At 39.0% G+C, this 132,842-nt stretch overlaps 2 protein-coding genes and 1 long non-coding RNA gene across 4 annotated transcripts; 2 read left to right on the top strand and 1 right to left on the bottom strand.

Annotated features, from left to right (window-relative positions):
- Window positions 1-1,965: 1,965 nt before the first annotated feature.
- Window positions 1,966-39,221, top strand: GYG1 (glycogenin 1). The gene is made up of 7 exons (XM_036850854.1): window positions 1,966-2,119; window positions 4,612-4,747; window positions 6,597-6,771; window positions 7,070-7,232; window positions 22,522-22,648; window positions 35,878-36,097; window positions 38,353-39,221. The coding sequence occupies exons 1-7, from the start codon at window positions 2,113-2,115 to the stop codon at window positions 38,524-38,526; spliced, it is 1,002 nt and encodes a 333-aa protein (XP_036706749.1). The 5' UTR covers window positions 1,966-2,112; the 3' UTR covers window positions 38,527-39,221.
- A 730-nt stretch (window positions 39,222-39,951) lies between these two features.
- Window positions 39,952-43,465, top strand: LOC118893918. Its single transcript, XR_005019635.1, has 2 exons — window positions 39,952-42,144; window positions 43,248-43,465. It is a non-coding gene; the product is annotated as an uncharacterized LOC118893918 (long non-coding RNA).
- A 2,647-nt stretch (window positions 43,466-46,112) lies between these two features.
- On the bottom strand, window positions 46,113-115,298 carry HLTF (helicase like transcription factor). 2 transcript variants are annotated; one of them, XM_036850311.1, is made up of 25 exons: window positions 115,033-115,298; window positions 113,616-113,823; window positions 100,462-100,628; window positions 99,112-99,245; window positions 98,463-98,560; window positions 96,443-96,517; window positions 96,094-96,285; window positions 92,590-92,685; window positions 89,223-89,298; window positions 87,819-87,909; window positions 86,156-86,235; window positions 86,026-86,070; window positions 84,883-84,969; window positions 71,181-71,278; window positions 67,087-67,230; window positions 65,539-65,677; window positions 64,423-64,558; window positions 62,007-62,186; window positions 57,309-57,433; window positions 56,646-56,824; window positions 55,211-55,336; window positions 54,782-54,894; window positions 54,266-54,446; window positions 50,815-50,895; window positions 46,113-48,447 (listed from the first exon to the last, which is right to left on the bottom strand). In XM_036850311.1, exons 1-25 carry the CDS (start codon window positions 115,050-115,052, stop codon window positions 48,295-48,297), a joined length of 3,024 nt encoding a protein of 1,007 aa, XP_036706206.1. In that variant the 5' UTR covers window positions 115,053-115,298; the 3' UTR covers window positions 46,113-48,294. The 2 variants fall into 2 exon arrangements, with proteins under 2 accessions (XP_036706206.1, XP_036706205.1); XM_036850310.1 differs by having other exon boundaries at window positions 84,883-84,972; window positions 115,033-115,297.
- Between the last annotated feature and the right edge of the window lie 17,544 nt (window positions 115,299-132,842).

Raw genomic sequence — 132,842 nt, forward strand, 5'->3', positions numbered from 1 at the left:
AATAAAATCCCCAGGCAATCCGTGGTCACACTATATTTTGAGAGGCCTTGATCTCATACCTTATGAAGCTCAACGTGCAACAGCCTCAGGAAAACCGGTCAGTACGTCACCAATAGTAATATCAATTAAGACAACATGCAAGAGTAGACTGTAGCAACCTTGAAATGTCCCTGTTTGACTCAATGTGGTAAAAGCTGTAAACTTTCCATTTCTGTAAATATACATGAAACACAGGAAAGGAGGCTGTGGTGACCGCTTTTACTGAAACACACTGTGGGGTGGAGCAGAGAGGAGCTCGTTCCCAAGGGAAGCTTGCCAGTTCTAGTTGTCCCCAGCTCTTCCTCCAGGCTTTGCCCTTTTGGCCCCAGCACCACACCCTGCAGAAGCCAGCCTGGATACTTAGACTTCAAGAAGCAGGTGGTTAAGGGCCACTGATGGCTGGAGGGTTCCTGGGTGAAAGATGGAAACCTCACTCCTTCAGTTCCACTTATCAGTATGGAAAAAGCAGTTCAGACCTGGAAGCATCACTCTTGTTTTCCCTCTCCCCAGACAGGTGCGATTCAACTATAGCCTTTATATTCCTTAAAGAGCTCCAACTCTTCTAAGCCTACAGGCCTTGAATAAGTGGAAACCCATCCACTGCAACTTTGCCCCACATTTCCACTTCCTGCAAAGGAAGTTTATAATGCCAAGTAACCAGGCAGTCTTCCCAAGTGAATCAGTGGTCTCCATTGCCATAATCAGGAAGGGGGAAAGGATTCAAGAGAGTCTCCCAGAGGGTGACATTTAAAATGCTGATTCTTGGGTTCTACCATTAAGAATCTGATTCAGGGGTCTGGGCTTAGGACCAAAAATTTTCAGTTTTGACAAGTGCCCCAAGTGATTCTAATGTAGGAGGTCCAGGCTTACACTCGAAGAAACAGTGATATAAATGGTTTGAGAATAGCAATTCCACCTTTACAAATAAATCACTTATTCTAAAGCATCTATTTCATTATTTCAACTGATGCTGTCAACTTCCTGTTTGGCTTCCATTCAGCATTTACTGAGCAACTACTGTTTGCAGAGAATTGTACTAGCTGCTTCTTTCCTGGTGTGTTTGGGCTGGATAGAAGAGATGGGGAGAGAAGGGTGTGATCACATCAGAGAGCTATTTCTCAACTTCCTAGAAAAATGACAAATTCACCTTTTCATGATTTGTGAAACACATTAACCTAAACAACTGTATTACCCAACCACAGTTACCAGAATTTACTAACCTTTTAGGGCACCAGTGTACCAGAGGTATCATGGCCTTGCACGAAGAAAGTCAATTCTGTAAGGAAACTGCCATGGTTCAAATCCTACCTTCTCCACTTACATGATATGACCATTGACAAGTAACTTAACTTTTCTGTGCCTCAGTTTCCCCATCTGTAAAATGAGGATTATAGAACCTACTTCATTGAGTTAACGTGAGAAATAAATGAAAACACTTAAATATCTAATTGATGCAGAGGACTTCGAGAATCTAACATAATGAAGATTTATTCTTTTTTTTGGTTAAGGCCACAAAACCGTTGTGAGAACACTAAGAAATTCTTCCAGAGGCTGATTTGGAATTCGAGGTGAAGAAAGTGGAATTAAACTTTATGTTTAATTCAAGCAGTTCAGATGAGTTATTCTAACTAGAGTGATCTGGGGTTTTTTGGAAGGTTCCCTAACCCTTGGCTTCTTCGGGAGTTTGTCCCAGTGATGCCACACTCTGCCCCAAAGTCCCCCTCCAAACCCCCGGTTCGGGGGTACACGGAGGCCCGCGGTCCAGGCAGGTGCCCCGCGGGAGCAGGAGCAGGACCAGAGGGTCTGGGGAGATGGACCCAGAGCCCAGCCCCAGGGCTGGGAGGGCTGAGTGAGGACCCGGGTCCCGCAGTCCCGGGGCCGCCTCCCGGGGAGGATGCCGGGGGCGCGGGGAGCGTGCGCGGCCACGTGACAGCCGCTATAAGAGCGCTCCGGACGGACGCTCGGCTCCCGCCGCGCCTCCTCCCCGGCCGCGCTTACTCCCCGCGCCCGGCTTCTCCGAGCCACCAACCTGAGGCTGCGGCTGCGGCGGCCGCCCGCGCCCCCGGCAGCACCATGACAGGTATGCGCCGCGCCGCCCGCCGCCGCCGCCGCCGCCGCCGTCCCGGGACGCCGGACTCCTCGCCCCGCGCGGCCCCTCGCAGCCCCGCCGCCTCCCTTCTCCCCCCACGCCCGCCCCTCCGCCCCGGGGGAGCTCCCAGCAGGACGAGGACCGCCGCAAAGTTGCAGGCTGGCCGCAGCCGGGCGTGTCGCTTCCTGCGTCAGCCGCTGCCCCGCCGGCCCGGGGGCCCGAGCGGCCGTCTAGAGCCCGGGGACGCAGCCGAGGGGGCCCGCCAGGCAGCGCCTGGGCCCTCCTCCGAAGCCCCCGTTCCTGCTTCCGTCTCCTTGCCCTTCCTCCTGCGCGCACCGTGAAGGGCGGGCGGGCGAGCGGGCGGAGCAGCTGCGGCCGGCTGCGTGGGGGTGGGGAGCCGGCTCCCCCGGGGCGCCGGTCCCGAGCCCCGGAGCGCGGCGGGGTCGCGAGGCGCCGCCCCCCACCGCCCGCGGGCAGCAACTCCTGGAAGGGGCAGGCGCGAGGCGGGGACGCCGGTGGTCCCGGCCCGGCTCCTCGGCCGCCCTCTCCGGCGCTGGCCGCCACGCCGAGCCTATTTTTAGGCCTTTGGGGCTGGGTTGCGGGAAGCCGGAGCCCGGCGAGCGCCCCCGGGGAGCGGGCCCGGCGTGGTGGGAGGGCGCCGGCCCACTTGTTGCAAGGTGTCCGGCCGCACGGCGAATCTGCCCCCCGAAGACCGGAGGCCCCGAGGTAACTGGTCCTTGCTGTGCTGTTGAGGCGAACAGTGGGGTTATTACAGCCATTGAACTGCGGGAAGGTTGCAGATGTAACCCGGGGTTGGCCGTCTCTGGGAAGGTTGAACCTCCTACCCAGTTGTCCTTGGTCTTTCCTGTTCCTTTGCTAGGTCTGGCGTTCTAGCCTCTGTTCCTAAGCATTTGTCCTGCTTCCCGCTTCATCTGGGAAATCATCCATATCCTAGCTTCCTGAAAGCCTTGAACCCTACTTATTAAACTTGTCTCCTTGCTCCCCTGGAATCAGGACCGTTTTTGTGTTAAAACATCCTTCATTATGCCCCAGATTAAGTGCCCTTGGGACAGGCTGAGTGAAATGTTGCCATCTTATGATGGGTTGAAGGAACAAGTACAAGTTGATGGGTATGTCAAGGGACAGGGGGCCCTGTTCTGAGCTTTCGTAGCGTGACTGGCTGGGAAGCCAGTGACCCCGGGGGAGGGCACACCAGACTTTCTACAACTTAAAGGAGAGTTCAACACTACGTGTGAAGATGGCCCTCAGATCTGCAGCTGGGGAGTGTGCTGGCCCACTTGACAACCCACAGCTTCCTCTCACTTCTCAATGGAATGAATGTCCACTGCCCCCAGCCTCCACTTAGGAAAATGGGCAAAGAGAGAATGAGGAAACCTAAGATGGAAACAGAGTGACTTCATGACAGAATGGCTCAACTCCCTGCTTGGGCAGCAGTGCCCCAAGTGAGCCCTGGCGGAGCTTGATCCTAAGTATCCGTATGTTTGGATGCCCACCAACCTGCTAATGTTAAAATCCCTTTGGAGAGGCAGTGTGCTCCAGAATCATCCCGGGGAAGGGCTGGAGAAATCCTAAAGGCTGGGCTGGTGGCCTTGCGAGGGTGGGGCTTATTCAGGAGGAAGGAGAATTCATGCATTTGCCCCTGGTCCTGGCAACTAAATGATTATTGGAGATTGATTTTTGAATGTGTGTGTGAGAGAGAGAGAGTGTGTTGAGGTGCCCCAGGGTACAGGGTAGGGGTACTGCTTGCTTCTCCAAGGAAAAGGAGGCAGGTTTGCTAGAGCTTGTGAGGTGGTCCCTAAATCCATTTAACAGCGGTGGGCCACAATTTAGATAGAAGCATCAAGGAGGGAAGGCTTCTTGGGGGAGGTGATGTTTCAGAGAGACTCAGAGTGACTCTTGAGTGGTGATTGGATGGCCATGGAGTCTTTGCTCCAGGTTGAGGAAACAGTAGAAAAAGCCTGAGACGTGGAACATGTGAGCGCCAGAATGAAGAATATGGCCTCTGCTTTCAGATGCTCTCAGTTGAGGTTGTTGGCTGGATTTGTGCTTGGCTGAAAATACTGTCTATGGTACCTTGTAGGAGAAACAGAAAATGCACTTCTTGATCTCTTCTTCACTACCTGTTAACTGCCTGAGGTTCCCCCTCTGGGTGTTAAGCTGCTGTTTAGTCTGAGAATTTAGCATGTCTGGACTCTAAATTGGATTGAATTTTTACAGCTTTGTCAGCCTCTTGAAGGTTGCCAAAGATTGCCTGCTAAAGAATGGTCTTGAGCCATTCTTATAGTGGACACTGGGTTCTCCCTCTCACCCTAACCCCCCACAAGAGGCTGCTCTTTTATTAATACAGCCAGTTGATCACAGAGGAGCTGATTTTGCCAAATTATAGATTGAAAAGGGTCCTGGGGTAGTGTTTTCTAGGTAGGATAGTGTAATGAATGTGTGTTCGTTTTCCTTGTATTAAGATCAGGCCTTTGTGACACTGACCACAAACGATGCCTACGCCAAAGGAGCCCTGGTCCTGGGCTCGTCTCTGAAACAGCACAGGACCACCAGGAGGCTGGCCGTGCTCGTCACCCCGCAGGTCTCGGACTCCATGAGGTGAGGACCTCGCTGCCCCGCTGTTGGTGGGGCTCGGACATCCCTCTCCCCTGTTTCTGGCATCGGTGGGCATTGAGGCCATACCCTTTCCAGGGGTTGCGTGCTGGTGGAGAAACATGAGAGTTGCTGAGTGAAGGATTCCTGGGTCTAAAACCTCTTCCTGGCTCCTGGGAGATGTTCCAACCAAGCTCCCTCTGGGAGGTGGTGTTCTGGCCCTTGCCCTTACTGATTCCAACCAGGAGTAGGGCTCTCCCTTAGGCAGGTCCTCTCGGGGTAATCCGAGTGAGTGACTCAGTCCAGCCATGCCCTTCATGTCCTCACGCTTCACTTGCATGCCTTTCCCCAGATGCAGCAGGGACTACTTTGTTCCTGTTTCTAATGGGGGAAACCTCCTGTGACTTTGAAAGAAAGTAGCAGTTTTCTCCACCCCAATTGACATTAGTAACCTAAAGATCTTTATTTACAATTTAATAGACTAGAATATTTGCCAGAGGGCTCTCAGAATTAGGGGTCCTGCTAGGAGAGCACCCTGAGGGGCACAAGCTGTTCTTTGCCTGGGTTAGTTCATGTTAATTGGTTGGAATTAAATTTTGAAGTATCTGAATGAACTACCTTGATCCTAATACTAACTTACTTAAGAATATCTGGGCACACTAGCAGCTCTGTATTGTGTTTATTTTTGCATTCTCCTATCCCTTTTAGAAGTTGAAAATGCTCTTTTTGAGACTTTTTTCAAAAAATGTAAGCCCATGCCAAGGACCTCTGAAAAAGAGGCATTATACATACATACATATATCTCTCACGCTAAGAACCTTATTCCTAAAGGGTAATTTAGGAAAATGCCCCCCCAAAACTGTCTCTTATGTGTATGTCCTAATCTATAGTCTATTCAGTGAGAATCGTGTAAGGAGGTGGATACAGTCTTAGAAAGCAAGCCCCCTTTACTGTGGTAAATGGTGCCACCATTTCTTTCAGAGATCAAGTTTACTGTGTGAACTAGAACATATGTTTATACAGCTTTGGAGACAGATAATACATTACCAGTTTTGTTCTGCATGCTTGATATTTTTATAAACTTTCAGTGATGGCCTGTCTTTATCATATGTTTTTCCTTGTGCTGAGTTTAGTGTCTTACCTAAGTACACCCCACTTAACCTCACCTCAGGCTTGCTTTCTAAAATATATCTTTAGTTAATTTGGGGCAGAGAGAAATGTTGTACCTCACAAACTAAAGTGAGTCTCTCATGCCAGGAGTGCAAAGCACATAATAAATGCTGGTTGTATGCGATGCTAAAAAATGGAAACCGAATAACTGAGTCATTTAATAACTTCTTTTAGGACACAGCTTCAGGCAGTTCTCTGTCAACTGCTTTGGCAAAAATTATTAGTTATAGGCTTCAGTGCAGATATTATATGCCCTTAACTCAGCATCATTTGTAAAAGTATTCAGTGGTCAGCAAGAACCCGTTGTAATAAAATATTATTGTTAAAGCATAGGCTGTTGAAAAGATGTATTACCAAACATCAGTCACATTTTTACAAGCTATTTCACAATTTGCCTGGTATTCAGAGGTACAGTAAAACATAGAAAACTTCTGTGATAATGTTTTAAGACAAGAGGTTCATCCTCACAGTAAGCAGTTCTTATTGTTTTAGTGAAGTTAACTGCACATGCAAATTAACACAGTTTGTCCTGAAGTAAATTACGACATATTTAAGAGATGGCAATATACCAAAGTAACAGATTCTTTCGTAATTGATAAGCTAAATAGAACGCCGTCTTATGTTAAATGGGTCACTTGTTCTGAAGAGATGATGAGAGCTGTTTTCTGGATTTTGTTTTTGACAGGAAAACTTTAGAGACTATCTTTGATGAAGTCATCATGGTAGATGTCTTGGACAGTGGTGATTCTGCTCATCTAACCTTAATGAAGAGGCCTGAGTTGGGCGTCACGTTAACTAAACTCCACTGCTGGTCACTTACACAGTATTCAAAATGTGTATTCATGGATGCAGATACTCTGGTGAGTATGGCTTTGATGGCTGGAAAGATGGATATAGTAACTGAGACCAGTTAGGCATTTGAAGAATGCTGTCAAGACTTGACAGTAAAGTTCAGATAAAACCACTGTTGTAAAAAGTGTCAGGTGTTGAAGGAGAGTAGGACCCGGCTGCCTCACAGCTGTCATCTGAATAGTTAAGACCAGCAACAGACTGCCTCTTTTGTGTTGGATAACTTACGGAGAACTTAAGAAGGGTATGCTGCAGCAGAACAGTTCTGAAATGCTTTCCCTTCTCCCTGCCCCCTTGCCCTTGAATCAGGTCCTAGCAAATATCGATGATCTTTTTGAGAGAGAAGAATTGTCGGCGGCACCAGACCCAGGGTGGCCTGACTGCTTCAATTCTGGAGTCTTTGTTTATCAGCCTTCAGTTGAAACATACAATCAGCTGTTGCACCTTGCTTCCGAGCAAGGTAGTTTTGATGGTATGTATCTGTTTTCTTTATATCTGACAAGCTGTGAGTATCTTCCAGGGGCTGCTCTTCTCTGGGAGTTGCTATGGTTCCTTGTGTCTGTAAGATAGCGATACATGAGATGTGGCAAGCATTTGAAGTTGTGTTGTTCTGGGAAATAGTGTTGTGTGTTGTGTGTGTGTATCTTTTTCCTATAGGTACATGGTACATAGGCTGTTTCAAAGACTTGCCTTTCATTGGCCTTCCTGTGTCTAAATTAGAGTATGATAAATGAACCATAATTATTCAAGAATTCAAAAGACTATTACACAATTCAAAAAGTTCAACAACTATCTTTAAACCTGAGTAAACTTAAGTACAAGAGCTAACAGGAGGACCCAGTATTGTCTCCATGGAAATTTGAGGAATAAACCTAGGCTCTCATTCTTTCGGGAGGCATTGAAAAAGAAGATAGAAAGACTCTGTGAATAATCTTTGTCTCCGAATTGTCACTCTCTATAAGGCAGTGCATCACATAGAGTGGTGTCTGCAAGGCTAAGGAGTAGAACATTGGCAAAGTCACCATCCATTTTCCTTAACGCCTAAGTGTATCTATAGCTATATGTTTATATAGAAAGGTTCTGACTATTTGTGATTTAGGGCCTCCCATCCTTTGGAGAATTTTGGGTAAATTGATTAGTAGGTATGCCTCTGTTTTATGCCAGTCTCTAAAATAATAAATAATAAGCCACTTTTTCTTTTTTGAATTTTTTTTTTAACATTTTTTTTTTAACTTTTTTTTTTTTTAATTTATTTATTTTTGGCTGTGTTGGGTCTTCGTTTCTGTGTGAGGGCTTTCTCTAGTTGCGGCAAGCGGGGGCCACTCTTCATCACGGTGCGCAGGCCTCTCACTATCGCGGCCTCTCTTGTTGCAGAGCACAGGCTCCAGACGCGCAGGCTCAGTAGTTGTGGCTCACGGGCCTAGTTGCTCCGCGGCATGTGGGATCTTCCCAGACCAAGGCTCGAACCCGTGTCCCCTGCATTGGCAGGCAGATTCTCAACCACTGCGCCACCAGGGAAGCCCTCTTTTTTGAATTTTTGAATTTTATTTCATTTATTTTTTATACAGCAGGTTCTTATTAGTTATCTGTTTTATACATATTAGTGTATATATGTCAGTCCCAATCTCCCAATTCATCCCACCACCACCACCACCAACCCCGCCACTTTCCCACCTTGGTGTCCATGTTTGTTCTCTACATCTGTATCTCTCTTTCTGTCCTGCAAACTGGTTCATCTGTACCATTTTTCTATGTTCCACATAGATGTGTTAATATACAATATTTGTTTTTCTCTTTCTGACTTACTTCACTCTGTATGACAGTCTAGATCCATCCACATCTCTACAAATGACCCAATTTCATTCCTTTTCATGGCTGAGTAATATTCCATTGTATATATGTATGTACCATATCTTCTTTATCCATTCATCTGTCGATGGGCATTTAGGTTGCTTCCGTGACCTGGCTATTGTAAATAGTGCTGCAGTGAACATTGGGGTGCATGTGTCTTTTTGAATTATGGTTTTCTCTGGGTATATGCCCAGTAGTGAGATTGAGGGGTCAAATGGTAATTCTATTTTTAGTTTTTTAAGGAACCTCCATACTGTTCTCCATAGTGGCTGTATCAATTTACATTCCCACCAACAGTGCAAGAAGGTTCCCTTTTTCCCACACCCTCTCCAGTATTTGTTGTTTGTAGATTTTCTGATGATGCCCATTCTAACTGGTGTGAGGTGATACCTCAATGTAGTTTTGATTTGCGTTTCTCTAATAATTAGTGATGTTGCGCAGGTTTTCCTGTGCTTCTTGGCCATCTGTATGTCTTCTTTGTAGAAATGTATATTTAGGTCTTCTGCCCATTTTTGGATTGGGTTGTTTGTTTTTTTAATATTGAGCTGCATGAGCTGTTTATATATTTTGGAGATTAATCCTTTGTCTGTTGATTCATTTGCAAATATTTTCTCCCATTCTGAGAGTTGTCTTTTTGTCTTGATTGTAGTTTCCTTTGCTTTGCAAAAGCTTTCAAGTTTCATTAGGTCCCATTTGTTTATTTTTGTTTTTATTTCCATTTCTCTAGGAGGTGGATCCAAAAAGATCTTGCTGTGATTTGAGTCAAAGAATGTTCTTCCTATGTTTTCCTCTAAGAGTTTTATGGTGTCTGGTCTTACATTTAGGTCTCAAATGCATTTTGAGTTTATTTTTGTGTATGGTGTTAGGGAGTGTTCTAATTTCATTCTTTTCCATGTAGCTGTCCAGTTTTCCCAGCACCCCGTATTGAAGAGACTGTCTTTTCTCCACTGTATATCCTTGCCTCCTTTGTCATAGATTAGTTGACCATAGGTGCGTTGGTTTATCTCTGGGCTTTCTATCCTGTTCCATTGATCTATATTTCTGTTTTTGTGCCAGTACCATATTGTCTTGATTACTGTAGCTTTGTAGTATAGTCTGAAGTCAGGGAGTCTGATTCCTCCAGCTCGGTTTTTTTCCCTCAAGACTGCTGTGGCTATTCGGGGTCTTTTGTGTCTCCATACAAACTTTAAGATTTTTTGTTCTAGTTCTGTAAAAACTGCCACTGGTAATTTGATAGGGATTGCATTGAATCTGTAGATTGCTCTGAGTAGTATAGTCATTTTCACAATATTGATTCTTCTAATCCAAGAACATGGCATATCTCTCCATCTGTTTGTGTCATCTTTAATTTCTTTCATCAGTGTCTTATATAGTTTTCTGAGTACAAGTCTTTTACCTCCTTAGGTAGGTTTATTCCTAGGTATTTTATTCTTTTTTGTTGCAGTGGTGAATGGGATTGTTTCCTTAATTTCTCCTTCTGATCTTTCATTGTTAGTGTATAGGAATGCAAGAGATTTCTGTGCATTAATTTTGTATCCTGCAGCTTTACCGAATTCATTGATTACCTCTAGTAGTTTCCTGGTGGCATCTTTAGGATTCTCTATGTATAGTATCATGTCGTCTGCAAACAGTGACAGTTTTACTTCTTCTTTTCTGATTTGTATTCCTTTTATTTCTTTTTCTTCTCTGATTGCCATGGCTAGGAGTTCCAAAACTATATTGAATAATAGTGGTGAGAGTGGACATCCTTGTCTTGTTCCTGATCTTAGAGGAAATGCCTTCAGTTTTTCGCCATTGATAATGATATTTGCTGTGGGTTTGTCATATATGGCCTTTATTATGTTGAGGTAGGTTCCCTCTGTACCCACTTTCTGTAGAGTTTTTATCATGAATGGGTGTTGAATTTTGTCAAAAGCTTTTTCTGCATCTATTGAGATGATCATATGGTTTTTATCCTTCAGTTTGTTAATATGGTGTCACATTGATTGATTTGCATATATTGAAGAATCCTTGCATCCCTGGGATAAATCCCACTTGTTCATGGTGTATGATCCTTTTAATGTGTTGTTGGATTCTGTTTGCTAGTATTTTGTTGAGGATTTTTGCATCTATATTCATCAGTGATATTGGTCTGTAATTATCTTTTTTTGTAGTATCTTTGTCTGGTTTTGGTATCAGGGTGATGGTGGCCCATAGAATGAGTTTGGGAGTGTTCCTTTCTCTGCAATTTTTTGGAAGAGTTTGAGAAGGATGGGTTTTAGCTCTTCTCTAAATGTTTGATAGAATTCACCTGTGAAGCCATCTGGTCCTGGACTTTTGTTTATTGGAAGATTTTTAATCACAGTTTCAATTTCATTACTTGTGATTGGTCTGTTCATATTTTCTATTCCTTCCTGGTTCAGTCTTGGAAACTTATACCTTATTTAGCAATACGTTACTAAATAACCAAGAGATCACTGAAGAAATCAAAGAGGAAATCAAAAAATACCTAGAGACAAATTGCAACGAAAACATGATGATCCAAAACCTATTGGATGCAGCAAAAGCAGTTCTAAGAGGGAAGTTTATAGCAATACAAGCCTACCTCAAGAAAAAAGTAAAATCTCAAATAAACAATCTAACCTTACACCTAAAGAAACTAGAGCAAGAAGAACAAACAAAACCCAGAGTTAGTAGAAGGAAAAAAAATCATAAAGATCAGAGCAGAAATAAATAAAATAGAAACAAAGAAAACAATAACACAGATCAATAAAACTAAAAGCTGGTTCTTTGAGAAGATAAACAAAATTGATAAACCTTTAGCCAGACTCATCAAGAAAAAGAGAGGACTGAAATCAATAGAATTAGAAATAAAAAAGGAGAAGTTACAATGGACACTGCAGAAATACAAAGCATCATAAGAGACTACTACAAGCAACTCTGTGCCAATCAAATGGACAACCTGGAAGAACTGGACAAATTCTTAGAAAGGTATAATCTTCCAAGACTGAACCAGGAAGAAATAGAAAATATGAACAGACCAATCACAAGCAATGAAATTGAAACTGTGAATAAGACACTTTTTTTTAACAACAACAATAAATCACACACAACGAGACAATACTGGTGGTTAGTATGCAAAATAAGCTCTTTTAAAAATTAATGTTGATGAATTTTTTGAGTCAAGAAAAGACCCAGTTGTATCTAGGAAGAAGGATTTGCACTAAGGAGATGCCCTCTCAGCAGTGACTCACTATTAGATACTTGACATTGTGACAGAAGCCCAGGTGAGGAGCATGGGGGTGGGCCAGAGCCCTGAGCAGATGCCAGGTACCGGGGGCTTCTTTCCTTTCCCTTCCCTCTCCAAGAGCAGATATGAGATTTGAAGTGAGTAGATCTTTCAAAACTAGCAGGAACAGCCATCCTCAGTTGACCCAAGGTTCAGCCCTGGGTACAGATATGAAGATTCATTTCCATTAACTAGTTGTAAAGTTAAAAATCAAAATTTCAAATGTACACTTTTTGAATTAAAAGAGTACATCTAAAAGTTTGTCAGATTGCTGAAATTAAGAGATTGGAGGTTAAAACATTTTTAGTTATACATGAAATTGTGTTGTTGCTGTTCACAGAAATTGAAATCTGTTTAGTGTTTTGACGATTTGGGATATGCAGCTATTTGAAATGTCATTGAAAAGAACAAGGAAATTTAAGTCTCAGTCTTGCTTCACTGTTCCGTTAGTTTGTACTCTACAGCAGTAGTGCTAAACCTGGGGTCATTTGGTCCCCCAGGGGACTTTTGGCAATGTCTGGAGACTTTTTTGGTGGTCACAAGCGAGTGGGGAGGGCTGTACTGGCATCTAGCGAGTGGAGGCCAGGGATACTGCTGAACATCCTACAGTGCACGGACAGCCCCTGCACCAAAGACTTATCTGGCTCAAGATGTCAGTAGTGAGAACATCTGCTCCCTGTCAAGTCCTTCCATGCCCTAAAGCGGTGAGCAGGACTGTCTGAACCGTAATGAATGGTAGCATCCGGCAAGAAATGCATGCTTACTTTAAGCAACCTTAAGAAGTAATGTGTTGAGTGTTTGCTGTGGTTACGGCCAAATGTAACTTCTTCACTTTCCTGACTCTTTTTTAGCTCCTATTTTCCTTTCGTATAAGGAGTGAAAGCTATATTGGTATTTGAGCTCAAAACATGTATTCCTTATTTCTGCTGCTCGCATGAAAATAGTTACCTTTGCATAGAAGGGAGGTAGGAGTATTTTTAGCGAAAGTCCACTAACCTTCCCATCAGAGTGTGGCTTTCTTCACCTCCTCTCGTTAAATTTAAAGGAAGTAGTATAATCCTGCCAGAAATTCCGTGTAAATTCTCAGCTCCAATAAGTGAGTCACATTCTAAAGTAGATCCAGCTGCCTAAAATCCACACGATTGTAATTGCCTAAGGAGAATTCGATTTTATTGTTGCAAGATAAGAGTTTGGATACCAAACAGGAGTGTGCCGTGATCAAGTACCCAGGTTACAATTTCAGAATATAGAACTGATTAATTAGCTGGTAGAGACCAACCTGGATCATGTACCTTGTTCTAGAACCAAGAGGTACTAGAGGAGTTGATGAATTCGTTGTTAAGAAGCAAGAACACGTGAAAAGTGCTTAACTAGAAAGCACTTCCTGCTATTTCAGCCAGAATCTGAAACCACTGGGAGAGTCTGTGCCTGCTAGCACATTCATTATTCAGCAGCCGGGTTTCCAGGAGCTGGCCCTTCTGTAAGGTATTCCATTTACTGGCTCGTTGGTGGCTAAGGATTGGAATTTTTTCTGTTAGTAGAAATGCTTAGTTGAAGGAGTTGAAAATTCAACTATGCAGATAGGAACTTTTGGTTATTCTCAATATAGCGTTTAAATTCAACTGAAAAATAAAGCAGCAGCTCTTAAATGAAAGGTTTTTTTTCACTTGATGTGTTCCGGAGAAGCTTTACCTACTCATCAGAGAAAGCGCGCTGCGTACCATGGGAGCTTGCTGCTCTTTGAAGGGATTTACTATCCTATTGAATCCATATCTGTGTGACATAAAGACTTGTTGGACTTATACTTAATAAAATATTTCTTTGTAAGCGACATCCTTTTCTGGTGCTTTGCTTGCTTTGCTTCAAACTGTCAATGCAGTGCCCTATCTTGTTTACATGTCATGCCATAGGCACAGAGACGAGCACTTTCAGGTGTTTCCTTTCCCCTTACCGTACATTTTCTCATATGCACAGTATCTCCCCACCATCTCCCACCCCCAGTTTTACTGAACAGGGGTCTTAAGTCCCAGCATTTTTAGACTGATACTAAAGAAAACCTGTTCGCAGATGACTGTATCTCAGTCTGAATGTCTTGCAAGTCCTGCTTAATCTCCTGCATACATGCAACAAGAACTGATGGGACCTGGTGTCCGCTGACAAGCCACCGGGCTTCCGATGGCTGAGTATTTGCAGCTGCTTCTGCAGCCCTTCTAATGTGAAAGAATGTGGCTTGTCAGGCTTCTAATCACCAGCCCTCTAATCACACCCCACCCTCGCCTCTGGCCAAGAGAATAATCCTAATGTGGCAGATCATGCTAGGTACCTTGACATCTCTTTTTTCTTCCTCAATATCTAGAGTGTCAGAATTTCAAACTAGTGACTTCATACCTAATTTATGGCTGGCATTTAATTTCCCACAATGAAGTGTCTAAGTTCCTATACTGTTAATATTTGCAAACTATCTTGGCACTTACTTCATAACCGAAGTTACATGTTTCCTGAAAAGTTGTACAATAGCTATTGGGAAATATATACACTAACGTTTTATGGACTGACAAGATAAGGTCAACTTCAGGATTTAGCAGTGAGAAGGCAAGAGGTCAAGATTTCGTAGGTACTAGTCAGCAGTCTTGTCTCCACATACTCATGTGCAACAAAACTGATCCACTTGATTCTTCATTTGAAGAAATCAATCTGAATGCAAGTTGAGATTTATTTCCTTTTGCCCCGTGACTCCAGGGTATCCTAAATTAAAGGTGCCTGTACAGTTGAAGAGTTTAGTGCTTGAAAATTGCTGTCTATTAAATTTCATTTGCATATGTTGGTTTTAAAAACCTAAGTAAAAAAGGAATTCATATTTTCCAACTTGAAGTAACCATTTTTTAAAAATCTTGGAATTCATTAGTGTAACCTAAATACTCGAAACTTTTTTTTTCTGGAGTAATGAAATTTTGGTCTATAGTTGAGTTTTCAAAAAAAATAGGACAGAGTAAATTGGTGATAGAATATTAGGTATCGTTTTCTGCAGAATATTAGGTATGGTTTTCTTTCAGCAGAATCTAAGATCCGCTGTGAGGTCATTAAAACTGTGTGTTACGTATTCTAATTCTAAGTGGTCACTGAGACCCTTAAACTGAACATTTTTTTCCTGTGCTTGGAAATGTAATAAACCAGGAGAGTACAATAAAGTTTTAAAATAATTTTTAACAGAAAGTATTTGGTGGTGCTATCTATTAAAGTGTAAAATTGACCCCAGTGCTACCTCCTCTAATCTTTGCAATTAGTTTGGATTCAAGCTGGACCTGCCCAAAAAAGGAATGAAGGAGAGAGGTATTCCCAGATAGTACTTGTCTTGTTCAAACCAAATGAGCTTAGACATTTAGGTGTGTCTCACCTGGTTCCCTGACTTGATAGGTTCCACTCTGACAGGTGCTCATGGTAGGCTTTCCCAGCTGCCCACACACTAGACTGCTTGTGGCCCTTAAACTATTTTATCAATTGCTTTGAAAATTACTCTCTTCTCTTGGGTTTCTATCATTTAATTGATAGTTTGGGTAGTATCTTGAATAAGTAAAGATGAAAAGCAAAAATCATAACATGTAGTAGCAAAATAAATGAGTACACACAAGGTTTAAGAGCTATTTTTATCTCGTACCCTTGAGTATTTTTTTTTTTTTTTTTTTAGCCATCTGTTTATTTCTAGCCTTGTAACCAGCAGAGATCATGAACCTTGTGAGAAACAGAGATCGTGAGAAGGACTAAAGTGTTATAGGCTCTTAGGCTGGTCATTTTACTTCTTCATTTATTCCTCAACAGTTCTGTGAAGTAGTCATTCATTTACTTATTAATATATTAATTCAACATATTTATTGAAGGCCTGCTGTATAGCTACTACTGGGCACCCAGTGTCGAAACAGTTAGGACAGCCGCTTGCCCAGTATCCCTGAGCTGGTGGCAGAGCCAGGTCTAGACCAGACAGTCTTTCTTGATGCTGTGGCTGGGTTATGTGAGTGTCGTTTTGTCCCTTCTCTCGCAGTTACTCCACACTGCAACAGTCACGAAAATGTATCAGAGAATGATACGGGATACAGGAAAATCTCTATTACACTGGGTTTATTACAGATTAATTACTTAAAATTCATTCCCCTGAATAAGTAGAGACAGCAGCTGATAAATTCCTCATTTTAGAGATGAAGACACGGAAGCTTATGTCTTCTATCTCTACAGCTGCTGTTCCTCCCTGCTAAACTGTAATGTCTAGAAATATTTTGTCTTTTTTTAATTGTTAGACTATTGGATGCATTTTATTTTATTAATGAGATATAGTTGATTTACAATATTATGTAAGTATCAGGTGTACAACATAGTGATTCACAATTTTTAAAGGTTATACTCCACTTATAGTTATCATAAAATATTGGCTATATTCCCTGTGCTGTACAGTATATCCTTGTAGCTTATTTATTTAATACATAGTAGTTTGTACCTCTTAATCCCCTACCCCTATCTTGCCCCCCTCCCTTTCCCTCTCCCCACTGGCAGCCATTAGTTTGTTCTCTCTGTCTCTTGAGTTACTTTGTCTTTTTAAATCAGCAGCACAGTTGATAGTCTCATATTGTTTTGTGGGTCTGGAAGTATTCTTAGAAATGATTACTCGTGTCTTTATTTCTATAATCCATTCCTGTAGTATTTAAAAAAATCATTTGAGCTCCTACTCTGGTGAAGATACTAAGTTTAAGGGCCAGGAATAGACTGGTAAGTAATACAGATTGTATCCCTGCCTCTATAAAGCTTGTATATATTTTATGAGACCGTACAATTAATTATGTAATCATGATTCTGAAAAATTCAGAGTGCTAAGAGACTCTAGACTAGGAGGACCTGCCTTAAACTGAGAAAGTGAAATTTAAACCACAAACAAGTGTTCCCTTGCATCTATATTATTATTTAATAGCTTGATTATTAAAAATATATTTTTAAAGGTGAGAAACAAAAGCTGTAACATGAAATGGTAAACTAAATCAGTTGTTCTTGGCTTAAATGGATTGAGGCCAGTGAGATGCAGTGATGCTGAGACCAGAGCTCCAAGTACCTGGATTTCCATGAGGCACCTGGGCTTAATCCGATGATCCTTAGTAAACCTCATGGAAATATCCCCAAGCACTGGGCCATTCACGAACTGTAACTTAGTATACTTGGCATGCTGTCTAGAGGCCGGAGTGATGATACTTGCCAACCATATTATAGGAAGTCAGTGTTAAGGTGTGAGTCACATTTTCATTTCAGCACTTGTCTATACCTCTCTTATAGTATTAAGCACATTTTGCTTTAAATTACTTTTGCTTGGTTTATGCTCCTCTACCCCCGATTAGATTGAGAACCATTTGAGAGCTGGAACCTGTCTTAGTCATCATCCTATAATGCCTACACCTAATTTATATATCCTCAGACATTTTCTGTATAAATGGCATTTCTGAGAGTTATATTCTCTGATATAATGAAATAAAAAAGGAGTCATTCTCTAAAAGACTCTAGACCAGTGCTTGTCAGAGTTTAATATGCAAACAAATCACCTGGGAATTCAAATGTGGATTCTGATTCTGTAGGTCTGGGGTGGGGCTTACCATTCTGCATTTCTGTCAGGCTCCCAGGTGATTCCCCTGCTCCTGGATCGTAAACTTTGCTTTGAGGGGACCATTTCCTTGGGGCTGAGAAACTAGGGTTCATGTTTAAACCAAAGTTGACCCACCCTCCCTGCTATCCACAGTAGGCAAGCCAGCTGCCAACAAACTGTGGAAAAGCACACAAACTACATAAGCATTGAACAAGTGCACAAATTTAAAAAACAGCACTCAACTCCATTTCTGTCTCATAAAATAATGGCCACAGTTTCTGATAAATACTGTGATATGTCCATGTTTACCAGGTTCATGACTCTGGTCAAAAGACCTGGAAAATACCAGGTGGTTGTAAGGTTATTACTAGCACTTGGCCAGCCTGAGGGAAGGAAGATACGGAATCTGATATTTGCTTTTGGTTGCAAAACAGGTGCCATGTGTCTCTTGTTCCATTTCCTTTCTGTCTCTCACCTGTGTTGCCACACCCTCGCCTGCGGGATCACAGCGGTTGTCATGTCTGCTATCCTGCTTGTTGGTTCTGAGCTGATTGAGATTAAAAGTGTCTTAACCTGTCAAGATAAATAAAGTTGCCTCTGGAAGCCTGACTAGAATGTACTAGACAAAAGTCCTGGGGTTTTTGTAGTGAAAACGCAGCGGCCTTCATGACATCCTTGTATATTTTGTAGCACAGATGTGCTTAGATTTGCATTCTGCTATAAATTGTGCTCTAATTTAGGGACTTTTAAAGAGAGGAGATTGATAACACCACACAGATTTTTTTAGTGAAACGAAAACGTTGTTTTGCCTGACCTTGAGATGTAGAATTGTGTATTTGGAAAAAGACGGTTAGAATGCTGAATTTGAACATTATTTAAGAAGCCACAGACTTCTAGGTGGTATTTAATTCTATTTTTAATCCACAATTTTAGGCTAAATGGTGACCCTTCGTAGTCACATAATGATGAGGTCAGTGGCCATGGAAGTTTCATGGTCTGTATGTTCTGTGCCCTGCAGAGGCAGGGTCCTTGTTGAGCGCTGAAGGACTTGCCAGTGGAATGTGTACCATTGATTCACACGTCTCCCGCCCTGCCTCTTCCACTTCTTGCTGGTTTCCTGTCTTACCAGTGCTGCTCAGCCCTGCCGTGGCCCACGGCTGAGGGACTGATGGTATTTGTAGGGTACCTGAGGGTGAAAGGGAACAGCTTTTTGTGGCTGGCCAGCCAGGGGCTCCAAGGGATCAACAGCTCTGACTCCTGTTTCCCAGGCTCACCCTGTCAGACTGGGAAGTTCTGCTTTACAACTACTATTCCAACCATCATGGAATTAGATTTCTTCACTGCCTTACATGAGGTCGGTAGTCATTTTAAGTGGAAATGCTTAATTTTCAAAAGGTCTTTAAATGTGGCAGGAAAAAACAAGTAGTAGAAGAAATACATAGTATGATGCCCAGTTTTACAAAGTTCAAAAACAAGTGAAAATACATATATTGTCTGGAGATACACACATGTGATAAAGGAAATCAAGATAATTACAGACAAAATTCATGATAAGTAGTTACTTCTGGGGTGGGGGGCTCTGAGATGGGATTAGGGAGCCCGCACAGAGAATTTAAACAGTATTGGTAATGTTTGAGTTTTTCAGTTGGATATTGGGGATATTTAGTGTTATTATTAGTATGCTTTATAACCTACACTTACATTTTTCTTTTGATAATATATTTCATAATGAACATAAATAAGTGCAGATGTTTGGAAAGAAACGGTCTTGGCACAATTCTCATTCTTGCCCCAATTGTATTATTAATATTTTAGAATTACAAAAATAACATAACAATATTAAGGAAAAGTCAGGGGGAGGGAACATCTGTTAACACCAGTCCCCTCACACAATTACTGTTGTTTATTTTCTTCCAGTAGGAATGTTTATGTTCTTAGTTATAATCATGATATATGTCATTGTATATCTGTATATTATGCAGTGGGCTGATGGTCTTTAAAACCACTGGTTTTAGTGGCTGAATAATATTCAGTGAGTAATGAGTATCACAGTGTACTAACCATTCCTCTGTGGTGGAATATTAAAGTTTTCAACTTTTCTACTATTAACAAACATCTTCACGGTTCTTGCATTCATTCTACAAATAACTTACCCATTTGTAAGGCATTCTGCTATCTGCTAGAATTACAGTGATAAGCAAAAAGAGCCATAATCTCTGCCCTTGTGGAATCTAGAATCTAATGACTAACAGTTCTTGATGGTATTTTGCATTTTAGCTACATTAATCCTCAGACTTTTAAAAGAAACTTTTTATTTTGAGAGAATTGTAGATTTACATGCAGTTGTAAAAAACAGTATAGAGGGACCCCATATACCCTTCACCCAGTTTCCCCCAATGGTAACATCTTGTATAACTGTAATTCTGCAACAGGAATTGATAACATCGATACAGCCCACCAATCGTATTCAGACTTCACCAGTTTTACATGTATTCATTGGTGTCTGTGTGTGTGTATATGTTTTCCATGCAATTTTTTCACATGTGTACATTGGTGTGACCACCACCACCATCAAGGTACAGAACTGTTCCATCACAGGGGTCCCTCTTGCTACCCTTTTGTAGCCGTGGCCTCCTCTCTCCCTCTCCGCCTCCCTCACTGCTGGCAACCACAGATCCGTTCTCTGTCTTCATAATATGGTCATGTGAAGGATGTTGTACGAATGGAATCATAACAGTATGTAACCTTGCAGGAAGGGAGTTCTTCACTCAGCATAATTCTCTTGAGATCCATGTAAGCTGCTGCGGTATCAGTAATTTGTTCCTCTCTGTTGCTGAGTAATATTCAGTTGTATGGAGGTGTCACACTCATAAACCTGTGGAGGGACACTTCGGCTCTTTCCAGTTTTGCATTATTACATATAAAGCTGCTATGAACAGTTCCTCAACCATTATTTTGATGTTTATGTGTAAAAGGAAATTATTATAGTAGGACTTTAGGCTTCTGTACCTCAGCCATCAGTGTCTGTGCCCACATCTGGGGGACTTCATAGAATCCAAAGTAAGCCTCTGATGAGTGGTATCGTGTTTTGGCTTTAATATCCTATGTCTCAAAATACGTTAAGTTGTCTGTGTAGCTGGAATCTTCTATATAGCTGAACAAGTAAAGCATATCCTGATGCCATCTTTATTGTCCTTCAGAATTTTCAAGGGTGAAACCTTGATCCTCTGTTGAGCTCTTTGTCCCTTGAGGAATGTGGACCTGTCAGAGCCTCCTTATACAGAAGGGTCACCCCATGGACATTTGTTCAGTGAATGCCTTTGATCCATAGAGTTGATCGAGGGTATTTGGAAAGGATGGGCTACACAGAGGATAGGTAAGGCACATTTGGACTTTAAACCTAATGCCCCGATCTTACTGCTTAGTTCCAAACACTAAATACCTCTCCAGATTTTTAAAGTCTCTTTCAAAACCAAGAAAAACCAAATAATAATGACAGCCAGTTGGACCTGCTGTATGTTTAGAAAGGAAACTCGGTCTCAGGGCGGAGCAGACCAAGGAGGGATGTAACTGTGCAGTTATACCAGCCTCATACTTTGAAAGAGCAGGATTCTCCTTGCCTGTCACCCACCCCCCTACACACATGTACACACATGTACACACATGTACACACACATACACACACCCACAATCCCGAGTTGTTGTTCCGCTGCACGGGAGACTGGTTCTGTGCGTGTTTCCTGAAATCTTGTAAGCCTAAGACGGGAAGCACGTGGGCTACATGGGGGAATGTGTTTTGAGGTGGCTTAGTGACTGTTTGGTTACTTGTATATTTATGATTGAGGTCAGATACTTAGCTGTTCAGATTTTTATTGTTTTTACTTCTTTGGAATGAATGGCCGTGGTCCTCACTTTCCCCCAGGTCTGAGCAAGCACTGTGCAGTGTGGTAGTGGCCGACCCTGACCCTGGCCCAGTGAGGACCGACCTCCACCTGCCCGGAGGTGTGGTCGGCAGCCGGAGGGTGTGCCGGGGTGACGTGGCCTGCCGTCCATCAGCCTTCCATCGGCGCTGGGGGCTCCAGAAACAATTCCAGAGTGTATCCCAAACTGAGTTATCCCAGTTGGCCCTCTTTGGCTTTTGACTTCTTTTTCTGTCCCATTGCTCTTAACATAAAGTCTAAAATCTTTAACTGGGGATGAAGTGTGAAATCTGAGCCAGTGTGGTCTAGTCGGTGCCTGCCTCTCAGAGACTCGCCTGGTGCCAGGCGACCCCCGCCCCGCTCTGCAGTCCACTTACCCAGGCCGCCTTCCAGGTCTTCCTTCTGTAGCTGCCTGTTCTGCCCACCTCAGGTGTGTGGTGCTGTGTGTTCTGCCTGGAGCACCGTCTGCCCTCCTTCTCTCCACCTGCATTTGTCAAGCCCTCCTGTGCCCCCCTCAGATCTCGGCCTAAATACAGCTTCCTTGTGGAAGCCTTCCCGGCCCATCAGACCTGGCCTCAGGCCACTTGCACGTGCCTCGTAGCAGCCGGTACTTTCCTTCACTGCCCTCGTCCCTGTTTGCGATGGTGTTGTTGACTCTGGATTCGCTGATAGCAGTGCCTCCCACCCCCACTCCGCCCAGACTGTCATAGACATGATGACCGACTGTGTCGCTGTTCACGGTTGACTGTCCAGCGCCTGGTGCCGTGTCTGGCACGTAGTAGCTGCTCAATCAATATTTGTTCAATTAATGAATTAACTTAGGGAAATGGCCACCCGCTAAAATATCCTTAGGAGGTCTAACATGGAATTTATTATTTTAAAAATAGAATTAGTGGGAATTCTCTGGCGGTCCAGTGGTTAGGAGTCCGTGTTCTCACTGCTGAGGGCCCAGTTCAGTCCCTGGTCAGGGAACTAAAATCCCACAAGCCGTGCGGCGTGGCCAAAAAAAAGGAATTAGTACCTGTTTGTAAAGGTCCAGTTATATATTCCTATAAAATTGTTGACCTGTCCTTGAAGTCTGTGACTGTAATGCATTTTTTTCTTCCAGGTGGGGACCAGGGTTTACTGAACACGTTTTTTAGCAGCTGGGCAACAGCAGATATCAGAAAACACCTGCCATTTATTTATAACCTAAGCAGCGTTTCTATATACTCCTACCTCCCAGCATTTAAAGCGTAAGTGCAAAGGGTTTAACTCTCTTGGGGGGCAGTGAGGGCAGGGGGCTGGGGTTTAAGATTTTTGGGGTGCCTCATCATTCTTTGGGCAATAACAGGTGAAGGCTTTGGGGGAGGTCTTTTCTCTTGTACGAAACTTGACTGTAATGGGAAGAGGCCGTGATGTTATTCATCATTTTATGTTTGGAGTAACCCAGAGGGCACTTAGCTGCCTGTGGGACAAGGTTCCCCTCGGTTCCTGGGGGGCCTGGCCCTCTGATGAATCATCTGTGTGTCGTGATCAAGAACACTGACTGGGGACAAACTCAGCCTCTGCCTCATGCCACCTGCTGAGCCTCAGGTCTGTAAGAGGAGGGTGTGATCAGCTCCCTCCGTGGTTGTGGTGCGGATGACACAAGATGCTAGCAGCAGTGTGGTGTCAAGGTCAGTAGCAGGGCCTGTGGAGCTGGGCTGCCTCACTTGACATCCTGAAGAAGCCACTTCCTGGGTGCTCACTAGTTACTGAACTTGCAGGGTAGTGGACATTGGGCTTGTTGCTGAACCCTCTGCCTCAGTGTCCTCCAGAGGTTATTGTGAGGCATTCATGTGAAGAGGTAAGAAGAGAGCCTGGCCTACCCTTAGTAGGTAGCAAGTGATGGGTCCTCTGTGTTTGGGAGGTGGTCTAGCAATACGAGTGACCCCTCAGCCGGAGAGGCAAGGCACGTGTCCTCACTCTACCATTTCCCTACCGTGTGGCTTAGGCTCTGGGCCTCGGGTCTGCTGGTATGCAAAATGAGGCGGGAAATAGTCCCTTCCTCGTCGGGCCGTCAGGATGGAGTGAGTTCAAACGCATAAAATGCTCGGTGGATGTATGTTGGTTTTGGCAGCATGCTTATTTTGCACCGTTCCTGGTGCATTTCTAATTCAGCAACTGATAGAGCCTAGTAACAGCGCTTGTCTTCACTGTGAGGGCCTGGGCCCTGTCCTTTAGCCTCTGACTCATTTGTGTGGAACCAAGAAGATGATTCAGGTTTCGTGAGCGGAGGCCAAGCTGTCAGATGGATCCTGAGAGACAGCCGTGAGCAGCGACGCTGTTCGCTGAGTTGGGCTGGGCTCTCTGATCTCCATCCCGCATGGGCACACAGCCGAGTGAGCAGAAAACAAAGGGCCTCTCACTCCTCTTATTTCATTATCCAAAGTCCTCTCCAGAAGCCTTGCCCCACCGTTAACGAGCATGCCTGGCTTTTTGTGGCAGAAATGTTTCCTTTTCAGTTCTTTTGTGGGCAGACTCTGTCAACGTCCCCCAGATAAAGAGGACAAGTATCTTGTGTTCTTTCCTCCCTCCCTGTTGTCTTGGCATATGTCTCTGACATGTTACAGCCTCTTGATTCTCTTCCCTTTCCAGAACAAAACAGGCAAACTCTCAAACATACCAGCTGTGGTCTGTGTAAAGCAAGCAGAACGGGATTCACTATCAGGGGATGGAATAGGAGAAGCATTATTTTCTCCTCTGGTCCTCGGCCTTTTAAAGTACAAGCCTGTCTTGCTTGGAAGTGTGGCCTGACTCTTTTTTTCTTTTTTTTTTTCAGTTTCAGATGTACAACAGAGTGATTCAGTTACTTTTTTTTCAGATTATACTCCAATATAGGTTATTACAAGATAGTGAGTATAATCCCCTGTGCTATACACTATATCCTTGTTGCTAATCTTTTTGATGTGTAGTAGTTTGTATCTGTTAATCCTAAATTCCTATTTGTCCCTCCACCTCCCCTTTCCCCTTTGGTAGCCATAAGTTTGTTTTCTGTGTCTGTGAGTCTGTTTCTCTTTCGGATATAGATTCATTTGTATTATTTTTTTAGAGTCCACATATGGGTGATAACATTGAGTATTTGTTTTTCTCTGTCTGACTTACTTCACTAAGTATACTAGTCTCTATGGGCCTGAAATTCTTTATGATCCTTATTGCCTCATAACTAACCCTGCCAGTTTGAACAGCCTTCCTGCAGACCGTGGTAGCTTGACTTTCTAGAACTGAATTAGTCTATAAGAGGGCAGTTGCTTAATTTAATTGACTAGATTCAGCTGAGCAAGCAAAAAGGTGAACGTGCAAAGGAAGTAGACTCATTAGTGGTGTGAGCATTTCTACCCCTCATTCCACTCCAGTCTGCCCGGCGAGCTTGTGTGCTGAGACCACTCTGTTGGGGAGACGTGAATCTGACATCCTCCCTGTTGTGCTCAGTTCCCAAACAGCGTTGACATAGAGTTTAAAGATTCGTGTTTTTCATGTAATGTGGCCCCATTTCCCCTGTGGTTCATTGGGACTCCCTCTGATTTTCACCTTACTACCGAAGTTGAACATATTGTCCCTTTAGTGATAGCCTGGTTTGCACAGACCCTGCTTGCCTTTATTTTATTTTGACAAAGAGCAAGAAGCAGGTGGAGCAGAGTTAAGTTATTTGGGGGCAAGACAGACTTATTTGCTGGAACCTTGGCCCCCTCTCTCAGGAACCCAGTTTCTATATCCTCTAAGTGAATTTCCCAGCAAAATGGTTAGGATGGTTTCTTCTTCCTGGCTCAAGAAATGAGTGCGCATTTTGGAAATCTGCTTGGTGTACTGCCATGTAACCGTAGTGGAGATGACGCACTGGGAGGTCAGGAGCAGCTCCAGCATTAGCTACACGTCAGCTGGCGTGTGGCCTGACGGGAGTTAATGCTGCCTCTGTGCAGCTCGCCCTGGGGGATGTCAGCTCTTACAGTTTGGTGATGAAGCTTCTCAAAGCCATGCCTTGGCCTCACCCCATTGCTGCCTATTTAGGAATATGGAAACGAGATCACAGAACTCGGTTTCCCTTCCCTTTGCCAGAGACTCCTTTTGTTTTTCTTGCAGATATCTGTCTCCAGAGACATTTTTCCTTACATTTCTTTTACAGTTGGGAAGGGCTGAAAAGGCAGACAGTTACATTTCTTTTTTGTTTCGAGTTAACATAAAATTCAAGTTAACCAAAAATTTTAAGCATGAACATTTGGGCTGCCGTGGCTACTCAACCAAGAGCCCTGTGCACTGCTGGGACCTCAGCATGAATTCACAGTCCCCCTGTGGGGCTCAGGGTAACCTTGGCGGCCTCCAGGACCGAGTGGCTCTGTGGTGTGCTGGCCTCCCCCAGGATAGCACAGGTGGTGGCGGCCTCCAGGACCGAGTGGCTCTGTGGTGTGCTGGCCTCCCCCAGGATAGCACAGGTGGTGGCAGGTAGAACGAGACCAAGGAGTGGTTTAGAGGCTTCGCGGAAGGAGTCGAGAATTTGCCTCACCAACTTCTAGCAGCCATGTGCCATGAGATCACCAGGACAGTATTTAGATGCCCCAGAATCTTAGCTCCTTGGATATCTTAGACCGGCGTACCCTCTTGCTGTTACCTGAAGTTTCTGCTAAAGGATGGCCTGACATGAATCAAATTTAACATGAATTGGAGCCACGGACATAGCATATCTAAAGCCTTTCTCTACATACCACTTGGATGGAACAAAACACAAAGGAAAACACACTTATTAGTTTTAGCACTTTGAGTGGATACTCAAACATAGCTTCTGAAAAACAAAATTAGTAATATTTTCTGTAATAGAAGATCCTGTTTAACACAGCCTAATTTGAGAACTAAAATGCTTGGCTTAGTAACTTTTCAGTTAGTTAGTAATATATGCGTTGAGAAACAAGCTCATAAATGCATTTGTTAATGAAGTAATATTTCTGAAAGTGCCTAGCATAATGTTTGGGAAATAGCAGCTTCTTAGTTAATATTCATTTCTTTATGTTTTCTCCATCTGGAGGGCCTGTTTTATCCATGTAGCATAGAATTTGGCTTGTGCATAATGTTAGGCAGAATCTCATTAGTCTTTTTGAAATCAGCCATTTAGTTCCATTTTTACTTTCTGTTAAATCCACTGACTAAAAGCTGTTTATGTCATATCATGCTATATAAATGGGCCTAAAGCAAAGGTAAAGAATTCTCTGGTATTGCCTCAAACGGCCATACAAATTAATTGGTCAAATTGATTGACTACAAAGCTTGATTTACCAAATAATTTCCAAATAAATATTTTAACTTACTCTTTTACTTGAGTTTAAATATGATCTGAGACCTGGCTTGGTAGAATCTCAGACACTAGATCTAGAAACCCAAAATATATTTTTTCCATTTGTTTACTGCTTTAAACGTTCCTGAGGATATTCATATCTATTATTTCTTTCCCAGGAAGGTGGCTTATTCACTAGACCTTATCAAACCTCTTTAAAATCAATATTTTCCAAAAGCGAAATTGAACCTTTAGTGTCCTAATTTCTGTTGTTCTTGTGTATTTCTGATTTGATTGTTTTCCCTTGATCCCTGAGACACCCTTGGCTTAATCTCTCTTCGGGACTATTGTCATTGAAGCCATACATTTTCTGTGTTCATTTCTTTTCACACTCCTACGTCTTCACCTAAAGCCCTGAGGAGTTGTAGTTTGTGTAGCTTTTATTTTTTCAGCCATTTGTTGGTCCAGCCACTGTTCATTCAACCTGAAGCATGTAGAGGGTGCCTCGCATTTCTGCTCACTGAGGACCACAAAAATGAACGAGGACGTTGTAGTCTAATCAGCCTGGCAAATGCAGGTTGATTGCATCCCATCATGGTTTGAGTGTTGAAGAATCAAGTCTGTGGTTTCACGGATGTCTTCTTCCTCTTTCTGGGTGTTAGTGATGCTTGTCAGGCCCCAGGCGCCCCATGTCTCAGCATGGCCATCGGTTCATTGTGACTTCACCTCTAAGCATGTATCAGATCATCTGTCCTCAGATCTTACTGATGCTGCCTATTCTGCTTCCCGACCTGGGTCCTCATCACGAAGGGGGAAGGGTCCACGTCAGAGCCATCCCAGCCTTCAGAGGCTGGTCTGACAATAGGCACAGAGGGCACGAGGAGTGACATCTCATGGGCAGGAGTCGGGTTGAGAAATGCCATCTCAGCAGGAGAGGGAGCTCGTGGGAGGGGAAAAGGCGTGGGGATTGAGTGGAAGACGCACCCTCCACAGAGGTCTCAAGCTGGTGGGCCGCAGACTCTATTTGTCCCACAGATATATTTCGTTTTCCTTGCGTAGTTTTCTTTCTTGTTTTTCTCAGTTGTTTATGCTTAAAAATGAGGCAATTTCACATGAAATGCAGATTTCCAAGCTCTTTTGAAAAGTCAGACCTTTGGTGGGATGTGGGAGAAGAATGTCAAAGATGATTGTTACAAGTATGGGACCTAAGCGGGTGGAATAAAGGAGCTGCCGTTTCCTGAGATGGGGAAGATTGTGAGCAAAGCAGGTTCGCAGGGGCAGGGACCGACCAGAGATGTATCAGGTGTATTAAGTTTGAGGTGCGTATTAAACATCCTGGTGAAAATGTGGAAGAGGTAAGTAGCTACAGGAGTTGGGAGTTCAGGAGAGAGACTGGCTGAGACATAGCTATGGAAGTGTCAGCATATAAGTGATATTTATAGCCGGGAGACAAGATGATATAACCAAGAGAGTGGTTATGATAGAAAAGAGTCCTGGAGACTGGGCCCTGCGACAGGGAAATGTGGAGCAACAGGAACAAGAGACCGAGAACAGCAAGGCAGGAGGAAACCCAGCAAAGTGAGGTGTTGCACAAGCCAAGCAAGAAAACGTTTCAGGAAGGGGAAGTGATCCCTCTGTGTCAGATGCTGTGATAGGTCAGGTAAGAGGACAGCTGAGAGGTGGCCCTGGACCTAGAATGTGGAGGTCAGCGGTGACTTGGGCAGGGGCATTCCTGGTGGAGCGGTGGAGGACAAAGCCTGATTGCAGCAGGTCCAAGAGAATGGAGAATTGGAACTCTTCTGAAGCATTTTCTTTAAAAGGGAGAAGGGAAGTGGGTTGGTAGCTGGATGGGGGTGTAGGATCAAGAGAGGGGGTGGTTATTTAAAGATGGGAGAAGTTACAGCATGTTTGTTGTATTGATGGGAATGATCAAGGAGGGAGGGAGAGAGCACTAGTAATACAGAAATCTGGAGGGAGACTTGCTGAGTGACGTCCTCGACTAGGTGAAAGGGGATGCGTCCTAGTGCACAAGTGGGGAGGTTGGCTTCAGGTAAGAGCTAGGTTGGTTGTGTGGGCACAGATGCAGGTAGGTGGCTGTATTTTTTTGGTTGAATGAATGAGTGAATGAATGAGCGAGCAGTCAGCCCGGAGAGACTAAGGATGACACACCACCCCTGGGAAAGTCTCCCTAGTGGCCTGGCATCATGAGGCTTTCCCTGCTACTTTGTGACCAGAGGCCAACCTGGTAGGTTGGCATAGTTGACTAGGTCCAAGTTGAGGTTATTAAAGTCTGGGTTTGAGTACTGTTGTTTTTGTGATTTCCAGGACACAGTTGGGAGGGTTATTTAGCTTGAAAGGCAAGGAAAAACCAGGTGGGTCCCTGGAGGCCACCGTTGTTTGCTGCTAGGTAGCAGCTGTCTTCTGCTGATAGGAAAAGCACTTGCCCCAGGGACCCCCCTCACCAGGTCCACTCTCTGCATGACCAGCCCACCCCTTGAGCACTTGGGTTTATGACTCTTGATTTAGACTGTGAGTGGGTAAGAAGAGGAATTTTTTGGTGAGAGAGGAGAGGTGGCTGATTGGCTGTGGGGAAAGGTTCGTGTATAAAAGGGAGCCTGAGAAGGTACGAGAGTGAGTGGCCGCGGATCAGAGAACATGAGTCACTGAAATGGGCAGAGGATGTTTGGCATGGCTGCCATGTTTCCCAGGGAAGGGTCGCACCAGCAGTGCTGCATCTCTCTTCCTTGGTACCTGATTGAACATTGCACACAGAGAGCTTCGTGAGAACTAAAACTGCTCCTGTGTGCACTGTTGTGGATTAGTTCCTTTTCTGCTCTGACCGGTTCTGTAGTCTCATCCACACGTTACCGGCTGCATTTCTCAACTGGTAAACTAGTCATGAAAATTCTATCTGATCTTTTGGTAACACCAGGTCACAAGGATTATTTTAACGGCTAACATAAGCACTATTATTGCTGGCTTGGGTTCAAACTATGTCTTGTGATCTGGACGTCACTTTTGAGATTCTATCAAGTTAAAATTAGAGCACTTATTTTAAGAGATGTATGCAAGCTGAGACAAATCCCCATTAGTGGGTCAGAATGAATGGCTCTTAGTAATTTAGAGACAATTGTGATATGTACCCGACTTCTTTTTTCCTGGCTGGTAAAATTTGGTGGATAAATCAGGCAGTGAGTCAGTGAATCTTCCGGTTATCCTTGCTGAGAGTTGAGGTCAGTCGAACTTAATCTTCTGACGTCAGCATTTCCCCTTCTTGTTCATCGGCCGCTTTGCTTTTGACTAAAAAGGTGACATAAGTTCTGACTGTCGTGCCTTTGATGAGAGAGAGAGATACCACCAGAGTCATATCCTGGGTTACCCTTCTCTGAGAAACAGCCCCACCCCCGGTTTGCATTTAGGCTAAATTATTCTTTTAAGCAAGAAGTAATTTTCCCTTTTACTTATGACCTGTGCTCTTACTTATTTCATTTTGACATGGTTATTTTGTATTTTTCATAAATGACTAAAGAATAAATTGATTGAAGTGATAGAAAATGATTTTAAAAAACATCCCTCAGGGAACATGATTGTGACAAAAATAATTACATGAAATCCATATCTAGGTTAATGGAAACTCTAGATGGAAAAACTAAGACCTTTTGCTCATCTTTTTGGCAAACAAAGTGTTTTATTATGAAAGCTAATGGAGCAGGATGTTCAGGCTACTTTGTTGTGCAAATAAACACCATTCTGTTTGTATAGTGACAGCGTAGTTAGATAAACTGTGTAACTCATAAACCTTCATACGTGGTGGCCAGTGTTAGGCCTAATAAGGCTGCCCCTGGTATGGAGCCCAGGGCAGTCTTAGGCGATCACCAGGGGCACCCTACTGGGTGTCTGCCTTTTGCACAGCTGCCGAGTCTGTCTTCAGTTCCTCCTACCTTTCTGTCTGAGCTCCGTGGTTCCCACTCAGCAGCTGCCTTTCTTCCCAGCCTCAAAGGGCCCTTGGGCTGACCAAAACCTTCACATGCAGTGACTCACCAGGCCTGCTCTTCTCATAAAGCGTCCTTGCTCTGAAACTTGTTTTTCTCCCACCCCTGTTCATTCCTGCAGGTCTGTCAGGTCGATGGCACTTAGGTTCAGGTAACGCCTCAGTACCTAAAAAACAGGTTCCTGTTCCTTACTCTGCAGAAATAGGGCTGACCGTAGCCTGAACCCGTGACATCTGAAGCCTCTGCTTGATGCCTGTAAGCCCCCAGCATCTTCCTGACTCCCTCCCTCCTGCATCTCTCTGCCGTCAGCCTCCTGAATCCTCGAGCTCTTCCTAGTCTGCCCCTCAGTACCCTGGCCCCAGTCATTTTCTCGAGAAACCTCTCACCCTGTGCATTTTGCGATTTGTTTTGTTGCTGGGATTTGGGGAGCTGTCGGGAAGGTACATCACACCGTGCAGCCTGCCACAGTTCTGCTCACCTCTTAACCCTCCCCACCCTCCCTCCATCTTACTGGCACCCAAGGAATTCCTCGCCTTTGAGCAGAAAGGGCAGTTCTACCCACATTTAGAACCCTTTGAGATCTCAGTTTCTACCTCTAACAGACTTATGCTAACACATATATATGGAATCTAAGAAAAAAAAGAAAAAAAAGGTCATGAAGAACCTAGTGGCAAGACGGGAATAAAGACACAGACCTACTAGAGAATGGACTTGAGGACACGGGGAGGGGGAAGGGTAAGCTGGGACAAAGTGAGAGAGTGGCATGGACATATATACACTACCAAAAGTAAAATATATAGCTAGTGGGAAGCAACCGCATAGCACAGGGAGATCAGCTCGGTGCTTTGTGACCACCTAGAGGGGTGGGAGAGGGAGGGTGGGAGAGGGAGGGTGGGAGGGAGGGAGACGTAAGAGGGAGGAGATATGGGAACATATGTATGTGTATAACTGATTCACTTTGTTATAAAGCAGAAACTAACACACCATTGTAAAGCAATTACACTCCAATAAAGATGTTAAAAAAAAAAAAAAAAAAGAACTTTCTTAAAACCAAGACTGCTCGGTCGATGAAAGGACTATTCAATTGATAGAATTTTTCACATTGTTAGGGTGGAATAGGTAAAGAAGGTAATTTTGAGAAAGAGGGTCCTTCCCCTGGCCACAGAAGGTGACAGTGATTTAGCATTAAAGAAGCACTTAGGCATCATGGATTCATAAAGGTAGAGCCCAGGCCTGAGCCACAGGGAAATGCAGGGTGTGGACCGTCCGCAGTGGTGTTCCTGTTGACATGCAAGGAGAAGGCCACGGGCCATGTGGGGAGGAATCCGCCCGGCACGAGGCCAGTACCCAGGGAGGTGGCAGAGGCCCCTGAGCCACCTCGGGGCACAGACAGAGCCAGAGGCTGAGGTGTGCGCTACCGCCTCCCGCAGAGACCGGGCCGTCTTGCAGTGCGGGCGTGTTGGCTGCTTTGCGGTGGCATTCTACTGTGGATTGGACCGTGTGCTTTTCCTCTGCATTCACTCTGGGAAGGCCCTTAGACACTGCCCAGCACAGTCCAATTGTGGGTCCTAAGATGCACCACCACCTGTTTCTTGCTCTTGTTTCCCCCCTTCCCCCCTAAACTTTGTGCAAACGGTATCCCTCTGAGAACAGTCTTCAGACAGTGCTAAGTTGCTTGCTTTGTAGCTTTCTTTCCTATTAATTACTTTCTGCTTCTCTGTCCTTGACTATACTGGGGGTGTTTCCAGGGCTCATTTCCAACTTTGATATTGACCGTCTGTAGGCAGGGAGTTAATCCGTGGAGTAACAAATGACACCTTCAGATGATGTCCTTATAATTCTGGGAGTGTCTCACAAGTACAGCCTAGTTGTGGACGAGAACCTTGGCTCTGGAGCCAGCCTGCTTGGGTGGAATCCCAGCCTTGCCACTCACCAGCCACGTGATCCTAGACAAGTTAACTTCTTCCTGCCTTGGTTTCCTCGCATAGTTGTTTCTGGAGATTAACTGAGGTAAACCATGCAGATGTTAACCAGTGCCTGGCACATGTGAGTACGCAAGACAGGTTAGCTGTTCTGATGCCTACTGCTTAAGCGGTTGTGAACTGTCAGGGGAGTGGACTGGAAGGGAATAAAGTTCATGCTATGTTCATGTTTTATCTTAATTAGTGTTGCTACCTCTCATGGCTCTCATGTAATGACTGCGTGTGACGTTTAAATTAGGCTCGGCAGGTCATGGGTTGAGACTTAACTGGTCAGTTAATAAAGGAGACGCAAACAAGTGTTACTGCTCCAGGCAGGGAAGTCAGGGCAGGAGGAGTGGGTGTCTGCGGAGGTGGAAGGGGCACCTCCTCTTTCACGTGTGCTCTGTTCTGGTTTTAGGCTCACGTGTACCACTAGGAAGAGGCAGGGCCTGTTGTCCCCGCCCGTCCCCCCCGCCCCACCAGCACGCAGGTATCAGGTCTCTGGGCTGGGTTCCCCCATCACCATTGGAACATTTGTTGAAGGCCCTTCTCTTAATCCTGCTCATCTTTCTCAGCCTCGTCTGAAGCCTCTTCTGAAAACCTCCACCTGCAGTAATTGCTTTGGAATGTCCATAGCCCTTCATGTCAGCACTGCCCTGCTGGCCCTGACTTGTTGCCTTGCTTGTGCTACCGTTTCTTATTTTTATGTAGATGACTCATCTCCATGTTTGGATAAAGCCTCTTAGGGTTGCACACTGACCACAGCATAGTGCCTTACACGTAACAGTTGCTTATTTAATTGACAGCCCTCTCTATGCACAGATTTGAGCATTATGATTTATCCTTTTAAGGATAACATTGAGAGTTCTTGTGTGTATATGTGCACAAGTATGTGTGTGCATGTAAAATATACCACGTGTATAAAATAGAGAGTAAGCTTGGGGATATCAAGTATCCACTTCATCTTCAAAAGAAATGCACTGGAGGATAGTTAGTTATCCTTAGGAGGAAATTTACAGTAAGCTCTCTTTTTCTTGCATGATTTTGGAGTAGCAGCATGGTAGGATGGTAACAGCTTAGGTTTAAGAGAGGGGCAAAACTGTGCCGAATCCCATCTCTGCCACTAAATAGTCGTATGGCTCTGGGCAACTCACTTAGCCTCTAGGAGCCTCCATTTAACACGTTAGTAAAATTTACCTGGCAGGACTATTATTCCCAAATGTGTACTGAAAGAATTTGGGCCCCAAACATAGTAAACTGTCAGATAATGATAGCTATATAACAGGTCTGTGACATTAAAAACAAAACAAAAAACAGAAAAACCTTTAGGAGATAAGAAAAGTTACATGAATAGAGTTTGCATTGTTTTGATCTGTACGTCATGCTCAAATATTTCGGTTGCCTATAGGATAACTCCACTTAAAATCTGACACTTGAGCCCAACACCCAAGGATCTGTCCCATTTTACCTTTCCCTATCAAAGCTTCCTCTTTGGCTCTCATTGGAGGACACTCAGTCTGGTACACACATGCTCACCTGATACCTGCATCCCCCTGCCTACAATTCCCTGTATTAGCACCAGCTACCCAGCTCCTATCTGTTGGACAAATTTTACACATCCTCTATCTCAGCACCTCCTGCCCCACTGACCTTAGCTTTCAGTGACCTCCTTGCTTCTATCTACCTCTATCTCAGTCACATCCTCTATCTCAGTCACATCCTCTGTCTCAGCACCTCCTGCCCCACTGACCTTAGCTTTCAGTGACCTCCTTGCTTCTACCTCTATCTCAGTCACATCCTCTATCTCAGCACCTCCTGCCCCACTGACCTTAGCTTTCAGTGACCTCCTTGCTTCTGAATTCCTAGGGCACTCACTGTTCCCATCTTCCTTTTGGCACTTGTATTCACCTTTACCATTATTTCATTTTACATGTATAGATTTCCTCCCAGCCAGAACAGGACCATTCTTAAGTCTTACTCTTTTATATTATGAGATAATATAAAAAGTGTGTTGTGTATTTAGTGAAATATAGTGTATATACAAGAGGATATACAAAAATGTTCAGTTTTTAAAACACCTTCACCACCCAAGGAATGAAACATAACCATTATCTTTGAAGCCCCTTTTCGTCTTTCCCATCACAGCTTCCCCTTTCCTCCCAAGATAACCAATATCATGAGATTTACATTGATTAGTTTTCTACTCTTTAAACAGTACTTTTTTTTTGTTTTGTCCTTATGTAAGTAGATTCATATGTATGTATTTCTATTTGAATTTGTATTTGTATAATTTCTTTTTTTCAACATATTTTAAAAAGTCATCCTTTTGCTATGTGATCTGGGTAGCTACAGTTCATTCATTTTCACTGCTATATTGTATTCTATGATACGAATATACCAGAAGTTGTCCTTAAAACAAAAACAGAATGGATAACCATCAAATTTCAGTGACATTCAACAATCAGCATGTATTTCTTGCTCATATGTTATTGAATAGTCTGGGACAGCTCTGATCATCTCAGCTGAGTTTGGAGCCAGGCCACAGGTTTGATCCGCATCTGTTGTGACTGTCTCATTCTTCTGGAACCAGCAGGCTACCCAGGGTACATTCTTCCGCTGGCAGAAGTTGTAGCTTCTCAGGGAGGCTGAACAGAAACAAGCAACGCTATTTTAAGGCACACTGTCACCCTGCCCACATTTCATTGGTGAAAGCAAGTCATGCAAACATGCAAATATCAGTCAGGCAGGAAAGTGTACTCCCCCTGTAGAGACTGGGAAAAGGCATGAACGCTTGCTGAACAGTAATCTAAAGTGTAGTCATTTCAGTTGTTTCCAGTTTATGACTATTTCAAACGGTGCTACTGCTGTGAACATTTTGATTATGTTTCCTGCTGCACACGTGTAAGAGTTTCTGTAGGGTATGTGCCTAGGAGCTGAGCTTCCTTCTGGGTTGTAGAGTGTGAGCATTTTCAGTTTTACTAGGTAATATCAAACGGTTTAACCAGTGGCTGTACCTCTGGTATCCACGGGGGATCATTGTTGGGTTGTTGCACTGACCCACTGCTACTTTGGGATTTTGTGTATATTTAACATATAATTGAATAATTTTAGAAGTCTAAACTTGTTTCAGTGAGCTCAGATTTTTTTCCAACCACTGCTGCAGGATGGACGGTGAACTGTCAGAGCTCAGAATGCACTAACCGTCTCAACTTGTGCTCTCTTGGCAGATTTGGTGCAAATGCCAAAGTTGTGCATTTCCTAGGACGAATCAAACCGTGGAATTATACTTACGATCCTCAAACAAAAAGTGTCAGAAGTGAGTCCCATGATCCCACTGTGACTCATCCAGAGTTTCTCAACCTGTGGTGGGACATCTTCACTACCAGTGTTTCACCTCTGCTTCAGCAGTTTGGCCTTGTCAAAGACACCCGCTCATACGTACACGTGGTAGGTTCTGTTTTTTTCCTTCAGGTAATTTGATGCTGTATTTTTAAAAACTTGGTATACTAGTAGAGGTGGAATATTCAGTGGTATTTTGAACAAAGAGATAAAGTAAGACTTTGTGGAAAGAAAGCGATGTCCATCTTAGAGTGGAGAAATATTACCAGCAAAGATTAGAGGAGAAGTAGATTTTGTGGCAAATTTCATTAGACCTGGGAGCACAGGAAAGGTTTTTAGAGGTTTAGATGGATAGATAGATAGATCTATATATAATATGTATATATATATCCATAATGTTATAACTATAAAATTCTTAGCCCATTGTCCTAAGATTGTAAGATTATTCCCAAAAAAATAGTGGTTTACAAAAACAACGCCCCATTTCATGTTTTAGAAACTGCAAGTATTTAAATATACCTATTTCATTTTTGCCATCCGTGTAGAAGAATATATTCCAAGTGAAAATTACAATAACATGAACATACAGCAAATACTTTTCTAGGATTATTTTGATTTGCCATGTTTTACTCCTCTGGTTATATTGGATCTTGAAAAATAAATCTCTCTGTAAGAGGAAGATGACATTAACATTTACAGTAACAATTCTGACTTTAAAGGTCTTCCTCTGAGGTTTGTTCTTTTGGAAGAATTGGAAGAGGATGAGAAACTAAACTTTTATGTTACATATTAAGATATGAAGAATAAAACGGAATGGGTAAATTATAATCAAGTCTTAACAGATCAGTTAATTACCTTGCTATAATTACAAGAGACTGTAAGGTTATAAGAGATCCTTCTCTTTGCTATGGTATAGATTTTAGCCATTTCACTTATGAGCACTTGTGCCAAAATATAAAAAGGAGAAAGGGAAAAATAACTAACACTTACATTCTTACACTAATTGCTTTATATGGACCAGGAAATAATACTTATACAGTACTTGGAACATTGCCTGGTACATAGTAAGTGCTTAAGATGTCTATTCTTATTTAACCCTTATAAGCACTCTGTCAAGTAAGTATTATTTTTGTTAACATCCCCTTTTTATATATTAAAATTAACTGAGGCTTAAAGAAGTTACATACCTTCCCTTAGTCAGCAGCAGAACTGGGACTCGCACCCAGGTCTGAGAGACTGCTGCCCTTACCAGGAGCGTTGTGAGCAGAGGAGTCTGCAAGAGGCTCCTGGTGTCATTCCGGCGGCACGTGGAAGGCAGAGGCAGGACTAGTCCAAGGGAAGGACTTAGCGTTGCCTCAGCTCTAATATAATCCCGTGGAATCTACCCACATACCTTGGAATTCCAGGATATTTCAATACATATATACTTATACCTACACATCTATATAGCAACAAAAACAGCTAATCAAACATTTTGTTCTACCATTTTCTCTGTTAAAAACAATACCTGTATGTATTCATTTGCCTTCCTTTTTCTCTAAGATTTCCAGTACTATCACACCTGAGAGCTTTCTGAAGGCTAACTTTGATGTTCTTTTATGATACTATTGAAGTTAACTGCCTACCTGTGTGTAATGAGAATCGAATTTAATGCAGAGTAGGTTTGCTCCATTTCCTGCACATTTACCTTGTTCCTTCCACAACCTGAGGACTGAGGGTTATGAATCAAGGGAAGGTGAAGATGGGAAATGAAGACTTACTCAAAACTAAGCAAATTAACAGAAGCTGCAGGAATAGATACTACTTGGTAATAAGCTTGAACAGGAAGATAAATTTGGTGTATGGCTCAAACCGTTTAGCTCTCGCTTCTATAATGTGACAGCTGTGTATGTGGTGCGGCTCTCTGCTTAGGTTCTTTCTGAAGTGTAGCTTCTGAGGTACCATTTCGTTTAAGTTCTCAACCTTTCTGAGCCCACACAGATCAAGAACTTATCGTGAGACTTGTGTTCCCTTGTCCATCCATCTTACACTTTCTAATGAACTGTTGCAGCTTTCAGACTTGGTCTATACACTGGCTTTCTCTTGTGGCTTCTGTAGAAAGGTATGCAGAACTTAAACATTAACCCTACCCAATTAATTTGTTCTCCCTATGTTTTCACCGAGTCAAGAAGTCTTCATTTTGTTAGGAAAAATATCATGATCCTTGTATTTCTGTGTCTCGTTTTGTTTCATGTAATACTTTTCAGTTTTTGCTACCTTGCATGATAATTCATCCTGGTTCTTCTCACCTTCTTCAGTTTATTGCATTCTTTAAAATGGTCTTTCAGCTCTAAAGGAGTCTCTGATTATTCTCCCCTTTCTAGGAAAATGTCTCAGGAGCCGTATCACAGCTGTCCCTTGGGGAGATCCCGGCTACGGCACAGCCTTTTGTATCCTCAGAAGAACGGAAGGAGCGGTGGGAACAGGGCCAGGCTGATTACATGGGAGCAGATTCCTTTGACAACATCAAGAGGAAGCTTGACACTTACCTCCAGTAGAAACACTGCCCTTTTCCGTGGACACATCCACTTCACAGGCACTTGTTACTGATACTTAGTATCTAGAGCTGGGTTAAGAAAGGTCTGTTACAGTTGCTAGAGGCTTTCATTAAAATCCATCAGATGTGGGTGGAGGGTTTTGCAGGACAACTGGTGAGAACTGGGCAAAAGTTAAGTAGCAATTCTGTTATATGAACGACAGTTCTGCTTTTTAACCCTCAGCTTGTATTCCAGAAATTCTCAGTTATGCCGATTGCCAACATACGTGGTAAGGGAAACTCAAATCTTAAGCTGTTAAGATGGCTGTATCAACTCTTAAAATGTGCCAAGCCAGGCTCCAAACCAGTCTCCCTTCAGATTGGGACACAGTACCTGTCTCTTGCTTGCTTGCTTGTTGTACCCTTCACTAGACCTGCATTTTAGAATCGCCCAGAGGCTGCCAGAGTGATTGTAATTCTGCTTCCAGGTAAAGACAACCGATAATAACACTGCTGAGTGATTCATAAGCATATCAACAAATGGTGTTGACCCATTTTATTTCCTAGTCTTAGTGTCTGAAGATGTTCACCAGTTTTCTATGTACAGTAAGGCGGCATGCTAAAATGCTTTTGTTCAGTTCTGTATATCTGAAAACAGCAGTGTGATGGTTACCTACAGTGGCACCTTGTATGAAAAATAAAGATTTATTGACATATCTTGGTTGTCTAATTCAATTAAGGGCACCCACTCCCCTTGAAAAAAAAAGTATTAGGGAATTTTTCATAATTTGTAGAATTTGTGTTTTAAAAACCAGTGTAAAACTTGACACTGAAATATATGCTTTAAAAGTTGGTTTCTAGATATCAAGAGATATCTGCATCTAGTGTTCTCCAGTGATGGTGATGGATCTAATAGATGGAGGAAAGGGAGATCAAATTAATCTGTCACCCACAGTTCTGTATGAAGTGGGTATTCAAATCTTAGAACACTGTAACCTTAAAATCATCATAGGTTCATTGTCAGTCTCTAAACATACTCAATCTTTCAGGACTGTTACAATCAATCAGTACCAGACCCAATGTCTTCTAGCATTTTTATCCATGGCTTAGAATGATAGAAGTATAAAGCATATTTATTCAATGTACAGGTGATTCTAGGTTGCAAGGATGGCAAGCTAGTGAAGGGTATGATCTAAAATGTCGTTTTAAAACTGAAGTGAGTAATCAGAAGTCATTCTCTTGAAGAAAGCAAGAGAGACCATGACAAGAAACGTTAGAGGTTTAACTGGCCAGAAGCCGCAGTGGCTTTTAACCTTCAAGATCACCTTCTTTTATTTCCACAATAGCCTATTGGTTACACAGGTCAGCCCTATTCAATAAGGGTGTGAATGAATATACAGGGTATGGAAACCTGGAGGGCAAGAATGTATGGGGGGGGGGGCCACCTTGGAGGCTGGCTACCAGAAGAGCTTAAGAAGAACCTGAGGACTTAACCTAAAATTGTAAACTGTTAAATGACAAACGATTTCTGAAGATAAAATAAGCTACGATTATTTGGACTGTGGAAAATGAGTTGCTGTGATCTTCAAAGTACATGAAGCACTACCAGAGATTTAAGTGCCTCTGCGTGTCAGGTGCCATGGTACAAAGACCCCTCAAGATACTCCTAGTCCAAGAATCTCTGCATTGAGAGGTATGAGCTGAACTCTTCCAATGAGAATCCAGTGCATAGAAAAATCTGGCTAAACTGAAATTAAATTCATTATAGTGTAATTTGCAAGTCATACAAATAGAGTCTTTATTTCTGGACAATCGATTTGTGCCTAATTTTAAAGTTCATTTCAGCCCTCCGTTGCTTTCACAGTCTCAATGGTCATAAAGATGTATCTGATTTCAAGGAAATACTTGAGCGTATTCCAGAAATTACATCTACCAAAGCATTAATTCAGTCATCTTAGTTTCACATCATCAAACACAATTTGAGTTGACATATATATTTAAGACAGACAACACAATAATTCATTGAACAAGCACTTAAGTACTGACCATATCACACATGTGATGGACATTAGAAATATAGGAGTGTACAAGACAGACATAGTTCCTTATGTTCCAGTAGGAAACAGACTGAAAGAGAAATGAACATGTATAATTGCAAATTATGCTAAATAAAGTACACTGACAACAGAAAGTCCAGCTTTAGGGCAGTCAGGAAAGACCTCCTACAAGATGACGATTAAGCCAGAAAGAGAGGCTCTGAGGTAGCCAACAGGGAGTGAGGAAAACGAAGAATATTCCCTTCAGAGGAAATTGTGCGAGCAGGCGAGAACTTGGTGGAAATAAAGGCTTATAAAACAGGATGGAGAGGTATGCAGTGGCTTCATAGGTGAAGGTATGGGCTTTGGATTTTATTTTAATTCAACAGCAATTGATTGAAGTTTTATTAATGTAATTTATATTTAACTTTTTATTAATGGGGACTTATAGAGACATACAAAGGTAAGCAGAATAGTATAAAGAACCCCCATCACCCAATTTCAACAATTGTTTCATCTGTATCCCCACCAACTCTTCCCCTACTAGACTATTTGGAAGCAAATCCCAGATAAAAGATTTCATATGAAATATTCCCATATATATCTTTAAAACATAAGGACTTCAGAAAATTATCTCACCAAGAAACTATTAATTCCAAATGTCCTCCATTATTTTGTGTTTTATTTCCACTTTGATCTTATTAAGATCCAAGTAAGGCCCATACAGTGCAATTGGTTGATATACATCTGATTCCGTCGTGTTTCCTAACCCTCCCTTCTTGTTTGTTGTTGCCTTGCAATTTATTTACTGAAGAAACCAGATGATTTGTCCTGTCTCCCACATTCTTCACTTTACTGATTGCAATTTGACATGTTTCCTTGTATTTTGTATTTCTCATAAACTGATTTAGAGGGCCAGTCAGATTAAGGTGTGATTTTTTGGGGGGGGGGCAATACTTTATATATTGTTAGGTACTTCCAAACCTCCAGTTATCTTATGATATTAACTGCCATTGATGATCATTGCCTAGATACAGTATCTCACTGGGGTTGCAAAGTGGTGATACTCTCATTTATTAGCTGAAATATTTCTATATACTTCCATTCATCAGTAATTTGGTTACCCTGAGGTTGTTTCTATTAAAAGGGCAGGATAAATGCTTGATTCTTTCCCTTCACTCACTAGTTAGTATATAAAATAAGGAACTGGTTTAACAGTATCCTCCAAAGGTGGTTTTGAGGGGGTTTATTCTAGTATCATTATGAATTAATGAATTTTAATACAGTTTGTTCAACTCATTGCCAGTCCTTCTCAAAGAGAGTCTAATTGTCTTACCTTTGTGATTTACATTTTAAAAACACTGGTTCTGCAGCTGGTGGAAAATAGCTTAAATGAGAACAAGAGTTGATGGGAAGGCAAGTTAGTTTACTGTAGTGGTCTTGGAGAAAGACAGTGGTAATCCAACATACCTTCCACCAGGGTGAAGGCAGTAAAGCTGCTGATGGATTGGATATGAAGAGAGAGGAAAAAGGAGTAACTGAAACTAGAGGCTTGAGCAACTGCATCTCCAACCTGGCTGCTCCTGAAAAACACTGGACACCTTGTAAGTACAGTTTCTTGGGTCTCATCACTATAGATTATGAATCAATGGGCCTTGGTTGAGGTCACAGTATCTCTACTCCAAGTAACTGTCAAGCAATGACTGCGACCCAAATGACATTTGAGAACCACTTGATACATTCAGAAAGTGTTTACACTACATACAACAGGGAGTCAGGGTTTTTAGCAGAAGACGCATGGAAAGGTGAGGTGGGGGTTACACAGCAGGGGACTCAACTGCTGATCAGTAAAGGCTTTCCAGAAGACAAACTCGGCTCCTTGAGTGATGTAGGAAACATTCTCATAAATAACATCTATAAATATAATTGTATAATGTCTACCGTTTAATGTCAATGAAACTTGGGGCATTAAGCTAAGTAAGACTTGGCTTCTCCTTAAATAAAATAGTCTGCCACAGTTTGCTTTTTTTCCCTCTGCTTATTATTACAAATAGATTACTATTTTTATACTTGGGTATGTTATTTGGTAACTTATTTCTCTGAGTTTCTGATGCTGAAATTCAATCTCCTTTAAGTGAAAATCTGTAAGAAAGCAAAAAGAGGAAAGACAATATTTATTAGGTATTTATAGCTTAATTTTCATGTCAGTCCTATAATGTATATACAGTATTCTCATTTTGCAGATAATCAAATAAGAAAGGTAAATAATCTGCAAAGGACTTTGATTCAGATTTGTGTATGCTCTAACTCTAAAACTATGCTCTGCCTTAAATAAATGAATGATCAAAACAGACAATGAGATCAGAGAAATGGGCAGAGATCAGAGTAACCTCTGTATATAACCAGAAATATAAATGCCAGAAATCTAGGAAGTAACACAAATAATAGAAAAGCTTTCAGTTTGCTTGCTCTGAGGATAAGGACAATGGCCTTGAAATAGAACGTGGGAAATACCTTTTACAAATGCTTTCCTAAATAGGCTGCCTGAAATTGTAATATAAAAACGGGTAAGAAAATTCAAGGATGGAATTGTCCTGAATTTTGGCTTGGACACAGTTCAGCTTCACAACATATAGATTTTGTATCTTAAAAGCCTATACAGGAAAAAAAAAAAAAAAACCTAGACAGAATTATCCTGTTTTCACAGTTGTTTCATTGGCCCAGAAGAGGGAAAAACTTCTGTTATATGACTATGCTGCGATACCGTGATGTATTCAGGGTCAACATCCCTTTAGAGGTAAGGGCTCCAGACACCTATACTAAGCCACTCAACTCTTGTGATTTACTTATTCTGTGTTCACTTTTAAGTTTTTGAAGTTTCTTGATGTCCAGTCTATCAGCTACCACTGCTCACTACTGTCTGCCTAAAACAAAAATAGGAAAAGAGGCAAATGTTCAATAACAGGGCCTTTGAACACTAGTTCTTTTCTACTGAGTCAAGTATATGGATTTACTGAAATCTGTTATTTTAGGTGGTCAGAAGCCTTCTTTGGCTTCTGGGCCCCTGGTTGAGATGAACAGAAACCTAGTCTTCAGATACCTAATATCGCCTTATTGTTGTGGCCAGGTAATATGCAATCTGAACAAGTAAGTGTATTTTGGAACTCTCCATCTGTATCACAAGAGATCACAAGACTCAAAGCCTTTTTTTTTAAATTGAGGAAAGATATCAAAGCATCAGACTGGGGGGTGGGGAGGAGAATTAAACATATCATCTGGTGTTAACTTTTTGTGTCCCTATTTTTTATACAACGTAAGAGAGAAAAGCTCTAAACTGAAAAGGCTTACGTAATTTATTTTAAATAGTATTTAGTAAAGGCTGTTAACTTTTGGAAGGAAAGAGTTGACAAATTTACCATAGGAAAAAGCATATAATATGCATAAAAGAGGCTGAGAAGTCACTGAATTAGACTAACAGATTCCTTTTCCTTCCCTGATCTTCCAAGGATACTCCTTAATTAAGGTGAAGTATTAACTTTTCCATGCAAAGTTGCACAATTATACTGCAAAATCTGTTCCAGGGAGCCTAAAATACCAAGGGTCACTTTGTAGGATGTGTAAATAGGCAACATTAACTCAGATTACAAGAACATACATTTGTGGAGGTGATCAATATATCCTTATTTTTTAATCCCATGAAAAATGGTGGATATAATAGCCTTTGACTGTAAGTCAGATTTGCCTACACAAAGGGCAGATCCATGCCTTTGGAGATTAGCTCCAAACTTGATCAAGGTCTATGATTCATGCATAAAATCAATGTTTATCTTAATTCTTGCTTTCACCTGTACCTGCAAGAAACATATGAAGTGTCCTTCACTAGACCATTTCTCATGAAATATTTAACTTACCTTTATCAATATATTGATACCAGTGCCAAGAAAACATTTTTTAAATCCTACAATGTACTATTAGGGAATAGCCCTTGCCTACCCTAACAAAAAGGGTAAATTCGTTTAAACATTCAGGAAACTGTATCCTAGTTAATTTTATCTGCCTTTCTAATAAACTAGAATGTTGAAAGATGGCAGACTTACTGGAAACTTTCCTAAAACACTAGTCGTATCTCTGCTTTAGCAAATAGAGCACATGTTTTAATATATAATCTCTCTGATGACTTTTAATATCACATCTATCACATTAAATACCCTCTTGGAATAGTCTAGATGCACTATTTTTGCATTTTTCAAAAGTGCAAAGACATGCCCTAGAATTTGTTTTATCTACCAATCTAAGAAGTCATTTTGGTATTTGCTGTCCTTCTAAATGAAGTCCCAGTGTAGCCTAGTTATTATAACTTGGTTCAGGTTAATGGAGGTGTCCTGTTCCATGTACATTTGAATGACATACATTATTAGAACTGTATTATTTTCATGTAGAAATCAATTTTCATATTTAAAGGTAGAACTTAAAGGTTTAAATTTGTCAGAAAATTCTTGATCAAGAAGGTTGAGTAGGGAGCTGGAAAAGAGATTTTTTTTAAATCCCATTTTAACCATTAAAAGATCTGACTGGGAATAAGATATCATCTACCCTTTCAAAAGCAGTAAATTATTATGGCTTCATCTAGAAGACCGTTCTCCCTTATTATCACACAATAACTAACTATGAATATATTAACATGGAAGAAAACATTACCTCTGCTTACAGGATTTCTAATCAACCGTTTCCCCTTTGAAGTAGACATTACTGTAGGGAAGCATCCCAACCATTATTCACAGCTATCAGAATTTTGGGGTCTTTTTATTCATAAGTACCATAAAAATGAGGTACCAAATTCCAGAATGTAGAACTTGTAAGGAAGTTACTACATACTTACGGGTGAATTAAATGAAGGAAAGCTGTTGTATTTCACCTTTTGCAAATATTTTAAAGTTAATACAGTTGAAAACTTAAGGTTAAGCACTTGAATTCTTATTAATAAGCCAAACATATCATTTGTCCTCATGTTTTTAATGAATCTTCCTTCCAAATACTAATGAACAGAACTTTGGCAAGCATATAAATAAAATGAATAAAAAACACACCAATGAATGCCAACAGAAAACATGCACTGCCTGAGTATAATTTTATTGGTACTCACTGGTTTTAAACATAAGATGATTATTTTCTTGATTATTTCCAATCCTGGAGCTGTAATTAGGGCAAAGTCTATAATCGAGAGTGTTATCTAGTATACCACTATACATAGCTATGATCACAACTCCTTTTTTTCTGGCAGATGGGGAAATAAAAATAATCGAAACCAATGTTTAAGAAGATCAAGACATTTAACATAAAATTTTGAAATATATACACTGATTTCTAAACAAGGAGTCAACCAGTTAAATTGAAATTTAGTAAAATTAAAAACAGGTAGGAATATGAGTCAATTATTCTCAGCTACTCATAGTACTTTTATGTACTCAGTAAAAAATAATTATATAATATAGACATCTTAACAGACGTGTGAGATTTATAAAGAAAGATTAAATGTTCTTTAAAGAAAAAGTACTCATTAAAATTACAGCACTGAGGAAGCTAGTAATTTTTCACTTTTATTAATTTTAAATTTAAAACAAAATCCAGTTTGAACCACAAGTGGGAATACAATATTTTCAAGATATTTCTAAAGCTATTATTCTACGTAGTAATGAAACAGAGTTAACAGCATAAACATAATGTGAACTTTTCATTCCAGTAGTTTATATATTTTCTTAGGATGAATTTGTTGTTTTTTATTTAACAAACACCACTTAATGGAGCTATACAAAACCAGAAAGGTATTTTTTAAATGACTTGCCAAATTTATCATTATGAATGTGTTTAAAAACACAAGTCTGTAAATGTTTGGGGTAAGGAAGCAAGCAAAGTCTTCACCTTTACAGTGAGTTTGCAAGGCTCTGCCTTTGTAAGCAAGAAGAGTAGGTTGTGTTTTTGCTGCACACTCTTCTTATACTTAATCTCACTGGAGTACTGGTATATAGAGAACCCACATATCATATTTTATGAGATCCTGATCAACCTGATTTTTTGTGTAATGCTAGTCCTGCACGGTAAAGCACTTCCCTATTGCTTCCTATGCTAGTGGACCAACCTCAAGTTGTTATCCCACTCTCATCCCTGCAGAAAGGTCTGTTTGTCCTTTGCATCAGCCCTCTACCTCATCTGCTGCCGGACAGGAAAGGGACTGGGAAGATTCCTGCTGTCTAATCCACTGGTCCTTTGGAGCAAAGGACAGGGCACAGAGAAGGAAGGATTTTGCTGCTGATAAGGTATGTGCTAAATCTAAGATGTGTGCCCTAGAATACAACGCTGCCTCCAATCTCCTCTTATCTTTCAGTCAAGTCACTTCCAACACTGTAAGTAAAATATAAGGTTCTTAAATTTGTATCATCAAACATGAAGCTTCTCCTATTATAGTAATTAATTTCTTCTTTCTTTGGATTAAAAAAAAAAAGATTCCCTTAAGGAAAAAAATAGCACTGACTACCTAACCTGACTGATAAATTTATAGTTTGTTTTAAATGTGACTAAAAGAGTCATCCAGGATTCTGTGGCAACTACCGTGAGTTTGATTATTAACAAAAGTAGGAAAAAGATGACTGATTCTACAGATAGATGTAAGGGTGCATTACTTAAGTTCCAAAATCAAATTCTGATTCTAAACACAATAGCAAAGAAAATTTTCCATTCAGGGATTAAGATGTCTTTAAAAGTGGCAACAATTTTGGAGGTCATCCAGCCCAACTTCCATCCAGATTATCATGCCTCTCACATATAGTAGTCCTCTGAATTATAAAAATTTATAGTTATTTTTTTAAAAAAAGCTACATAAATAAGAATTATCTATATATAGAAATATCTATTCAGCAATTCCATAATTTAAATATTCAAATCAAATTGGGCAGAACTGGTTCCTTCTCACCCCCACAGACTGTATTTACACACTAATACATCAAGTTACATTTAAACAAAAAGAATGGTACCACCTGACTAAAACGGAGAAAATAGTGCTCTAACGCAATCCCCAATTTTTTTCATGAACATAAAATTGCAAATCACTTATGTGAATTTTATCTCAATGACACTGTAAAACAAACAAACAAAAACAAAACACATACATACACATACATGAACAAAGCCAAACAAACAAAAAAACCAAGTAACTTGCTAACCTGGACTTTGGTCTCTCATTTAAGGTTCTGGAATGCAAATATGGTTTTTGAAGGTCCAATAAAATCCATCTCTTGTATCGTCTGTGCACATATTAATCGTTTACGTGGACTGCGAATCCACAGCTTCGCAAATGGGAGACTTTGGTGAATAACCAAATGTGTCCAACACAGAAAATAACTGTTTGGTCAGAAGTATAAAAGGTTTGACCTTATTTGAAATATGAAAAAGCTGAGTACTTGGAAGATATATGAAAATACTCAGCATAGATAATATGAAAAGTGGAATAAAAGTAACTTTTTGTCTCAAAAAATTATTTTAGGCCACAGTATATAACAGAACTTATTGCTATTTGAAATATCATTAAAAATAGGTTCATATATAGAAGGAGATTATGTATTAGTAATACCTCTTCACTAATATAAAACGATATGCTCCTTTTAGAAGATATACTCTAGAACTCATTTCTAAAACTATTTTTCACATTTCCAAAACTTCTGTATATATCTAATTAAACTGACCTTACCAAATCCCACAAATTATAAATCAATTAAAGTTCTGATTTCATTAATTTTAGCTTGTTTCATTTCACTAGCATCTGTTTTTTTAGTTCCAAAGGCTCCAGCTGCAAGTTCTCTCTTTGTGTTTTGTATTTTCAGCATATTTTCTTCAACAGAATCCTTCACAATGAACTTTAAAAAGAAAAACAAAGTTAAATTGGTTAAGTACTTTTTAGGTCACAATACTTGAATTCTTTAATTAAAAAAAAAAATTGAGACATGATGAAAATGATACTTTAAAAGAACCTGCTTTCTTACAGTATTACGTAGCTTTCAAAAATGGTCAATAATAATCTATTAGAAACTGTTTCACTCCCCCTTTTTTCTCAATATACAGTGAGAATATTTAGAACATGATATGATAGCTAGAGATGAGCACCATTTTCCCTTATCACTCAATACAGTTTTCCCGTATAAAGAATACACCTGTAAGGACATAAGTTACATATTATAACTCCATCATCAAGATAAGAGCAACACACACAAAAAGCAAACTTTATAGGCAACTCTGAAGCTGGAATATTAGCAAAATAAATGTAACATATTTAAAAAGCCAAATAAGATTTTCCCAGAAATGAAAGAACAAGCCTTCATCTGGTATATAATTTATAACATTAAAAATTTAAGAGAAGAAAAAAGTGATCATCTCAATAGATGCTAAAGAAGCATTTGATAAAATTCAACGTTTATTCCTGATAAAAACCTTGACTTGAAAAAAAAATCCTCATTAACCCAGAAATAAATGTCCTCAACCTTAGTTAAGGATATCTACTAGAAACTTACCAAGAGTAACATATTAAATGTAAAACAATAAAAGTATTCCCAACAAAGATAGGAACAAGTCAAGAATGATTACTGTGATTACTACTATTCAACACCGTACAAGAGGTCCCAGTTACTGTAATACAAGCTGTGTTATAAAATGTTACCAAAATACATAAAAGACCTAAAAAAACGGAGAGTGATACTATCTAAGTTCTTATATGGGAACACTCTGTATTTATAAAGAAGACAGTTCTCCAATTAATCATAAATTCAATAAATCCCAAACAAGATTTCTTAAATGGGATTTGGTAACCCAAATCCAAAGTTCAATTCAAGAGTAAATAATAATATTAATAACCAACACAATTTTCAAAAAGAAGGGTAATGAGAGCACTTTGCTCTACTAGATATCAAAGCATACTTTATAAAACCATAGTAATTATTAAAGAAATATTGTCCCGGGAATAGGAAAAGAGATCAATGGACAGAACAGAGTCCAGAAAGAGACCCATGAATTAGTTTATGATAAAGTGACATTTCAAATCAGTAGAAAAAAAGCATGGACTTTTCCAAAAACATGGTAATGGAGCAAATGATTCTTCATTTGAAAAAAATAAAGTTAGATCCATATCATGAATCATAAACAAAAGGTAAAATATTTCAAAAGAATCAGAAGTACAGGAGATTCTTTTTTTTTCCCTCCAAATTTTCAGTACGGCAATTTTTATTGATATTTTTGTAAAGTACTACTCCCAGTTTACATAATTTACAGGAGATTCATTCTTAAAGTTTGAAGGTAAAGCCTTCTGTTCTAAGAAAGACCTCAAAATCCATAAGATACAAAGAAAAAGGCTGATATGTTTTAAATGATAAAAATTTCTAAACTTTTTCATGACAAAAAGCACATAAAGTTCAAAGATAAGCAAGAGCCTGGAATAAAAAATTTCCAACATGCATAAAACATTTAAAATCAGAATTTATAAAGAAGTCCTTTATACTATAAAACTATATTTGTACTTTATGAAAACTGGGCAAAAGATACAAGCAAGAAAAAAATATTAACAAGAGATATGTCAAATATGCAAAAGGTCTTAGGTAAATGAGTATTAGAAGGTCACTTTTTGACCATCTCATAAGCATAAATTTACATCATTCTCATATATCATAAAGCCTATTTTGAAAACAACTTGACAGTTATCTAATAAGATTCTAAATCCAGAATTCCAGTTTTCTTAACCTATCCTGAAGAAGTACTGTACTTGTACATATGCACAAAGATGCATATAATATAATGCTCATTATAGGAGTGTTTTTATTAGCAAAAATTGAACTGGTTAAATAAATTAGATGTAATTATGTTACCTGTCTACCATGATAGAATAATAGTAAGTTTGATCTGTATGTTCTTACAGGGTAGTCTCCAACATATACTGTTCAGGGGGGAAAAACACAGACTGCAAAATAATAAAGTATGATCCCATTTATCCTAAAATAAATTTTCAAAATTTACACATATACATAAGTATGAATGTATGTAAACAGAGAAAAACTTTGACTAGCATGTTAAACTACTGATGGTAGGGTAGCTTCCTTCTAAACAGCAGAATAAAGATGATCTTCATAGTTTGCGCTGCATAATTCTATTTCAATCTTTTACAATATATTCATGCCTTATTTGTATAATTTTGAAAACCTTATCAACCTAATTTTAAAATAGATGTCTTAAAAACTCACTTTCGTGATAATAACTTCTTGCTTCTGGCCAAGTCTATGGCATCTGTCAAAGCACTGATCTTCAGCAGCTGGATTCCAGGCCTAATAAGAACATGAGTTGAATAATTACCACCCTGATCTGTGAGTGTTCTGCACAAGTCCTTTTGTTGCAGTATTATTCATTCACCTTTTACTGACTGAAATCTTTCTGAATGGATTCAGATAATGACATTATAAATGCTCTCAGGACAAAAAAGTCCACACAGCCCCTGACTACCTCCCCCAATCACTACTATGATAGGCAGGTATTCTCTCCCCTGTCATTTCACTACACCGCTTCTAGTATCTAATACAGGGCCTGATACCTAGAAAGCACACAGTATAAATGATTGCTGATTAATCAAATAATGTCTTTCTCATTCCCCCTCCACCCAATTTACAATCAAACTATGTCTGCTTAACAGAGGAAGTTTATACGCTCTCTTAAATTACTTAGTTTACATCAGAAAAGATAGGTAATTGAGTCCATTTATGAAAAAGTTTTCTCCCTTTCTGCTGGTGTTTGGTTCTCTTTCTTTCATTTTCCTCCTTTCATTACGTAAAAGCACAAAAAAAGATTTCAGGAGTAATGAGAAGTCCTAAAAATTATTTAAGACTCTGCCATACAATTTTCAGTATCTATACTTGAAATCAGTTTGACTTCAAAATTGAACTAAAAAAGTAACATTAGCTAACTAACATTGGCATTATCATGGGGACTGTCTTAAGGTGAAGGATAAAACAATGAAGCACTGAAAAGGGAAGATAAGCAAAAAAGATATAGAGCTTTTCAGTCTAGAAAGATAGGAGTCAAGTGGTTTTGAAATAATATCATGAATTGTCAGGGTAGGGATCATTAAGTTTTAAACTAAACTATGGGATGACTCTTGAAGCTGAAAACAGGGTGTTTTGGAGAAAAGGAACATTTATACAGCAAAGTACCAACTGAAAATAGAAACAAAATCATAAATTCATATGTAGATGACAAGTTTATAGTACAACTTAGGCAGTTATTTTCTTCTTTTTAAAGTTCCCTTGAGGGACTTCCCTGGTGGCGCAGTGGTTAACAATCTGCCTGCCAATGCAGGGGACACAGGTTTGATCCCTGATCCAGGAAGATCCCACATGCCGCGGAGCAACTAAGCCCGTGCGCCACAACTACTGAGCCTGTGCACTGGAACCCACGAGCCACAACTACTGAGGCCCACGTGCCTGGAGACTGTGCTCTGCAGCAGGAGAGGCCACTGCAGTGAGGGGCCCGTGCACCGCAGCGAAGAGTGGCCCCCACTCGCAGCAACTAGAGAAAGCCCATGCACAGCAACGAAATAAAAATAAAAAATAAAGTTCCCTTGAGATGGAGAGAAAAGGAGATTCTATTATTAACTTGCTGTAATTTGATTTGGGGATTGTTTTTCAGTATAAAAGTTAGATTTAAAGGACTTATTTAGCTTATGAGTTTCTAAAACTGACGTCATATTCTGTGAATATTTTGTATTTTACAATTGGACCCATTTTGAAACCATTATACTAAGAGCTCAGATAAAATGTTCCTCTCTGCTGTCTTTTGTCTAGGAACCTCATGGTGAGACGGCAGTATACATCAAGTATGACTAAATGTATAATAAAATTTACTTTATGATAATATAAAACTGATAGCTCCCATTCTCATATGTAGTGATGAAGGAAGCAATTAACTTTATCAAAAGCTCATAATGAAAAAAGAAAAAAAGCTCATAATGAAACATCAAAATACATCAAATAAATCTTAACATTTATATAATACTCGACAAAGAGGTAAAAATCTTCATGAGCAATGTTTTTTTTTTTTTTTAACTGAATCTTATTTTTCTAGGACCTGGCTTTTGTTTTAAAGTTAGAAACAATATCTGAAAACTTGAAATGTTCAATGAAAAACAACCAACTTACTATGAAACTGCTAAAACATTCCGTAAGTTTTCTATAACTGTTAAAGAGTTTAGTCTCTGGTCAACTTTACAATACTAATTACTGTATTTTGTATTAACAATCTCCTCCTTATGAAGTACTAAGATTATAACCAAAAAATAATAATTTGGGAATCTGTTCCAAAAATCAGCTTCTAGAATTATCATCCGGTTAGCTAACATGTAACTTAACCTGCAGTTACAATGCATATTTTTTATAATAACCATAATACTAAAACTCTAGCAAAGATTTAAAACTTCATCCACAGAACTAAGGCAAGAAAATACGACAGACCACTGCCATCCCGATGGCATTAACATGAAACCCATGAATGCCTAAGTACGGCTCTGGTTGTAATATTACTGGAAAGGTTACCCTCAGGTGAGGAAAAAAAGCCTTGGTAACAGGTACATGCTTCAACTAGATAGCCTAACCAGAATAACTCAAAATTTGTATCTTAGTAAAATTTCTTTATGTTATGAATTTTCTGAGTTTCAGGCAGCAAGCTAAAACCACAAACTTTAGATCTGTGAATGCACAGAAACAGCACAGGGTTGCCTCTAGCCCAAACGGTACCCAATGCAAATTAGAAACTGAATTAGTTCAGAGTGCTTCCAGTCCAAAAAGCCCCTTTGTGCAATCAGAAAAAAAGTGCTCCTATGTGGATGCACCTCTAAGTCACACAGTTTGATGTGTCAACTTCAGAGTGAATTTCAACTCCCACTCTACCCCTAGACCTGTATTGCGCACAGTAATACACTGTATTAGACACTAAAGTTTACCCAAAGCATTCCATTAATGGTATTTGTTTCTAAAACTGTGATGCTGGACCATGTGCACCTAAAATCACCTATGGTCTATATAAAAATGCAGTTTCCTGGGTCTCATCCAAGAACTCCTAAATCTGAAGACAGAGGTCAAATTGCATTTCCTAATTCTTATGCATGTTAAAGCTTGAGACTATTAGCACCATGATGGTGGCTACTTTGTCTATCTTGTTTATATCCAGATTCCCTGTGCCAGTAAGATTCCCTGACACAAAGTAAGATTTCATTATTCATGGGCCAAATCAATGAAAACACTTCCCTAAAGCATTAGAGTTAATAGAAACTTATTCTGTATATAGAAGAGCAGTAGAAAAGCACAGCATAATACTTACAAACATGGACCCCGATCCTGATTTGTATATTACTAACTGTGTGATAGGGCAAGCTATTTCATTTCTCTATGTTTCAGTTTCCTCACATGTAAAATACGGATGGTAACAAGATCCATCTCATAGAGATGTTGTGAGAATTTCAGTTGATAACATGTAAAGCACTTAAGAGAAAGCCCTTAAAACACTTATACTAAGTTATTGTCTATTTCTAAAGTTTGCCTAAGAATTTTCACAATCAGTTACAACTATAAAGGTACTTACCAAATAGTTTTTTGTTTTTATTTTTTTAAAGAAGTAGTAACATACCAAAAAGTCCACAAAACTACTTACTGGATCCATTAAAAATACTCGAGAAGCTGCAGAAAGATTCAAACCAACTCCACCTGCTTTTAAGGATAGAAGCATTATAGTTGGAGATCCTGCTTCAGTGTTTTGAAAACACTGAATTGATTCAACTCTTTTCTTTTGGGCCATAGAACCATCCAAACGAGTAAACACAAATCCAGAGGCTCTAATGGAGGGGACAAAAGAGACAAGTAACACTACACTATAAAAACATGTTAAGTAATTGTAATCTTTTCATTCAACCAATTCTTTCACTCATTTCTGCTGACAGATATTTACTAATCATCTACTAGTATGTCAGGCCCTGCAGTCAACCTTTTTCCTATGAACTCAGGACTTAATCTTTAAAATTCTAAGTTCTCAGGAGTATTCTTTATTGTTACTGACTGTTATTTTACATAGATGAAATGAGTAAAACATACATAATGATTTTTTGCTATCCAAATTAAAACATTTATATAAAATCCTTTTGCTCCAAGTGAGAAACACTGTTGAACTTACCTGAGTGGTGTTTCTATTAAAGACAGAAATGTTGTAAACTGAGAAACAACTAAACTTTTTATGTTGGGGTTCTTCTTTCTTAAATCAATCAATGCATGCATTAGAGCGTTAATCTGAAAAAAATTAGGACACCCATTAGATTCCATTCTGAATTGGAAGAGAACGGTCCTACCATATTATCTCCCTAAAATACAAATGTAAAAGACCACCAATTTTTTAAAAAATTGAGACTAAAAAAATACTATCATAATCTGAACGCTTTCTCTCGCCTCTCAAATTCACCACCAGAAAGAAACAAAAAGCCAGTAACCACCAACAGAGTATAATACTCAAATGACAGGATTAAAAGCAGAATTACTATTTCTAAATATGGTATTTCTTTATATAAACATAAAACAAATACTCAAACATTTGCACATGTATATTTACCTTCGAACTGGATGTCCACTCCATATTAGGCTTTTTCTCAGTGTCACATGCCAATTCTTCTGGAGGACATTCTAATAAATTGTCTCCATGTATATCATTTCTGCATAAAGGGCACTTAGCATGTGGCTATATAAGAAAGAACAAAGTATGAGTGACATTTAACAAAGGAACAGAAATATAAATTTGCCTAAAAATTTTAAAAGGCATGGTAAATTCTATTTCCCTAATAGCCAGCATTTTATTAAACCTTTTATTACATTCATCCATTTGAGATAAATGTGTACATGCTGAACTCCAGGCAGATATAATGTTCTAATGTAGTAAGTGGGATTGGTAAAAAAGAGAGCAAAAGTAGGTGATCTTGACTAGCAGCAAGAGCTTGAAACAATAAATATTATACTATTTTCAGACAAGTAAAGAAACCATGAATAAGTTTCTTGAACCTAATTACAATATAGCATAGAACTATTCTTTAGAAGAAAAAAGAATAATTTCCTTCTTAATAGCCTATAAAGCCAGTCCAGATCTGATAAGTCCTATCAGGTTCATTCAAAGCAGTTATCTGTTGTGTCCATTTTGTACCAAGGCATACTAATAAGAGTATACCTAAAATAACTACATACCAAATACTATTACAGTAAAAAAGATTCTGAACCTAAAACAATGTTGTAAGTCAGTATAGTAGAGTTACCTTTAGAGAGGAGGGAGAGAGTAATGATTGGGAGGGAACACAGGAAGATCTGGGTAGTAGTTATATGGATTTGTTTACTTCATAATTCACTGAGCTATACAATCATGACATGTGCATTTTCCGTTATATGTATATTATATCTCAATAAAAAGTTGTAAAAAATTATACCTCAGAAGGATTGCTTAAAGGATTATTCCACTTCACATGAATCTAGACCTACCTAGCTATAGTAGCCAACAGCCATGCATGGCAATTAAGCTGTTGAAATGTGGTAAAGACAAATTGAGATGTGTTATAAGTGCACAATACCACTGAATTTTGAACACTTTAAGTTTTAAAAAATCATGTAAGGTATCTCATTAATTTTTTATATTTTAGATATACTGGATAAATAAAAATGCATTATAAGAATTAACTTCATCTGTTTTACTAGAAAATTTTAAATTACCTTTGTGTCTCACATTATCAATCTATTTCTTAGACAAAGATGATCTAAAGAGTTAGTAGAACTAAAATATTGACTGTGAAATATCCCTCCAAAAAATGTCTTTTTATATTAAAAGGGCTTAATTATACGAAACATATCTATTAAAACACTGATAAAATTAACTATATATAAAAGGTGCACTAGGAAATCCAAGTGCAAAACTCTTTATAGTCTCTGTTGGACTTGGGTTTTCATTACACTCAACACTGCAACACTACTCCATCAAACACTGAATTTGTACTCAGCATAAAACTAACCTGCTCATTCTGAATGACTTGGCAAATGCAGGGTTTACAAAAGACGTGTGCACAATGTGTTATGACAGGAACCGTTAAAGAATCCAAGCAAATTGCACATTCTTCATCAGAACCTGAGCTCAGAATTAACTTCATCTTCCTTATTAACTTCTTTCGTAGTTCTTCAGGTGTATCATTTCCTAGAGAAAAGGCTGAAAAATTAATTTCAGAGCAAGACTTGTAATATGACTAGACAATCTTAATCTTCCTTATATAGGGAAAAGTTTTGCTTGGGTAGTCTTAAGTCTTTTTATTTATTTATTTATTTTTATCACAGGCAAAAGGCATGATTTAAATTTGAAATTTTAAGAAAAATTCAGAAGCTTCACATAACATACCTTACACAGAAACATCATTGTAACACCATCTGCGGGTACTACCATAGAATAAAAGGCTGATCCAATTTGAACCTTTCTTCTAAGACTATCACTGGAAATCCTTGAAAACCTCATTAACATTTCATTTCATTGTTGAGAGGTTCTTGAGTGTATTTCTAGTTGAGTCCTATTCTAAAATCAATGTCCATTTGACAAATAAACTAAATTTAGGCCATATGAAAAACTTCTCATTCTTATTTAAATATCTCTAATAAATATGATGTGTAAACCAACCACATTTACCTACCTGAGGGACCACAGGAAGACACTGCATTTGTAAGAAGGTGAGTATGACAACAAATCTGCCGCAATCTAAGCAAAAGACCCAGGACGTCTGCATAGTGTGCAAGGACAGTCCCTTCGTTAAAATACCTAGAGGTAAAAACGTTAAATATTATGAAGGCCTCTAAACAATAATCTTTCCTATTCTAAAACAGTGCAACAAAAATGGCATTGTTTGCTTCTTCCCTGGAAATCACTTCAAAACATGAATGGAAAACAGAAAAGTGAACTCTATCTTTAATGAAACCAGGAGAGATTTGTAACAATAAAGCAAAGTATATGAGAAATGGCTGCCAACTGCAGTAGAAGTCAAAAAGGAAGATACTGAGAGATATGACTGCAGATCTCAAGCAGACCTGCCAGAGCACAATTCTTCAAAATAGACAGCATGCCCTAAGGAGAAAATCACCATCTCTTATGTGCATGGCTCATGGCTTGAACGTCCCTGGACAAGTTTATACCAAGACGGAGGGAAGGCAAGCTGAATAAGGAAACACGTGGCCCTACTGTGTTTTCAGAAAAGACTATAACCACAGCATTCCATATCGTAAGGAACCCTAAAGTTTCTGATCTCTGTTTTATGAGCACAAGTAAAATCTGAAAGAACTCACATGTAACCCTGAGTCATAATTAAATAAGGATATATTTCCTGCTAGTCGAGGATACAGCTATGACTCCTGTCCCTTCATATCAATCTCTTGCAAATAGCTAGTCCAGAAAGAACTCAAGACATCCATACATGAGTAACAATCAGCAAAGAGCAAGGGAGAGAACAAATGGCAGTGAAAGAAAACTCACCAGAAAAATGTTGCCATAGAGCAAATAAAAATTAGGACCAAGAATGCTGCCATGATTTAACACCACTCAATAAAACAGTTCCTCCTAAAAAACACCAATAGCTTAAAGCAGAGACAAAACTTGAAAAGGTAAAACAAAACAGAGACCAAAGATGAGCTGGTACAGCTAAAAAGTATGAAAGAGAAAAGTAAATTATCCGAGGAGGCCACAGGGAAGCCAGCATAAAAGGGACTAGCCACTGATAAAAACGTAAGAAAGAATGTGGGAAACAGGATTGAGAAAAGCAAAATTAAACGAAAGATGTAAGTGATTAGAATAAAATGATACCTCTGGAAAAAAAAGAATATCCAGCATACACAGAGAGAAATGAAATAATGGAACAGGAAACAGTATTTAAGAAAACTTTCCCAAAAGGGGGTGCAGGGGAAGACTGGAATCTACAGATTTAAATGGTACCACATGTTCCATAAAAAAATCAACAGAGATCCTGGTGAAATTGCTGGACTTTAAAGAATAAAATAAAAATCAAGGTTTTCCATGGAACTATTCAATATAAAATACAGTAGAACAAAGACAATACAGGTTCTGAAGAAAGAATGGGTGATCCAAAAATTATATAGCAAGGCAATCTGATATTTAAGTATTAAGGCAATAGGAGAAATATAGCCTAATGGTTAAGAGGACAGACTCTAGAGCTAGACTGTCTGAATTCAAAATCTGGCTCTGTCAATTTAACCGTGAAAACTTGGGCAGGTTTCTCAACCTGTGTCTTGAGCTTCCTCAGCTGTAACAGTGGCATAATACATACCTCACAGGACTGTTGTATTAAAAAAGTTAGTACATGCAAAGCATTTAGAATAGTGCTGGACTATGGTAAATGATATGTATCTGCTGATATTATTAGTAAGAGTAGTATTATGGCAACAAATGCTTCTCAGTATTCAAGAATGCAAGGAATAGGCAATATAAAGACTGAACTTACAAATTCTAGAACCAAACTACCTGAATTTAAACACCACCTCTGTCATTCATTAGCTGTGTGACACAGTGTAAGTCACCTAACTGCTCTGTGCCTCGGATCCTTCATCTGTAAAATGTAGGTAATCCCTGTACTGACTTAATAGGATTGTTGTGAATTAATACACATAAAGCTCTTAGATGAATGCATAACATGTAGTAAGTGCTCAATAAATGTTAGTAAATGTATTACCTATTAAGATTTTTTTAAATAACATTTTTTCTCTGAGAACACAGTTTCAATAAAGTTACTCTTTTTCAACCTTTTCAAACAGAATAACATTTACCAATAGTCTAATTATTCCCTGGCATCACTTCTTACACTGAAAATGAATATTTCAGTTTAAGAAATTTCTTTTGAGTGCCAGATACCGAAGTAGAAGTTTCCTCCTACCTCACCAGCTACTCCTATCTTGTTAGAACTCTTCTCTAACTTCACTCACTCTCTTGGTGATCTTATCCAGTCTCCCGGCTAAAATTAACATTTACACACAGGTGACTTTCAAATTTATATCAAACCAAGAGCATTCCCATGAACTCTAATCTCATATCCAACTGACTATGTGACATCTCCACTTGGAAATCACACAGGCATCACACAATCAATGTGTCCAAAGCTGAGTTTCTCATCTTCCCTGAAAAAACTCTGCTCCTCCCTATAGACCTATTCTGCAAATGGCAATTCCATCCTTCTAGCCACTCATGTGAAAAACCTTGCAGTTATCTTTCACTCCTCTCTCTCACACCCCATACTGTATCAATCAGCAAGTTCTGTTGGCTCTACCTTCAAAATGTAACAGAATCCGGGCATTTCTCACCCCCTTCATCACTACTACTGTAGTTAAAAAAAAAAAACACCATCATCTCTTGCTTTGATTTTTGCTACTGTTCTCCCTACTTATGCCTTGACTCTACAATGTAAGTCTTAACACAGCAGCCAGTGATCCTTTAAAAATGTAAGTAAAATTAAGTCACTCGTGGTTCAAAACCCTTCCTTCAAAGGTTCCCAAATCTCATAAACAGTAGAAGCCAAAGTTCTTCAAATATGCCACAATGCGTGACGTAACCGTCATCCACCCCCACTCCAACAGCTCTCTGACATCATCACTATTTTCCGCCTTGCTCACATTATCCAGCCACACCTGCCTCTCTGTTGCTCAAGCTCCCCAGGTATGCTCCCAGCTCAGGGCCTTTACACTTGCTGTTCCCCTCTGCCAGAAATGCCCCCCAACCCCAATCTCCTTTAAATCTTTTCCCACATATCACCTTCTCAGTGAAATCATCTTCCCTGAATACCCTATAAAAACAGCTTCAGTGCTCCCTTACCTCCTTTCTCTGCTTTACTTCTTTTCCATAAAACTTAATTTTTTAATCTGTTACCTCCCACTGAAATATAAACTCCTTGAGGGTAGAGATTTTTGTCTGCTTTACTCTGCTGTATCCCAATGTGTACCACAGTGCCTGGCACACAGGCACTTAATAAATTTTGGTTGAAAGAATGAATATGAAGGAAATTTGAATCACCACTGCAAGATTTTGAACTCTGAAATCGCTTGCTTAGAACAATCTTTCTCAATATTCCTAATTCCTATTAAACCTGCTTTGTACCTCACTGAAGTTCTTATGTTTTGAAGATTCCCCTATATTCTCAACCCTGTCCTGCCTTCACTTGTCTCCTACTCATTCTGGTTCCTTCATGCATTCACATCAAACATGCTCTTGCTTAGACTAGAATTTCTCACCTACCAATCCCCAATACCTTTAATCTACACTTCATCAGCTCCTAGTTCCAGATTTCCATGTGTGGTTGGAAAGTCGTACTGATTTAACTTTTACATAGATCCAATACCATGTGGAGCCTGTCTACCCCTCTAAAAACCTTACTTTTTGCAATGGCTGCAAATCCAGTCTACCTTCCTCAACTTCCCACTGCCTTACTCTGTACATATCTTGTCTCATAGTTCACTGATTATACTCTTGATATTATTTACCTCCATAGTAGGCTTTATTTTTCTCCACCAATTTGTTTTATTCTCTTTTCTATCTGTAGTCTCTTCCATGTTCTCTTCCTCTCAAAGCAATTACACAAATAAAACCATCAAACAATTGATCCAGCAGCCAACTGTCAATCCTATCTACCAGTCTTCTTCCTTTTAAAGACAAACTTCGTGAAAAATGGTCTACCCCTACAGCTGGCTACTTCTTTGCAATCCCTTTACTCCTACAATTTGGCTACATATCTCATCATTCTAGTGAAACCATTCTGGGAGTTTATACCGGTAACTTCTGAATCACCAAATTACTGTAAATAGCCTTTACTAAGTCTCTGCACTATGTGACACTACTGACCATATATTCTTTCTTGATTACAGTCTTTACTGGAATTCTGTAACAGTTTCTCTACTTTCTTCATACATCTCCCCTTGACAGAATCTCTTCCAGTGGCTCCTCTTTATTTTCCTATGTCTTTAATGTGGAACGTTCCCCCAAGTTTTAGTCCTTAATAGGTTTATTTTCTCTAGATATACTTCTCTCAATGTTTTTAATCTTCTCCCATGACATAGAACCAGGAATAGAAGCAAGCAAGGTCTTCTGACTAGCAATCCAAGACTTGCCATTTCACGTAAACGTTTTTCCTAACTTAAGGAATTACTTACCTGGTGAATTATAATATTATTTCACTCAGTTGAACTATTAATTTGTTAAAAAGTAAATAGTTAAAAAAAACAAATTATACTTCAGTGCACTTAATAAGACTTTATTGCTAACATACCTAAAAAATGCTATTCAATTAAAGTTAACAAAGAAAATAAAAACTAATTTCTAAAATGACTTTCTTTCTCCATACCTTCCAATAGTAGCTCTGCCTTCATTTTTCACAGACTGGTAAATCTTCCTCTCTTCATCTGAAAGTGTAATGTGCTGAATAAATACTTTACGTTCTGGTAACTCCAAAACAGGTTTTCCTCTAATTTTGCTTGTCTTTGTTCTTCTAAGTGTAATATTTTTAATTAGGGACTGTAAACGCCTAATCAAAATAAAAGAAATAATCACATAACTTTTTATTTCTTCATAAGTTAATAATTCAATGAGAACAAAAAAGAATATCTTAATCTATTACCGTTCTATAACCTTAGAGATTTTAACCTTAAAGAAAAAAAATCTAAAATCTAAATCTAAATCTAAAAAAAATCTTAACCTTAAAGATTTTTTTTAAAAAAATGCTTGTTTGAGGTTTTATCCAATCTTATAATGGCAGACATATTCTACAAAGAGAAATTTATAGCAACAAAATACATTTAAATTTGACCTCAATTCAGTACCTGTCACAGTTTAATCTTTTATCCTGTCCTTATTTTTCTGAAGCTCTTCTCCCCATTTTTCTAATCACTAACCCTCTTTTTACTTCTCAATTCTATCAACTACACCACCCAAAGTTTGACACTCAAATTCTTAAAAAGTACCTATTAAGCGCAAGGCATTATACTAAACATCATAAATACATAAAATGAGTAAGATCTTATCTTCAAAAAATTTCTCCAGTAATATGAAAATCAAGGTACATAAATAAGTAATTTTTATAAAGTAATGAGTGCCAAAAATAAAAATTAAAACATGATGTGACAATTCAGAAGAGGGATAAATGCCTTCTAGATTCTACAACCTTTAAAATCTCTTCTCAATATCAGAAAAAAAAAAGGAAGCAACTCTTTAAAAAAAGATTTTTTCCTAACAATGAAATATAAATACAATTTCTTAAATCAGAATTTAAATAGTTGGTTCTGAGGAATCAAGTAGACAGTACTGCAAACTAGGTTAGTGGCTTTTGAATCTTTTTCACCGTAACCCACAGTAAGAAACATATTTTACTCCATCCATCAAACATACAGAAACACATATACATATAACAGAAACAACCATTTCACAAAACAATACTGTGTGTGATGCACTCTGCTATTTTCCTAAATCTTCTACTCTATTTCATTTTCTTTAATGAACAGCTATAATGCTAGCTGCCATCTTTATGATTTCACAAATGCTAATGAATCCTAAACCCTCTGTCTGAAAACCACTGCTCCAGGCAAAAAATTTGAACATTAGCCTAGTACCTTCAAAATGGCTATCAGCAAGCTGATATTTATGAGAAGTTGAGTTTTTATCTGTCTCCACCAGAAACAACTTTCTGTCTTGTAAAACTCTTGTTAATGCCACTGTATTACCACATCATTCGGCTATCACTATATAAAGCTATACAACAGGGGTCCCCAACCCCCAGGCCATGGACCGGTACCTGTCCGTGGCCTGTTAGGAACCAGGCTGCACAGCAGAAGGTGGGCAGCAGATGAGCAAGCAAAGCTTTATCTGTATTTACAGCTGCTCCCCATCACTCGTGTTACCGCCTGAGCTCCGCCTCCTGTCAGATCGGCGGCAGCATTAGATTCTCATAGGAGCGTGAACCCTACTGTGAACTGCGCATGCGAGGCATCTAGGTTGTGTGCTCCTTATGAGAACCTAATGCCTGATGATCTGAGGTGGAGCTGAGGCGGTGATGCTAGCGCTGGGGAGCGGCTGCAAATACAGATTATCATTAGCAGAGAGGTTTGACTGCACAGACACCATAATAAATCAATTGCCTGCAGACTCATATCAAGACCCTATCAGTGAGTAGCAAGTGAAAACAAGCTCAGGGCTCCCACTGGTTCTGCATTATGGTGAGTTGTATAATTATTTCATTATATATTACAATGTAATGATAATAGAAATAAAGTGCACAAAAAATGTAATGCGCCTGAATCATCCTAAAACCATCCCCCACCCTGCCCCCGTCCGTGGAAAAACTGTCTTCCATGAAACTGGTCCCTGGTGCCAAAAAGGTTGGGGACCACTGCTATACAAGATAAGTTATGAAAATTTAGTGCATATTGGATTCTCTGAGCATATAATGTTTTTCCTGTCACTGCTTAATTTATTAATGGTGGTTTTGAGGGTAAGAGCAACACACAAAGACCATATAGCTCTGCCTTCCTTCACAGTTTTGACTAAAATCAGGGGAAAGGAGGGTTAACCTTTTAGTGGTAGGTAGAAATTTTTATCCCCCAAACAAGAATCATCAGATTTTTGAGAGTCAAAGACATTAAGCTGTAAACGCTTTTTGGAGAGGAAAGCCAACAGTCAGGTTAAAATAGTAATGAAAGTGGCAACTGCTTCAAGCTGCTAATAATTATTTGTAGCTAATATTAATCAGTTGTCCTGAAATTACTTACCTAAGTCCTCCTTCATCTCCCATTGTGACAGGACGCTGTATTGTTCTATGCCACCATTCTCTATCAAGAAATGGTTTAAGTTTTAAGAAGGAAAGAAGAGACCACAAGTCCTTTAAAGAATTCTGAATTGGAGTGCCTAAAAAGAACAGAAAACTGTTATAACTCTATAGCCAGAGTACACAATCAAAATATCCACCAGCCCGATCAACGGAGACAACACTTGAAAATGGGCACTAGGGCTTCCCTGGTGGCACAGTGGTTGAGAATCTGCCTGCCGATGCAGGGGACACGGGTTCCAGCCCTGGTCTGGGAGGATCCCACATGCCGCGGAGCAACTAGGCCCATGAGCCACAACTACCGAGCCTGTGCGTGTGGAGCCTGTGCTCCGCAACAAGAGAGGTCACGATAGTGAGAGGCCCGCGCACCGCGATGAAGAGCGGCCCCCGCTTGCCGCAACTGGAGAAAGCCCTCGCACAGAAACGAAGACCCAACACAGCCAAAAATAAATAAATAAATAAATAAATAAATAAAATAAAAAAAGAAAATGGGCACTTCGTTCTAAGCAGACCCACTAACTATTAAGCTGTGACTATAATCCTTTGTTAAACATATACACAATCTCAAAATACAGTCTGGCTCTGATTTTTAGCTCTCACTTGCCATACTAACAAAAAGACCACAGACCCCGTAAACTCAACTTTCTCCTTATCAAGAACATTTGCTTATTTGATTTTTAAATCAGCAGCACTAGCAAGAAGAAAAAAACTAATTTGAGTTTATATTCTCGTCCCCATCTTCCAGTACAGGTTCATGAGTAGCAAACAAACTCCATGATGGGAAGTAGAGAAATCAAGATTCTAATTGGAGGATTAAAGTGTCTAGAGTTCCAAAGTTCAAAAATAAGTCTAGTGACTGTTCCATAAATGAACTATAATTCAAATGTTGCTATATCATGGGCAGCTATAAAAAAAAGTCAAAATGTTTTATTAAATGATTTCTATAATTGATTTTTGGGAGAGACTTTATATCCACTTGAAGTTTACAAAGTTACCTCATAACTTACTTAACCATACATATTTGGGAATTCATTTTTTTTAAAGTATATGCTATCATTACCTGTCAATACCCATCTTCTTTCTGCTTCTAAATCAAGTACAGCTTTTGTCTGCTGAGCATTTGGATTTCGTATGGCATGTCCTTCGTCCAGGATCACTCTTAGCCACCTTATGCTATGTAGCGGACTATCGGCTTTCGTCTGAAATAAATGTTTCATATGAATTAAAAACACAGGAAAGTAAAATAATACTTTATGTAATTTGATAAGTAATATGAGTTGTTATTCTTTAATATCATCACTTACTATGTGGTAGGTACTGCTTTAAGCACTACATATATTAAATTATTAAATGTTCACAAACTTAAGAAGTATTATTACTCCTATTTTACAGATGAGAAAATTGAAGCACCAAGGTGTGACGTATGTTGCTCAAAGTACCACAGCTATGAAGTGCAGAGCTAGCATTCAAACCCAGGTAATCTAGCTCTCTGATGAGACCTTGGTCCAAAACACTGAGCTATTCTTATTCTGCCTCAGATTCAAACATATGATGATATAAAAATCGTCAGTAAAAAGAATTATTTGAATATAACATAATTACTTTTATGTAAAAGTTAATGTTCTTACCTAAAGACTAAAATTTTTATAGTAAAGTATTTTGGGAAACATTTTAACTTAACAACTGGAATTATAGGCAAACAACAATTAGAATTCTAAATGAACTGAGAAACAAATTTCAGATACAAAAAAGCTTATTTTTAAATTGAGATAAACAATTATCAAATCACTATGACAGAAAACAATATTCTAGAATATCAGAAAAAGTAAGAATTCATTTGCAAATTGCTATATACACTTAATTACAATTCAGATTTTAAAATTTAAGTGTTCTAAATATAAAATATTCCTAAATTATTATCTAAAGGAAGTTGAACCTTGTTCTTTTTTTTTTTTTTTTTGGCAATATATTAAAAAACAATTTCCTCTTGGGGGGACTAGAGAGGCAGAGCTGCAGCATCACCCTCCAAGAGGTGACCCCCAGTGCCAGCCCTCCACACCAGTACAGGAGGGCCAGGCAGCCCCACAGCCCAGCAGACGGGGTCCCTGGGCTCAGCTGCTGGGCTGGGAGGACAGCCTGATGCTCAAGTTTCCCCATCTGTACAGTGTGGTAAATCTGTGCAGATAGTGTGGTAAATGCCGCACCTGAAGAAACCTGTGAAACTCCTGATTTAGAGATCCTTAATTTGGGGCTAGAACCCATGGATGGGATTTAAGGCACTCCTACCAGTTCCTGAAATTATATACAAAATTATGTGGATATGTATGCACATGAATGCTTCTGGAAAAAGGGTCTAGAGCAGCACTGTCGAATAGGAATGTCATGCAAGCCACGGATGTCATATTAAATTTTCCAGTAGCCACACTTTAAAAAGTGACAAGATATAGGTAAAATTAATTTTAATAATATATTTTATTTAAAAAAATTTCCTATTTACTTCCTATATATTAAGGGAAGAGTATAAAGCCTGAATTTTAGAACACTTTAGAAACCTGAAGCAATTACTTAAATTCAACTTCCGAAAATCTCTGGGTGTCAACATACTTACTCCATAGTCATGAGTTAAAATATTATATGTAGTCAAAATAATATCCTGTTTCGAAAGCAAGGCTGGGTCTCTAACACGATCAGGACCATAATAAACATAAAAATTCAAGTGCACATCTGATTTTATATGTTGTCCAAACTGGTCCTAAAAGAAAATTAGAAATATTTTAATAATAAGTAGGTTAGTGTCAGGTTCAATATGTGTATAAAATGTACTGTCTTGGCAGTAGTGTCACAAATCAAACTACTAAAATTGCATAAAAACAAGTTTCATGCAATCTAAACTAAAACCACAACAATGATAATAACAATACTAGTTATTTTATTGCCAGGGAAACTGACATATATACAATAATAATACATTATATAAATTTTGCCTGTCCCTACCAGTGGGCAGCTGCTTCATTTTTAGAAGGAAAAAGCAACCAAGCTTTTTTAAAACAGTAAGTTTTTTTTAATTTAGTATTTTACAAAAAGGGTCTTGAATGCTTCCATTTAGTGACTTAATATTATCAAAATTAAACACTGAAAGAACAGTAGGCAATATTTTCATGAATGTAGGTAGAGATTCAAGCACAGTATCTACTTTCGTTCATTTATTATAGGCCTACTGTTTGCCAGGTATCAACCAGAAAGGTGGTACAGCTAACGAGAAAAATAAGACCTGGTCCCTGTCCTCCTTGACAACATGATCAGTTTTAAAAACTTGAGAATTTTTTGTCTGCTTTGGTTTTTTTAACTCAAGAAAACAGTAGATCTGGGAGATTCTGAGCAGGAAAAAAAAAAAAAAGATTAGAAAGAGACAGAAGGTACTAAGGAGACACAGCTGGGAAACTATTAGATGAAAAATGGTAAAGATGATGAAGACCTATACAAGACTGGCAAAAGTAAGAACAGAATGGAAAGGACTGGTGTGAAAGACAGTGACTGATGGGACTTGAGAACTAATTAAATATGGGATATGAAGAAAAGGGAGAAGACAAAAGAAGACTCTGATACTTAAAATAACTACCAGAAGAACTGTGTGATAAAGATACAGAGAAGTTTAAAAAAAGAAGGGAAAGCAGGCATAAAGATGAGAAAGAGATAATGAGTATTATTATTTTAGACATTTAAAATTTTTGGTCACCATAGAACATCTGACTGGAGAAATATACTACAAAAATTTAAATACTGGCCTGTAATGCAGGTGTAGATACAGACTTTAAAGTTATCAGTAGACAGTACATGAAGCTGCAGGAATGAATAAGATTTTCTAAGGAGAACAAATACAATGAGGAAACCAGTTAGGGGAAAAGCCTGCAGGGAGCAATATTTAAAAAGCACAGCTTATGCTTCTATTGGGAGATAAGACATGACATCTGAGATATGATTTTAAATATTCCAGCAAAGAAAATAATAAAGCAAATGTGGTAAACTTTTGATTCTTGAATCTAGATGACTAATGGAGATCTCATTACAAATTTTCATAATACAAAAAAAAAAAAAAGCTTTAAGTGAAAAAAAGGCAGACTACATAGGAAGCATGGAAGGAAGAGGTAGAGAAAACAGTGGTCAGAAAATTGGGATAGCAAACAAAATCTTGGGCAGGGGACCAAAGAATATCAAAGTTTCAAGAATGAATACAAGATCAATTTTTTAATTTGTAATTTATGTTCATTCCCTCTCTTTACCAAAAGGATAAAAGATTTACAAAATAACACATAACAAAAAGTAATAAAAGGGAAACAAAGTCAGGGCAGAGGAAAAGAAAAAGGGAACTCACTGGACATGGCAACAATGAAGTCTCTGAAGGCCTTCAAAAAGAGTTTCTGTGGAGGGTGGGAGCAAAAACCAGACTTACCGTGGGCTAAAGAGAGAATGAAATCTGAAACAATAAACGCAAAAATACAGAAAAGAGGATAAAACATGAAAGAGTAAAGGTGAAAATGCAGAGAATTTTTCAAGAAATCTGGTGGAAAACGAAAGGAGAAAGAGAACAGTATGAAAAAACTGAATCAACAGGTTACCTTGAAATGAAAGAGAGAATATTTGTGGAAAGATCAGACTTGACATAAAAGAAAATTAACTCTTTTGGAGAAAGAGAACTATAGTGTTGAGTTTCTAGTCACTGTGCTGGTTGCGTGTGTGTGTGTCTGTGAGAATGAAATAGGTATTATTATTTAATTTTCCATTGGGAGGATGAATAATCTGTCCAAATATCCAGAAAAATTATGCGGTGTAAGTGGGATTGGTATCTTCCTCCTTTAACTGGATTCTTTCCCATGTTTGAAGACAAAGAAGGGAAGAAAAGGCACTTCTAGCTTGTTTATTACGGTGCTAGGTTATGTTACCGGGGGGCTTGGAAGAGAGCAGCTTGTCGAGAGATTGCAAAATTCTAATTCTTACCCCTATATGCTCAACCATCACTCATTCCTTTAAAAGTCAGTTTTTCCATAACCTCAGTAGGCATGATTTTGCCAAGGTTTCCTTTCTTAAGTTTATATACTAAACTTTTGGTTTTTTTCCAAATATAAAATTATAATGAAATACTAATTACCGATCTTAAAAATACATATCCATGGCCCCAAGCAGTTAAAAAATCACTGTTCTTTTGTTTATACCTCCATTAATACTTGTAAACCTCACCCTGAAACTGCTATTCAAGTACCCATGTACTGTCTTTCCAGCAATGGACCACACATCAAAAGAAATAGCATAGCTTTGTTGGAATAAAAAAAAAAAAGAGCAAAAGAGAACTAAAACTCATCCTGGTCCTAAGAGGAAAAATGACACTAATGAGAAGACAGTGTAATTAAAAAAAATAATAAATAACACCAAAAACTTATAATAAGAAGATAAAAGCCAAAGAAGGCAAAGCTACATAAAAGTCAAGAAGATATGAAAGAGGTCACAGAATTTGACAATTAGACAATAACTACTAATTTTTTCCAAGGAAATTTAGAGAACTGGTGGCAGAAGGCAAGTTACAATGAGCTAAGGAGTTAGAAAAAAAAAGCATAAAGTGGAAATTGAACCCCAAGAGTTATGACAGTGAATGCAAGAAGAGTAGCAACTTAAAGGTGAGACATAATAAAGAGAAAGTATTTAAAAGTGTAAAAGATCTGAGTATGTTTCATGAAAGAGCCAGTGGAGAGAGACTGAATAACCAGGCAAGGGGAAAAATAACATACAAAATGAAAAGGCAGAAAGAGAAGGAATCTAATGTATAGACTAAGGTATTGCTCTTACAAAGAGTAGGACCTCTTCCACCTCTGAGATTAGAGGAGGAAAGGCCAGGAGAGATGCAGATAACCTTGGAGATGGCAAGAATGGAAGTTCACATCCAGTGGTCTTTATGTTCACAATGCTTCCAATAGAGTCATTATTTCATTATAACATGCAGCTTGAAGCTCAAACTGGAAAGGAAATAGAACCAAGCTGCTCCTACACATAACACATAAAGAGGTTCCATTCCAATGCAATGTTTTAGAACAGAAAAGCAATCTGGAGGAAGAAGAAAAAAAAAAAAAAGACAATATTTTCTGGTGGTAGCCTTAAAAGCATAGGCTCTAGAGTCAGAATGTTGGAGACTATATCTCAGCTCCATCAATTATTGGCTGGATGACCTTAGGCAAGTTACTTAATTTCTCTGTGTTTCAATTTGGTCACCTGGAAAATGAGAATAATAGTTGTGAAGATTAAATGAGAAAATCTATGAAAAGAGCTTAGGGAAAAACTGAGCACATAGGAGCTCACTAAATGTTATAAGCTGTTATAAAAACAAAAGTTACCATTAGTGATGTTCTTAAAAAAGAGGTTCCAACAGTTCATAAATAAGGTGTATTCTTAAATTATACACTTTGGGGGACAGAAATGGAAGAGGCAGAAGTACAAGCCAAATCTTATGACAGCAACTGACAATGTTTCTTTCTCTACTATAAATTTTCAAAGAAAAATTACTTCAATTCAGCAAATATAATCCCAATTCACTTAACAATTACTTCAATTTAAATATAAAGTGCTGACCAAGCATATTTCTTGCAATGAAAGACTCTTTTTAATAGTGTCAGACAAATATAAATTACATGTTTTTAAAGGGCTGTGAAGACTTACAATCCAGTTGCTTAACACAGAAAGTGGACAGATGATCAGTGTTGTTCTTGGTCTCTCTTCAGTATCAGTTTTCTTTGAACTCTCCACTGCAGATGCTCCTGAAAGAAGACACATACTTCAGCTGTTTCTTTTTTCCTCAAACATACACAAAGTCAATACAGATATGACAAAAATGTGCCTCTATGAAGAGAAATGAGGAAGAATTAAAATGAAGGACTTCTGTTTCTAGTCATAATGAAGTAAGAGGAACTAGATATTACCCTGCCACTTCACACAACTGAAAATCCAGAGAGTGATTATTTATGGGGGAAGGCAGAGGACTGTGACTGGGAAGGGGCATAGAGAGGAAGTTTGGAATATCTCCTAATACTCGTTAGGTTATTCATAGTTATTAAAGTTAACATTTGTTTTATGCAGTTTTCTGAATTTGTATTACAGTTAATATGGTAGCCAGACTCCAAGATGGGCCCCAATGATATCTACTTCCTGACAGTCACAACCTTGTGTAGTCCCTCCCACACTCAATAGAAATGATAGTTATAACTTCCGAGATTATAAAAGTTATAAAAGATACAGCTTCTGTCTCAGCTGCTCTCTACCTCTCTCTAGTTGGCTTCCCTCTCTGATCACCCCCTCTGGGGGAAGGCCACCTGCCATATTGTGAGGACACTCACTCTATGGAAGGACACACTACAATTTTATTTTCCATTCCTCTATTGGACAGTACTTACATTATTTCCAATATTTCACTAAAATAATGTGGTAATGAAAACTATTTTTTCATATCTCCTAGCAGATATCAAGACAGTTCTAGCTCATGTATCTTTGGGCTTCATTATATTTGGCCTACTTGCTCTCCATGGTAATTTACACTTCCATCCACTGTGCATTCCTGTTGCTACACAACTTGCCTATACTTGACACTGTGAGATATTTTTTTTTGGCTGCACCACGCAGCTTGTGGTATCTTAGTTCCCAGACCAGGGATTGAACCTGGGCCCTTGGCAGTGAGAGCACAAAGTCCTAACCACTGGACCACCAAGGGATTCCCTGAGATTTTTAAATATTTGTAAATATGATGGATGAGACACAATTTCACTGATCCTTTAATGTGCATTTACCCTATGATTCAGTCTGCCTATCTTTTCCTATGTTTATTGGTTATTTAGCTTTTCTTTCCATGTACTGTACATTTATATTCTTAGTGTCTATTCCCCTATTGGGCTGTCTTTTTTCTTTTTTAAAATTTTTTAAAAAAAATCTTTATTGGAGTATAATTGCTTTACAATGGTGTGTTAGTTTCTGCTTTATAACAAAGTGAATCAGCTATACATATACATATATCCCCATATTTCCTCGCTCTTGTGTCTCCCTCCCACCCTCCCTATCCCACCCCTCTAGGTGGTCACAAAGCACCGAGCTGATCTCCCTGTGCCATGTGGCTGCTTCCCACTAGCTATCTATTTTACATTTGGTAGTATATATTAGTCCACGCCACTCTCTCACTTCGTCCCAGCTTACCCTTCCCCCTCCCCGTGTCCTCAAGTCCATTCTCTACATCTGTGTCATTATTCCTCTCCTGCCCCTAGGTTCTTCATAACCATTTTTTTTATATTCCATATATATGTGTTAGCATATGGTATTTGTTTTTCTCTTTCTGACTTACTTCACTCTGTATGACAGACTCTAACTCCATCCACCTCACTACAAATAACTCAATTTCGTTTCTTTTTATGGCTGAGTAATATTTCATTGTATATATGTGCCACATCTTCGTTACCCATTCATCTGTCGATGGACACTTAGCTTGCTTCCATGTCCTGGCTACTGTAAACAGAGCTGCAATGAACATTGTGGTACATGACTCTTTTTGAATTATAGTTTTCTCAGAGTATATGCCCAGTACTGGGAATGCTGGGTCGTATGGTAGCTCTATTTTTAGTTTTTTAAGGAACCTCCATACTGTTCTCCATAATGGCTGTATCAATTTACATTCCCAGCAACAGTGCAAGAGGGTTCCCTTTTCTCCACACCCTCTCCAGCATTTTTTGTTTATAGATTTTTTGATGATGGCCATTCTGACTGGTGTGAGGTGATACCTCACTGTAGTTTTGATTTGCATTTCTCTAATGATTAGTGATGTTGAGCATTCTTTCATGTGTTTGTAGGCTGTCTGTATATCTTCTTTGGAGAAATGTCTGTTTAGGTCTTCTGCCCATTTTTGGATTGGGTTGTTTGCTTTTTCATGTTGAGCTGCATGAGCTGCTTGTAAATTTTGGAGATTAGTCCTTTGTCAGTTGCAAATGAAGCAACTGACAAAGGACTAATTATTTTCTCCCATTCTGAGGATTGTCTTTTCATCTTGTTTATGGTTTCCTTTGCTGTGCAAAAGATTTTAAGTTTCATTAGGTCCCATTTGTTTCTTTTTGTTTTTATTTCCATTTCTCTAGGTGGTGGGTCAAAAAGAATCTTGCTGTGATTTATGTCATAGAGTGTTCTGCCTATGTTTTCCTCTAAGAGTTTTATAGTGTCTGGCCTTACATTTAGGTCTTTAATCCATTTTGAGTTTATTCTGTGTATGGTGTTAGGGAGTGTTCTGATTTCATTGTTTTCCATGTAGCTGTCCAGTTTTCCCAGCACCACTTATTGAAGAGGTTGTCTTTTTTCCATTGTATATTCTTGCCTCCTTCATCAAAAATAAGGTGACCATATATGCGTGGGTTTAACTCTTAGGCTTTCTATCCTGTTCCATTGATCTATATTTCTGTTTTTGTGCCAGTACCATACTGTCTTGATTACTGTAGCTTTGTAGTATACTCTGAAGTCAGAGAGCCTGATTCCTCCAGCTCCGTTTTTCTTTCTCAAGATTGCTTTGCCTATTCGGGGTCTTTTGTGTTTCCATACAAATTGTGAAAGTTTTTGCTCTAGTTCTGTGAAAAGTTCCATTGGTAGTGTGATAGGGATTGCATTGAATCTGTAGATTGCTTTGGGTAGTATAGTCATTTTCACAATGTTGATTCTTCCAATCCAAGAACATGGTATATCTCTCCATCTGTTTGTATCACCTTTTATTTCCTTCATCAGTGTCTTATAGTTTTCTCCATATAGGTGTTTTGTCTCCTTAGGTAGGTTTATTCCTAGGTATTTTATTCTTTTTGTTGCAACGGTAAACGGGAGTGTTTCCTTAATTTCTCTTTCAGATTTTTCATCATTGGTATATAGGAATGCAAGAGATTTCTGTGCATTAATTTTGTATCCTCCTATTTACCAAATTCATTGATTAGCTCTAGTAGTTTTCTGGTAGCGTCTTTAGGATTCTCTATGTATAGTATCATGTCATCTGCAAACAGTGACAGCTTTACTTCTTTTCTGATTTGCATTCCTTTTATTTCTTTTTCTTCTCTGATTGCTGTGGCTAAAACTTCCAAAACTATGTTGAATAATAGTGGTGAGAGTGGGCAACCTTGTCTTCTTCCTGATCTTAGTGGAAATGGTTTCAGTTATTCACCATTGAGAACGATGTTGACTGTCAGTGTGTCATACATGGGCTTTATTATGTTGAGATAAGTCCCCTCTATGCCTACTTTCTGGAGGACTTTTATAATAAATGGGTGTTGAATTTTGTCAAAAGCTTTTTCTGCATCTATTAAGATGATCATAAGGTTCTTCTCCTTCACTTTGTTAATATAGGTATCACATTGATTGATTTGCATATATTGAAGAATCCTTGCATTCCTGGAATAAACCCCACTTGATCATGGTGTATGATCCTTTTAATATGCTGTTGGATTCTGTTTGCTAGTATTTTGTTGAGGATTTTGCATGTATCTTCATCAGTGATATTGGCCTGTAGTTTTCTTTCCTTGTGACAACTTTGTCTGGTTTTGGTATCAGGGTGATGGTGGTCTCGGAGAATGACTTAGGGAGTGTTCCTCCCTCTGCTATATTTTGGAAGAGTTTGAGAAGGACAGGTGTTAGCTTTTCTCTAAATGTCTGATAGAACTTGTCTGTGAAGCCATCCTGTCCTGGGCTTTTGTTTGCTGGAAGATTTTTAATCACGGTCTCAATTTCAGTGCTTGTGATTGGTCTGTTTATATTTTCTATTTCTTCAGTCTCAGAAGGTTGTGCTTTTCTAAGAATGTGTCCATTTCTTCCAGGTTGTCCATTTTATTCGCATATAGTTGCTTGTAGTAATCTCTCATGATCCTTTGTATTTCTGCAGTGTCAGTTGTTACTTCTCCTTTTTCATTTCTAATTCTATTGATTTGAGTCTTCTCCCTTTTTGTCTTGATGAATCTGGCTAATGGTTTATCAATTTTATTTATCTTCTCAAAGAACCAGCTTTTAGTTTTATTGATCTTTGCTATTGTTTTCTTTGTTTTTCATTTATTTTTGACCTGATCTTTATGATTTCTTTCCTTCTGCTAAATTTAGGGGGTTTTGTTCTTCTTTCTCTAATTGCTTTAGGTGGAAGGTTAGGTTGTTTATTTGAGATGTTTCTTGTTTCTTGAGGTAGGACTGTATTGCTATAAACTTCCCTCTTAGAACTGCTTTTGCTGTAACCCGTATGTTTTGGGTCATCATGTTTTCATTGTCATTTGTCTCTAGGTATTTTTTGATTTCTTCAGTGATCTCTTGGTTATTAAGTAGTGTACTGTTTAGCCTCCACGTGTTTGTAGTTTTTACAGATTCTTTCCTGTAATTGATATCTAGTCTCATAGCATTGTGGTCGGAAAAGATACTTGATACGATTTCAATTTTCTTAAATTTACCAAGGCTTGATTTGTGACCCAAGATATGATCTATCCTGGAGAATGTTCCATGAGCACTTGAGAAGAAAGTGTATTCTGTTGTTTTTGGGTGGAATGTCCTATAAATATCAATTAAGTCCATCTTCTTTAATGTGTCCTTTAATGCTTGTGTTTCCTTATTTATTTTCATTTTGGATGATCTGTCCATTGGTGAAAGTGGGGTGTTAAAGTTCCCTACTATGATTGTGTTACTGTCGATTTCCCCTTTTATGGCTGTTAGCATTTGCCTTATGTATTGAGGTGCTCCTATGCTGGGTGCATAAATATTTACAATTGTTATATCTTCTTCTTGGATTGATCCCTTGATCATTATGTAGTGTCCTTCTTTGTCTCTTGTAATAGTCTTTAGTTTAAAGTCTATTTTGCCTGATATGAGAATTGCTACTCCAGCTTTGATTTCCATTTGCGTGGAATATCTTTTTCCATTCCCTCACTTTCAGTCTGTATGTTTCCCTAGGTCTGAAGTGGGTCTCTTGTAGACAGCATATATACGGGTCTCGTTTTTGTAACCATTCAGCCAGTCTATGTCTTTTGGTTGGAGCATTAATCCATTTATATTTAAGGTAATTATTGATATGTATGTTCCTATTACCATTTTCTTAATTGTTTTGGGTTTGTTATCATAGGTCTTTTCCTTCTCTTGTGTTCTCTGCCTAGAGAAATTCCTTTAGCATTTGTTGTAAAGCTGGTTTGCTGGTGCTGAATTCTCTTAGCTTTTGCTTGTCTGTAAAAGTTTTAATTTCTCCATTGAATCTGAATGAGATCCTTGCTGGGGAGAGTAATTTTGGTTGTAGATTTTTCCCTTTCATCACTTTAAATATGTCCTGCCACTCCCTTCTGGCTTGCAGTGTTTCTGCTGAAAGATCAGCTGTTAATCTTATGGGGATTCCCTTGTATGTTATTTGTTGTTTTTCCCTTGCTTTTAATATTTTTTCTTTGTATTTAATCTTTGATAGTTTGATTAATATGTGTCTTAATATATGTCTTAACATATATGTGTCTTATTATATGTGATTAATATGTGTCTTAAGGCATGTTTCTCCTTGAATTTATCCTGTATGGGACCCTCTGTGCTTCCTGGACTTGATTAACTATTTCCTCTCCCATATTACGGAAGTTTTCAACTATAATCTCTTCAAATATTTTCTCAGTTCCTTTCTTTTTCTGTTCTTTTTCTAGACCCCTATAATTCGAATGTTGGTACATTTAATGTTGTCCCAGAGGTCACTGAGACTGTCCTCAGTTCTTTTTTCTTTATTCTGCTCTGTGGTAGTTATTTCCACTATTTTATCTTCCAGGTCACTTATCCATTCTTCTGCCTCAGTTATTCTGCTATTGATCCCTTCTAGAGAATTTTTAATTTCATTTATTGTGTTGTTCATCATTGTTTGTTTGCTCTTTAGTTCTTCTAGGTCCTTGTTAAACGTTTCTTGTATTTTCTCCATTCTAGTTCCAAGATTCTGGATCATCTTTACTATCATTACTCTGAATTCTTTTTCAGGTAGACTGCCTATTTCCTCTTCATTTGTTTGGTCTGGTGGGTTTTTACCTTGCTTCTTCATCTGCTGTGTGTTCTCTGTCTTCTCATTTTCCTTAACTTACTGTGTTTGGAGTCTGCTTTTCGCAGGCTGCAGGTTCGTAGTTCCCGTTGTTTTTGGTGTGTGTCCCCAGTGGCTAAGGTTGGTTCACTGGGTTGTGTAGACTTCCTGGTGGAGGGGACTGGTGCTTGTGTTCTGGTGAATGAGGCTGGATCTTGTCTTTCTGGTGGGCAGGACCACGTCTGGTGGTGTGTTTTGGGGTGTCTGTGACCTTATGATTTTAGGCAGCCTCTCTGCTAATGGGTGGGATTGTGTTCCTGTCTTGCTAGTTGTTTGGCATGGGGTGTCCAGCACTGTAGCTTGCTGGTTGTTGAGTGGAGCTAGGTCTTAGCTTTGAGATGGAGATCTCTGGGAGAGCTTTTGCCGTTTGATATTACGTGGAGCCGTAGGGTCTCTGGTGGACGAATGTCCTGAACTCGGCTCTCTCTCCTCAGAGGCACAGGCCTGACACCTGGCCAGAGCACCAAGACCCTGTCAGCCACACGGCTCAGAAGCAAAGGGGGAAAAAAAGAAAGAAAGAAAAAAATAATATAAAATAAAATAAAGTTATTAAAATAAAAAATAATTATTAAAAATATAAATAAATAAAAACAAAAGAAACAAACAAAAAACAGACAGAGAGAACCCTAGGACAAATGGTAAAAGCAAAGCTATACAGACAAAATCACAGAAAGAGGCATACACATACACACTCACAAAAAGAGAAAAAGGAAAAACATATATTATCGTTGCTCCCAAAGTCCACTGCCTCAATTTTGGGATGACTCGTTGTCTATTCAGGTATTCCACAGATGCAGGGTCCATCAAGGTGACTGTGGAGATTTAATCCGCTGCTCCTGAGGCTGCTGGGAGAGATTTCCCTTTCTCTTCTTTGTTTGCACAGCTCCCAGGGTTCAGCTTTGGATTTGGCCCCGCCTCTGTGTGTAGGTCTCCTGAGGGCGTCTGTTCTTCACTCAGACAGGACGGGGTTAAAGAAGCAGCTGATTAGGGGGCTCTGGCTCACTCAGGCCGGGGGGAGGGAGGGGTACAGATGCGGGGCGAGCCTGTGGTGGCAGAGGCCGGCGTGACGTTGCAACAGCCTGAGGCGCGCCGTGCGTTCTCCCGGGGAAGTTGTCCCTGGATCACGGGACCCTGGCAGTGGCGGGCTGCACAGGCTCCCGGGAGGGGCGGTGTGGATAGTGACCTGTGCTCGCACACAGGCTTCTTGGTGGCGGCAGCAGCAGCCTTAGCGTTTCATGCCCGTCTCTGGTGTCCAGGCTGATAGCCGCGGCTAGCGACCGTCTCTGGAGCTTGTTTACGTGGTACTCTGAATCCCCTCTCCTCGCGCACCCCAAAACAATGGTCTCTTGCCTCTTAGACAGCTCCAGACTTTTTCCCGGACTCCCTCCCAGCTAGCTGTGGCGCACTAGCCCCCTTCAGGCTGTGTTCATGCAGCCAACCCCTCTCCTCTCCCTGGGATCTGATCTCCGAAGCTTGAGCCTCAGCTCCCAGCCCCCACCTTCCCTGGCAGGTGAGCAGACAAGCCTCTCGGGCTGGTGAGTTGTGCTCGGCGCCGATCCTCCGTGCAGGAATCTCTCTGCTTTGCCCTCCGCCCCCCTGTTGCTGCGCTCTCCTCCATGGCTCCGAAGCGTCCCCTCTGCCCACCCCGTCTCCGCCCGCGAAGGGGCTTCCTAGTGTGTGGAAACTTTTCCTCCTTCACAGCTCCCTCCCTGAGGTGCAGGTCCCATCCCTATTCTTTTGTCTCTGTTTTTTCTGTTTTCTTTTGCCGTACCCAGGTACCTGGGGAGTCTCTTGACTTTTGGGAAGTCTGAGGTCTTCTGCCAGCATTCAGTAGGTGTTCTGTAGGAGTTGTTCCACATGTAGATATATTTCTGATGTATTTGTGGGGAGGAAGGCGATCTCCACGTCTCACTCCTCTGCCATCTTGAAGGTCTCCTGGGCTGTCTTTTTCTAGTTGATTTGTAAAGGGTTCTTTACATATTCCAGATACTAATCCTTTTTAAGTTACACTTATCATAAATTTTTCTTAAGCCTTATCATTCTTCACTTTGTTTATGGTGCCTTTTGATGTACAGAAATTTAAAATGCAGCATAATTTAATCAATCTTTTCCTTATGACTTTTTATGTCTTAAGGTTAAGAAATCACTATCTACCACAAGATATGGCTTCCATCCCCACTCACTGATTTTTGTTTCTATTCTGCTTCTCTTCCAGAAATATGGTTTTTTGGTTCTATCACAGCTATGATTTTTCAAGTTACTCTCTTGTATTACAGCTATGGGTCTGCAACAGAAGGGGACTTTTTTCTGTGACTTCATTCTATCTCAGTTGAAAATTCCACATTTCCTTTTTCTTTTACATATATATGTATATACATATATGTATATGTGTGTGTGTGTGTGTGTGTGTGTGTGTGTGTGTGTGTGTGTATATATATATATATATAATTTTTTTCTTTTTTTTTGGCCACACCACACAGCATGCATAACTTCCCTGACCTGGGATCGAACCCATGCCCCCTACATTGGAAGTGCAGAGTCTTAACCACTGGACCACCAGAGAAGTCCCACATTTCTTAAAATTTCTAAAGTTAGGGTCAATAGTAATCTAAAACCTATTTTTTCTATTCCTAATTGTCTGATTTTTATACCAAAGTTAACTCTTTCTCATCCTTCTTTGTTAGCTCAAATATCACCTTCTTAAACAGGCACCTTCAGTCAATCTTTATTTCACTATCCTCCTTTATTTTCTTCACAGCACTTCCTAATTAAAATTATACCTTAAATATTTAGGTGCTCCTATGTTGGGTGCATATACATTTACAGTTATTTTACCTTCTTCTTGGATTGATTCCTTAATCACTATGTAGTGTTCTTCTTTGTCTCTTGTAACAATCTTTATTTTAAAGTCTATTTTGTCCGATATAAATATTGCTACTTGAGCTTTTGATTTCTACTAGCATGGAATACCTTTTCCCATCCCCTAATTTTCAGTATGTGTCCCTATATCTGAAGTGAGTCTCTTGTAGACAGCATATACATGGGTCTTGTTTTTGTACTCATTCAGCCACTCTATGAGTTTTGATTGGAACATTTAGTCCATTTACATTTAAGGTAATTATTGATATATATCTTCTTATTGCCGTTTTGTTAATTGTTTTGGATTTCTTTATGTAGGTCTTTTTTCCCCTTTCTCCTTTTCTTTTCTTGTTATGTGATGACTATCTTTAGTGTTATGTTTGCACTCCTTTTTCTTTTTTGTGTGTGTATCTTTTACAGATTTTTGGTTTGCAGTTACCATGAGGTTTTGTATAGCAGTCTATATATATACGTGATTGTTTTAAGCTGCTAACCTCTTAATTTCAAATGCATTTTAAAAATCCCCTCATGATGACTGTTTTTGAGATCGTATTTTACACGTTTTGTGTATCCCTTAACGGCTTATCGTGGAGATAGATGATTTTACTACTTTTGTTTTTAACCTCTCTACTAGCTTTGTATGAGGATGATTCCTGCCTTTACTGTATGTTTGCCTTTACTGGTGAGCTTTTTCATTTTGTAATTTTCTTGTTTCTAGTTGTGGCATTTCCTTTTTTGCCTAGAAAAGTTCCTTTAACAATTGTTGTAAAGCTGATTTGGTGGTGCTGAACTCTTTTAACTTTTTTTGTCTGTAAAGCTTCTGACTTCTCCCATCAAATCTAAAGAAGACTCTTGCTGGGTAGAGTATTCTTGGTTATAGCCTGTTCCCTTTCATCACTTAAATATATCATGCCATTCCCTTCTGGCCTGAAGAGTTTCTGCTGAAAAATAAGCTGATAGGGACTTCCCTGGTGGCACAGTGGTTAAGAATCTGCCTGCCAATGCAGGCGACATGGGTTCCAGCCCTGGTCTGGGAAGATCCCACATGCTGCGGAGCAACTAAGCCCATGCACCGCAACTACTGAGCCTGTGTTCTAGAGCCCAAGAGCCACAACTACTGAGCCCGAGTGCCACAACTACTGAAGCACACGCACCTAGAGCCCATGCTCCGCAAAGAGAAGCCACTGCAATGAGAAGCCCGTGAACCGCAACGAAGAGTAGCCCCTGCTCGCCCCAACTAGAGAAAGCCTGTGCACAGCAACGAAGACCCAACGTAGCCAAAAATAAATAAATAAATAAATAAATTTATTAAAAAGAAAAATCAGCTGATAGCCTTAAGGGAGTTCCCTTGTATGTTTTTTTGTTTTGTTATTGGCCGTGTTGGGTCTTTGTTGCTGCTCGCAGGCTTTCTCTAGTTGCAGCAAGCAGGGGCTACTCTTCGTTGCAGTGCGCGGGCTTCTCATTGTGGTGGCTTCCCTTACTGCAGAGCACGGGCTCTAGGCACATGGGCTTGAGTAGTTTCGGCACTTGGGCCCTATAGCACGCGGACTTTAGTAGTTGCGGTGCATGGGCTCAGCAGCTGTGGTGCGTGGGCTCTAGAGTGCACTGGCTTCAGTAGTTATGGTGCGCGGGCTCTAGAGCGCAGGCTTAGTAGTTGTGGCGCAGGGGCTTAGGTGATCCACAGCACGTGGGATCTTCCCAGACCAGGGATCGAACCTGTGTCTCCTGCATTGGCAAGTGGTCCTGACCACTGTGCCACCAGGCAAGTCCCTCCTTGTATGTTATTTTTTGCTTTTCCCTTGCTGCATTTAATATTCTCTCTTTACCTTTAATTTTTGCCATTTTAATTACAAAATGTCTTGGCATGTCCCTCTTTGGATTCATCCTGTATGAGACTCTCTGTGCTTCCTCAATTTGGGTGACTGTTTCCTTTCCCAGGTTAGGGAAGTTTTCAGCTATTACATCCCAGGCCTTTTCTCTCTCTCGTCTCCTTCTGGGACCCCTATAATGCGAATATTAGTGTGCTTGGTGTTTTCCCAGAGGTCTCTTAAAGTGTCCTCATTTCTTTTCATTTTTTCTTGTTTTCTGTTCAGCAGCAGTGATTTTCACAGAGCTGGAGGAATCATGCTCTCTGACTTCAGACTATACCACAAAGCTACAGTAATCAAAGTATAGTATAGTACTGGCAGAAAAACATACACACAGATCAATGGAACAGGATAGAAAGCCCAGAAATAAACCCACACACTTATGATCAATTAATCTACAATAAAAAAAAGGCAAGAATATACAATGGAGAAAAGACAGTCTCTTCAATAAGTGGTGCTGGGAAAACTGGACAGCTACATGTTCAAGAATGAAAAAGTAAAACATTCTCTAACACCACATACAAAAATAAACTCAAAATAGACTGAAGACTTAAATGTAAGACCAGATACTATGAAACTCCTAGAGGAAAACAGGCAGAACACTCTTTGACATAAATCACAGCAGTGTTTTTTGGATCCATCTCCTAAAGTAAATAAAAGCAAAAATAAACAAATGGGACCTAATTAAACTTAAAAGCTTTTGCACAGCAAAGTAAACCATCAACAAAACAAAAAAACAACCTACTAAATGGGAGAATATACTTGCAAATGATATGACTGATTATGGACTAATATCCAACATACATAAACAGCTCATACAACTCAATATCAAAAACACAAACAACTCGATTAAAAAATGGGCAGAAGACCTGAATAGACATTTTTCCAAAAAGGAAATGTAGATGGCCACAGGCACATGAAAACATGCTCAACATCGCCAATCATCAGGGAAATGCAAATCAAAACCGCGAGATATCACCTCACACTTGTCAGCCTGGCTATCATCAAAAAGAACACAAATAACAAATGTTGGTGAGGATGTAGAGAAAAGGGAACCCTAGTACACTATTGGTGGGAATGTAAATTGGTGCAGCCACTGTGGAAAACTGTATGGAAGTTTCTCAAAAAACTAAAAATAGAACTACCATATGACCCAGCAATTCCACTCTTGGGTATACATCCAGAAAAGATAAAAACGCTAATTCTAAGAAATACGTGCACCCCCAATGTTCACAGCAGCATTATTCACAATTGCCAAGATATGGAAGCAACTTAAGTGTCCATCAGCAGATCAAATGGATAAAGAAGATGTAGCATATACATACAATGGAATATTATCTGTTAAAAAGAATGAAATTTTGGGAATTCCCTGGCGGTCCAGTGGTTAGGACTTAGCGCTTTCACTGCTGTGGCCCAGGTTCAATCCCTGATTGGGGAGCTATGATCCCACAAACCACGTGGTGTGGCCAAAAAAAATGTTTTTAAACAAATAAAACAACTGTTTTCAAAAAAAAAAAAAAAAAGAACAAAATTTTGCCATTTGCAGCATCATAAATGGACTTGGAAGGCATTAGGCTAAGTAAAGTAAGTCAGAGAGAGAAGACAAATACTGTATATGATATCACTTATATGTGGAATCTAAAAAATACAACAAACTAGTGAATATAGAAAAAAAGACGCAAACTCACAGATGTAGAGAACTAGTGGCTACCAGTGGGGAGAAGGAATAGGGAAGGGGCAGTGTAGGAGTAGGGGAGTAAGAGGTACAAACTATTAGGTATAAGATAAGCTACAAGGATATACTGTACAACATGAGGAATACAGCCAATATTTTATAATAACTGTAAGTGGAGTATTACCTTTAAAAATTGTGAATCACTATATTGTACACCTGTAACAGGCAATATTATACAGCAACTATACTTCAATTAAAAAAATTTTTTTGATTTTAATTATGTGTTTATTTGTTTATTTTATATTCCCCCCCCCATCATTAGACATAAGCTCTGTGAAAATAGACTTTTGTCTGCTGTATCTCTAACATGTAAAACAGAGGATACTAAGGTGCAGCAATATAATAACTTGTCCCAGATCACCTTAACCACAGTTCAATCTCTTTCCATTTCAAATATTCAGACTCTTAAGCAGTGTCATTTCCCTGTGTATTACAAAATATGAAGTAATAATAAAGATCACTTACATTTTTAATTGAAAAGCATATTCTTTCTCATACCAAAAATTAAATCTTTATAATAATTCTAATTAATCCAAATTAAATTAAGTTTTAAAGCAGCCATAAATTGCTCTGTGCCTTTATTAGAAAAAAATATCTATGCTACTCAGATGAGTAAGGGACCTATTCCCATCATATTTTTTAACCTAACTAAAACAGAATAGGAAAATACATCAAAGTGCACTTTTAAAAATGAGATTGTCTTTTTTCTTTTCTCTACTTTCTTAACTTCTTGTAATATGGTTTTATAACTTTTGTCATTTAAAATTTTTTTCTTTGAAAAACAGAAAAAACAAACCAAACAAAAGGTAAAAACCCAGCAGATTTACTCACTCTTTTTCAACATTTTCTTTTTGGTTGCAGGGGTAGATGAAGTAAGTGCACATGCAAACTCTGCATCTTCTTTAACCTTAGATGATCCCGCTGAAGTGAAAACCACAGAATCATTAAGATATTTGAAAACTAATTCTCTCCTGTACTTAAGTACAGGTACTTTCTAAGGATAGGAAATATAATACCACTTCCACACTTTCTTAAGAGCTCATATTATTAAATAAAAATAAAATAATTTCTAGTAACCAAAATTGCCTCTTTTGACACTGTCTTTCCAGCTCAAAGAAGAAATGTAGTCATTCATGATTCATTGTTGCTTCTCTTGAGGAAGAGATGTGAAAGTAGAAGCAGCAAAGTGATTCAGCTCCCAGGTGGAAGGAGAATCTTTTCAATGAAACAGGTGTTTAACTTTTAATGAAGATGCTGCCAAATTTTCAGATCAGTCAATGATGATGAGTTATTTTCCAAATGCAATACAATTTCTTAACTTATTAGGAATACAACACGATCAGATTAAGAGAAAAACAAAGTAAACTGTATGTTTTAAAGATAAAGGAAAAAGTAAAGATACTCACTGAATATTTGTAAATCTGTATAATGCTAAGTAACAGTAATAGTAGTACTATATTGACAAGGCAGTCTCACCCTACTTTAGTAACTACAATTTATACATATACAAAAAAGGTTTTATTGAAGTCATTTTATTAGTAGAAAGTACTTTGTTTTGTCTAAAGTTGGTTTAAATATATTCTCTTAAATTTTAATTTGAAACTGTTCTTTCAATTTGCTTCATTCATTTAACACCCTTGATAAGCATAAATAGTTCAACTGTAAAAAGCAGTCAAGTTCATGACCTATTATTAAAGAATTCCAAGCCAGACAGATACAAATCAGTGAGGTTTTACTTTAATAATCTTTAAGTGTAGATTAGGGATACTGAGAAAGGGACTTCCCTGGTGGTGCAGTGGTTAAGACTCCACGCTCCCAATGCAGGAGGCCCAGGTTCCATCCCTGCTTAAGGAACTACATCCCACATGCATGCCTCAACTAAGGAGCCCTCCTGCCACAACTAAGACCCAGCACAACCAAATAAATACATATATATATTAAAAAAAAAAAAGGGGGATATTGAGATATACATACCTTTTTCTCTGATTTTAGTCTCTGACTGTGTATTTTTCACTTTGCCTAAAAGCAAAACCAAATATAACGTTGGTCACACTAGGAAATTAAAACACAGGACACATTATCAAATCAAACTCATTTCTATTACCTTTCATTTTCTGTGGCAATTCATCTGTTTCAATTTCCTCTGAATCGCTGCTTTCAGTGTACTGTACCGCAGTTTTTCTCCTAAAATTAAGTATACACAAATTTTTTATCAATCCAAAACAAAACGGGATATAAAAACTTATGTTTAATAAATGTAATACAAATGCTTTTTGTCTTGCCCCGGTTTATTTTTTGAAAAAATATCAGGGGAAAAAATTTTTTATTTGACAAATGAAAGTCAAATTTGCTGAAAGCATTTTGCTTTCGTAGCCAAAAGCATTCACTATACAAAATGCAGTATCACTATTATTAAAATAAATTTGAGAAAGTAAACCATTCTAAGATAGTAATCCCTTCAACACTTTGTTCAGTATTTGGTAATTCAATTCAAACACTTATATTAAAACTAGAACAAAAAAGAAGTGACTCTGATTATCAAAGATAACCCTCCAATATAATGAAATAGGCAGCTAAGAGGCAAAAATATAATTCTTTCACAATGAAAATTTTTATAAATTCTGTGTAGAAACAGTACAATATGGTGGTTAAGTGCCTACGAACAATGGACCCTGGAGAGAGACTGCTTAGATTTCAAATGTCCATTCCACCATTTATTTGCTATGTGACTTTAGGCAAGTCACCTAATATTCTTCTAAGCTTCAGTTTCCTCACTTGGAAAACAGGAATAAAGATACAATCCATTTTGTAGGATAAAATGTGTTACCACATGCAAAGCCTCTAAAATAGTGCCTGTTGCACAGTAAGTATATATGTATTAGTTTTAGTATGTGTGTTGGTGGTTGTTTTTCCCATATCATCATTATTTCCACACCCTTTAATCTGATCTGGGCTACCTAACAGTGCCCTGTTACCAACACTCATGGTCAGTTCAGAGTTATAAGATTTCATATCTAGATGAGAGAGAAACTGATGAGTCCTGGTTTTGTGCTCAGTTCAGACAGGTACTAAAGATAGAGAACAATTAACAAAGCCCCAGTTTTGAAATCTCTATTGGTGGAATAGCTAAGAGGGACTCAGATTTGAGGTCATGCCTGCAGATATTGATGGTGGACAATAAAACACAAAAGCCAAGTATTTAGATCTACCTCAGAGAGTAAATAAAATTTATAAAGTTAACAGATTCAAATGGAGAGCAGAGGGGCATTATGTGTTATTCAAATTCTCCCTCCAGTCTACATTAATATAATACTCTCCATAAATAACTTTATCATGTCTTATTTCCACTAAAGGTAAAGTGAGAAAGAACTCAGATGAGCAAAGAATGCTTTTGTCAAACCATCCGATAAATATACATCAGTTCTCAACTCCTCAAATTCATAAAGAAAATTCTTCTAAAGTCTTAACAAAAACAAAAAACCCAAGAGCTAGATCTCATTTCCTATGTGAAACAGGAAAATAGTAGAAAGATAAGTGATTATTAAAAATTACCAATTCACCTCTTTTATATATTAATATTATTTTTTTTCACCTGTAAAATGAGAACAGTCTACCTAAGTCACAGTGACTTTAGCAGTTTCAAATTAAAGAAATGTATGTGAAAGAACTCTGCAACTGAGATAATGGTCATAGCTCTCTCCCATATGTAAGAAAACGGAGAAGGAGTTTAAACATATTACATAAAATTAAACCATAATAGAGTTTACCTTTTGGGGCGGGAGCTAGAGAATTCTGACTTGGGATATTTATTCTTTCCCTTGACATCTGAAATACTGGGTTCTCCACTACATCTAGATCCTTCCATTTCAAAAAAAAGGACAAATATACAGAGTATTAGTAAATTGTCTTAGACTAGCAGTATCCTTAAAACCTTGGTTTTCCAACTCAGTAGCTCAACTCTTAATATCTTCATTCCTATTCTTTCAATCAGCCAGCTGTACTCTCTACAATTTCCTAATCTAGTATTTTCTCACTGAAAAGTACCTTCAATTTTTTTGTGCCCAGTCTTTCCCCTGTAGTCATCTAGCCAATTCCTACACTGGCTGAATTTCCTGCTATACCAAGGCAGCTAAGAGCTGCTGGAAAAAAAAATGAACAATAAACAGGTGGTATTAGGGTTAGGGTCACCTTGTATCACTTAGCAACTCTTTTACCTATCACACATCCTCCCTACCCACTCACCTGGATGATCTGTACTACACTGGATCCTCTGCTAGATTTTAAACTCCTTTTACTCCCAGATGACCTACTTCACTTTACAAAGAAAATCAGATGTCATCTTCTATAAATTATCAATTTTCCTACCTTTTTATTCTCTCAATTATCTATATTTTTCCTCAACCTTACTTCCTTTCCGTCTAATGCTAACTCATGTACCTATTTTCTTGATCTCATTTCCTCCCACAGGCCACCAAATTATTCTCTCCATTGTATACAAAATCTTTTCCTATCCATGGATTTCCTTCTTAAACGACGCCCCCCGAAAGCCCTGAATTCTGCCTCTCTCTCCAACTATTTTTCTCCTATCTGAAACACAGCAAAATTCATAACAGCACATAGTTGTTATTAACAATTCTTTATCTACTAGTCTTATTTTAAAATATTTTCAGTCTTGCTCTGTTCTAAGCAATCTTAAGAAATTAATTTTATGAAAGTCACTGACTGCTAAATCCAGCCACATAACTGTTAAATCCATAGATCCCTTTTCATTTCTCCTCTGCTAATTTGGCTCTAACCTATCTTTCTATTTTTATCTGCTGTTTATTCATGCATATTCATGCATATTCTGCTGTTATTCATTTACATTATAAATACCATAAACTACTCTGAGGTCCCAGAGCAATATACTCTGTGTTTTGTCTTGACTTTAACCGCCCTTTCATGGGTTTTTTTTCCTCAACCAAAAATGCTTTTCCTCCTCTAATGTGCTACCAAGCCAATTCCATCATCGCATCGCTTCCTTAATGAACTTTTTCCTACCAGTCCTCATGAGATTCTTTAGAAAAAGAGATCTGAAATTTTTGTATAGTACTAAGCCAGAGCTGGAATTACATCATTAAATTGGAAAAATCTAAATCAAACATGGGGTCATGTTCAAAATTAAAGTTTACCTTTGATTAGTCCATCTGCCTTTTCACTGGTATTGTTCCCTCCAAGTTTCATAGATTCATCGTAAACATTACATTCCTGGATGAAAAGGCATATTTCTTACATAGTACTGCTGTCAGTTTTAAGTAAACTTAAAAATGCATACTATTTTATATTGCTTTACTTTACATAATAAAGACTACTTAAATTGCTACCCTATTCTGGAGCAATGGAAGGAGGTGCATTAAGAGGAAAAATGTACAAATTGATGAAAAATTTTTTCACAGGTATCTCAAAAAAGAAAACTAGTCTGTCTTAACCTTTTCAAAAGGAATACAAAAAAGCAAACCTCAATTATAAATGGCATATTAGTTACTGTGAGAAACATTCACAAAATGGGATTTAGTTTAGAATTAAAAGGAATTCTAAGACTACAAACTTTCAAACCAAGAGTCCCTAATAGATCTTAAATGAGGCTGCCATTGACATCCTTTTTTTCTGGAATTCCCAGAATGGGTAGATGAAATAGTCAGGTTTCAGAATGCCTCCTCCCTTACTCTATCAGGGATTTTCCCTGCCAACTCTGACTTTGTCTTTTTCCCTTCATGTGTTCTCCTTTGTTTCAAAGTGCAACTATGTGTACATGAGCACAAGAACTTCTATAAAAGTAAAATTTTATACTTCTCTGTGAAATATTTTCAACTGAGTCTAGTAGGGCAGGGTTCCTCCAATCTTACTTTTAATTCTCGACTTGATTCTGTAGGTAGGAATGACAAATAAAATTGGGTGTAATTAAATTAATTCTTCCAGTGTAAAAAGAAAGGTAGGGGCTTCCCTGACGGTCCAGTGGTTAAGAATCTGCCTGCCAATGCAGAGGACATGGGTTCGAGCCCTGGTCCAGGAAGATCCTACATGCTGGGGAGCAACTAAGCCCATGCGCCACAGCTTCTGAAGCCTGCGTGCCTAGAGCCCGTGCTCCACAACGAGAAGCCACCGCGATAAGAAGCCCACACGCCAAAAGGAAGAGTAGCCCCGCCGCAACTAGAGAAAGCCTGTGCGCAACAAAAACCCAAAGCAGCCAAAAATTAATAAATAAATAAATTTATAAAAAATAATAATAATAAAATAAAATAAAAAAATAAAAAGAAAGGTAGGTCATATTGTGAAAGGTAGGTCATATTTTGAATCAAAACCTCAGAGTGGTGTTCGGGATTGGTTAGCAGGAGTACAATGTAATTTTTGCCTAGAATTAGGGCCAATAAAGGATATTTTACTTTAGTTTTTAAAAAAATAGAAATTTAAACATCTTACAAAATCTCATTAGTGTTTATGTTTTACTAAAAATGTGGTTGAAAAGAAAATCCATCCTCTTCCAATGGTATGAGTCTAAATAAATTAAAAATCCAAGATGTACCATTTTTAGAGATACGTAACTAGAAGTTATTTAGATAATTAACTTTTTAAAGCATTAGCTTCAAGAAACTGATGCTAAAAATGCCTTTCATGGCTTCCCTGGTGGCTCAGGGGTTAAGAATCTGCCTGCGAATGCAGGGGACATGGGTTCGAGCCCTGGTCCGGGAAGATCCCACATGCTGTGGAGCAACTAATCCCGTGCACCACAACTACTGAGCCTGCACTCTAGAGCCCGCGAGCCACAGCTACTGAAACCCGTGCACCTAGAACCCGTGCTCTGCAACAAGAGAAGCCACTGCAATGAGAAGACCGTACACTGCAACGAAGAGTCAGCCCCTGCTCGGCGCAACTAAAGAAAGCCCGCACGCAGCAACGAAGACCCAATGCAGCCAAAAACAAATAAATAAATAAATAAATTTATTAAAAAGGTCTGTCACTTAAAAAAAAAATGCCTTTCATCATTCTACCCAGTATTCAATAATCAGTACAATCATTTATATTATATTAAATAGTATGCAAAAAATAATTCAAAAGTTTATCTACAAACAAAGGATGTCCTTTACATTATTCATTTCATATTAAATGACTCTTAGTAAGCCTTTTCTTCACAGAGTTCAAAGATATACATATAAAGTCCAACCTGTCAAATCATACTATGCTCCAATCTCATGAAATTTAATAACATTTCACTCTGTAAGCTTGGAATATCCAAATCTATCTGAAATAATGAAATTTCTGTTGCAATAAATGCTTAGCTGGAAATCACATTTTCAGCCTCAATTTCAACTAATATAGCAAACTAAATATCCTAAAACCTTCCTACTACATAACATGTTAAATGCATGGCTGATCTTGGAGAAAAAGGGAAAGCCTTATTGAAAATAGATAATTTTTTAATTGGTAATTGACAATGAAGCTGTAAGTAGTCTTAGGTGCTATTCTTCAGTTTTAATAACTAAATGTAGAAAGAAAAGGACGGAAGTGGAAAGCACTGGACTATTCAGGGTAGGGAACTGAATCTTAGACATTAACAACAGAGTTAAACTCCCACTAAAAGTACAAAGAAGGAAATGCAACTAAGCGCACAAATTAATAAAATAGAATCTTAACAAACAGTTGCAGGAAAGTGATATGCAGCATCTTTGAAAAGTAAAAAATAAGAAGAACAGTAAAGTCCAAAAAATAGATATTTTGCATACACCTTGCACCTAGTTATTTCCTACTTTAAGTTCTTTGGATTTTCAGCTGAGAATGAAGAATAACCGTTTCATTCTTATAACATTTATTTTCCCTACAAAACTAATTCATTATTAATTCTTAGAAACTGAATATACATGTATTATGTGTATATATGCTATATATAAAAATATACACAAATTAAGCATCAAGAATAGTCACCCATTCTCTCATCATTAGGACATAATTATCACTATTAACATTTTGGCACATACAGTAATGTGTGACTACACTTAGACGTATATAAATATGTATTTACAAAATGAAGACTCAAACTCTATACACAGAGGCCTTTTAACTAAAAAAGATCATGAAAGTATTCTTCAAAAATAGTACTTTGTAGTTGCATAATATTAAATTTTATGGTTGTATCATAATTTAACTGTTAACTTATTGACAGGTATTTCTTTTCTGCCTTTAAAATAATGCTGGGGAAATAAACTTGTATTTTTCTCTTTGGAAAAAATGCATTTCTGATAACTTCTTTAGATAGTTTCTTTGAAATGGCATTGTTGAATCAAAGATTATAAACACTTTTAAGGCTTTTGATACACATTACCAAATTGCCTTCAAGAATGTAGCATAAACTTTCACTCTTATCAGCAACACACGAGAAAGGCCATTCATCGTATCTCTAAAAACTGGATATTATCAATTTTTTGGCAATAATTTTTTTAATGACAAAATTAAAAGGTTTTACAATAAACCAGAGACTTTAGAAAAAACACACTAATACTTTACCTTCTTCAGCTGATTTTTCTTAATTCTTTCAATAGGAAGAGATTTGCCATCATGGAAGTTGGTAAGAATCACTGCAATGGCTGTCAGAGTTTTGCCCTTTAAAATGTTTTACAAAGAAAAATGGTCAGATTCTGAAACCCAGTTGACCAGACAACATTCCGAAACTAATTTTTAAATCAAGTAAGAAAATATCAAACAGCATTCAGGGCCACAGAAGTATGCTAATTATTATACTAAATAATATACATATTAATGAAGTTATTTCATTCATTAAGTTAGTAAATGCTTTACCATGCCGTATTATTAGGAGTTATTAAATAATTTTCTGTGTAAATTCCTGTAAGCATCTTTGAGAAATGTCATTTTATTTTTTTAATCCTTTTTTAATTGAGGTATAATTTTCGTACAACAAAATTCACAGACTTAAAGTGTATGGTTTGATAGGTTTGAGAACTGATACACTGGTGTAACCACCACACAATTAAGATACAGAAAAATTTTATCACCAAGAAGTTGCCCTGTATTCCTCTGCAGTCCATATCCCCACCTCTGTACCAGACAACGGCTGATTTGTCTCTATCACTATATATTAATTTTGCCTGCCTTTGAACTTGATATAAATGGAATTACTCAATGTACTCTTCTTTGTTTAGTTTCTTCTGCTCAATACAATTTTAGGCCCAGTCCTGATTCAGAGCATGTGGTGACCTGAGCTGGTGTTAAGTTGTTCCTTAAGAAGAATGGAGTAATATAAAGAAATGCTTATTAGCAATTCATTGTTTTTTTATTGCTGAGTAATATTCCATCATATATGCATACATGGCACACTTATTTGTGCACTCACCTGTTGGTGGACATTTAGATTGTTTCCAGTTTTTGACTACTATGAATTAAGCTGGAGCAGCTAGCAGTACAAGTGTATAAGTTTTCCATAAACGTATGTTTTTAAGGAAATGTCACTTTATTGAATGACTGCCATTTAAATGTCACATTTAACCCTGAACTAATAACTTTATCACAAAACTACAACTACTTGCTTGCCATGTAATTCAGAGCTAACTTAAAATGATTAGTAATCCCAGTATGGACATAAGATAATTACTTTATTAAATTTCATTTAAAGATATTTCCAAGACTTAAAGACTATATACCTTACCAATAAAGCATACAGGACAAGATATTTCTTGTGCAGTTTTTAAAAACAGAAACATGAAAATTTTCATTATTTTCCATAGCTGAATTTATAATTACCAACATAGAAATAAACCTCTTTCAAGTTGAAAGCATTGTGAAGCAGCAGTTTTCAAAGTGTGGTCCACAGGTCCTAGGAGCTCCCCAGGACCCTTTCAGGAGTATGTGCAGTCAAAACTGTTTTAATAATTCTACTAAGACCTTACTTGTGTTGATATCTGTAGTAATTCCACAAAAAGCAATGGTGGGTAAAACTACTGCTGCCTTAGCATGACACAAAGCAGTTGGCACTACATTATATTAGTGGTCACTGTATTTTTAACCGCCACATCCAGTTAAGAAAAAAAAAAAAAAGACAAACCAAAGAAACAGGTTCACTTTAAGAATGCTCTTTAAGAATGTTCTTGAGGGACTTCCCTGGTGGCGCAGTGGATAAGACTCCGCACTCCCAATGCTAGGGGCTGGCTTCAATTCCTGGTCAGGGAACTAGATCGCACATGCGTGCCGCAACTAAGAGTTCACATGCCACAATCAAGGAGTCTGCCTGCTGCAACTAAGGAGCCCACCTGCTGCAACTAAGGAGCCCACGTGCTGCAACTAAGGAGCCCACGTGCTGCAACTAAGGAGCCTGCCTGCCACAACTAAGGCGTCCACGTGCTGCAACTAAGGAGCCGGCGCTTCGCAACTAAGAAGCCCGCAAAAAGAATGTTCTTGATAAAGCAGTACACATTCATTTTACCAAATCTCACCTCTTAAGTACACACGTTTTAAATATTCTGTGTAACAAGATGGGAAGTACACAAAATACTTCTTTTGCATACCAAAATATGAAGGTTATCTAGAGAAAAATCACTTGTGAGACTGAATTACAAGCTGAACTAGCTACCATGCATCGTCACTTTCAAGTACCACCATTTAACTTGAAAGAATGACTGATAACTAGTTATTCATGACTGAGTGGCACACATTTTCTTGAAAAAATGAATAAAATGAGCCTATCAACTCCAAAGGAAACAACTGACAGTGTTTGTTGTTAATGATAAAATTTGAGCTTTCAAGCAAAAATTATGTTAGAAAACTTGTATCCAACACTATGAGTAGAAAAGCTTCCCAAATATAAATGCCTTTCTAATAAGATCAGCAGTAGTATCAATGAATGTAAATTTTTTTACATTGTATAATGAAATGCATCAACATTTGGCAGATCTGTGTAACTCAGTGAACCAATATATTCCAAATGAGCAATACCTAATGTTCCAAAATCATGCATGGGTAAAATATCCATTCAACGTGCAAGCTACACCAATGGATTTTAATGGAACAAAGTATAAAAAGTTCATTGATATGATTTTTTAAGTTCCACATTATAGGAACTTTCCTGGCAGTCCAGGGGTTACGACTCTGTGTTCCCAATGCAGGGAGCACTGGTTTGATCCCCAGTCAGGGAGCTAAGATCCCTCATGGTGCAGCCAAAAAAAAAAAGTTCCACATTATAATTATTAACCTTTAATAAACTAATATTTGCTTAATTTTCTTGTAGCAAAGAAAATCTAGTTATCTAAAAAGGCTTTTAAAATACTCCCTTTCAAATACATATCTGCGTGAGGACTAATTTTCTTTGTATTCTTCAACAAAAACAACGTATCACACAGAATGAATGAAAGAACAGATATGAGAATTCAGCTGTCAATTATTAGGCCAGACATTAAAGAGACTTGCAAAAATGTAAAACAGTGCCAGTCTTCTCATCAAAATTGCTTTTGTCTTGGAGTTCTTTTCATTGAAAAATACGCTATTTCTGTTAACAGATAATGAGTTTTTTAACTGTTATTTTAAAAATAATAAAAAATTTTAGTATCTAGTACCATAAATATTAATAGATATAGTAATAGAGATAACCCACAAAGACAAACACTCTTCGGGATGCTCAATAATTTTTAAGAACATAAAGGGTTGCTGAGACCAAAAAGTATAAAAACTGCTGGTGTAAGGAATCATATATTTTCTTTAAGAAAACCCATGAAAGCTACCCTGAATTTCAAAAGAAAATTGAAAAACACATGTTTATATCATTACTGCCAATTATTTTAATTGTACCTTAGGCAAACAAGCCAAAAGAAAAGAAAAGAAAAAAAAAAACCTCAGCATTATTTTAAGTGAAAACCACAGGAAAAATTATGTTCTACACTCACAGTGATATCTAGTCCCAAACTGGCACCAACATATTCCCATCTCTATCTACTTCAAAATTACTTCATATAAAATCTTAGTTACACAATAAAATGTTATTAACTCAAGGAAAAATATAATTACCAAACCCATATCATCAGCTAAAATTCCTCCATGAACATTTTCTGGTCGGTCCTTTTCAGAAAAATTTGTTATTGTGTTATAGTATAAGTCACTTCGCTGTTCCCAGAATGGTGGAAGTTCTTTACTGTTTTCCCGTGAAACCATCCAAGCTAGAGCTTGTTTTTGATGTGGAAGCAATGGTGTTTCAATAGCCTATAAATAAAAGAAATGTCATAAACAGAAATACAATAAGCCCTTTCTTTTACCCCATGCAGAATCTGGAAAAGTTGACCTTGTGATGAAAGATGTATAGATTAATACCGTATTTTAAAATTCCAAATAGTTTAAATAGAAAATACTGGCTCAGTACCTCAGCTGGTTCCATCTCCTGAGTTTTATCATCTTCCTTTAAATCTTCAAACAGTTTGTCAAACTCTGTCTTAAGCTACAACAAATAGCAACAAGAAACATTATGAAACAAACCAATTAAAATAATAATTGCACTTAATTCAGAGATTTCAGGTCATTTAATTAACTAAGAGTCGAATACCAAAAGGTACATAAAATAAATTAATTCTTTGAGATACTACACTGCTCAATAATGGCAGAATAAATAGATCCTTTAGGTAACTGTTACAGTCTAAAGAATACAGGATAGAGTTTTAAGTCCTGGGTTTCAGTCACAGCTCTGTCACAAAAAAATCTTTATATAACTTTGGGCAAGACACTTAACCTATATGGCCCTGTATCTTATTACTGCAAAACAAATGGGATGAACTAGATTTAGAGTGTCTCTAAGGTTCCTTCTGCCATTGAAATTCTGTGATTCTATTAGCTGTATTGAAACCATTTTGACAGATCCTACCAAGTATATTTGACTTTTTCAAGTAAATGACATTTCATTGATTATTACTGCAATCAGAAATTTGCTATGTGTTACAAAATATTAGGATAATTTCAATCTTATGCTAATCTTTAGTTGGTTCTTTAAATTGATCTAGTCCAATCGTACAGTAACATATATATAATTACTTTTGTAAATTAGCAAATAAATACATATCAACAGCCCAGAAGAAATCAGGCCAAATCTAAAAAGTGAGGAAAGGTAATCTGGGGTTTACCCACCAGACACAAGCTCAAGAGCTTCCCTGGTGGCGCAGTTGTTAAGAATCTGCCTGCCAATGCAGGGGACATGGGTTCAAGCCCTGGTCTGGGAGGATACCACACGCCGTGGAGCAGTTGGGCCTTTGTGCCACAGATACTGAGACTGTGCTCTAGAGCCCGCGAACCACGACTACTGAGCCTGCGTGCCTGGAGCCCGCGCTCCACAACAAAGGGAAGCCACTGCAATGAGAATCCTGCGCACCGCATAGAAGACTAGCCCCTGCTTGCCTCAACTAGAGCAAGCCTGCGCGCAACAACGAAGACCCAACGCAGCCAAAAATAAAATTAATTAAAAAAAAAAAAAGAATGACAGACACAGGCTCAAGCCCTTCTAGCAATGAGCAGGGAAAATACAGTAACTACAATTAGAATATAAAAAGGCTAACACTGATGAGTAGAGACAAAAAAAATTTTGATGTAATTGGTAAGATTGATCTGCATTAATTTACTTTATACCCTTTTTTCCACAAACTAACCCAGCATAACAGTATCCTGGATCACAAAGCAGACAAAGTAAGAAATAGACTAAGGCCAGAGATTCGGAACTAGTTTTATTTTTTTTAATTAATTTATTTATTTATTTTTGGCTGTGTTGGGTCTTCGTTTCTGTGCGAGGGCTTTCCCTAGTTGCGGCAAGCGGGGGCCACTCTTCATCGCGGTGCGCGGGCCTCTCACCATCGCGGCCTCTCTTGTTGCACAGCACAGGCTCCAGACGCGCAGGCTCAGTAGTTGTGGCTCACGGGCCTAGTTGCTCCGTGGCGTGTGGGATCTTCCCAGACCAGGGCTCGAACCCGTGTCCCCTGCATTGGCAGGCAGATTCTCAACCACTGCGCCACCAGGGAAGCCCCCGGAACTAGTTTTTTTAGCACTGCATTTGCAACCTTCCTGAAAGGAGTAAGTTTCAAGCTTCAACTTTTTAAAAATTATGGCTATTTTAAAAATTTCAAATAATACAAAAACATCAAAACAGAGTAGAACATCACAGGTGTATACAGCAAGGTGTGTGTTTCAATGTATATATGAATGTATGTATGTGGATATATTCCTTATCACTGCTTTCTTTCTACATAAATATTTGCAATATATTTTATTTATTCTACATGTTCCATAACAATATAAACACCACTAATACTAGCAGATGCATATTTATCTTATATTTTTAAACATCAACCTTCAGCATTTAAAATTCACTATTCACTTTTAGTTATGAAATAAGAGAAGTGCACCTGTTCAGTTGTCATCTGTACTGCAGCATGAACTGGCATACTATAGCTTGGTCCCGCTCTTCCAGAGCCCCAACCACTTTCCAAACTGAATCCTAAAGCTATAATTTACAAAATGAAAAGAATAAAATCACCAAATGAAATAAATTATCTTTTAGTAAATAGCTTTTAAAGCTTGTCTAATAAGCTGAATTAAAAATTCCCTTAATATGTGTTTTAAAAATTTTAAAACTAAATCTGCTAGGTTATTCAAAAAATACATTAAAAGAATTCCACATTATTTAAACAAACTTTTAAAAAGCATTCCTTTTCATTCTCTATTGGGAGATTCTTTTTGTCTGTAACTTATTAAAGAGAATGTTTAAAATCAGGGATTTCCAGATATTATCACTGGGGGAAGTTAGGGGAGGGACCTCCTTGTACATTCTTCTGTGTATGTGTGCAACCTCCTATGAATCTATAGTTATTTCAAAATAAAGAGAAAAAAAATTCAAGGATTTCCTTAAAAAGATTACTAAAAAAAGAACTTGGAGCCTTCAGCAATAATTAATTTAGCCACCCAAACTCAAGGTATTACTTAAGAGAATAAATGTTTTACAATTCCAGCATCTTAACAATATCAGAATAATAGTAGGTTAAACCCTGAACTTACTTTTTGGTGCAGGACCCAATTTAAATCCATGTTTCTTCAACTGATCTAAAACTGCTTTTCTATTTTCTTCTTTTCCCCAAAAAGTCATATGCAAAGGCATGGTAAAAGCATTGTTTGCACCAAAAGGAACTACCCTATTATAATTAAGAAGGAAAAAAAAATGAGAAATTAGAAGTGTTATTTTTTTACATTTAAGTTTCATTAAAAATCTTGTTAAATAACTGCCACATTCAAATTCTGCATGCAAGTAAAATAGAAAGGAACTAACTGAGCAGACTAGAAAGAAAAAGGACACGGACTAGGACCAACAATAATGAGAAGAAACGGCAGTTTTTAGGACCAGAATTCCAGAAGAAACTCAGGTGAGATAAAAGTGTTTAAATACATAGTTAGCCTATTATGAAGATCATAAGATAAGTAAAATAGCAAGTTTAATTCAGAAGGCAGAGCTTCCACTAACAGAACCACTGAGTGTAGCAACCCATTCTGGGAGAATGGGGAAGGATTTCCAAGAACTATTTCTGATCCAGGATTCACTGAAAGTTTACTCTCAATATCTGAAAAACTTGATGAACTGAGAAAGGAGAAAACAAGTAAATAAGTGAGAAGACACTGCTAAGTATTTATCTTCCAAACTCACCTTTTAATATCCTAAACAACCTATACTAAAATTGAGGTCACAGACACAAACGCATAAAAGAGAAAATGTAACCAAAGAGACTGGGAGTTTTAAAAAAGGAACAGGTAGTAGAACTAAGAAGGTATATGCCTAGATAATGCAACAGCTGCTACATATCTCCAATCAAATGATGTCATGTGGAAATGAGTATCCTGCATTACCAGATCTTCCATTTATCAAGAGAAATATTTATAAATAATTTTTTATAATTAGGGAAAAATTAATATGCATAAAATGTAGAATGTCCAGATATTCGAATATTGGAAATAACTGAAAAAAAAATTAAACTCTGTGTAGGCAAAACCAAACTCATCTACATCTGATCACATTCTATCAGCTTACAATCTGATTTAAACAAACACTTCCAAATTTGTCAAATCAATGCACTAAAAGGCTTTTTAAAAAGGCTTTTTTCTTAAAAGATGGTGTGGACTTTCTAATATTTGAACCAAAGTCTATTTTTCTCCATGGTAATAATTTACCAGGAAAGTGAGGGAATAGCTATTTGATGGCTAGGGTAGTGCAGGCAGATGAAAGAAGAATTAAAGACATTTACTGAATGCATACTAAAGGTATAGCGACAAAAGTTGTCAGGGCAACTTTACATACCCTTACATTCAAAGATCACTACAACTCACAATTATTAAAACTGAACTCCAAAAGTGCATTACCCTTCAACTTGAGCCAATTTGTTGTCCATGATATAGGCCAAGGCAGCTGCAAGATCTTTCTTTATATGGCCGACCTGATTTCCATTCACATTGTTTACTTTAATTGCATTCTTATCATAAGGGTTATCGGGCTCTCGTTGTAATGCAACCATTTCATTATTATTAACCTAATAAAAATAATAAACAGATATTATTATAAATAATAAACATATAATGATACCTTTCTTCATACTTTATCTGGGATTTCCATTCATTTTTTAATGCTTACTGAATAACACCACATATAAGAAATGCACATTTTCTTGGACTCATATTTCTATAGAAATATTAAAGAACATATTTTATAATAATTCTTTTACAATATTTTCCTAATTTACATTCATTGGAAGTTAACAAATCCTTGATATATAAAAGATACAATCAAAACTAACAGATACACATTATCTAAAATTATTCAACATTATAACTTCGAAAACAGGTAATCTCTTGAGTGCTTACTATGTGCCACACATTGTTCTAAGTACATTACATAGACTGACTTTTAAAACTGTCACAACCCTTTTGGTAGGTGTTATCATTATCTCCATTTTACAGATGAAGACACTAAAGCACAGAAAAGTTAAGTAACTTGCCCAAGGTCATAAAGTTAATAAGTAGCAGAGCTAGGATCTGAATCCAGGCAGGCCAGCTCCTAAGCCTAAATTCTCCAGAATGTGTTAGTTTCAGGTGTACAGCACAGTGATTCAGTTATACACGTATATAAATACATACACATATACATATATACACATATAATTTATAAATATATATAAAATCTATTCTTTTTCAGATTCTTTTCACTTATAGGTTATTACAAAATATTGCGTATAGTTTCCTGTTCTATACAGTAGGTCCTTCTTGGTTATCCATCCCCCCGTTTCCCCTTTGGTAACTGTAAGTTTGTTTTCTATGTCTGTGGATCTATTTCTGTTTTGTAAATAAGTTCATTTGTATCATTTTTTTTAGGTTCCACATATAAGTGATATCATACGATATTTGTCTTTCTCTGTCTGGCTTACTTCACTTAGTATGATAATCTTTAGGTCCATCCATGTTGCTGCAAAGGGCATTATCTCATTCTTTTCTACGGCTGAGTAATATTCCATTGTATAGATTACCACATCTTCTTTATCCATCCATCTGTTGATGGACACTTAGGTTGCTTCCATGTCTTGGCTATTGTAAATAGTGCTGCAGTAAACATTGGTGTGCACAGATCTTTTCGAATTACAGTTTTCTCTGGATATATGCCCAGGAGTGGGACTGCAGGATCATATGATTTAGAGTTGCTATATTACTTAAAACGTCTACTTTTCAACAACAAGAGAGACATGCAAAGAAACGAGAAAGTACAGCTCACACAAAGGAATAAAGCTATCAATCATCTACCCATAAGGAAGCACAAATGCTTGACCTACTAGAAAAAAACTTAAGTTTTAATTTTAAATATGTTCAAAGATCTAAAGCAAACCATGTCTGCAGAACTAAAGGAAAGCATGAGAACTATGTCTCGCCAAATAGAAATTCTGGAGTCAAAATTTACATAGTTAACTAAAGTCTAAGATTCACTAGAGAGGCTCAAACAGCAGATATGAGCAGGTAGAAGAAAGAATCAATGAAGTTGATGACAGGTCAACTGAGACTATAACGTCTGAGGAACAGTTATAGTTTGAGGAACAGAAAGAAACAAGAATGAAGAAAGATGAACAGATCCTGCGGGATAACAGCAAGCATACCAACACACACATGATGAGAGTCTCAGAAGGAGAGGAGAAAAAGAGGTAGAGAGAATATTTGAAGAAATAATAGCCAAAAACTTCCTAAATTTGATGAAAAAACATTAATCTACATATTTAAGAAGCTCAACAAACTCCAAGTAAAAAATATTCACAGACATTCAAACCCAGACACATCAAAATCAAACTGTGGAAAGAACACTGAAAGCAACTGAGAGAAACAACTCATTACATGCAGGGGATCCTCAATAAGATTAACATCTGATTTTTCACCAGAAACCATGGAGACCAGAATACAGTGGGACAACTTCTCAAAGTGCTAAAAGAAAAAAATTCAACCAAGAATTCTGTAACTGGCAAAACTATCCTTCAAAAATAAAGAAGAAATTAAGAAATTCCCAGATAAACAAAAACTGACAGAATCCATCACTAGCTGACCTACTCTACAAGAAATATTAAAAGAAGACCTTCAGGCTGAAATCAAAGGCACTAGACAGTAACTTGAACCTACATGAAGAAATAAAAAGCACAGGTAAAGGTGATTACACAGGTAAATATAAAAGACAATATGAAATTTTTTGGTTGTAACTTTTCCCTCCTATCTGATTTAAAAGGACATAATCATTATAAACCTGTACTGATGAACATACAATGTATATAAAGAATTTGTATGATAACAGCATAAAGGAGTAGGAAGGAAGACAACGGAACTATCTCAAAGCAAGGTTTTTATAAACAATTGAAATTAAGTTGCCATAAATCCAAACTAGATTCTTATGAATTAAGATGTTAGTAATTCCCAAGGGCAACTACTAAGAAAACAACTCAAAATATATAATAAAGAAACAACCAGGGAACTACTATGGTACACTAGGAAATATTTAACGCAAAAGAAGGAGGAAATGAAGGCCAGACCCAAGGGCCACATATTTTATGATTCCATTTACATGAAATGTCTAGAGTAAGTGAATCCATAGAAACAGAACATAAATTGATGAATGCCATGGGCTAAGGGGAGAGAGTAATATGGAGTGATTACTAATGGGTACAGGGTTTTGGGAATGATGAAAATGTTTTGGAATCAGACAGTGCAGATGGTTTTACAACCTTGTGAATATCTAAAAACCACTGAATTGTACACTTAAAAATGATAAAATTTATGGTACGTGAATTACCTAAATTTTTTTAACTGCCTGAAAAATACACAGGAAAGCTGCTTTAAACCTCTCCCAGCATCTGTTTACTGACTCAAGAGACTACAGCCTGACCAACCAGATTATCAGACAAATATTCCTCTCTAATAATTCTAATATTTCTCTCTAATAATTCCTCTTTGAAGATATCCTGTGAGGCATAGCTCTGTTCTCTACTAGACCATCTCCCCCATGCCAATGCTTATAGCATGATCTTCTTTAAACCAGATATGCAAATTCCAGAAAATATATAACCAAAAAAAGTAGGGCAAAATGTGGAGACTATAAAAACAAAGAAAACGTGATCCAAGCACACGACAAAAAAGGATATATTAGTAAAACAAGATTAAGATGACAACAAAAAGACAGAAATAGGACTAATTATAACAATACTTTTAGAATAGAATGGAAAAGAAATAATCTACTTTATTATAAAATAAAGATTTTCATGGGTCAAGAAATAAAAAATGTAAACATAAGCAAATTGAAAACATTTTAAAAAAGTTAAAAATGAATAATGCCAATACTATATAACAAATCATAGGAGATACAGCCAATGTCGTACTTTGAAGAACGTTTAAAAGATTAAAATCTTTTATTATTAACATTAAAATTAAGTGTTCGAATCAAGAATCCAAAAATAAAATAAAATAAAATGGACCTAAGGAAAATAGGATAACAGAATGTAAAAGAGAAATCAATGACCAAAGAAAGATGATAGATTGTTGTTCTGGGAGGAACCAAGACGGTGGAGTAGAAGGACGTGCTCTCACTCCCTCTTGTGAGAACACCAGAATCACAACTAGCTGCTGGACAATCATCGAGAGGAAGACACTGGAACTCACCAAAAAAGACACCCCACATCCAAAGACAAAGGAGAAGCCACAAGGAGATGGTAGGAGGGGCACAATCACAGTAAAATCAAATCCCATAACTGCTGGGTGGGTGACTCACAGACTGGCGAACACTTATACCACAGAAGTCCACCCACTGGAGTGAAGGTTCTGAGCCCCCCATCAGGCTTCCCAAACAGGGGGTCCAGCAATGGGAGGAGGAATTCTTAGAGAATCAGACTTTGAAGCCTAGTGGGATTTGATAGCAGGACTTCGACAGGACTAGGCGAAACAGAGACTCCACTCTTGGAGGGAACACACAAAGTAGTGTGTGCATCGGGACCCAGGGGAAGGAGCAGTGACCCCAGGGGAGACTGAACCAGACCTACTTGCTAGTGTTGGAGGGTCTCCTGCAGAGGCGGGGGGTGGCTATGGCTCACCGTGGGGACAAGGACACTGGCAGCAGAAGTTCTGGGAAGTACTCCTTGGCGTGAGCCCTCCCAGAGTCTGTCATTAGCACCACCAAAGAGCCCAGGTAGGTTCCAGTGTTGGGTTGCCTCAGGCCATATGACCAACAGGGAGGGAACCCAGCCCCACCCATCAACAGTCAAGTGGATTAAAGTTTTACTGAGCTCTGCCTACCAGAGCAACAGTCAGCTCTACCCACCACCAGTCCCTCCCATCAAGCCTCTTAGATAGCCTCATCCACCAGAGAGCAGACAGCAGAAGCAAGAAGAACTACAGTCCTGCAGCCTGTGGCACAAAAACCACATTCACAGAAAGATGAAAAGGCAGAGGGCTATATACCAGATGAAGGAACAAGATAAAACCCCAGGAAAACAACTAAATGAAGTGGAGATAGGCAACCTTCCAGAAAAAGAATTCAGAATAATGAGAGTGAAGATGATCCAGGACCTCAGAAAAAGAATGGAGGCAAAGATCGAGAAGATGCAAGAAATGTTTAACAAAGACCTAGAAGAATTAAAGAACAAACAAACAGAGATGAACAATACAATAACTGAAATGAAAACTACACTAGAAGGAATCAACAGCAGAATAACTGAGGCAGAAGAACAGATAAGTGACCTGGAAGACAGAATGGTGGAATTCACTGCTGCGGAACAGACTAAAGAAAAAAGAATGGAAAGAAATGAAGACAGACTAAGAGACCTCTGGGACAACATTAAACACAACAACATTCGCATTATAGGGGTCCCAGAAGGAGAAGAGAGAGAGAAAGGAGACCAGAGAAAATATGTGAAGAGATTATAGTCGAAAACTTCCCTAACATGGGACAGGAAATAACCACCCAAGTCCAGGAAGTGCAGCAAGTCCCATACAGGATAAACCCAAGGAGAAACACGCTGAGACACAGAGTAATCAAATTGGCAAAAATTAAAGACAAAGAAAAATTATTGAAAGCAGCAAGGGAAAAATGACAAATAACATACAAGGGAACTCCCATAAGGTTAACAGCTGATTTCTCAGCAGAAACTGTACAAGCCAGAAGGGAGTGGCATGATATACCTAAAGTGATGAAAGGGAAGAACCTACAACCAAGATTACTCTACCCGGCAAGGATCTCATTCAGATTCGATGGAGGAATCAAAAGCTTTACAGACAAGCAAAAGCTAAGAGAATTCAGCACCACCAAACCAGCTCTACAACAAACGCTAAAGGAACTTCTCTAGGCAGAAAACACAAGAGAAGAAAAGGACCTACAAAAACAAACCCAATTACCCTACAAAAACAAAAACAATTAAGAAAATGGTCATAGGAACATACATATCAATAATTACCTTAAATGTGAATGGATTAAATGCTCCAACCAAAAGACATTCAGGCTTGCTGAATGGATACAAAAACAAGACCCATATACATACTGTCTACAAGAGACCCACTTCAGACCTAGGGACACATACAGACTGAAAGTGAGAGGATGGAGATGGAGGAAGATATTCCACGCAAATGGAAATCAAAAGAAAGCTGGAGTAGCAATACTCATATCAAATAGACTTTAAAATAAAGAATGCTACAAGAGACAATGAAGGACACTACATAATGATCAAGAAATCAATCCAAGAAGAAGATATAACAATTATAAATATATATGCACCCAACATAGGAGCACCTCAATACATAAGGCAACTGCTAACAGCTATAAAAGAGGAAATCGACAGTAACACAATAATAGTGGGGGACTTTAACACCTCACTTACACCAGTGGACAGATCATCCAAAATGAAAATAAATTAGGAAACAGAAGCTTTAAATGACACAATAGACCAGATAGATTTAATTGATATTTATAGGACATTCCATCCAAAAACAGCAGATTACACTTTCTTCTCAAGTGCGCATGGAACGTTCTCCAGGATAGATCACATCTTGGGTCACAAATCAAGCCTCAGTAAATTTAAGAAAACTGAAATCATATCAAGCATCTTTTCTGACCACAACACTATGAGATTAGAAATCAATTACAGGGAAAAAAACGTAAAAAACACAAACACATGGAAGCTAACTAATACATTACTAAATAACCAAGAGATCACTGAAGAAATCAAAGAGGAAATCAAAAAATACCTAGAGACAAATGACAATGAAAACACGACGATCCAAAACCTAAGGTATGCAGCAAAAGCAGTTCTAAGAGGGAAGTTTACAGCTATATGAGCCTACCTCGAGAAAGAAAAAAAAATCTCAAATATACAATCTAACCTTACACCTAAAGGAACTAGAGAAAGAAGAACAAACAAAACCCAAAGTTAGCAGAAGGAAAGAAATCATAAAGATCAGAGCAGAAATAAATGAAATAGAAACAAAGAAAACAATAGCAAAGATCAATAAAACTAAAAGCTGGTTCTCTGAGAAGATAAACAAAATTGATAAACTATTAGCCAGACTCATCAAGAAAAAGAGGGAGGACTCAAATCAATAAAATTAGAAATGAAAAAGGAGAAGTTAAAACAGGCACCGCAGAAATACAAAGCATCCTAAGAGACTACTACAAGCAACTCTATGCCAATAAATTGGACAACCTGGAAGAAATGGACAAATTCTTAGAAAGGTATAACCTTCCAAGACTGAACCAGGAAGAAATAGAAACTATGAACAGACCAATCACAAGTAATGAAATTGAAACTGTGATTAAAAATCTTCCAACAAACAAAAGTCCAGGACCAGATGGCTTCACAGGTGAATTCTATCAAACATTTAGAGAAGAGCTAACACCCATCCTTCTCAAACTCTTCCAAAAAATTGCAGAGGAAGGAACACTCCCAAACTCATTCTATGAGGCCACCATCACCCTGATACCAAAACCAGACAACGATACTACAAAAAAAGAAAATTACAGACCAATATAACTCATGAATATAGATGCAAAAAATCCTCAACAAAATACTAGCAAACAGAATCCAACAACACATTAAAAGGATCATACACCATGATCAAGTGGGATTTATCCCAGGGATGCAAGGATTCTTCAATATACGCAAATCAATCAATGTGATACACCATATTAACAAAGTGAAGAATAAAAACCATATGATCATCTCAATAGATGCAGAAAAAGCTTTTGACAAAATTCAACACCCATTTATGATAAAAACTCTCCAGAAAGTGGGCATAGAGGGAACCTACCTCAACATAATAAAGGCCATATACGACAAACCCACAGCAAACATCATTCTCAATGGTGAAAAACTGAAAGCATTTCCTCTAAGATCAGGAACAAGACTAGGATGTCCACTCTCACCACTATTACTCAACATAGTTTTGGAAGTCCTAGGCACGGCAATCAGAGAAGAAAAAGAAATAAAAGGAATACAAATTGGATAAGAAGAAGTCAAACTGTCTCTGTTTGCAGATGACATGTTACTATACATAGAGAATCCTAAAAATGCCACCAGAAAACTACTAGAGTTAATCAATGAATTTGTTAAAGTTGCAGGATACAAGATTAAGGCACAGAAATCTCTTGCATTCCTATACGCTAATGATGAAAAATCTGAAAGAGAAATTAAGGAAACACTCCCATTTACCAATGCCACAAAAAGAATAAAATACCTAGGTATAAACCTACCTAGGGAGAAAAAGACCTGTATGCAGACAACTATAAGACACTGATGAAAGAAATTAAAGATAATACCAACAGATGGAGAGATATACCATGTTCTTGGACTGGAAGAATCAACATTGTGAAAATGACTATACTACTGAAAGCAATCTACAGATTCAATGCAATCCCTATCAAATTACCAATGGCATTTTTTACGGAACTAGAACAAAAAATCTTAAAATTTGTATGGAGACGCAAAAGACCCCGAATAGCCAAAGTAGTCTTGAGGGAAAAAACCAAGCTGGAGGAATCAGACTCCCTGACTTCAGACTATAATATAAAGCTACCGTAACCAAGACAATATGGTACTGGCACAAAAACAGAAACATAGATCAATGGAACAAGATAGAAAGCCCAGAGATTAACCCACGCACCTATGGTAAACTAATCTATGACAAAGGAGGCAAGGATATACAATGGAGAAAAGACAGTCTCTTCAATAAGTGGTGCTGCGAAAACTGGACAGCTACATGTAATAGAATGAAATTAGAACACTCTCTGACACCATACACAAAAATAAACTCAAAATGGGTTCTAGACGTAAATGTAAGACCGGACACTATAAAACTCTTAGAGGAAAACATAGGAAGACCACTCTTTGACATAAATCACAACAAGATCTTTTTTGATCCACCTCCTAGAGTAGTAGAAATAAAAACAAAAATAAATAAATGGGACCTAATGAAACATAAAAGCTTTTGCAAAGCAAAGGAAACCATAAACAAGACGAAAAGAAACCCTCAGAATGGGAGAAAATATTTGCAAAGGAATCAACGGACAAAGGATTAATCTCCAAAATATAAAAACAACTCATGCAGCTCAATATTAAAGAAACAAACAACCCAACCAAAAAATGGACAGAAGACCTTAATAGACATTTCTCCAAAGAAGACATACACATGTCCAAGAAGCACAGGAAAAGCTGCTCAATATCACTAATTATTAGAGAAATGCAAATCAAAACTTCAGTGAGGTATCACCTCACACCAGTTAGAATGGGCTTCATCAGAAAATCTACAAACAAATGCTGGAGAGGGTGTGGAGAAAAGGGAACCCTCTTGCACTGTTGGTGGAAATGTAAATTGATACAGCCACTATGGAGAACAGTATGGAGGTTCCTTAAAAAACTAAAAATAGAATTACCATATGATCCAGCAATCCCACTATTGGGCATATACCCAGAGAAAACCATAATTCAAAAAGACACATGCACCCCAGTGTTCACTGCAGCACTATTTACAATAGCCAGGTCATGGAAGCAACCTAAATGCCCACTGACAGACGAATGAATAAAGAAGATGTGGTACATATATACAATGGAATATTACTCAGCCATAAAAAGGAACAAAACTGAGTTATTTTTTGAGACGTGGATGGATCTAGAGACAGTCATATAGAGTGAAGTAAGTCAGAATGAGAAAAACAAATATCGTATATTAACACATGTATGTCGAACCTAGAAAAATGGTACAGATGAACCGTTTTACAGGGCAGAAGTTGAGACACAGATGTAGAAAACAAACGTATGGACACCAAGGGGCGAAAGCTGCGGTGGGGTAGGGATGGTGGTGTGCTGAATTGGGCGATTGGGATTGACAAGTATACACTGATGTGTATAAAATTGATGACTAATAAGAACCTGCTATATAAAAAAAAAATAAAATTAAATTTAAAACTTTTTTAAAAAAAGAAAGATGATAATCATGAAAAATCCAAGAAAGATTACTTGAAAAGATGAAACAGATAAATCTCTATCAAGGCTAATGAATAAAAAATAAGAATAGACACAAACAATGAAAACAGGAATATAACCATAAACATAGTTAAAATATTTTTACGTGTATATGACTACTATGTAAACTCCGTGCCAATAAGTTTGAAAATATAAATGGATACTTTTCTTTAAAAATATGAATTGCCAACATTGACTCAAGAAGTATCTGAATTATGCTGAGTTTGCATGAAGCTAGACTTAAAAAGTACATACTATATGATTCAATGTATATGAAGCTCTAGGGAATTCCCTGGCAGTCCAGTGCTTAGGACTCCGTGCTTCCACCACAGGGGGTACGGGTTCGATCCCTAGTCAGGGAACTAAGATCCCACATTTCTGCATGCCGCACGGCACAGCCAAAAAAAAAAAGTATATGAAACTCTAGAATAAGCTAAACTAATCTACAGTGATAGAAATCAGACTGGTGGTTCTTCAGGCAGAGGCAGGGATGAAGGACTGCAACAGAATACAAGAGAACTTTCAGAAGTGACGGAAATGATCTATATGCTGATGGCGTGGTGATTATCAGGTATATATCTTTGTTAAAACTCTTAGAATCATACACTTAAAATACTTGCATTTATAAATATATATATAAATCACATCTCAATAAAGCGGAAAAAAGTTGAAAATAGGGCTTCCCTGGTGGCGCAGTGGTTGAGAATCTGCCTGCCAATGCAGGGGACACGGGTTCGAGCCCTGGTCTGGGAGGATCCCACATGCCGTGGAGCAACTGGTCCCACGAGCCACAACTACTGAGCCTGCGCGTCTGGAGCCTGTGCTCCGCAACAAGAGAGGCCGCACTAGTGAGAGGCCCGCGCACCGCGATGAAGAGTGGCCCCCACTTGCCACAACTAGAGAAAGCCCTCGCACAGAAACGAAGACCCAGCACAGCCAAAAATAAATAAATAAATAAATAAAAACTCTGCTTGAGCAAAACCAAGCTACTTCTCTCTTAAAAAAAAAAAACAGTTGAAAATAATAAAAAGTATGCAAAGATAAATACCTCAATTTTTATTACTATATTTCTATCAGTTATGAACTCCAAAACATCCACCAACAAGAAAAAAGTACAATAAAGATCTGTAATGACATGAATAGATATTCCTAATATTTTACTTTCAAAAAGGTGATTACTATAATAGGCATAATATGATCCTCATTTTTATTAATATATAATATGATTTAAAGTCACATGTATATTTTCTTAGAGCAAAGCGTGGAAGACATAACAACGTAAGTTGTGATTCTGGATTCAGGTAGAGTTGATACTTTTTCTTTTAGCCATTTTAAAATAATAAATGTGTATTACTTATAAAATAAATAATATACATTTTGTAAAATAAAAAAATTAATGATTAGTTTTAATCAGCTCATCACATTTGTATTAGCTTACCAGTGTCACAGAAATTATTCTAAGATCAACAAATAGTGATAGTTCTAAGATCAATAACAAGCATGATCTAATATTTCACAATGGTTTAAAATAATTTAAAAACAATGTTACGTTTTGAAAAAATTTCACAAATCCAAAATAGGAGAGTTCCGAAATGAATATGAGAGCTAGAGAACAGATGGATATATGAACTGAGAACTGACAGATTTCAGGAAAAAATTAGAAAAGAAAAACTATTTCAGAATTAAAGAATAAAGTAGAAAGAACACAAAAGTGAACAGATCTTGTAAAAAACATGGTAAGGGAAATAAATGATGAAAAACAGAAAAGTGAAAAAATATGATAAAAAGGATTTCAGAGGAAGTAATAGGCATTTACATATGGCATACGTATATGCAGAGGAGATGTAATACAGAGAGAGTAGAATGGAGTCCTTTGAAGAAAAACAAGCTCAGAAACAAAACAAACATTTAAAACCATAATTAAAGTTTTCTGAAAAAGAAGAAAACGAAGTTACAGAACAGTCAACACTAAGACATTGCCTAATGAAACTTTTGGACTTTCAAAATAAGGAAAAATATCCTTTAGTTATCCAAGCAAAATAATTCCAATTGATCTACATGGGAGAGAAATCATATTGGCAACAGAATTTTAACCAGCAACATTTTATACAACACCAAGATATTGTGGAGAGAAAATATGGGTCAAGGATTTTATATTCAACCAAACTGTCCTTGAAGCATGTAAGTACCACAAGTACAAGCATACAAAACTCAGGAAATATTGTTCCTTCCTAAGGAATCTCCTAGACAACACACTCCAACACATTTCAGACAACCATAAAATGATCTGAGAAGCTCTAATATTACAAAGAAAATATGAGAGAATAAAACACTAGACAATTCTTTCCCAAGGAATCTCCCGCAAAATATACTTCAGACAACCAAAAAATGATTTGAGAAGCTTCGCCATAAGAAAAATATGGGGGAATGGAAGAACTGGTAAATCCAACTTTCCATAGAACAATATATGCAGTTTCTGCAATAAATCAATGACATGAAACAAAGGGCAGGGAGGTGACTAACATAACAACCAAAGGTACTATTATTAACTTATTTTGATACTGATTCAAAAAAATTAACAATAAAAAGGCATTTTTAAACAATTAAGAAAACTGATTATGTATTAGTTATTGGATGTAATAGCAAATTATTATTAATTTTGTTAAGTACAACGATGTAAGAAAATGCCTGAATTTTTTTAGAGATACACACTTAAATGTTGTAAAGTGATACAGTTGCAATATTTAATACCGAAGAAAAAGAGAAAAAGGGATGAAGCTAATGTGCAAAAAAACTTGTTAACTACTGAATCTGGATCATAGGTATATGCAAGTTTACTGTATTATTCTACTTTTATGCATGTTTGAAATTTTTCATAATTAAAAAAATAAAACTAGAGATATATCATCCAGATAACACAGAGGCATACAAGACAACCATGACAAAGACAACTGCTTTCTCTATCTTTGTCTCTGTTCTCTCTCTCACACACACACACAATGCAGAGAATAGAGATACAAAAAGATAAAACACAGGAAGAAAAAAAAGTACCTAAAAATAGACAATTCCCTTATCTAGTATGAATTGATCTTCCTAAATTAAAAATATTAAAGTGTAGAAATGTGCTAAGGGACAGGAGAGGAGAAAGCAATGGACTGACTTGGAAATCATTTTGCAAATGTACCACATAGTATCTGTGCTTTTTGAGCAAATCATTTAACCTTCCTGAGCTTCAGTTCTACAAGGGGATAACAGATGTCCTATCTACCTCAGAGACACTGTAATGATCAAATGAGACCATACAGGAAACAATGCTTTGTATATTATAACCATGATATAAAAGTAAAAGAATATTAATAATTAGGTATTCATCTCTTGCCCAGATATATTTCAATTACTTAAAGTAAATATTTACTGCACATATCACCTTCTAATCCTTATTTTCTAGGTTAATAACATATCACATCACATTAACTTAATATTTAATGTTATACTCACTACTCCTGTGTAATAGCGTAGTCCAACTACATGACCTCTCAAAGTTCCAAATAAAACTGAATCTAGCTCTTCATCGCTCGTTAGGAAATCATCTGGAGGAATAATATCTTGGAATTCAAAACGAGGAAAGAAAGTTGGATATGAGAGGCGTGGAAAATTTCCATGGACTCCGTACTGGACAGTCTGCAAGTACTTCCAAACAGGATCTCTATTAAAAAAACAAAAAAAACCAAAAGACAACAACAACAAAAAAACCACACACACAGAAAAACAATACAATATTTAACCAAATATTTCTCAAAGACCATACTATATTTAAAGGCCAATTGTTTTCTCACATTTTACTTCAACAAATTAAATCTTATGTGGGAGGTGCTGTATAAAGATTAATCGCGTTCCTCTGGTTAAAGCAAGCACTGGAGTGGCGGAGGTTTCTAGAAACCCTACCTGTTCAATAATGTGTCTTCTACCCTCAGGTATTCAAAGTGAAAACCCCAATAAGGGTTCACAAATCTCTTTCCTAGTCTGCATCACCTACTTAAACTGAAATATATGTGATGTCTGTAACTAATTATACACCAAAATTTCAACAATACATCTTGAGCTAGAAGAGACTTGAAAATATTGAACTTTTTTACACGAAGCCATTTATAGCTTTACAAATAATACATCCAGCAACCACTACTTTAATTCCCTTCGAATAGAACCCTTATTTTATTCAGGTATCCAAACGGTGCCATCGTGGGAAGCTGACCTCAAGCCCCCAACTACCGTTGGTTTAAGGGTAACCTCAACCCCCCGATGGAGAATTGTTTCCGGAACGGGTATGTAAACCAATTTGTACAATGAAAAGTAAGAGGAAGTCGGCTGGGAGGCTTCCAGGAAGCTTCTACTTTGCTAAGAACGGAGAGAAGCTATTTCCCCTGCGTTCTCCTTGCACGTCACGCGTCCTGCTTTTGACTCCTCTGCAGATATGTATTTGCACGTCTGTGCATGCACATCAATTGTGAGGTGCTTGGGGACAGGGGCTGTCTTACACGGCCCTTTCGGCCGAGCGCAATGCCCGGCGCACAGTGGGTATCTCACGGGTATTTTGTGGAATAAAGCACAGGGCGAGAAGAGACCCCGGCTAAGGAGTGGAGCGTAGAGCCCCAGCCCTCCTACAGCCCTTGACAGATATTTCCCCAAGGCCCTGGCACGAGACTTGCCTGAGGAGCCTCCCCTCGCCAGCCACGACTCTGCATTTATTTCTCCCGCGGCTATAGGAGCCGCCAGCGGGATGAACACCAGCTGCGCAGCTTGCAAGGGGAAGGCGAAGGAAACGCGGGGAAGGTCAGGTTCATCTGGGGACGCGGCCACGCCGTTACCCCCGGCGCCCCACCCCCTCCGCCCCCTTCACCCCCTTCACCCCCTTCACCTCTTGAACATCCAGGACATGGCGCTGAGTGGGTGACGAGAGGAACTTAGGCGCCCGGGATCGTTCTCGAGCCGCCTGGATAAGCCTCCTTCCAGGCACCGGGGCCGAAAAGCCTGGGACAGGTTCCGAGGGCCGAAGCAAGAGCGAGCTTCAGCAAGGTAAGACGCCGCGAGCCGAGCCAGACGTCGACGCCGTCTCCTTCCCGCAGCAATGTGAGAGGCCAGCGACGCTTTGTGACTGGCACCCGGAACGCCCAATCCCGAGGAGGGGCCTACGGAGACCAACCAAGCAGAGCACAGAAGGGTGAGCAACTCCGCCCCGCTCAGCGATTCAAAGACGGGAGGAGGGGGTCCCGGCTGCAGGGGCGGTTCCATCCGGGTTCTTCACCGCCCCCAAAGCAGGGGCGAGGGAAAGCCACGCGGTTCGAGGAGCCCGGCTGCAGTGCTCAGGTTGTACACGTTCCTGTTTGATTCCCGGTCTCAAAGAAAGGGCGACGCCTCTCCTTTCCGCTGTTTCCGTCAGGCCCTAAGCCTCGGCCCCATTCTTCAGGTCCTACCACCATCCTACCTCTAATTTTCCCTTGATCTTATGTGACATGTAGTAGTGTCTTCCACTGCGTAAGCTCCTTTCCTTCGTTTATCTGCGGTGAATCCGGGTAGTTGCCCTCAAAATATGCATTTTAAGCCCCACGAGCGAATCAATGAGCCACACCGGGTACAGAGAGATTAATTGCAATTTAGATTTATGGCGTTCCCCCTCCATCTCTCCATCTCTCCCTCTCCCACCACCCCCCACCTTTTTTTTTTTTTTGTTAAATTTTCATTTCTAGGGCTTCCCTGGTGGCGCAGTGGTTGAGAGTCTGCCTGCTAATGCAGGGGACGCGGGTTCGAGCCCTGGTCTGGGAAGATCCCACATGCCGCGGAGCAACTAAGCCCGTGTGCCACAACTACTGAGCCTGCGCATCTGGAGCCTGTGCCCCGCAACGGGAGGGGCCGCGATAGTGAAAGGCCCGCGCACCGCGATGAAGAGGGGCCCCCGCTTGCCGCAACTGGAGAAAGCCCTCGCACGAACCGAAGACCCAATACAGCCAAAAATAAATAAATAAATGTATAACAAAAAAAATTTTTCATTTCTACTAGAGGAAAGCCATAAAAGGTGATGAGAGCACAAGAACCTTGTTGGTGGCTGCTGGAATTGGCCCAGCCCCCCCTGAGGGTACGTGGCTGTCCCTGCAGGGTGGGAAAAAGCTGGTTTTCCTCGGGGAACTGTAGGGGTCGCTCCCAAGTGCTCCGTGGACGGCTTTTGAGAATCTGAGGAGACTTAGGAGAATTCAGCTTTGAGTGGGTGGGCCAGTAAGCCGGTTGCAGCCAAGGTGCTGGCAGGGCTGGCCTCTATGCCTTGGGAGCCTTGTATAATACCTGGTGCAGCAACAGCACCGGGGTGAGAAGCTGGTGGTGGCCCTGACCTGTGCTTAGGGCTAGGTGTAACTGTCAAGAGATGTGCAGGATCAAAGAGGAAATGTATTTGAGAAAGTGATTAGTATTGACCCTTGCCCTTCAAAGAGTGGTCCATTTCACACTTCCATCAGCAGAGTAAGAGAGATGGTCAATGAAACAGTTTTTCAGGAGGCATTTGTTCATTATCTTAACTATTCGATCTGTAAATATGAACCTGCAGTAGAATGAGAAATAGAATTTGCAGCAACTTATTACTTCATCTCACTAAACAGAAGGAAGATGAAGGGAGTGGCATTTCAAATTATTTTAGTTATTTTTAAAGTAAATTTATTTATTTATTTTTGGCTGCGTTGGGTCTTTGATGCTGCACGCGGGCTCTCTCTAGAACGCAGGCTCAGTAGTTGTGGCGCGTGGGCTTAGTTGCTCTGCAGCATGTGGTATCTTCCCAGACCAGGGCTCGAACCCTGGACACCCTGGTGTCCCCTGCATTGGCAGGTGGATTCTTAACCACTGCACCACCAGGGAAGCCCTATTTTAGTTATTTTACTTTCTTCTGGAAGTATTATGAGGCAAATGGCAGTATAGTTCAATTTTGAATGTGCCAGATCTAAATAAGTTCTTGAAAAATATGCCAGAAAATGCCCAAATTGAAAATGTTTTGTGTGTAAAGTTAATAAAGAAGTTATGCTCGTCAGACTGAAAGATAAATTTCAAATCTGGCAATACCTATCAGGTAAACCTGACCCTTTCAAGACTTGAAACCTATGAATAATGACTATCCCATGGTTAAAGAATGTGGATTGAATGAAGTAAAAATTTGTTATTTTAAGTCAACATTTTTGTCCATATTGTCACTATTTTACATCTCAGATCTAGCAGCTGAACTTAAACTTGAATACTTTCATTTAATTGTTTATTATTTTTAGTTTTAAAAAAGTGCAATTTGTACTAGTTTGATTAAAATGCTACAACAGTTATGAATTCAGATGGGAAAATGTTTTCTGAAAAATGAACATTTGTAACTGGAAAAAAGAGAATGGGAACTGTACAGTGGCTTGTGTGTTGGACTGATGTGTAAGGAGGAGAGTGTCACAAAGAGGATAGTGAGGAAGATAAGGGCCAGATTACATAGAAGTTTATGGTCTGTGGTAGAGTTTGTATTTTATGTTCAATGCAATAGAAATCCATGAAATGTTTTAAGCAGGAGAATGACAATATCTAGATTAGGCTTTAAAAAAATTCACTCTGTCAGCTCTGTGAGAATGGATTATAGGGAACAAGAACAGAAATGGAGAAACTGGTTAGTTGATAATTAGAAAACGATTGTGTCCAGGTAAGAGATGATGATAGCTTGGAACGGGGAGGTGATGAAGCTAACACGACCAAAAGTGTTTACTGATGGATTTGGATATGGGAGCTGAGGGAGGGGAAGGAATAAAAAATTCCTCCAGCCAGCCACCCAACTCCTAGTCATAAGCATGCTTTCTCGTCCTCTACCCCCCTTTATGCAAATTAAACATGTCATTCCCCTGTTTGATGCTGTGAGCATGCAATCAAAAGAATGGCATGGGGACTTCCCTGGCAGTCCAGTGGTTAAGATTCCATTCTTCCACTGCAGGGGGCACATGTTCGATCCCTGCTCAGGGAACTAAGATCCCACATGCCTTGCGGCATGGCCAAAAAAATAAAAGATAATAAAATAAAATTTAAAAATTTAAAAAACACAAAAGAATGGCATGTATGGCTTTTTATAATCTGTCTCCTACTTCCCACTCCTGTCACTTCCCAACCCACCCTGCCTATAATGGCCTTCACATACATAACCATAAGGCCATTCTCACACCCAACAAAATTAATAATCCTTGATGTCTTCTAATAACTAGTTCATAGTCCAATTTTCACAATTGTCTCAAAAAATGTTAATAGTTTGTTAACAAAAATAGAATTTTGAAGCCCTTGGCAAAGAAAATAACTTGAGTCTGACTTTCCAAAAGTCAGGCTTCAATACAAAAACTTCCAAGTTTATGTCATAACTAATAGATTCTGGAAGAATGTATGTTGTAAGAACTTGCTATTTTTTCACTTCATTCACCCACAAGGAGATAGAGACAAAGTTCAATGGAAGAGGAGAATTTTTGGGAATGACATAGGAGAGTTCAGAGAAAATCTCTAAGTGAATCTTAGGGAAAGGGCCTGGGATGCCTGGGCCAAGTGCCACAGAACGAGGGATGATAGCCTAGCAAAGTTCCTGGAGATCCTATGAGAAAAGGAAACTGTGACTCATTTTCCAGAGAGTAGCCTCAAGATTCTGCAGATCTTAGAGAAAGCCTCAGAGATCAGAAGTGTGCCAGGGCAGAAAAGGAATAAAGGCTAATGACGTGATTCTGTTAAGGGGCCCAAAGGCCGTCCTGCAAATCCTACTGGAGTCTCTGGTGAGTCTCCAGGATCACGGTTCTAGCAAGCAAAAGCAGCAGGCTGGTGCCTAAAGATGAGGTGGGATGAGTTATACCAGCAGTGGGTGGCCACAGAAGATGAATGAAGTCCAAACATAAGCCCCCTAGAGGGTTAGAGAAAGGAGACTGAATGTGAAACCTGAATTTAATTGACTTTAAGTCTTAAAATGACTTAACTACCTGGAAGTGGCTAAATTAAGTTACCTCCCTTTAGGCAAACTGAAGGATTAAGACAAATTAAGTTCAATAAAAAATTATCAAGTTTTGTCCTTGCAAACAGTCAGTAATTGAAATTAATACATGCTATACATCCATATACACACACACATCTCAATGAATTTATATCTAGATATTTATAGCAGATACCTCTAGCTGGTTGATAAGGGGATTTACATTTTCTTCTTTTTGCTTATATGAATGTAAAATAGTCTCTGTATTTAACATGTATTGCTTTTTTGCTGTAAGAAAATAATAAAAGATACAAACTAAATGTCATAAAGAAATTATAGTTTTTCAACTTTGTTTTAATTCATTTCAGACTTATAGAAAGGTTGCAAAATTAGTACAAAAAGTTACCTCATATCTCTTACCCCATTAATTTTAACATACATAATCACAGTACAATGATCAAAATCAGGAAATTAACATTGGTACAATAATATTTCTGAACCATTTTTTAAAATAAGACAAGGCAGAGGAAATGATAGAAAATAAAATCTTCTGTGACTTAGTTATTTACAACTGAATTTTCTTACACTTAATCAGGACTGCTACAGATTTGGGGGCAGATTCATGGGTAGAACAACAGCTGATGGGGTAGAGGAAGTAATGTAAAATGAATGCCAAGTAAATTATTAATTAAATAATGTAATGAATATCTAGTGCCTGCCTTGAAGTAAGCACTCAATAAATGCTCTTATTATTACTATTATTGTTGTAATAGAGTGATTATCTAATGAGTCTTCCAGCACTTAACAAGGAATATAGTTGATTGTGGCTGATCTCCTGGTGCTCATCAGCAAGTTGTTCCTAAATACCAGAATAACACTGTTTCCAGAAGCCAGTCCTTTTCCGAGTTGCAAGTCCTTGAAACAGGCTGAAATGTTTCATCAAGAACCAGAAGACACTCTGATTCCCAACTCCCACTCTGAGAAATCTGTGGTGTTCCAGATAACAGAGGCCTTTCCCAGGAGATAACTGTTTCCTCCTCCTTTAGGGCCTTGGCTCACTTTGTGCTCCTACGTGGCTGAAGACCAGAGTTGCCGAAGAATTAGGCCTGCCTGGGATCTGTCCCCTCCTTTGCCTCGTGCCCAGGATCTTTGTCTCAGCTTCAGGAAAGCACCACTCTGGACTGTTAAAAAGAAAAACGTAATCCAAAAATGGTGTCACTCATGCTAAAAGCCCATGATACCAAACCTAGTTTTAATACCTGATCTAATGGCAGTTTCAACCTCTCCCAGAAATGTCATCTTAATCCACCCATCTGGAATTTTGTGGTCAAGCACCAGTAAAGTAATCTGTCACTTGGGCCCTCTCAATCCCCCAGAGGAAGAAGAGGCAATCTGCATGATAAAACCCTTGCTGTTCCCTACCCTACCCACCCTACCCCACCCCAAAAAAGAAGATGTCCTGGCCTAAAAATAATCTTTTCTTTTGCTACTAGCTCTCTTGCCACCTCACCCTTCTTCCACTCCACACATTAAACACCATGCAAACAAAAAAATAAAAGTCCACATCAGACTAAAAATCTTACTGTAATACAACTGCATAACTAGGATGTTGTTATCCTAGTAGGATTACATAATATATAAATAGCTACCTATTTACCAATATTCCCATTCAAAGAGGAAGGGAAGAATTACACATATTACTGTTTTAGATTTCTATCCTTGAGGTGGTTGGAAGTCCCAAAACAAACACAACAAAATTACACATTTTTCTTCATCATCACTGAGGATTAATTATCCCAAAAGGCCTATAATCTAAATCCTCATTTCCTGATTCCCAGACTAGTGTAATGTTTTCCCCCAGATTACACAATTTAATCTAATAATTGAAAATATACACAAAGAGATTAAAAGCACACGAAAATTAAAAGTTTCTAAAAAATGCCAAAAATAAAAAAGGAATTCATAAGTGGCATCACACTACAGACTAAACTTAGCTAAAGACACATAATTGTTTTTCTTAAACTACAGGTATTTGAGAAAGTACTTGAGAAATTAACAGTTTATAAAAATAAGGTAAAAATTTCAGGTGGGAGTAGTGACTGTTCTTAGGCTGAATCATACATGAGGTAAATTTTCAAGCCGTTTCAGTTTGCTTTTTTCCTCATGCTGGCTTCAAAGTCATCCCTGGGGGACAAAATTATTCTCAGTTAAGAACCACTACCACCTACACATGACTTTAAATTCTATCTGTATGCTGATCACTCCCAAATGTGTATCTCTAACCGCAGCTTCTTCTATGAGCTCCAGACTCATATGTAACAGACATCTTAAATTTACAAACCTGACACAGGACTCTATTTTTTTTTTGGCCGCAACAGGCGGCTTGTGGGATCTTAGTTCCCCGACCGGGGATTGAACCCAGGCCTTCAGCAGTGAGAGCACAGAGTCCTAACCACTAGTCCGCCAGGGAATTCCCTGAAACAGGACTATTAGTTCCACCTCTCCCCTTCCTCAACGTGCTTATTCTTCTGGTTTCCCCCATTTCAGTAAACAGCATGTAAAAAAACTTGTACTCATCCTTGAATCTTCTCTTGCTCTCACACCACACATTTTATCCCTCCTATTAGATCTATCTCCAAAATATAACACAAATGTACCTAATTCTCTATTATCACCCTATCCAAACCACTATGTTTTCTCACCTGAACTGCAATATTGCCATGGTCTGAATGAACTCCTTCCTACCTTTTGTTTTCCTCATCTAACCCTACTCCTAGTTCCATTCTTCATTCAGCAGCCAGAGAGATCTTTTTATAATGTAAATTATATCATATCATCCTCCTGCTAAAAATGGTCCAATAAATTATCTTTGCCTTAAAATGAAATCCAAATTCTTCCACAGTACATTAGTATCTAGCCCTGCCTCTCTCTTTTTTTATCTCATTTCATTCCACATTTCCCTGGACTCCCGATGTTCTAGGAATACCGGCCCTCTTTCTGTTTTTATGGCATAGGTACTTCCAAGCTTGTTCAGGCCTCCAAGATTGTTCAGGCCTCCAGGCTTCTGAAATTCCTATTCCCTTTGTGTGGACCCTCAGACCTTTCCATGCTGGGCTCTTTCTCATGTTTCAGGTCTCAGCTCAAAAGCCACCTCCTGGGCTTCCCTGGTGACGCAGTGGTTGAGAATCTGCCTGCCAATGCAGGGGACATGGGTTCAAGCCCTGATCTGGGAAGATCCCACATGCCGCGGAGCAACTAGGCCTGTGAGCCACAATTACTGAGCCTGTGCGTCTGGAGCTTGTGCTCCTCAACAAGAGAGGCCGCGATGGTGAGAGGCCCGTGCACTGCGATGAAGAGTGGCCCCCGCTTGCCACAACTAGAGAAAGCCCTCGCACAGAAACGAAGACCCAACACAGCCAAAATAAATAAATTAATTAATTAAAAGAAAAAAAAACCCACCTCCTCAGAAAGGCCTTCCTTGACTAAATGAGTAATAATGACTAAAATACTCATTGCTCACTTACCCTCTGTCCCAGGGGTTAGCAAACTTTTTCCGTAAAAGGCTAGCGAATAAATATGTTCAGCTTTGTCTACACAACTCTGCTGCAGTAACAGAAAAGCAACCATGGACAGTACTTAAATGAATGGGAGTGGCTGTGTCCCAATAAAACTTTATTTACAAAATGGACAGCAGGCCATAGTTTGCTTGCCCTTACTCTATCACATTATCCTGCTATATCATCTTCATAGAACTTACAACTAACTGGAATTACCCTGTTCGTTTTCTTGATTACTTCCTGTCTCCTTTCCCTAGATAAGCTCCGCCAAAAAAAGGACCTTATGTTGTTCACAGTTTATATCCTGCAGTACCTAGAAGAGAGTCTAGGTGCTCAGTAATTTTGTTGATTGAATCCATGAAGTAAATTAACTTCCCCTGCACTTGATATAATTAATGAAATCACTTAAAAACCAGACTCGATTCTACATAAAAGATGCTTTCTCTTGTAGATGCTTACATTAACACAATTGAAAGAAGATAATTGGTAACCCCCAAAAACTTCTCAGAAACTTATCCAAAACTTTTTTTAGATATCTCAGATAATTTATCCAAATCACTCCTGCTTCCAATCAGATCTTTTTCTCTACTTTTATACAAATTACACCTATATTTTTACTTTTAAAGAAAATAGTCATACAAATCTGACAACCTTGACAAAAGTTATATGCCTAGAGGAGAGCAAGGGAGGTCTCCTTCACCAGAGAACCTTTGAGATAAATTACATCTCCTTCTCATCCCATAACCAGTTAGTCTCCCAATTCATATCCTTCTTTCCTCCTTCTGCCATTCCTTAGGCTTTGGCACTTAGAATTTGTACATTTCTTGCATAGACCAACTACAGTCAGCTTTCTGCTCATTCTGTAGTTTTTATGGAGGTGCTACTGATGCTTTTAAGTTTCTTGGGGGCATTTTTAGTCCTCCTCAAAGTGTTCCTCAAAGCGGTCCATGTAACATGGAAATTTTGAATAGAAGATCCCTGCGTAATTAGCGGTTAGTGTTCAGACTTAAAAGTTTCACATTATCTTTTGGGTAGAGGAAGTTGTGAGGTGGTTTTTGGAATTTAGATCTAAAGTTCATTCCACTTGTCTTCCAAATGAAAATTTATACAACTCTTAAAATAGGCATTGAATGTTACTGTATTTTTATCTCCTGAAGCTGGAGGTAGGAAAACCTGAGAATACATGCTATAAGAAATAAGGGCTACACTTAGCCTATTCAAAAAATATTAAGTCAGAGGCATAATGGATGGTTAAAGTATGATTCTTCTAGGATTTGTCAAAATTAGAGAGGTCTCTTCTCTCCAGGCGAGAACATATCTTAATTTCCCCCTCAGGCCTCTCTATTTTATTGCATTAGCTAAGACAGCACTGACTACTGTTTGTATTCAGTTTTTCATTTAGTAATTTGAAAAATATTTATTGGTCACCTCCTATGTGACAGAGCCTTCTACCAGACACTGGAGGTGTTAAGTAGCTGACAATCTAGTTTATGTGTGGAGGTCATTGTACCGTCACACTGATTCAATTCCCATCTGCTTGTCACAGGAAAATAGACTGGGCTGCCCTATTGATCAGTCATTGGGAAGAAGAACAGTTTAGAAGAATAAACGTCCTGGGGCCATAAGGGCCTCCCAAGTGTTAGCTATATGGGAGGTTCTGCTGAATGACAACCCCCTCTCCCTCCATTGCCCAGTGCAGCCTCTATCTGTCCTTTCCCTGATACCGCCGATACTTGTAAGGAAGCAGCTTGGACCCGTGGATAGGTCTGAGAAACAAACAGTAACAAAGGCCGCCTCTATTTGGGAAGATTTCTCCAGGTGTGGAAATCCCTCAGGAACCTAAAAACCTCATACAATCCCTAGAGAAAAACCATCCCTCTACCACCATCTCCTCCAAGCCAATAGGCTAAGGTTTGCCCTGCTATAGGCCCCCTTCAGTTACCTCACATCTGGGAACCAGTCCAGAGGGAGATGGAGACTTAGGGCTTCTTCTGAAATGGAAGTCCCCCGCTCTCTGCTCAACTTGAGGTCTCCTCTGTACTCTTCTCTACTTCTGATGGGAATAAAACCATTAGACTAGTTTTCACTTCTCTGTCCCTGTGGGTAAACTAGGTCCCTTCTATCTTCCTCCTGCCAAGGACCTGTGTTACAAGCCCTGTGGAGCCTCTCCTCAGCCTGGCCAACAAGAATCTGCCTAACAGGGAAGGCCCTTGCCTGCCCTGGCTCAGCCTGGCATTGTCTGTGGCCCCAGCCTGCCTCTGGGAGAGCATGAGAAGAAAACAACTTTTTGGTTTCCCTGTCATTTCCCAGTTTGTCCCCCACCTCCACTCCAAATATGTATGCTGACAGTTCTGTGGTTAGATGGAAGCTGTGTTTGTTAATTTCTTCACCATAACCTCCATCTGGTTAAATCCACACAAATAAATCCTGATCTCCCGCATCCCCACCTCACCACCATACTTGCATTTCCAAATCTTGAAAGATGTGTTATCTCAACCCTTCTTTCCACTTCTCCTTAAACTGTCATATTGGGTTCCTCTCTTCTAAGGAGGCATCTCTTATCTCCAGGTGCCATCATCCATGGACAGACACACTAGAAATCCTTTAGTATTTAAGAGTCATGTTTAAAGTGTCACATCCTCCTTACAAAGTCACTCCCTAAGCAGTTGCCTTTTGGAAGCTAAACCAAGAGAGGTTAAATGACTTGCTCAAGAGCACACGGTGAGGGACTTCCCTGGCGGTCCAGTGGTTAAGAATCCACCTTCCAATGCAGGGAACGTGGGTTCAATCCCTGATTGGGGAACTAAGATCCCACATGCCTCAGGGCAACTAAGCCTGTGCGCTGCAGCTACTGAGTCTGTGCGCTCTGGAGCCTGCGTGCCGCAACTACTGAGCCTGCGTGCCGCAACTACTGAGCCTGCGTGCCGCAACTACTGAGCCTGCGTGCCACAACTACTGAGCCTGCGTGCTCTGGAGCCTGCACCACAACTAGAGAGAAGCCTGTGCGCTGCAGCAAAAGATCCCACGGGCCGCAACAAAGATCCTGAGTGCCGCAACTGAGACCCGATGCAGCCAAATAAATTTTTTAAAAAAAGAGAGAAGCACGTTGAGGCTACAGCCAAGTTTCCAAAAAAAAAAAACAAAAACAAAAACAAAAAAACAGCACATGGTGAAAAGGAATAGACCCTGCTGTGTGTTAAGGGGAGGGGTGAGGAGCTTAGATCCCAGAAAGGGACATAAGTTTGAGTTTTTGTGTCCTCCCTGTTTAACACAACATGTGCATTTGTGTAAATGTTATGTCTGTTTATCAGGAAAATTGTGAGTCCACATGCACATGTTGTACAAATGGCTAGGAATCTCCTTTAAGTTTACGTTTACAATGAGATTACTTATAAATAAGGACATCTTTGAATAAGAATGTTTGGGTACACGTGTGTGAATTTCCCTATCATGAAACTGGCACCTTGATATCCCACGACTGCCCAAAGGAATCCATCATCCCCCATACATCAATAACCATTCTTTTTCTAGCCCATCTCCTACATATATCTCATTGCCATAATATCATCTATCTATCTCCATTGCTCCTACTCTAGCCCAGACCATTATCATTTCTTCCCATGAATTCCTGACTCCAACTTCAACCCCTCCAATAGGCTTCACAGTGGTGCCCAGTTTTTCTAATATCCGATTCAGAGCAGGTAAGGTCTCTACTTATAGCTCTAATGTCTCCACGCTGCCCTGAGGATAACAGTCAAGTTGCTCAATTCTGCTTTACGTGGTCCTTCTCCCCCCCGCCCGTCCTTACCTTCATCTCTCTCCCTACAAAATGGTGACGTTCTGTTGATCACTTCCGCTCTGTTCTTTGGCCCTCTGGGCGATTCCTCCACCAGGGACCTTGGCGCTGGCTGTAACGGAGCAGGACCCTATGGGGCTTTCCCGGGACAGGCCTTCCCCCGTATCCTCTGCTGTGGCTCCTCTCTGAAAGGCCTAGATAATAGTATTTGATGCACATTTCCTGAGTGGTTTTGCAGACGTGAAACCCCACCACCGCCACCGAATGGAAGAACTACTTGATGACCAAGAGCACAGATCCCCAGGCCTCCTGGAGCCTAAGGACTGATAATGTTAACCCCTGTGACACCACTCTGCTGCCTCACCATCAGCCAATCAGAGAACTGTGCACAAGCTGATCACGTGCCCTGCGACCACCCACCCCTCTCCTGGCCTTTAAAATGCTTTGCCGAAACCCTTCAGCGAGGCTTTTCAGGGCCTGAGCCACCTCTCCTCCTTGCCTGGCCTTGCAATAAACCTTTCTCTGCTCCACACTACGACGTTTCAATTTGTTTGGCCTCACTGTGCGTGGGACACACGAACTTGTGTTAATATGGCCGCATGCCTTGCCGATTGGGCCTTCAGGTTTCAGGTAGAACCTCAATTGCCCAAGGAAACCTTCCCCACCCACATGCTTCCGCCCAACGCAGCAATTAAAACGCGTGCTCTTTGACTTACACAGTTTCGTTAGTTTGCCTGTTACCTCTTTCCAGATTGTGAGCTTTGGAAGGACTAAATCCTAACCTGTAGGAAAGTCAGATACGGCCTCCGTAAAGAGGCAGAGGGAGGAGCAAGAGCCGCGCATGCCCACCGGCTTGCCTTCAGGCTGCACCAATCCAAGCCTCAGGGGACGACCTCACCACCTACCGCCAGCGAGATCTAACACCAGGCTGCAAAGTGCAGTGACTCGCAGGAGTTGGGCAGGCTATCCAGAGCCGGAAAACTACTGTTCCCAGAATCCTCTGGGAGTGCATCTTCTTCATCCAGAGTTATATTTCCCAGACTTCCCCGCAGGGTTTCGCTCAGAGTTGAAAGTTCGTTAGGTCATGGTGTATTAGAAGGTCCGGGAAACGGAGATGGGAGAGGGAGTACAAGAGGTGGGGATTGCCACAGCTGCGCCTGAAGCTGCCTGGTGCCTGGCGGAGGCATGGGTAGAAGACCTGGGGTTTTTCTCCAACTCACGCTGGCCTGAAAGGTTTTATTGGTTCCCAAGGGTCCCAGTGCCCTGGGTATCATGCCTTGGTGGCCACTGGGCATCTGTTGCAGCAGGAGAGGTAGAAGCAGTGGTGCTGCTGGCTGTTCTCAGTCTCCAAGGAAGCTACCTGAATGGGGCTCCAGATTCCCCTTCTCCCTTGCTCTTGTCTTCAGTCACAAATTCCACTCCATCTCTGCTTCAGGGGCTCAACTCTGCCAGTGTGGGTGCAAGGATCCACCCTACCCCCACTCTCCAGTCCCTAAATCTTCAGCCTCTACGGATATACTAGCTTCTTCCTTCAGACGCTACGACCCCATACTTTGCCTTTGTACTTACCTCAGCATCACTCCATATTACCTCATAGTGAGAATGTCACACCTCTAGGGTCTCATTAGAGCTGGGGCTCTAATGAGAGATTAGATTAGCCAGGCGTTTTCAGCAGCCTGCCTGGAGAGGACAGTTCTGTACTTGGGCCTCAGTTTCCCCACCTGATATGAAGCCTCTTGGATTCAAGAGAGAGAGAATGGGGTGTGTTGAGATGGATGGTCTAGGCAATACATTACGTTGAGCCTTATTCTCTCCATTTGTAAAATGGTTATCCTTAACCAGAAGGCCCAGTCTGTCAGACTTCCCTGGCCAACAGTACAACCTTTGTCTTCTACCCCACAGGAGAAATCAAAACCGTAGGGCATAGAGGAGAGAGATCATCACTCCTCTCCAGGCACTTCAGGCTCAGATCAGTTATGTGACTGTGTTTGGCATTTGCAGGAATCAAGGTCATGCTTAGGAGCTAGAAATAGAACTTGGAAACTATTGATGCACACTGGTGGTGCTCATACTGGGAAGTTGTGAAGATGAGACCACTCTGAGGGAGGATGCCCTTGAGAGGAAGGGGAAGTTGGCGGACCAGTCAAGTTTCAGTTCCACAGCTATCAATGATTCTTGTGTGATCTTGGTCAACTTACTCTCTAGGTCCGTTTCCCCTTCTGGATAATATGTGTATGTGGCAGAGGGGCATGGAGTAGTGGAGAGTGGTCATTGACACATTTTCCCTGTGTTAACAGCATTCCCACAGGAACAAAATTAGATTTTTATTTTAGGTTCTCATCACACCACCAGAGGTCACTATTGACTATTTGTCTGAAAAGCAGTTACGCAGTTCACAATTTGAAGACAGCCCTGATACTTTCAATAGTTTAATACACATTACTTAGAAAAATGAAACAATGTCCCAGGTAAAGGCTTTGATTTATACAGCACCCTAAACACAAAAGGAAAAGGAGTCTGTTAAGACAGTGGTTCCCAAACTTTGTTGCAAACGGAATCTTTAAAAGATACTGATGCCTGGGCTTCCCTGGTGGCGCAGTGGTTGAGAATCTGCCTGCAAACGCAGGGGACACGGGTTCGAGCCCTGGTCTGGGAGGATCCCACATGCCGTGGAGCAACTAGGTCCATGAGCCACAGTTACTGAGCCTGCGCGTTTGGAGCCTGTGCTCCGCAACAAGAGAGGCCGCGATAGTGAGAGGCCCGCGCACCGCGATGAAGACACACTCGCCGCAACTAGAGAAAGCCCTTGCACAGAAATGAAGACCCAACACAGCCATAAATAAATAAATAAATTAATTAATTAATTAATTAAAAAAAAAAGATACTGATGCCTGTGAAAAGATGCTCAACATCACTAATTGGAGAAATGCAAATCAAAACTACAGTGAGGTACCACCTAATACCTGTCAGAATGGCCATCAACAAAAAGTCTACAACTCATAAATGCTGGAGAGGGTGTGGAGAAAAGGAAACCCTCCTACACTGTTGGTAGGAATGTAAACTGGTGCAGCCACTATGGAGAACAATATGGAGGTTCCTTAAAAATCTAAAAATAGATGTACCATATGATCCAGCAATCCCACTCCTGGGCATATATCCGGAAAAGATGAAAACTCTAATTCAAAAGATACATGCACCCCAATCTTCATAGCAGCACTATTTACAATAGCCAAGACATGGAAGCAAGCTAAATGTCCATCAACAGATGCATGGATAAAGAAGATGTGGTGTATATACACACACACACACACACACAAACACACAATATAATGAAATATTACCCAGCCATAAAAAGGAATGAAATAATGCCATTTGCAGCAACATGGATGGACCTGGAGATTATCACACTAAGTGAAGTAAATCAGACAGAGAGAGACAAATCTCATATGATATCACTTATATGTGGAATTTAAAATATGATACAAATGAACTTATTTACAAAACAGAAAGAGACTCACAGATATAGAAAACAAATTTGTGGTTACCAAAGGAGAAAAGGGGGAGGGATAAGTTTGGAATTTGGGATTAACAGAGACACACTACTATATATAAAATAGATAAACAACAAGGACCTATTGTAGCACAGGGTTGATCAATGAATTGGGCATGGTGTGATTTTGAGAGAAACTCTCCATTTCTGTAGAAGTCATCAAACTGACCTAAGCACTAAAAGTAGTAAGATTTACTTGAGTTAGAGTTTAAGATCTTTGAGTCACCTTATTGTCCAAGTGCCACCCTCTGAATGCCCTAGCTTTGCACATTCTGGGGTCTAAGTGCCAGACCATCAGTGGAGGTGAGGGGTGCCCAGTGAGTCCCTGGCAGTCTTCCAAGATCTCCACAGCCGGAACCCACTTCTGCTTGAGGCCTCTAAAATTCCTATTAATAACAAGGGTTCTATTAAGACAATATGTCTCTAGAGTTTCAGTTGTGATTATTGCTCTTGCTTTCAGCAAACCCATAAAGAAGAAAAGCGGGTCTATATGGCCTCCAGGCTGGCATCTGCTGAGATGTTTGTCTTCTCCATTGATTTTCCATAGTCAGTCTTCTGCCTGTGACAGCAAGGCTTTCTTCACGTTGTTTCCTTCCTTATTTCCTTCCCCTCCAGTCTACGACTGTGGGAAACCAAAGGGGTTGAGTATGGCCCTCACCAACTCCCCACTATCCTTGGCTGCCCTGGAGTACACAGGGAGGCATGAGGCTGCTCAGACCCCATTGTCTGTCTATCCTCACCTCAGTACCGCTTCTGCAGGGCATTTGGCATCTCTGCCTGCCAGCTCTTTATTTTGCTTTTGTTGTTGTTTTCTGGTCCTCACCTCTTGGATTCTTTAAATTAGAGTTTTTTTATTTCATCGTCCCCTGGGCCCCTCTTGTGTGATGGTGGGGAGGCTGGGTTTGGGCAGAGCCAGGACCCCTTCTCAGGGACACATACCTGCTTTTAACTCCTTTGCTTCCCTCAAACTGTCCCTCTCTCACCTCAATTTAGCACACTTTGAACAGTCAATGGTTTGGGAGGCAACTGGTCCCACCTGATGGCATAATTTGCGAAATCTTTTTGTCCTATAAATCCATCTAAACTTTTAAAACTTAAAAGACATGAATTAGATTCTCTGGTTCTGCCCTGTCATCCTTTCCCTGAGGGTGGTGAGTATATAATTTCCTGGTTCCTACTGCCTAAATTGGGGGAAAGAGTCTTGGTCACAGAAATATCGTAGAAATAGCAGTTAAGATACCAACATATAAAAGAATAAAGGAATGTGTGAGCCACCTGCCATGTGCCGAGCACAGTGCTAAATGCTTTAAATGAATTATCTCATTTAATCCTCTCAACAACTCTTTATGGTAGAAAATGAGGAAACTGAGGCAGTGAGACATTAAATAACTATGAGACCATAAGGGTCCCATTCAACTGGGTCCAAGCTCATTCATTCACCAAACACTTATCAAGCACCTACTGTATGTCAGGCAATATTCTAGGTGTTGGGAATATAGTTGTGAAGAAGATAAAGTCTCTACTCCCAATTTGCTTCTTTTCTAGTGAAGGAGAAAGACAAAAAGCAAACATGTTTGTATAATACATATTATATATATGTATAATATGATGCTAGATAGTGATAAAAGGTAAATAAGAATGAGAAAAGTAAGATAGGGTGAGGTGATAATACCAGAAATCTGGGGTGGAAGGTATGTTACATGGACTGTCAGGGAAGTAATATTAGGAAGGATCTAAAAAGAAGCAAGGCAGTAAGTCATGAGAAGGCCTGGGAATAAGTTCTAGGCACAGTGAACAGTAAGTGCTAAGATCCTGAGGTGAGAATGAGCAGGGGACATTCAGGGCACAGAGAGAGGGCATCTGTGTGCAGGGTACAGTGAAAGAGAGTGATAGGAAATGGGGTTGAAGAGAGATAATGAGGTTGGACCGATAATGTAGGGTCTTTCAGGCCGAGCTAAGAAATTTTAGTGTTAATCTGAATATCATGGGAAACCATTAAAATGCTTTGAGTATGAAGGTGATACTCTCTCTTTTTTTTTAAATTGAAGTATAGTTGATGTACTATATTATAAGTTACAGGTTTATAGTATAGTGATTCACAATTTTTAAAAGTTATACTCCATTTATAGTTATTATAAAATATTGGCTATATTCCCCCTGCTGTGCAGTATACCCTTGTAGCTTATTTTATACCTAATAGTTTGTACCTCTTAATACCTTACCCCTATATTGCCCCATCATTCTTATTTTAAATGTTTGAAGAAACATTTATGAAGTACCTACTATGTAATTGAGGTTCATACAATGATCTTTACTTTGCCTCTAAGTAGCAGTATGATTTGGGGTAAGTCTCTTAGCCATTATATGTCTTGTGGTCTTTAAAAGAATTCCACATATTCAAAATACACAATCTGATAAGTTACGACATATGTACACACCCATAAACCCATTACCAAAATCAAGATAATGAGCATACCCATCATTTCCAAAAGTTTACTTGTGCTCCTTTGTAATCTCTCCCTCACATCCCTGCACCCCACTCAGACCCAGGCAACCACTGCTGTCTGTTACTATAGATTAGCTTGTATTTTCTGGAATTTCATATAAATAGAATCATTTATATAAATAATAGTAAGTGCTATTTTTGTCTGGCTTCTTTCACTCAGCATAATTATTTTGAGATCTATCCATGTTGCTGTATTTATCAAGAGTTCATCCTTTTCACTGCTGAGTAGTATTTTCATTGTATGGATAAAACAACCACTGGACCACCAGAGAATTCCTGAGATTAGTACTTTTATAAAAGAGATCCCACAGAGTCCCTAGC

The sequence above is a fragment of the Balaenoptera musculus genome, chromosome 4 (genome assembly GCF_009873245.2).
Source record: "Balaenoptera musculus isolate JJ_BM4_2016_0621 chromosome 4, mBalMus1.pri.v3, whole genome shotgun sequence".
NCBI classification, from domain to species: domain Eukaryota; kingdom Metazoa; phylum Chordata; class Mammalia; order Artiodactyla; family Balaenopteridae; genus Balaenoptera; species Balaenoptera musculus.

Coding starts and splice junctions, on each gene's coding strand:
- HLTF (XM_036850310.1), bottom strand. CDS start 115,052: ATGTCCTGGATGTTCAAGAG. Junction 96,518..98,462: donor TACAGATGACAACTGAACAG/GTGCACTTCTCT, acceptor TATTTGTTGTAG/CTTAAGACAGAGTTTGACAA. Junction 96,286..96,442: donor AGGAGATGGAACCAGCTGAG/GTACTGAGCCAG, acceptor TTTTATTTATAG/GCTATTGAAACACCATTGCT.
- GYG1 (XM_036850854.1), top strand. Junction 6,772..7,069: donor TCATGGATGCAGATACTCTG/GTGAGTATGGCT, acceptor CCCTTGAATCAG/GTCCTAGCAAATATCGATGA. Junction 7,233..22,521: donor CGAGCAAGGTAGTTTTGATG/GTATGTATCTGT, acceptor TTTTTCTTCCAG/GTGGGGACCAGGGTTTACTG.